General features: G+C 39.9%; 1 protein-coding gene and 1 long non-coding RNA gene across 3 annotated transcripts; both read left to right on the top strand.

Moving 5' to 3' along the window:
* Positions 1-31,913: 31,913 nt before the first annotated feature.
* LOC134419085 (uncharacterized) lies at positions 31,914-37,198 on the top strand. Its single transcript, XR_010027972.1, has 3 exons — positions 31,914-32,003; positions 35,701-35,822; positions 36,098-37,198. It is a non-coding gene; the product is annotated as an uncharacterized LOC134419085 (long non-coding RNA).
* A 40,797-nt stretch (positions 37,199-77,995) lies between these two features.
* BOD1L1 (biorientation of chromosomes in cell division 1 like 1) lies at positions 77,996-114,245 on the top strand. Of its 2 annotated transcripts, none has more exons than XM_063157652.1 (25): positions 77,996-78,178; positions 78,575-78,699; positions 79,951-80,141; positions 81,293-81,892; positions 82,357-82,503; positions 83,819-83,982; positions 84,836-84,959; positions 85,310-85,454; positions 86,101-86,176; positions 87,063-93,171; positions 95,261-95,322; positions 96,713-96,782; positions 99,260-99,303; positions 100,211-100,298; positions 101,368-101,447; positions 102,053-102,137; positions 103,111-103,184; positions 104,398-104,473; positions 104,554-104,588; positions 106,424-106,469; positions 109,296-109,330; positions 109,436-109,520; positions 109,970-110,123; positions 111,740-111,883; positions 112,998-114,245. In XM_063157652.1, the coding sequence occupies exons 1-25, from the start codon at positions 77,996-77,998 to the stop codon at positions 113,104-113,106; spliced, it is 9,051 nt and encodes a 3,016-aa protein (XP_063013722.1). In that variant the 3' UTR covers positions 113,107-114,245. The 2 variants fall into 2 exon arrangements, with proteins under 2 accessions (XP_063013722.1, XP_063013721.1); XM_063157651.1 differs by having other exon boundaries at positions 99,257-99,303.
* Positions 114,246-127,824: the final 13,579 nt, after the last annotated feature.

The following is a 127,824-nucleotide window of genomic DNA, read 5'->3' as shown; positions in this document are numbered from 1 at the left end:
TGTTGTCCCAGAAGGCAATATCAAAACAGATTAGCAAAAAAATCAAACTATTTTACAAGCCAGCAAAAGAAGGCACCCAGGTTTAAGTCTTCTCTTGCTAAACTTCTGCTAAAGCAGGGTTAAAAACTCTACATATCAAAAGGAAGAGAATATGTAACTACTCTCTGTAAGCTATAAAACAAAACTAGATTTTCAAAACCTGTTTATCATTAGCATGGATAGGGAAAGGAAAGAAAAGACTTTGAAAAATCTCTGCAAGCAGATTTAAACTTTTTTATAATATACATGTCATTCTTAATCATTCATTGGCTAGTTTTATACTGTAGCTTTTGGCCTACACCTCTCTTAGAATCTGTTAGCTGCAAGTATTAGAGATCTGAGGACTTTCTGGGAGCAAATGCCATGTTGTAAATAAGAGGAACAGAGCCCTTAACACTGAGACCAGTCCAAAAAATTACAGTTATTTCTATTTTCCTGAAATACCATATTTCCAAGATGTGAACATCCCGACGTGTCATACAATTTTTATGATTCCCAAAAGCAGTCACATTATCATGACTTTTAATTTAGCGACAATGGCCTTAATTAGGTCAGAACATCAGCTAGAAAATTAAGTAACCACAAAGTAAACATGTCAACAGAATGGGAAGAACCCTGCTTGCAGAGTGCATCCAGCACTTCATTGTTCTTGAATTCAGTCACCAATCTCTTCAAAGGCCCCTGTTTCCAGTTGAAAAGGCTGTCTAGCCCCACAAAAGCAAGCTGAATGTTCACTATCTGTCCCAGGCACCACAGATTTCTGGATGATGTTCAGTCAGGGGAACACAAAATGAGCACTAGGAGGCCTACCAAGCTACAGTGCAGCTCAGTGGTGGAGTGCTTACAAAATTGTCCTACATGCAGACATTAAGACTTTTTCAGAGAGGTAAGTGATACAGCTATTCACAGTTTGAAGGCCAGAAGGTGTTCGCCTGTCTATTTAGCTGACAGCTGCAATATTGGTGAGGTATCAGGGTATAGCACAAAGGCTGTACCTTTCAGGTGACTCCCAGCTGTTACACATAATTCAGGACATCTTTTCTTTGGAAAGACCTCAAATGGGGGAAGGCCATCTACCAAAGACCAGTCTAAGGTTCCAATACACAAACAAAATAACACCCAGCACATGCAACTCTGCCTACAGAGGCAGACCAAAAGAATGAGCCAAAGGTGATGAATATCATTCACATTTCCTATTGTGAAGGTAAGTCTGCTGGGCACCGAGAGTCTTCTAAACAGAGACAGAAAGCTTCAGTAGAAAAACAAAGCAAAATACATTAGTGCCCACACAGCAGCAGAGTCTTGGGACTAAGCTTTCCACTGTGTGTGTGCATCTGCCAGATTTACATTGTGTACCTGTGAACAGTGGGGGCCTGTGCTGTGTAGACAGAGTCTGAGAATGGCATGGGATCTAACAACAATGTGGAGTTAAAATATACCATTACTCTCAAAGAATTCTAACTTCCTTTTAACTTTTGACTTGTCCAATACTCACAATTTTTACTTCTTTCTTCTCCTGAGACAATGTATGCTGGCACCCAGTGCTCAATTATTCCTCTCTCAATAGGCAGTATAATTATCAGGCTTTTCCTCTCCAATTCAGAGGGTTATCTTCCTGTATTAGAAAGTTGTTCTCCTGTTCAAACATAAATGGGTGGCATATTGAACACTGTAGCACAAGACACAAAAGTTGCTAATATATTTTCCATTTTCACCCATTCTCCCTGTCTTCCTAAATCTTACATTCAGCAACTTGCAGGTAGCAGAATTAATTACTGAAAAACATCAATCACCAGTTTTAGGTCCATTGTGAAAAGCAAATTAGATTTCCTTGTGTAATACAAAGGCCTTTCCTTTGTTTTGCAATAGAAATGACATAGCCCTGGCATGAAAAGCACAGAGAGGAAAAAGACAAAAGGGAGGAATTGGACTGTGAACATAAAGGACATATTTATACTGATGGACACAAGAACACCTCTGGAATAAGAACTGTATTGGTCTGATACATAGGGGTATATTAGTACATTGGTCAACAGGAGTTGAATGCAGTCTGGCAACTGCATTGTTGTAAAAAAAAAAAAAGAGAGCGAGAAAAGGGAAAAAAAGAAAAAATATAAAAAGAGGTAAAGCTTCTTAGAATCATTTAGGGTAGAAAAAAGACCTTTAATGTCATCAAGTCCAACCATGAGCCTAGCACTTCCAAGCCCACCAGACTTGAAGAATCCTCCTTTGCTAGGTTATTGTTTCTTAATGAGCATATGAATAGCCAAACTGATGAGAGCCACAGCTGGCAGGAGACAGGGTTTGAAGTCACAGTTGCCCTAAGGGACTTGACCAGGAAGAACTAAGCAAATGGCAGGACTAGACTCCAGCCCTTCATCACACTGCCCGAGTCACCACCTATTTTCAGCCCTGGGCTAAGTCTGGCTACTGTGTATTGTATATTCCCCAAAGTATTTCTCTTCCATTAAACTGTCCAGTCTCTCCTAGTTCCCCCCTAAACCTTTAGTATTCACTACATCCTTTGGCAGGCAATGTCACTGACATATCACCTACTGCATGAAGAATAACCCACTTCTGCTTGTTTTGAAGCTTGTTCCTACCATCTGACTTTGATGATCCCTAGTACTTGTAGTGGAAGAGACAGTGAACCATCAGCTCCCATCCATCCTCTCCACCTCACTCCTGATTTTATAGCCTTCTAGCATGTCGCCTGTAATTTGTCTCTTTTCCAGAAAGAAGAATCTTGGCTTACTTAGCTATTCCTTGCACAGCACACATCCCATATATTGATAGCCCTTGACAATCAAGGACAATTGAACCTTTTTCCAGTTCTACCTATATTCTTTCTGAGATGAAAAGGCCAGAACAGTACAAAGATACAGACATGCCATGCATTTATATAAAGGCATAACCAACTCTGGTTTGTTCTCTATTGCTTTACCAATAGTTCCTATCGTTTGCAGTTTTGTTGTTGCTGTTGCTCAGTGCTGAGTGCTGGGCTGTCATTTTCATGGAATTATCAATTGTTTCCTCAAAGTCTCTCTCAAAACTGGCAAAGGCTTGGTCAGAACCCCTCATTTTACAAATGAAATTTGGATGGTGGTTTTCCTGCATGCATCACTTTACTTTGACATGCATTTAACTTCATAGACTATCCTGGCTGTGTAAAGCCACATTTTCATTCTGAGCTGTCTTTTCAGCCATGTTGCATTCTTAGCAATGCTTCTATAGGAGCACAATGCACACAAAAATTGGTGTCTCCCACCCTCCATTCAACGGGACATCTCCACACTGAGGTGTCTTACTGAAATATCAGTGTGAGGAAAGATGAGACATGGAATCACAGAAAAAAAAATTAGGGAAATATAGGAATGAAGCTGAAAGAACTTTCTATCTGTCAGTAATTGTTAATGCACCTGGTTTTGGGAATCTAAGGTGTAACTTGTTCATTTATTTTATAAAGTAGGTGAAATTCAGCATTTGTGTGGGTGTGTGGAAGTCTTGCCTAAGGTCTGGAAATCAAAGAGAGTGGGATAAAAATTAAAGGCTTACAACAAAGTTTCCTCTGGACATATCAAGCCCATGTAACTGCTTTCCTTGTAAAACTTGATAGTGTCTTTTATTGAGATTAGAGGAAGAGTTTACTACACAATTCTAAATTGAGGGGGTTTTCAGCCATAATAAAGAAACCTAGAAGCTTGCTAAGGAGAACACAGAACAGAGAACTTGTTTAGTCAGATTTTAGTGAACAGTGTCATATACAATTTTATAAGTTTCTGCAAACTCAAAGGAATTTGGATGACACAGACCTATCCTATCACCCAAATTCTGAAAGCATGATCTGGTTTCTGCTCCTAATTTTATGTCTCATGCAAGGATATTAACACTTGCCTATTGTTTTGTTGTTGGTTTTTTGGGGGGTGGGGGTTTGGCTGGGTTTTTATTTTTGGCTCATAAACATTTGATGTCTCACCCAAAATACCTGGGAAGGGTATGTTGGAGGTTTATTTTCCACTATTGTATACATACTTATTTTCCCCATATTTTGTCTTCCAATAAACTACTTCCATTATAAGATTTCACCAGCTTTGTGACAGAGTTTAAATGTGACAGCTCAGACAAAGAGAAATACTTTGCAACAACTGTTACAAAATAATTTTTTTTACCCAGCATGGTTGTTTCTGCCAAATTCTACTGGGCCTTTCTAAACATCTTCTTCCCTCTAAAGACCTTGTATCCCCCACATACTTCACAGGGTCCCTTAGCATTTAATTTGTCTTGAGTTATTGCAGTGGCACTGCCTGCTGTTACAGTTACTGCATTTCTTCTTTTTTTGCAGCTTTGCTGAGCTCTCCCTTATTAATAAAAGTAGCAACATTTGCAAAGGGCCTGGAGATCCGTCTGCTTAGCACAACAGACATGCAGGATCATTACCACCACTAATAAATAACAACATTCTGATTCCTCCCAGAAATAACTGTATTTATTTTGTCTAGAGCCCTTCTTTGGAAAATAAGCTGGCACAATTTGTGATGATACAAGCGTGCATTGTGTTCTTAGGTCAGGGGAAAATGATGGAGTCTGGGAAGTCATCCCAGGAGCTTCCTGCATACAAATGGCAGCAGGGCAGGGCCTCGCCAGCTGCAGTCCATCCCAGAGCCTCAGCAGGGCCTGGGGAGGGGCCCTGGGAAAGCCCAGCCCAGGAATCAGGCACATCCCTGGGGCAGGGTGAGGGCTGGATGGGCTCTTTGGTTGAGGGCCAGCTGAACTGAAATGTGGTCCTGGGCCATGAGCAGGGTTGGAAACCCCGCAGGAGGGACTGGCAGGAGCACACATCACAATAGTGCCCTCAGACCATGGCAGTGTGCCCTTGGGTGAACTCCAGCTACATTCATCCTCTGCTGTCTTCATCCTCCAGCCCCCCAGTGCTCCCTTTAAAACTCTTGGGAACTGGTACCAACAGGTTGCAGCACATTATTAAACCTCCTGGGGTGTTGGTAGGCCAGGCTTTAACTGGTGCATGACTGAGTGTTTCAGAGTCCTGGCTGCATGTTCTGATATTAACTCTGTTTGTCATGCTACGTAAGGGCCACGATCAGCAACTGGCCTCAGGCAAAGGGAAAGTAATCAGTCTTTTGGAGAACTTTTCCAGTGGCTGCCAAGAATTTTCTGCATGAGGAAGCCTATTAACGAGCATCATGTGAGAGAGTGTTTACAGAAAGTCAGAAAATGCTGACCCAGGATGAGGAAAATGTCTCCTCTGCGTAGTTTCACAGCTGAATAACTCTCTGATATTTCATTGAAGGGATTTATAGATAAGAGTTACAAAATAACTGTACAAAAATGCTTTTAAAACATGTTTATACCAACAACAGCGTGGTCCTGTATGATAATACTTGAGCAGAGATTACGTTGCAAGGGACAAAAGAATGTTCCTGGGGTGTGAGATCTGTGCAAAGTTGGATCTCAAAGGTCAGGTAGAACGTCTGACCCCCAAAGCTCCTCAATCACCACCTCACCTTGTGACTGAGCCAGGGCAATGGCAAAACCTTGTGCACAAGTTAACTTGATGTCCTCCTAAAGGAAACTCAAAGCCTCCAGTCATGTAATGAAATAAACTACGCCATTTTGAATGGTAGATATTGTTTATTACACAGAAGGAAAAGGTCATTTTAAAGTTCCTTTCCAGAAGCTTTGTCAGAAAAGCAAATATTCACATCAACTACGTCTTTAATTGTGTTGCAATTTTGCTTCTTTTGGCTATAAATCAATGTTCAGAGCTGAAACGTGGGATGTAAGCATGTAGGCTGACAAAATCATTTCCCTGACAAAAATATATATCAGAGGATTTTTCTCAAACCAAATAGTCACTAATAACATCAGTTCAACTCTTTTCTTGTGCTTGCCCCTAGACTTTCAAACGACTCAAGCAAAGCAGTGAATTGGCTGCTCTAAGCCTGTCACCAGGGACTTGCCAAACCCATGGTGAGCAGTGAGGATGACCTGTCACATCATATTGAAGCATTTCTGTCACCTGTGTGATTCCTGTCTTGTCACTGAGCTGGGGTAGGCACAGGCTTCCTGCCCCAGCTGCTGCTATTTGTGCACAACTCCTGAAAATTTTTTTATTAGTTTTATTTAAACCCAAAGTAATGAAATGGAGGAACCTGTTGTGACAGAAGAGATTAGTCAAACCTGTTGCCCCGTGACATGCCTGAAATTAATGTTTGCTTTGAAATAGTGATATTTCCATTAAAAAAAGCTAGTAACCAAATCATCCTGAACCAAACTGCCTTTGTAACTGAGATTCTATCTACAATGGCATTTAACATAAACTGTAAACACAGAAAATGAATTTTTCTTTTATGTATTACCTTGTGCTCTAAGCAGATAAATTTCAAAAGGTTATATGCTTTATCTCTCTTTCAAACTTCTCCACTTTGTGCCTGTCTGTGCCTATGGAGACTTACACACATCTCCTTGTGTACGTGCTCTATGTACCCAGGGAGTGATGATATTATAAAAGAAGTTTCAGAGCAATTTAATCTGCATTCTTTACCACTGCAGGTGAGCACTGCCAGCTAATTTTGCCTGCATGATCTCCTAATATACCCAGTTTTCATTATGAAAAATTATTAAAAAAAAATATGCCTGACAAATGTTCCTGCTTTTCTTAAAAATGATGAATCTGAAATTTTATCCAAAAATTATACCAGACTGAATTTTCCTTGGGTTTTGTTCTTTGATTTATTTAGGTTTAAATTCAATCTTTTATGCAAAGAGGGATAAACTAAATAATAAAACTGCACAGAACCATGTTTTCATGACCTTCCTTATGCATCTGCTGGTGGAAAACTGTATAAATTACTTATACCCCACACTGGCCATGCAGGCAGTGAGTAGTGTTTTGGTAGGCAAGCAGCCACACACTGCCCCAACTCCTCCCAGAGCTGTGAGAGCAGAGATGACAGAGCCAATGGCTCGTGGGAACATGTCCCCAGTGGAAGACGAATCCTTTACCACGTCCTGAAGAAAGGTTTCCACCAAGCCCAGGCTGTGTCCCCTGCTCTGCTGGGGGCTGCACACCCCAGGCTTGTTCTGCTTAGAGGGTCAGGCAAGGCTGAGCTCAGAATGACAATGTTGGCTGTGGATTGGCGTATCTGGATCTCAAATATCTACAATGGAGACTGCACAGTTTCTCTAGGCAAACCCTCTGTCCCACTGCTTGCTTTTGGTCATGGAGAAAAAGGGTCTAAAGCACAGAGGCTTGTCGCAATGGCTTCCCCTCAGAAGCACTTAGGCAAATGTTGTCAGAAGCTGAGCTCCCCTTTCCATCCAGTGTCCTCAAAAGGGACATTCTAATCAACCCATTTGGCATGTTCTGGACTGAGCTCCCAGCCCCCTGACCCCTGTGGGGCAGCTTTTGGAGATCTGTGGCCAACAGCTGAGCTGTGACAAAAGCTCTACGCACCCTGCACAGTGATTCTGCCACCTGAAAGCCAAACATATCCATTTAAAAGACAAAACTTTATCTTCTTCTGCTGCCACCATTTCTCTTTCTTGCTAAAGAGGACAGGGTCAGTAATCATCATATCTGAAAAAAGCTCTGAGATTTTGGTGCAGAAGCAGTTAAACGAGCAAGGTCCAAGATCCTGGTGAAGCTCAGTTGGTCAGAGCACGGTGCCAGCAACGCCAAGGTCATGGCTTTGATCCCATTATGGGCCATTCGCTCAGAGATGGATTCAATGATCCTTGTGGGTCCCTTCCAACTCAGAATATTCTGTGATTCTGTAAGCCTTGGCCAAATTCTGAGCAGCTAATGAGATTTTAAAGGTGTTAAAGTTCTGCTGAAGAAGCACAGCAAGCACAGAGGTGATATTTAAGGACATAGGCTATTAAAGTGATAGAAACTTGCAGCCTGCAAGGCTCAGTGCAGTAGGTGTATTTTCTCTGCTTTGGATCTGCTTTGGAACAATAGCTAAGTACTGTGAGAGAGACTCCCTACAACTGTTTGTCACAATCTTGGCAAGACACAGCTGAAGGAGATGCACAATAATCTGACTGACCTTTTGCAGCTAAGAGAACACAAATGCATACAATGCAATTACCTTGTGCCGTAGTGGCAAAAAAAAAAAAAAAATTCATTTCAGCTCTGGACCCAGACGAGAAGTGTTCCAATATTTTTTTTTTCCCAGTAGTGATGTCTGAGGAAAACTCTGAGTCACCCAGACAGGAAAGAGATTAGTAATGTCCTCCTTGAACTCTAAATAAAGATGAGAACTTTCCGACCTGATGTTGGGAAGAAAAGGTCTATTTGCTTCCTGTAAAGGTAGGGTGGTATTTTGCAAGGAAAAAATGGAATGCAGGATACAGAAGCCATCTCCAACCAACCTCACTTCTCAGTTATTGCACAGATATATCTTACAGAGCAACTGGTTTCAGTCATTGTCAGAACATCAGAATAGTAAATCCTCTGCTTGATTCAGTGTGGCATCTCTTACATTTGAGACACAGTGCAGGGCAGACAGATCCATATGAGTGTTGGTAACAGCAATCTTTTGCTCTGTACACACTCTGTCACAGGGGCTTGAAAGAGAACCACAAAGCAGAATACTGATGGGCCTTTTGGCCGGTATGAGAGCAATTCTGCAGGAGGCTTTGCTTTGCTCTGTACCTCTCCTACTGATCAAGAGCACTGATATCAGGCACACGTGCAGCATGTATGGGTTTGAGACGAGCATTGCACAGGCATTTTTGCTATTTAGTTTTCTTCTGATTCTTAGAATTAAGAAAAAAAAACCAGAAAAGGCAGATTGATATAATTGCTAGAGCACAGAGTACACCAAGTTTGCCCAAGGTCAGTTCCCCCAGCCTCTGCCTCCCAGTGAATGTCAGACAGTTACCGGTGAAACAGTTGAATGTGTTCCATTTTTTAAAGGATTGAAGACAGGATTTTCAGCATAGAGAGACTGATTTGCCAGTAGGAACAACCCTTGCATCATCCCAGATAACTGGAGCCCTTTTATGTGTGCAGAAGATATTAATATTTCCAGAAAGCGTTTTCTGAAAGGCTTGGATTTTCAAATGCAAGAGTAGCAAGTCTGAGAATAACACAGGTCCAACAAACTATTGACCTAAAAGTCTGAGGTGGTATCCAAAAGGAAAAAAAAGCAAAGAAATCTTTCCCCGTTAGAATTTCTAGACTACTTCTGTAAGTCATGCCCAACTGAATGCTGAAACAGAAATGCCAAATGGTCTCATGGTTCTCATGATTCTCTCCATTTTAGGATCAGAAAATCAAACTCAATCTGTGGAAGAGAGTCTAGTGAGCCTCCCAGGGTGAAAGGGATACCCAGTATTGGGACTGAGCCTGAGCTTTGTGGCTATGGTATTCCTTTCACATCCAAAGAAAAGGAAGGATTTGTAGCAAAAAGAGAGGTCACCAGAAAACCTGCACCTGGAAGCTCTCACTCAATCAGCCTAATTCCTGCAGGATCAGTGAGAACAGTTAAATAGTCCTCAGGACATGCTCAGTGCCTGTTCTGGGGCTGTCTGTGTAATTCCTGCCCATTAGCACTCACAAACCCCACCGAGATATGATCTGTCTCATCTGGGTAAGTGCTAACTGCTGACCCTTGGTCACATCATCTGTTACTCCAATGCACGCTGCAATCTCGAGCTTTATTTGAGATATTTTGGGGTGGCTGCAATCCATATATGACTCACTGATTATATGAAAGCATCAGTCTACCCTCTATGGTCTCTGGGTTAAACTGATCCAATCCAAATTACATTTAAACAGATTCAAATACACACTCTTGGCTCCTGTACAAATGAATAAAATTGAAATAGTACCTACCATAAAGGAACTGCTCTTGCCAGATTCTTTAAAAAGGCCATGCTTGATGCTGATTTTACTTCAAATGTCACACTAAGAAGCATCTAAAGGGAATTCAATTTTAAAAAATGCACTGAGTTTTCAATGTATTGAAATACAGTGCACTTACATCTCTGCAGTTCAGAAACAAGTAATGGCCTGAACTTTCTGCACCATCTTGAAAAATTTGAAATCTTCATTAATTCAGCACGTCTGCCAAGAAGCATTTAGACTATCCACTTAGAAATGCCTCCAAGAGACACAGTGCTGGGGTCTGCATGGCCAGGACAGGAACAAACTGGGGATGCAGCATGACCAGGAATGGCAGTGCTAGAGCAGAGAGGAAAAATTACTCCCCCGTTCCATCCCACCTGTTCCTTGCTGATAGAGACCAAGTCATGATATTTGCCATATTAAGAGTTATTACTCTGTCTATGGACAGACAAGCTAGACACAGTCAAAAATGGATAACTCCATTCACTTTGCCTTTGCAAACCTTTCCTTATGCTGAAAAACCATTCAGTAGAATTTACCACTTGGCAGACATAGAACAAAGCTATTTCCAAATCATAGGAAAACTTTTCTACAGGATTTGTAGAGCAAAAGTAGAAAACCAAAGGGGTGGAAAAGGTTTACATATTGCTGAACTCAGGGCAGAATTAAACTGAATGAAGAAAATTCCTGGAAGAGTCAATACACTCTCTCAGAACCGTCAAATATTTTGGTTCGCTTAAACTGTGTTTATGTTACTATTATTTCCTAAGTTCACCTTGGTAAAAACTAGCTGACTCTGTCTTGATACAATGAGAAACAATTGAGCAGGATAAAATGAAAGAGAATTAACAATGACCTTTCCTTCTGCAGAGCCCATTGCTGAGAGAGGCAGGTAGAGATCTATCTGGTAATGTTTATCTGACTAAGGCAATTTACTGGATGATAGCTTTCCCCATAAGATCTAAGGACAAAAATGGCATAATATCATCTCACAAGGGACACACTAATATGAGCCCTAAAATGAAGCCCTCTGTGCTGAACCAACTGTATATTTCACATATAAGCCATGCCATTGAGATGTTTAATGTTCCTCTGGAGAGCACTAGACCAGTGACAAGAAAAATAAACAAGAGCTAGAGATGAAGATGTCCTTGAACCAAAAGTGCTTCACTTTAGGAAACCCAGTAAAGTGAGCAAGAAACTGTGAAGCATAGTTGCCTTAAAATTGGCAATATTTTTGTGTCTTCAGTGGGATGACTTGGGTATTTTATACCATAGTTCTCAGTGTAATTATGAAAACATTAGTTTTAGCTCACTCTGTCCTACTGAAAGGTAGAACTCCTTCTCCTGATGAGAAAAAATCCTTTTGGTGGGAGTGGAGGTTTAACCTGTGACCTTGTAGATCTGTTCAGACATCCTCACCACTGGGCTGCCGTGCCCCTCTCTCCTTTCCCCCACATGCATCTGTTCCCTGACATTTCAGCATGTCAATAAAAGAGTTGCTGAATCTTTTTCCTTTAGAACATTTGATTTTTAACCAACAATTGCTTTGTGAGAAAAGTCCCTGCAAACACGACATGAAATGTACTAACAATCAGGTTAATCTAATAAATACCCTTATTTTCATGCAGTTCATGGCCACAATATTCCAAGATAAACAATCTAAAAATACATCCAAAGGTTTGTTGACTTTGTCTTCATATCACTGCCTAAATGCATCAAGCCACTGGATCTGGAGTAAATATAATTAAGTGAGCAAAAGTGCAAGGGTATGGCTGGTTTCATAAAGGATGTGCACAAATAAACACATATAATGGCACCTACCCTCTAACTGGGGTGAAACAGGAATCACAAAATGTCCAGAGGCAAAAATGATACAGTTTATACAATAGCAAGATCTTCAGTGAAACTAGTTTCCTTGAAGTTGCAGAGTGAAAATGCATTTCTAAATATTAAAAATTATCTAGACAGTAATTCCTTTTCCTCCAAATTTTGAGATTTCCATAAGTATTTCAGCATAGCTGATCCAAATTCATTAGAGCTTCCCATTCTGTGAGGTAAAATATGTCTTGATTTCTCCTCTACACTTAGACGTTAAACAGAAGTCAAAGTGTCAAGAGTGGCTTGAGTAGTAGAAATTTTTTTCCTGTTCTGATTTCAAACTTGGAACTTGTGGCTATTCTTAAAATTAAGATATTGATCATTATTTCCAATCAGTCATGCTACAGTCCCTATTCTCATGCCAAGGTCTTTTTTTAAGTGTCTCGAAAAGTAACTGCACTATTACTTTCAATTACAGTTTAATAATTTATGAAATTATTTAGTATCATACCTGCAATATGTCAGACAGGCTTCATTACATTGCAATGAGGTCTGATTTAACACAGTCATTATTGTTGCTGTTAAGGGTTTGTGGGGGAAAGATTCCTGCAACTGTATTCATTTTAGCAATTTTAGAGTAAAATAAGCAGCCACAGATAAATGACAATATACAGTGAGGTACTTAAGTATACCTGAGACTCTGCTGTCTCCTAATTGCAAATACTTGCCTCTTGGAATAGCTCCATGTTTTGCACTCAGTTAGGGAAATATTCTCCTAATTTTTTACAGCAAATTGTTTTACCAGCAAGGATGAGCTGTGCAAACTCATGATGAAGGTAAGGACTTGCATAACATTCCCTGGCAGCCAGGATGTGGGCAGCTTAACTAGCACAGAAACTCCTTGGACGTGTTGATAAGGACATCACCTCCATACAAAGCCTGCTCAGGTCTAGTTCTGGCTCCCCTGTTGTGGATACTCTGACATGTGAGTTTATACCCCTGATCTATGAGACTATCAAGGCGAAGCAATGTGCCAAGTAACAAGGAAAAAAATTATTCAGCTCAATTAAACTTTGAATACAACAGCATTTGGGAGGAAAGCACATAAGGCTTTGGCATTAGTTCTCAAACTTACCTTTAGGTGGTCATTACTGAGGGTTTGCCAACTTTGAGATCAGGGGTTATTCCAGATTTTGAAATGAACTCAATAAAACAGTTATCTGTGTTTCTCAGGGCATCTCCTGTTTTGAAATGAAGCATGAAAACCTGCAAACACATAGTTTAACATAAACATTACATAATTTTTATAAATTTGCATTTGGTTTTCACTGCTGGTATGAAAAGCTACTTTTTCAGATCTCAGTCTTCCCACAAAAACCAATCTAATTTTTTTAATCATGTGTATAATGCCAGGCCAAGGAAGGGACCACTTTCTTTCCTGCAATTATTTTGGGCAGAGATAAAGTAACAGAAACAACGCAAAACAAAACTGTACTTCATTTACCTGGGATTTTACAGGAACAGAATTAAACCAAAATTTAACCCTCCCAAACAATTGAAAACAGCCTTTACTCCAAGATTCATAATTCTGACTGCTAGACCATGGGGCAATATTCTCTTTAGTTTGTATTTTATATAGCTCCAAGCAACACACTAAAGAAATAATCGATATAATCTTTTGCTGTTGCTTTCAGCTCATTAGGAGTTTTTTCCTGACTCAAATGCCAGTGGCTGAAGATGATTTGAGGCTTCAGTCCAAAGGGCCATTCGGGGGCTGTGCTCCTCAGGAGCCACAACAGCCTGGCAAGAAGGGAAAGGTTAACTGAGGCTTCTGCTGGGGAGGGAGATGAGAGACTGGCATGTAGAATTAGAGTAGGAGCAAATGTAAGGGGGAAAATGAATCACAGTATTGATGTCTGGAGAGAACAATATTATGACTGTATGGATTTAATGACTGCTGATATCTAGCTCAGTGACAGGTAGTCTCATCTACAGGGACAAAAGTACACAGCGTGCTTCGAGGAGACCTGGAGGCAATCCTTCAACTCAAATCCCATGATAGGATAATATGCTATGGCTTCTTTTATGCTGGAGGTGGCATCCTTTCTAGGTCCCTTCTGAGTATGTCAGTCGATGATAACAGCATAATTTGCCTTAGAAATTTTAATTCCCCACACACACACCCTTTTCCTTACAAAGAAGAAAAGCGTGAACAATTCCTTTGAGCTGTCCTGAATAAATACTTTAAGAATATTAAAAATCAGAAGTGGATTAAAGCTTTCTGAGTGAATTCCAAACTATGTAGGGTGCTTTGCTAATTTTAAAAGGAGGGATGTTATAACCTTCAGTGTTCACACTGTGTGATAGGCAGGCATCACCACTGCTGGAAACAGGCAGAGTGTATCTGTGGCTGAAGCCAGCTTTATAATCTCTTCTGGAACAACATCTGCCTGTCCTTCCTTTTTCATAGAGAAAATTTAGTGAGGAGCAGGTAAGGCAGTTCTGTGACATCACAGTTGTTCTACAGGAGCTCCTGGATGTCATTAGCTGTTGCACTTTGTTTCCCTGTATTTTATATTCAGCATGCATTAGCAGTTGCTTGTTTTGAAGTTCTCCAGGGTATTCTACATCGAAGTTGCCTGGTAGCAGAACAATCTGTGTTCCTCAGATATGCAAGTGACTAATTTTCCATCAATCAGAGATGAGACTTAAATAAATAAAGGTACTTCATGGGGCTGCTGTGCCTAATGATAAGCAATTATATAAAGTCAAATTAAGGCAGTTCTTTGTGAAGGTCCTGTGAAATTGGTTAAGCAAAAAGAATAACTGCACCATTTCAGTGATTCATCCTATTGCTCATTTCAGTGGGAGCATTATCTCAGTTAACTGATGCAATTAATATGAAAATGAGGAAATCATTGTTTAAGGAGATGAGGAGAAAGAGGGGGTCTTAATGCAGCAGCAGTGGAAAAAAAGAGTCACAGAGATGGAAATTTGCATAGGTCAATGGTAATGTAATGCATTTAGCACATATTCAAAGCTTAACTTGCATAGTAATACAGATCCATTAAATTCTCATTATGATGACCTGTGTCCAACACAATTCAATTTTTCTGAATCCTAATGATAAAAAGTTAATTATGTAAGGTGAAAACCTTTTGTACTTGGTCTTAAAATAAAGCATTGAAAGGGCATTGAGACTATCTTTTAGACATGCCAGGCAGCTTCACTTCTGCTTAATTCAATATTTTATTAACCATGGCAAAATCTGAAGTTTGGCTTCTGTGTGCACCACAAATTTTTTATATAGTCAGTGACAATAAATAGGCCTTTGTCTGTAAAACCACAATTTAGTGCTAGTCAACTTCTACTTACAAGCTCCAGTTACAGATTGCACTGCCAGTTTATCCTGGTTTCCCTATTTTTAGTAACCAAAAAGCCTATCCAAATTTGGGAAAAGAAGGGAGAAAAGACATCCTTTCCCTCTCAGCACTGTTGTTTGCTAGACATGTCTTTGAGCCAATGACATGGTAGAGTGTGAGGTCTCAGCAGCTGTTCCTTCTCATCACCTGATTTTGCTCCTCACCACAGCTACAGGTGGAAGATAAGAGTCTGAGTGCTGCTCAGCCTCACACCATTTCCGTCCACTTATGCCACATTTGCAGATCATGCTCATCCTTGGACTCACTCAGCCGAGACAGGGAGCAAATGTGCCAGTTCCCTGGTGCACTGAATCACGCTTTGAATCAAGCAGAGGTGTGGAGATCTGCTAAAATCAGTCCAGCAAGGCAGGCTGCCATGTGAACAGGCTGTTCTTCTGAAAAGGCAAGCATGCCAGAGTGGCACCTTCCTTACTCCTTTACATTAAAGGCACCATGTATCTCTCAGACCATGTCAGGTTGTTTTACATTGTGATTAATTTGCATTTAATAGATGTGTAAGGCACCTTTATTAACAGCTGTGCAATGTAAGTCAGGCTAAGTGCAAAGGAAAGCCAAGTCCTGTGCATATTATTCTCCCTGACAGGTTTTTTTGTCCTGAAATTTGCATTATACTTACAGTACATGACTGGTGTTTGTGGAGGTGATCCAAGTCATGACTTTAGCTGCCTAACAGCAAGCCAGAACTCAGGATTCATTTGACAAAATGCAGACACCTTCAGAGCAGATGCCTGAGCTGGTCACACAGGGCTCTCCATGCAGGCAGTGAAGACACGCAGCCTCAATACTTCACAAAGCAGATGGCTGCACGTGGTCCTGGGCATCAGCCTGGCCCCAGAGATGCAAAGCTACATGAAAAAAAAACCCCAATAACTCTAATTCTCTAAATCCAGGATCCCACCTTCATGGATTAAATTCACAGGAGTTTAAATTGCCAAAGTCCCCTGAGCATGCCTAAGCTCTATTTTTTTATCTCCTTTAGTGCTTGTCTGAGTCCCTTGGAGGTAGTGGACCTTCCAGGGAACCAGTCAAGCTCTCCCAGATGGCACAGGACTAATTCAGGCCCTGCTCCTGCATATACACATATATGAAAAGGGATTTTCCTTACACACAGAATGGGCATCTGTCAGAGCAGGGCCAGTGCTGGAGCAAGGCAGGGCCCAGGCTCATCTCTTCCAAGATTTGGCCATCACATACCATGATTCAGTTTCTTAGCACCACACAGTGTTGCAGTGTGATGTAATAGCCTGTTTCAGCTATCCCAGTTCCTCCCCCCCCCAGGTGTGCCAACTACCTCTCCTTGCCCCCTTGCTGAGCGCTGTCTGTCAGTCCGGCATTCCAGCAAGGGCATCGTCTGATTGGCAGAGTTCAAAAGATGCCTCTCAGCCCTGGGGATATTGGCCTATTCAGGTGTCATTTATCCCCTGAGACTTCCCCTCCCTTACCTGGTTGGTGGGACCCCTACCCCTTCCCTCCCCCTCTCCCTGGGGTTAAAAGACACAGCAACCACGCAGTTCTGGGTTCTGTTGGAGCTATGGCTGGATTCAGAGGCCTGGAATAAAGCTCTGGAACGAAAGCCTCCAGCTGAACCCGACTCCTTTTTCCTTCACTTTGCCTAAAGCCTTTCCGCCAGAGGTAACCCTGAGCTCCTGCTTGCCTGGACTTGTCCCAAGCACCAGCTGCAGCATCCAGCCAGCCAAAGGCGTCTCTGAGGTGAAACCACCGCAGCTGCTGCCCTTGGTCAAGCAGCAAGTGCCAGACCAGCCCAGGCACATTCCATCCAGCAATATTGGGATTTAATGCCAATAACACAGGAGCTGCACTTCTACAGCTATTTCAATGCCACTAAATGCAGATAACAAAGGGAAGTTCTAGATTCTGTAACTGGAACAGGGCAACCCTGGCTGTACAGACAGACTGGGCAATGAGAGCCTGGAGAGCAGCGCTGCAGAAAGGGACTTGGGGGTCCTGGTCGGTGGAAAGTTGAACACGAGCCAGCAGTGCCCTAGCAGCCAGGAGAGCCAGCCCTGTCCTGGGGCATCAGGTACAGCATGGCCAGCTGGGCAAGGGAAGGGATTGTCCTGCTCTGCTCTGGGCTGGGACAGCCTCACCTCGAGCGCTGGGGGCAGTTTGGGGTGCCACATTGTAAGAAGATGGTGAAGGACCTTGAGGGGAAGCCATAGCAGGAGCAGCTGAGGTCACTTGGTCCATTCATCCTGGAGCAAAGAGTGAGGGGAGACCTCAGCCCAGTCTACAACTTCCTTGTGAGGGGAAGAAGAGGGGCAGGCACTGCTCTCTTCTCTCTGACCAGTGACAGGATCCATGGGAATGGCCTGAAATTGTGTCAGGGGAGGTTTAGAAAAAGGTTCCTCACCCCGAGGGTGGTTGGGCACTGGCACAGTTCGCCAGGGCAGTGCTCACAGCACCAGCCTGGCAGAGCTCAAGGAGTGTTTGGACAATATTCTCAGGCACATGTGTAACTCCTGGAGATGGTGCTGTGCAGCTCTGGGAGATGGACTTGGTGATCCTTGTGGGTCTGTTCCAACTCAGGATATTCACGATGTAAAAGTAAGCAAGAATTACGTGGCTACATGTTCTGTTGGGCCAGAATCCTATTACAGAATAATTGATCTCAGTAAAAATTATATATCTATTGCAGTTCAGGGTTAGGAATTGAAATACTTTTACAGATTTAAGCATATGCATTTAGACCTTTGAGGTCTAAATCTTTATGAACATTTTTCAGACTGCAGCTTTATATTTTATAAAAGGTAGAAAGTAGGTATGGTACAAAAGTTCAAAGGTTATACAGTCATTCTTCTGGCTGCTTTCATTGGCCTCCTTTCTGGCAAGGCAGTCGCTTTCTGACCCCCCATGCTGGTAAGCAAACAAAATCTAGCTGAAAAATAACTCAGATTTTAAAAAAATCACTCATTAATACCTTGGTTTTAATCTTTTCTGGTTTGTCATTTCCCAACATGAGAAAATTAAGGAGTGCTGGGTGAAACCATGTGATCAGCCTAGGAATGTGTAGAGAATTATAAGAAATGGTTATATATAATTAATTGTGATTAAACCTAGTAGAAAAATAACTTGTAGATCACACTAATCTTGCTTAAGGGCAGCTACTTCACAAGTACCACTCTAATTAATAAGCTTCAGTTAAAGAAGAATCAATAAATACTGCTATTCATAGAAAATGGATATTATATGAGGAGAAAGATTGGGCTTTAGAATAATTTGGTTTTCTCCAAGCGCAAATTAAGATTCTTTTAGGGAAAAGAGAAATACCAGGTAGTGACAAATTGAGGAATAATCCAATTAAAAAGTTATTGATTTCATTGTTTATGAAGATCTGACAAAAGCATTTTATCTCAAGCATTGATATTTGCCAAAAGAGGAATTCTACTTCTAAAAATAGAGGAAATCTACTTTTCAACACAAACACTAATGTGTACTGCTAAAAGAACCTCTAATGAGCCATATGAACAAAGTAACTAGCCAAAAACAATACTAGGAAACCCTGGTGACCACACCTGGACAGCAAGAAATTCACAGAGTAGACATGTATAATACAAAAACTCTGTGATTAATTTAATTTTCTTTATTGTCACTACCTAACACTAAAAATCCAAGATATTTCCAAATCAGAAGAGGCTATAGTAGAGATTACCTATTTTTTTGCAACAAACACAGCAATATTTTGCCAACAAAAGAAGATAGCTGAAACCTTTTCTGGGATTCCCTGCAAAAAGCTGTACAAAGGACATATTTTTTATAAACCATCAAAATATTTTTCTTTGCATCATACTTCTGTGAGCTGCTAGTGTTGTGTGACAGCTTTGGGATACATTGATGTCCAGTTTCAAAGTTGTTGGAGAGGGAAGGTCAGAACATTTAGGTTATCCACTAGCCATAAGGAGCCATAAGAACATGGGAAGAGTCTTAGCCAGAAAGGGAAAGCTCAGCTGTTTCGTTATCCTGATTGCTGTGGTCAGGGCTGGTAGTTTGAAAAGAAAAATAATTCAATTATCTTTTTACAGATTGGAGGTTTCAGGGCCTTTGTGAGCTAGATCTGGGCACTGGCCTTCCAGTACAATTAGTTCTGTGCACAGATTGCTTGAATCTCCAGGAATTTGTCTAATCTTTCTCTGAAACACTTTTAGCTCTTGCAACATCTGGTAGCAAGAAATTTCTCAGCATCTGTGTTTTAGGGTTTATGAGGGTGTCTCTTTCCACCACTGTTTTGGAGTTCTTTCCACATTCTTCTGCATCAAAAAGGCAGCCAGGTATCTTTTCTCTAATCACCTAAAGGTATACAGGTCAGTCAAGGACAACAGACTATTCCAACATGCCAAAGGACTGAGGAGGTTTTTCACAGTGTGCCCCACCACATTGGTTCTTTAGTGCTCACCCCCTTGCACTGTAATCTCCAGTTCTTTCACAGAAAAACATCCAAATCCATCTTTATTTCCCACATCTGTTAAATATCTGTGATCATCAGTGACCCCAAATGGATTTGTCTCCCCTAACTTCATGGGTCTGAAATTAATTTGTCTATACTCGTTATCTGTGCTCTGTCTTTTGTCAGATAGATTCCTCTAGAGTGGTATTGAGATCACTTATCTCAGGCCCCAGTTTAAGATTAGATTAATTGCTGCCTGTGAATGTCTTTCCCTCTTCATTGATGAGGTGACTGGCTTAGACTAGATACACAAGTTCTGATGATTAAACTCAGCTGACATGACTCAGTGCCTTACAAAAGGCAATAACAACAGCAAAATCCAAACCAACCTTACCTTGCTTTTCCACATTATCACAAATATTAGAAAACTGTGTAAAACCTTGGCATGAAAAACCTTCCTGTGTTTCCCTAGTTCCTAATTCTGCCATAATGAAATCCATACAGGCTCCATTCAGAATGTTCTATTGCTGAAGAGGTAACATTATAATTTATATTTCAGGACCAATGGGACAGAAGACCCTTAGTGTCTAAGCAGATCCTGTGGAGCTGCCCCTTCTGCCATTTCCTTCACCAGCTGCTTTTGTAGCCCCAACCCCAGGCAGTTTGCCCTGCCTGTAGACACAAAGACTTTGATGAGGCTATTAGAACCACAATTAGATTTCAAAGCTCCTCAGAGATGAGGTGACAGGTCCACAGACTTGGATGAGACCCACTTCTGTTTCTAATGCCATCAAAGAACAGAGCTGAAACGTTCTGTCACCTATTGCACCCAACAATGCCAGCCAGTGCCCCTTGGGCAGCTCAGCCACCTCTCCCCTGCTACCTGCCAGTACTCACCCTAGGAAATCAAACCTTGCAATCAGTGATTTTCAGGGCAGCATCTTGTATCTCATAAATAGGCTATCAAGGTTGCTAAAACAAAAAAACCCAGCTTGCCTCACTAGCGAAGCCCTAGAAAATCAGGGAAGACAAAAATGGCATCTTGCCAGGCTGTCAGTTCCCTTCTCTGTTTGTTCCCAAGCTTTTGCTGTTGGCAAGAACACATCCCTCTGCTGCAGTGATCCCTGCATAAAATTTAAGTAATCATCCTGATAGTTTGCTAGACTAAATTTTTGCTGGATATTTATACAAGAATGTGAAAAGCTATTTTTGTGCAACAATATTGCTCTGTTCTAACTCAACAGAGATGAGGATAGAGAAATGGGGAAAAAGTTGCTGCTGTAGGAGAAGGAGGGGATCTTAATATTTCCTTTGCACCAGTATAATGCAGCTGCTTCTTTTGATAGCTTTAATGCAGCCCCTTCTAATTTACATTGGTGTAAGTGAAATCAAATAAAACCCATTATGCCTCTGAACCCAGTAGACGATCAATGTAATGCAGACTTTTACAACCCCAATTTCTTTCTGTAATAGCAAAGAAACAATATGGGTTTACAGAAGGGCCAGGCTAAAGATAAACCTCCCCTGCCTTCTCACTCTTGGGCTGCAATCATAAGAATCTAAATAGCCATTTCATTGTGAAGACTGAGGTCAAGAAGGACAGAAAAGATCAAGTGAAAGCCTGGGAGCTCAACCTGGAGATAATCTTGAAACTGAAGAACGCTCAGCGCACAGAAGATCATCTACCAATTATGCAAAGATATAGAAAATCTGAACATTAATTAAGATTATTTTATTACTCTATTAATAATGAAGTCAAATTGAGTTATAATAAGTTAGAATGTGAAGATGATTTCTTTGTATTGTTAAATGGCTTGTTTCAATTTTACTGCTTCAGAATTGGAGTAAAAATGTATTTCAAAAGGAATAGATACATTTGTATTAATTATATGATAGGGGCACACTCAAAGAACTGTTAAAATAATGCACTCTAGACTCGCTTGAGACTCATCTCTTGTTTCTGGCTCTTCTCCCTGCCCTTTTTTCTCTATTTCTCCTTTCTTAGCACTGTCATCTTCCTTGTGAGTTGGCAAAACCCCTTCTATTTCTGGTGCCAAAACATCATCTGCAGCTCTGCAAGTTAAAACAGTCTAACTCCCTATTTCAGCACTTTTCTAATCTTCTCTGAAAAAAAAGATTAATTCTTGTCTGGAGAATCTGCAGCAGAACTCAGGATAGCTCCACTGGATTCAGTGCAGCTGTCAGTTTACCCCAGATGAAAACTGCCCCATTCCCCATTTTCTTTTCTTCTTTACATTCTTTGGTAATTTTTCACTCTGCTGCTCTATTTAATGCAAGAAGAATTGTAGGGGCATTGCTTGTATAAAATATGTAATGTGAAACAAACTATATGCTAAACAGTCAGGATAGTGATGATCCTTCCTTGACACATACCCCTGAGTCAGTGGGAGTGGCTGTGGTAGAGACAGAGAGAAGGCAGCTCTCTGATAAAATAACTGTTCACTTGTGGTTACTGAGATCCAGTTTTGGGGGCTGCCAGTGACTTGTCTTGCAGTATGAACTGGCATGAGAGGAAGGCATCTTAAAAGTTGTGACTTCCACAGATGGCTTGGAGCGTCCTTTTTGACTTTGCAGCACAGGAGCGTCCTGGATGAAGTGGTTGTCCCCAGCACTACAGCCTGGAAGGCAAATAAGGGAAGAAGGTACCTGAAAGAGGGAGGTACCATTGTGCATGGTCCTCTCAGGCCACAGTTTTACCTGTGCAAATGGAGAGAGAAAAATCCAGCTCCCCTGTGATGAGACCCAAGCACTCTGAGGAAGGAGATTTCCTGATTCCCAGACTTGAATTTCTCCTGAAATGAAATGCTCTCTACACTCACAGATTCCTGCTTCTACCCCTGCGTCTCACTGTAGATGTTGAAATCACCATTTCCTTTTTCAAACTCAAAGATGCTCTAATCAATATCACTGGAAATGTCATTCAGCCTTTCACTTGGGGGAAAGGTGATGCTGACATTCTGCTTTTCCTGAGTTTCCCAAGAGAACAGTTAATCTCTGTGACCTTGCAGATATTTAAGGAAGCCTTCACAAGATAACACTATTGTGACAGATAGCAGGGACCTTCTCACAGACAGCATTTTGCCAACAGGGACCACAGAAAACATCTGGATTCAGAAAGGAAATAGTCATTTAAGAGGAACGCAATTTTGTTCATCAGTATCACCCAGTGATATGCTAATATTTCTGCCCATTGGAAAAAACATTCTTGTACTTTTCAAGCAAGAAGACCATGACCTATGAATCTGACAGTGGGAAACTGAGGTGGCAAAAATATCTAAAATTTACATATTGCCGAGTGAAGACCAGACCCTGCCATCCATCATTACTAGGTTCCTCTTCACAGTTCTTGTCCTTCTGGAAGGAATGTAAGTGTACTCTGGATGCGCATCAACAGGGATGGCAGTCACTGAAGCTGAATCTAAAGATCTGGGGCACAAACCTCCAAGGAAATCTGCTTTAGAAAAGCAATAGGAAGAGATACAGGGGTTAAACAGGAGAGATCATTGGGACCCTCGTGAAGCTGCTTTGGTCAGTCAGATGTGGGCACAGCAGAAAGCAAAATAAATTAAACTCCTCCAGCTGGAAAATAAATATGAAACAGCAAGTGAATTTGTGCACTTCATGACTGAGTGAGCAAAGCTTAATTCTCTAATTATTACCTCTATTCTACCCACTGAGATAAAGAGCAAGTTAGGAGAGATAATCAGGTTCTAAAACACTGTGCCCTCTTGAATTCAGCCCAAATGTAACAGTTAGCAATCATTCCAGTACTGATGCAGTCTCATCTCTTGAAAGATCTATAATAATGTAATATTTGCTATTTTACAATTTTATATGTCAGTATCAGGTGAAGAGATGCTTCATTCTTACTTATTTTTTAACCTACTTTTCATTGCCTATTCAAGTGGTTCAGCTGCAGAACCATGCATCTACTGCACAAAAGTTTGGTTAAGTATTCTACATTACATTATTCTAAATATTCATATTTTTTTAATTTAATATAAATTCTGCTAATACCACCCAGATGTCATCTTGCATTCACAGTTGTAGTTACGTCAATGGCAGATCACATTAGGATTGATCATAAAATTCCCTGGTTTCACAAAAGCACTCTGTACTTGTAGCTACTCTTCAACACCAAAGAAGGGGGGCAAGGAGGTCTTTTTTGGTTTTTTTTTTCAATATGAAAAGAATAAAAAATATCAATACAATAACTCTAAATGCTGCTTGCAGTCAGATTATGCGTTAATTATCCCATGACCCCTAAGAGTGCCTGATAACTAAATAACATTCCAATTGTTTGTTTCAGCACTTCAAGATTAAATTTTATTCATTCAATACCTCCACTAGATAAAAGCAAAAAAAATGGAAGATATTTGATTTGGGTTCATACAATTAAGAGGATATCAAGGAAGCTGATCTATTCCTCCTTCTTATCTTGTGCCTTTCTTCATGAAAAAAAAAAAGAGCAGCTAAGAAATGAAAGTCTGACTGAATAGCATCTAAACTCAACACAAAGAGGAGGATTGTCAGGTTCACCCTGGAGGTTGTCAGCCAGCAGAGTGAGGTACTGCAGCAGCTGGGCAGCAAGTCAGCTGGCATGGCTGAATTTTGGAGAGGTGCAGCAATTCTGAGCATGAACAAATTTGTTGCCATGGCAGACACATTTCCAAAACTGGCTACTACTGTGTGCTGCGGGCAAGGAAAGGGAACAAGGGAAGAAAGCATCTCACCTCAACTGGCATAAGAGACTGGAAGAACAATGGTCACTTCCAGGCCACAGAAAGGGTCAGGGTCCCCAGTGCCAATTAATGGCGCTCAGAGAAACTTCTTGGTGAGCAGGCTGTAGGAGGAATGGAGTCTGAAATGGCTTTAGGAGCACACCAGAAGTGGATCTGCAGATCAGCGCAGCACAATACACATCCCAGTGTTTGATTTCAACTCTACTCAACTCTAAGCTGGCCCTATAGGTTCAGCCCTAGCATGAGAATGAGCAAGCTGTGTTTTGGGAGAGTACTTTCCAGTTTAGTTCCATTTCAAAGGAACCCATTTTTAGATGCCTTGAGTTCACTCTGTGATATAAATCAATTAACCAAAGTGTATGGAATAAGAACAACTGGGAAATACAAGGTAAAAGGACTTACATGTTTCAGGAAAGATACCTTTTAAATTATTTAAAATATTAATTAATCAAAGCAGCCAAGAAAATTATCATGAGCATTGTTGCTACATTGCAAAGGCTCTCCATATTTTTATCTCCTTATTGTAAGGGTTTCATACCACATTGATGTTTCTCATAGGCATCTCCTCTAAGCACTGACTGCTCCTTGTCCTCACAGCAGCCAGCTGACTCCAGTTCCCCCTCAACAAACCAATCCACTCTTTTATAACACTCTTCTTATTGGCTACAGCTGTGGCCTGTTAAAGTCAGGCCTGCTCCTAAGCTTAATTGTTAGCCCAGCTGCAACTCCTTAGGGGTAAGATTACTTTCTATACTACCTTTATTTTCTTATATTCTATACCCCTACACGAGTTACTTAGTGCAGTGTTTTGTAGGAACTATTTCCCATATGTTGTCCTCAACACAGGAAGAAATCTTCTTTTAATTTCCCCTTCTTGTTTATAGACAGTGGTTTCCAGAGTCAGGTAACTCTGAAGGCTCTACTTGTTCTTTTGCTCAGTATTTCCTTTCACAGATTTCTCAGGATTTTCCTGAACAGAGACTGAGGCAGAGTTCCCCAAGCTTTCCCCACTTGTTGCCCAGGGCCTCCAGCTGTGGACATGACAGATGTTTTTAGAGCAATCCACAACACAGAAAGTCGGGAGAAAAAGAGAGCTAAAACTGACCTCAATGCTGACCATCAGCTCACCCAGTCACAGTGAGGGCTGTGAAGGTTTCTCGTGTTGCCTGTGATTACAACCTGCAAGCCTGGAGCTAAATGTTTCTACCCCATTTGCAAAGAGAAAAAAGCAAGGGAGGTTCCACCTCACAGGATCTGATAATCCAATTAGAGTATCCCTGCAATGTCAAAGAGCCAAGTTCAAACCACTCTTCTGGATGATTGAATCTTTGCCTTTTCTATGCTGGGGGTTCCTCCTGTGGGAGCTATTCTTTGTGCACGCAGCATTAAACATTTAGCAGGGACTGAGACCTCAGCTTCCTAGATCTGAGCTGAGTACACTTACCAGGAGGGCATGGACTCAGTCAGAGCAATTATTATTTAACTTAGAATTAACCTGAATAGAAGCTAGCTGAGCAGCTCCAACAGGGGGACACCCATGGAGAATGGCTGATAGCCATTTTCCTGGCACATGAGACATCAAAGCCTGCTTAGAAAATAGAAATTTGAGTCAGGACTTCCTCTTTCCCAGAAAGAATTATGTTATTTTGGGAGGCAAGGACTGCAAGCCGCAGGTCACAGGTGATTTTGTATCCCTAATGCCTCAGGAAACATTGTTTAAAAGTGTGTGAGAATGGCTATTCTGAGAAAACATCTGTGAGCCTCCATGGACAGAGGATGTGTTCCAGGTGAGGAGATGGAGTGCCTGTGCCCAAGTGCACTCTCCCCTTCCACATTTTGGCTGAATCTAGTCCTGCTGTGCAATGCAGACCAGTCTGCTGCTCAGCAAATCAACAGAGCAAGTGAATTGGACAGAAATCAAATTCTTCCCTCAGTAATGATACTATTCCCCGAGGTTTCTGGTGCTGTCAGTCATTTCTAGATTACAGGTGTTCAGGACAAAGCAGGTGGATGAATATGACACCAGTGTAAAACCACCAGTACCTGCTCCCTGCTGGATTGCTGCAGTGACAGACATGCATTTCTGTCATAAGAAGAGCTGCAGAAACAGACAGGTCATGCTGACAGGACAATATGTATATTTTGTGGGAGAAGATAACAGTGCCAAAAACGTGGCCCTGCTATTTCTTTACATTTGAGTGATTACACAGATAATCTCATGTCTTTTTGAATCACAGTTTACAGGTCCTCACATCATTTGATGACAGCAAGCACTGTGTAGTTCTAGGATCCTGGTGGGCATTTTCTCCCTGGCATATGTTGAAATTCAAATTCAGTCCCTGCTCTGTGCCAAAAAAAAAAAATATCTAGATTGTGAACCAGAGCTGTTTATTTGGCATTATCAGCTGACATTGGAAGCTAGTTAGGAATTTTCAGTGTATGGAATATAACCAATGCTCTCACATGTCAGCTCTGCAGTGCAGATAAAACCATTCTGAAAAAGTGTAAGCTCTCCAATGACTTTCTGTTTAATTTATATTTTGTTACTTTAAATTTTTTATGTATTTCCATTTCTCTTCTAACTTTCAAGAGAAAATTACGAGATCACAGAAGGCTGCCACTTCAGATATCAGGAAATCTCAGCAGCTGAAAGAAAGAGCTTTGCTGTGTGATGTATTCAGCTTCACTTTCAGAGCCAGAAGTCTGAAACAGCATGGGATGTCTTTGGACTTCTTAGTGCTGCTCATTAAAACTCAATATAAACTTCATCCCATTTTGAGATTCTTCTGTATTAGGGCTGAGCTATTAGGCAGCTATAAAATCTGCCATATAAAATTCAGAGTAATATAAACTACTAGCATATAAAAACTTGCATTAATGTAACCAAGGTTACAACTGATAATGCTTAAAAATGAGGAAATAGCAAATTTATAGCAAACTCAGACATTAATTCTCTTCAATTTGCTCATTATATGGATTACAGCCCAGGATTTTTCTGCCTGTTATTTTATTCCATCTTTATTCCCAATGATTGCTATAAATTAAGAGCATTACAGCAAATTATCTGTAATCATAAGACTACCTATTTTTCCCCTCAAATAAAATAGTATAATCCCATAAATACAGCTGGGCATGCAGACATGTGCTTGATTTCTCTTTTAAAGAAAACTCTTTAATTAAAAAAATCCTAATCCAAGATAGAATTAAAACCAAAGTGCTAAGAGAAATTAAATTCTGAAGAAAATCAAATTGCATGAGTCTTTTAGCATTAAAATTAAACCATTTTATCTGGAATTTGACTTCCTGCAGGATGCTGCAGTTGCTAGAAGTTAGTGAAAAATGCATTTCAATGCACTTAAAGAAGAATCTGTTGAGGGGCAGTCAAACAGAGATACCGGCTCTGTCTGACAAAGTTTCAGAGTGGAAAGCTGTGAGAGGCTGCTAAAATGTTGTGGAAGCATACCAAAGCATTTCCTGTAAGTAAAGAGTTAATTTTCCCCCCAGGTTTGTGGTGTCACTGTTGCCAGAGACAGGACACAAAGCTCTGGTGTCCCTGGGTGTCCTGGCTGTGCTGTTCTCACGGGACCGGGAGTGCCGGTCTGCCATAACTTTCTGATACTTGACGTTTCATTAAATTAAAGCAATTAGCAGCAAAAAGCAATCAAAACACTGCAGTTGTTCTGTGCTGAGAAGACTGGAACGCTCCCTTCTCAATTAGCTTTCCACAGCAGAATGGCAAAGCACTTTCCAAAGTTAAAGTGTTACACCAGGAAGCATCTTATATCCAATGCTCTCAATCAATCAGCTTTGGTTCATAAACCCAGCAATTAGCGATACAAAAACTCTTGGAGTGAGACAAAAATTAACAACATTTTTGTTTATATAGGACTGGATTTCCTTTGATCAATGTTTGTAAATGACTGGAAATGACATAAAAAGGTGAGCAAGCTGTAAAACTTCACAAATAAATTTTACATGCTAAGGCCAAAATTAAAACTAATTATATGTGTTTTAACACAAGAATACCCGTATTTTAAAATGAGCTTTCATATCCTCTCAAATGCAAGGGCTGTTTTTGCCAAGGCTGTAGATGCCTTTCATCTGCACATCCATTCTGAAAGATGAAACTACAGACTATGGATAGATGGCAATGCACATGCACAAAATTGTGCAGATTTTGCAGTAGTCATTTCAACTATATTTCCTGTGTATTAGGACAAAAAATGTTCTTAACATGTTTTTAAAAATGGAAACAAGACAAACTAAATTTCTTAGGGTCTCAAAACTAGGATGAACTAAGCATTCTAAATGGAGGAGCAGTTTGGACTGTTTTTATTTAATTCTTCTTACTTTTAGTCTTGTTGGCTCTGTGGAAGATGTGAATGTTTAAGGATCTCTAGTATTCTTCTTTGGTAATTATTGACGAGTGTTTACAATTCTCCGGTGGAAATAAAATGGTAGACAACAGCCAGAGCCATTGTCACATCGCCTGATAGGTACTTTCCATCTCCAGAATTCAAGAGCATTACAGATAGATAGCAGTGCAATTTTCCATAGGCAAAGGTTTAAGGAAAAGAACATGAACCAATGAATATAAAACCTCCATGCAACTATAGAGTTGTGCCTCATAGTTCCATTGCGTTGGTAAATGCCATCTTCAAGAGAAATTCATATTCAGTTGCCCAACTATTTTTCTCCAGTAGATGATGATGATGATGAAGGAATTAAAATGTATCAAGTTGCAGTCAAAACATTACTCAGATGCTCACCTTAAAGGGCTCTCACTGCACAATAGAAGAACAAAAGCTAGAAGCAAAATGGTTTTTCACTTCAGCCCTAGCTGCCAGACTGATACTGGGCTTGTTCTACCCACTTCTTCAGGTGAAATGTATTTTTAAAAGCCTTTGAAAGAGGAACATGTGTACATGCTTCCTTTAACCTGGAGACCAGTGGCATTCCTCAGGGCTGGTATTAGGAGTGGCACTGTTTGACATATTTGATGGTGACATGCACAGTGGGACTGAGTGAACCATCAGCAAGTTTGCCAGTGATAGTTGTGAAGACAATGCTTTTTCAGGCTTAAAATAAAAATGTGGTACTCTAAAGAGGGGGAGGAAATCCTTCACTAATGTAGCCAAATCTTACACATCAAGAAGAAAATAAATAAGCAGTTGACATTTTACACTTTTGTGGGTGAATCTCCATGTCTAAAGCACCCACAAATAAAATTTTCATATCCATTTTTAACTTCACTTTTTTAGGTGCTGAAACTTACTGAAGCAAAAATAAAGCAATGAGCTAAAGTAGAAGGAAGCAGACTGAAGTTGTTAACAGCTAACAGCATGGGTGTTGCCTAAGGCCAGAAATAGCTGATGGATGATAAACCTGTCAGCAGACAAATCCTCATTACAATTGTAAATTTTGTGTCCCTAACAATTTACTCTCTTCACTATCATCCCTACACTCACTTTTTGCAGCAGCTGCACTATCACTTTCCAGTGCTGGCAGGACTCTCTTATTCTTATCCCTGGCACAGAGCATAAGCTCTGAGATTGCCACTGTCAGAGTAAAATGATGGGTTTGGAGGAGCATCGTGGCACAGGGACCAGAGGCAATGTCCAGGTGTGTACTGGCAGCCTACAGCATGCAGACAGGGAAAGCTGCCCAGTGCAGGATTTCTGGGGAAAGGTAACAGGGGCAGGGAGCACCTGCCCATGAGCAGATGCAGCACACGCTCCATATCGCATGGAAGGGTGAGGATGCACAGCCACAGAGTATCAGGCTGAACTCTGCTCTCTTGTCCTCAGTTCACAGAAAAACAGTCTCCAAAAGAATGCAATAGTACTTAAGCAGAAAACTAATGGAAATATTAGGTGCTCAGAAAAAGTCACAAATAAGTTTGACCCAAAAAACCATCCTCTTGGCTCTCAATGCATATAAATATGTGGTCACGTGCTCTTCTACACCCAGCACATTTTTACATTTAGTCACATAATTATAGACTATATCATAAAGCACACACAAAGGAAAGAAGCAAGGATGCCTGAGCAACCTTTACTTCTCCTTCCCTAACAATCTGGTGGGTTTATTTACATCTTAAAAGATGGTTTTTATATGTAGAATTGGTGTTGCTCATATTACAAATAGGTGAAACAGAATGCAACATGCAGAGGCAACTTCCAGCCTGCTGCAAACTCACTGGAGCCACTAGACTAACACAAGTTGCAAACGTGGTCTGCATATAAACAAAGAATGTTTTTTTCTTGGCTCATGTATATTCCGGCCAGGCACTGAGACAGAAGCAGCTCTACAGGAGAAACTTAACTCCCCTTCCTTTAAAAGTAAAGTGGTGAGGGTAACTACCTAGCTGCTTGATTAATGAAAATAGTCTTCAGTGTGAAACCTATAACTAACATGTTCAATAGGTCTCTCTTTATTGATAAATTACCATATATCCCCAAGCATGCTATAATTAGGTAATAGGGCAGAGTTGTAAATCTAATTCAATTTTTATTGATGGACCTCAGCTTTGTATCCCATCCTGTGGGACCAAACCAATGGGTTGCTTTTATTCCTTTCTAGTTTTAGAGAAATACATCCACTGCACTCAGAAATTTTCTGTCTACGAGTTATTGCTGAGTGCATTAAACAAGGAACTCATTACTCTTCTACCATTTTTTTGTTACTTCTTCACCTCTTTCTGTTTGTTTCTGTCTTCTAAGCTTACATGAAACAGAAAAAAATAGGAAGGTACTTTCTCACTGCTTAGATGTTGCTGTCTGAACTTCTATTTCTCATTTTATTTGAGCTTGGATTCAGCTCACCTATTAATTCACTGATGTGTTGAATCTGTCTGACACACTGAGAGCTGCCTCTGAAAGAATGGACCTTCTCAGCTTATTAAGGTCCTAAAAAAAAGGTATCAGCCTCCCTGCTCCAGCTGGGAGAATTGGGTCTCCTTTTTTGTTTTGGGTTATTAGCCTTTGATTTATAAGATGTGCTACCATTTGCTCATGTGTTCAGCAAGGTAACTCAAAAAGAATTAAAAATCACTGGTGGGATCCAATTATCTCTTCTGCATGTTATTTTGCTCAGCTCAGGAGGAGCTAAAATAAAATAAAATAAAATAAAATAAAATAAAATAAAATAAAATAAAATAAAATAAAATAAAATAAAATAAAATAAAATAAAATTTGCAGATTTGAATAGAAAAGTTACTGAACCAGATACTTGTCAATTTACTTCCTATGGAAGAAGTAGTAACCTGAATAATTTTAAAGGTGAAATTCAAAGCTGAAGCAAACTTTTGTCTAATCCTTGTTTTACATCCATAAACCTAAGTGTATTTCTCATTCTGGTCCCCTCTCCCAATGGTTCAACTAACAAACAATTTCTTCATTACTATCCATGGCTCTTTTGCCTTTTTCTGTGCTTCTCTCTGCCCACAGCCTAATTACCTCCCCAGGTTCTTCTGTGGTTAATTAGGGTCAGACACTTTGGCAGTGTAAAGCGATTTATTCAGTGGACTTGAAAGAAGCCAAGGCAATGTCACACACACTTACCAGCTGAGAACCAAGAACTCCAACTCCCTCTTGTTCTCAAGCTCTGGGCTCCCACAGAACACCAGGATCCTTGTGCCTTTCCCAAGAAACATCAAAAAAGTAGTTTGACTGAATTAGCCTCTCAAATGCTACAATATATTGATATTTCCTTATAAAGGCAGATTCTAAAATTTAATTTCTGAATTTCCAAATTCCCTCTGAGAACTGGAAGGAAATCATTTTCATCTCTTGCATGAGTGCAAAGAGGTTATTTTAGCAAAGTTTGCAATATTGAATATTTAACTATTCTGTCATATAACAGTGAGCAAGCTGGGGACTACTCAAGAAAGCTGGATTTCTTCAGAAATCTATAGATATTCTGATAATATTCAACTTCCAATATTGATTTATTTATTGCTCTGAGATGCCTGTTGCTTTTCCATTATTCCTTGTTACTAATCTTTGGGAGTCTTCTACATTTTTTCACAATCAGTTAAGTTTAAGGGTTCATTCACAGATAAGTCAGACTTTTCAAAAGCTGGGGCTATTGGCCATGAAATTGTCTTTGTCAGAGCTACCAAAAGTGTGTTCTCTTCTATTACTATGTCTAACTGCTTGTGCACAGAAATGTACACTCCTGAAGTTTTGATGTCAGAAGGCATCAAAGAAAAGGATTATAGGAATTAATAAGAAGCTGCTGACAAGATGGCCATTGGCAGAAAAAAAAAATCACCCTTTCACATATAAAATATAGAGAGCTGGGATTTCACTAGCCGGATAGAAAGGCATATTAAAGATAAGAAATAATTTTTATATGCCATTTTATGATCCAGATTCTATTATTTCAAGACTTCCATACTGATAAACAATAGCAATATGAGAAGACTGGGCATTTTGAATATTACTGCAGGGCTTATGTGATGACTTTCTTAGTTTTCAGGAATATATGGAATATATATACTTTATGCTTTCATTGTGACGTAAATCTCAGCCTTTGCCTAATTTATGGAAAGATAAAAACATCACTGGTTAGAACTAGCAAGATTTTTCAGAGGGCAATACTATAAATCCACAAAACTGCATACTTTTCAACTGACAATACTAGATCATTTGAAAAAAAAATGGCTGTTTCCATCTGGTCAGCATCTGTTAAACTCCATGGTTTACAGGACACATAAGATTTTTTTTTTGATCTAGCTTCTGCTAAGTTAGACCCAATTTAATTTCAAAACAAGTACATGCACAAAATTAGAGAGATGAGAGTGAAAGAGGACAATCTTCTTTGTACTTAACCTCAGAGATACCTGAACACCTCTGGTATGAAACATAGATTAATTACTTGGCTCTTCTGCATGCTGATCCCAACTCTCTTTATTTCAGTTCTTGAGAATCCTGTCTTTTGATGAAAACCACTATGGAATAGAAGACATTTTGTAGCCTTTACTTATTATAAGCTTTACTTGTTATTAGCTTATTTCATTGGCCAATGACTATGAAAAACACTTTAAAATTCCTTCAGTCAAGGACAGCTTTCTCAACTTGCGAGACAAACAAGAACTGACACGGGAAAGCTGGAGTGCCCAGGATCCCATGCTAGGTGAGGAGCAGTCCGTATGTCTCAGCTCCATCCTCTGTCCCTTCACCCAGGATCTCTGTTCGTGGTGGGTACAGCCAAGTGGCCACTTTAGAAGCCACTGTTACTGATCTTATAGCTGTCTCAACAACCACAAATTAATCACAGCAGTAAGCAATGCTAGTTTTACTTGTTAGCATCATCTGATTTCCCTCATTGTTAAACATTCAACTTTTGTCACTTCAGTTATTGAAAATTTACTCTTTAATAAATACAGGTCACAGAAATTAATGTGAAATACATCTGCTGTATTAGCAAAGATATCAGTGGGTTCTCATCATGAAAAAGTATTAAATCCTTTTTTTAATACTTTGAAATGCATTTTCATACAAAATGCCTCATTGTCCTGTTTATTGGGTGACTTTCACCTATTTCATACCATCGTTACTCTGCTTTCCCTGGGGAATTACTACTGATTTGAAGCAGCATTAGATAAAGATGAGGCCATGCCATAATTCAGAACGACTTGAAGTTTCCTTTATTTTGTGAAAGGATGATTTAACGTTAGATGAAGCATTTCTTGAAATCTTTTAATAAAATTGAAGTTCTACTGAAATATCATGTTTAGAGGTAATCGCATGCCTTAGAAGTCACGGATTATGTGTATCATGTAAGATATTAAACCTGTCAAGATGTTGTTTTTAATACGTCTTTTAGTTAAGACCATGTCTTGACATGAATTATTCCTAGCATAGTTTCTCACACACTGGTTCAGCGAGCAATCACCCACTACATCCATCATTTCTGTGGCTGTCTCACCATATGTCTCAGAGGGGTGTAGGGGGGAAGTTTCTAGTTAATAATTTTTTTTTTTTGCATTTGGTATGCAAATCACTTAAAATTGAATGATGTGGCAATTTCAAGTAGTATTGTCTTAAGAAACACGAGTTTCAGGACTAAGCTAAGTTTGATAGGCTTAGTGGATGGTTTGTTTTCTTTTTTTTGCTTGCATCTTAACAAAATTTTACAGCTAAAAAATATTCTCATTATAATCTCCAGCCTATTTCCTCCTCAGAGATATGCTTGCAAAAATTGACTTTATATTATCTTAGCAAAAGGCTTTCTGTTCATAATATTTCAAACCTTCATCTGTCCTTGGCTGCTGTGACATTCATCCATCTGACAAAACGGGGGGGAAAAAAATGCCAGCCTCTGAGTGAGTGCTCCTTTAAGTGAATTTGTTAGCCAGGCATGAAGGATGCTGTGCTCACTGAGGCCACTCTGGGAGCCACAGCTTTGAGACTCCTGCACAGGGCAGGGCAGGGAGGCTCGGCTGCCCTCCATCCACTGGGCTTCTCTTGCTCCAAACAGCAATCTGCTTCCATCAGCTGGGAGTTAAAACTCACAACCTGTGTAGGTTGCTCTTGGCTCTCTGAAGATGCACATAATGAGATAAACAATGGTTTGTAAGTTTCAGATTCATTTCCTAACCTCGCAAAAAGCTCTGCGTACTGCTGCTTGGTATTGGGAGTTGTCCAGCCATAAACGCATGTGAGTAAAGCACAGAAGGCTCAAATCTAGGGAATGAAGCAGAGCTTGAATAAAATCTTTGCACAAAATCAGAAAGGCACCAAGACCTGAATTTCTCAGCTGTATAAGCAGTCAGGCCTCAGCTGGACCCAGAACAAGACAGAGATGGGGGAAAAGGACATTATTAATTTCTATCTGAGATTTTCTAGAAGGGTTGTGCTGTGACTTGTGACTTGTGCACAGACTACCAAGGAGTCTCTCAGGCTGCCTGCACTTTCTTTCTCTGTAAGTAATAGCAGGGATGCACAGAAATTTTTGCCACCAACAACTGGTTTTGATTTCATACTTTGCAATTAAGACACATTTTAAAAGCAGCTCTTTGTTTCATAGGATCAAAGATCAACTTGAAGCTTTGCTTATGAGACACATACAGCAGCTTATTGAGCGTGTTTTCATCTTCCCATTCAGCAGGAAGAGCTTCACACTTCTGACAAGGGTTCCTCCTATGCAAAGCACTTATGTACAATCCAATTAAATAAAAAGTGAAAAGAAAGATCATAGGATCAGAATTTTTTTATACACTTTCCAGTGGTTTTTTCACATAAAGTCATGCAGAAAGAGCCTGGTGGAGGGGTGGTATGTAGATTTCCTTCTGCCTGGTGGCTGTACAAATATATCTCGCTTGGTGCCTGATTGATCTTTTTACTTGTGAAGGTTTTTCTGCATAGTGGAAGAGCTTCAGCCAGAGAAAAAACAGATCACACCCCACACACCCTGCTCCAGCTCCTGCTCCTGTCCCAGCATAACAGCTGTTGGGCCTCTCCTATGGAGGATAGGTGAGAAATTTGGGATTGAACCTTTCTGGGCAGAAAGCTGAGATAGAGTCTCAAGAGTCTTCACAAATGATCCAACTTTGACTATAAATAAATTAATTATTTAATTAATTTTTTTAAAATGAACCAAACAAAAATATAATAGCAAACAGCCATGGAGTTTAGATTCCTCCATATATATGTGAGAGCCAAGGAAACTATTTCAAAATTACTGTTCCCAGTATATGCACTTTAATTTTGCTGATTTTTGGCACCTACATCTTTTTTTTTTTTTACAGGACATCCTCACACTGTGTCCTGGAAAGCAGTGCCATTCATTCCTGAACAGAAGAGCTACAAATGCTACATTCCCCACTATTCACAGAGAAGTGGCTGTTGCTCAAGCTGCCAGGATACTGTCAGTGACCAAATTTCTCAGCTGAGAATATTTCTGTTATTCAGAAACGGGAAGTCTTGTGATTGAGTGCCTGTGAGAGCCATTTTGTCCAGCACAAAGTAGCTCTTTGGAGCTAAGCTGTGCCACTGCACCCAGCAATTATTAAGGTATTTCCCTTGCACACTGATATTTTGAAGGTAGGCCTGAATGCTCCTGAGTCACACTATGGAGCTCCAAACCTCTGCATCTTCATTGAAACATTACCTTCTCTTTCACACAAAAAATATTTGGTTCTTGAACAGCCGCTCTTCACAGGCACCTGCCTGGGCCCTCCGTCCCACTGAGGTCACTGAGCCACTTACAGTCCTGTTAGGGAATTGTCCCCAAAAACTGTTGACCCAAACTCCTGTGGGCCATGCTGGTGTTTAGGTCTCAAAGTCTTTGCCTTTCAGATGTAAGACAGGAAGATACAGAGCAGCCTGAGGCAGTGATGCTTTCTTCCATGGCTGTTGTACCACAGAGCGAGAGGTTCTACCATAGAGCCAGAAAATCACAGATTTGTTTAGGCTGGAAAAGGCCTTCAACATCATCAGGTCCAACCACTCACCTATCACTGCCATGTTCACCACTAAAACACAGAATCATAGAATCACAGAATTGCTGGGGTGGGAAAAGACCTCTGAGATCAGCAAGTCCAACGAGTAACCCACCACTGCCAAGTCCATCCCTTACCCACGTCCCCAAACACCACAGACATACATTTTTGGAACACCTTTAGGGATGGTGATTCCATCACTGCCCCTGGCAGCCCGTTTCAGTGCTTGACCACCCTTTAAGTGAAGAAATGTCAGAACCTGACACAACTCAAGGCCATTTCCTCTTGTCCTATTGCCTGTTACATGGGAGAAAATACCAACCCCCACCTGTCTGTAATATTCTTCCAGGTATTGGTGGCCAGCAATAAGGTCCCTCCCAAGTCTCTGTTTCTAAACAACGCCCATCTTTGTCTTAGATAATTTTTCATGGAAGATTTCTTTCTTCCATAAAAAAATATGGCTATTTTTATTTTACTGTTAGAAGAGAGCCTGCAGATGTGACCCAAACCTTGATTTACCTCTTTCAAAAGGAACAAAGAACCAGATGTGCATGGAAAGGTAGAATAGTCTTTGGCCAGGAATCTAGCTGAGGAAGACCTACAGAGGGCTCCATTTCACACTGCTCCCAAGGGGAAAGGACATTTCTTATTTAGCTGAAAAATAATGACCACTCTCTGAGAACCATATATTTTATTTTCTCTGGGTAACTCACAGACATTTTACAATGGCAATAAAGATTTAATTTAAAGCATCAATGATGCAATCTTTCAAGGGGTAATGGTTGGTTTAGTCTCTGGCAGCTCTTTGGTCCAAATATCTTGGTCTTCACTTTTCATGGGCCATTAATGTAGAGATGAACTGCAGAAGAGAAACTTGATCCATTAAAACCATGCCATTAGTTCTTTTGTCCTCTTTGCCAATTGTATCCAGATCCAGGTAGTGACTGGAATTTTCCACAAACATTGATTGCTTGTTTTATTTTTCTCTACCCTTTGCATAGCTTTTATTTTGGTCTAATCATAACTTTTGCCTACAACATCTCTCTCATAAAAAGAAAACTTGCTATGAATACTGATATTTTATTGATATTTTATTCCTCAAAAAAAGCTATGTCTTTGCATAACTCTTGATCTGGAATGTATTGTTTTGCTGCTTAAAGAAACATTAATCATAAATTCAAGAAAGACAGGGAAACAGAAAAAACAAAGATAAAACTGAAACAATAAATGAATAAAACATTGGGAAGATGTAAATAAATTCACCAAATATGCCTGTTAAATCCTAAGAATATGAATGATTTTATAGAAATAATGGCTTACATGCTAAAGCAAAATGTTTCTGATCATGACTGTTGTCGTCTGTTTTGATAGCCCAAGATATTCCACTGTCTGACACATCTGAAACAATGAAGTAATTTTCCTTTCAAAGTAAAAAGAGGTATCAGATACCTAAATAGAATAAAAAATAATTTTTTTCTACTACAAAACTCAACCAAAAAATTTGAGTAATTTTTCTTAAATAAAGATAATGAAACCAGATTTGCTTTCATTCTAAAAAATGCTATGAACATATTTAGCATAAATAGATGTAATTTTCCAATATCTTTGCTTGAAATGTTTTTTTCTATGAAATATGAATGCAGAAAATTCTTAACCATTTAAGTATCTGAGATCCTAAAAGGCAAAAACTTTTTCTTGGTATACCAATTATTCTGTGATAGATATTGTGCCATGTATAACATTGTGTGTTTCTTATGCTTAGCTATCACCTTACAATTTTAAAGTTAATTAAAAATATGAAGAAAAGATAAACACTGTCTTCCAAATACAATGAGAAACACTAAAAGAGACAGACATGATGGAACCAAAGATTCACAAACAGGGAGGGAAGAACAGCACTCATTTTCTCTCCTGGTGCCTCCTCTGTATTTACACATGGTAAGAGTTTTGGCATCAGGTCCCTGAGTCTGTGGGGTTGGTCACTTAAATCTTAGGGATCTGGCACTGCCACCCAGCATGAAGGAGTTCAGAAAATGTCCACCAGAAAAAAATATGCTTCCAAAGTTAAGAAAGATAAGGGAATTACAAAAGCAATGAAAATGCTGCACAAAGGATTTACCTACTCATTACCTGTGCCAGTTGTAGAGGATTTGGATGGATTTTAACTACAGACAGTCAACTCTTCTCACCGTGCATACCGTAAGGACTGCACAAACAGGCACAGTCTCCATTCAGATAATACATTTATTTTCTTACACTACATGGCAGCACCAGAGGCACAGAAAGTCTCAGTTTGCTGCACAGCCTGCCTGCTTCCATGCCTCATCCAGCACTCTTCCTCTGCAGGAAACTGAGCCCACAGCCTTCTTTACAATATGGATGAGCTTCTTCTTCTTGGGGGCTGTTAACATATCCTCAGTTAAGTCAGGATGCCAACCAAAAAACAACACAATACAGTTTAAATAAACCTTAAATTATGCATTTATCCTGTCTATTAAGTGCTAATTTTCATGTAAAGAGCTTCTAGTGTTCCTTGCTTTCTGTCTTTTCTTTCTTCTGTACAAAGACATGAGTAACTCACATCTTTTGTAAGGTGGCACTGACCTGTAAAAAACACAAAAAGAATGTGTTAAACAGAAAGGAGAGAAAGGCTAAATAAATGTATAATTATTTTGTTTGTCTCTCAGAATATGCACATACACAAATAAACACCCACGCAGCTTTCCATGCTGTTTTACTAAAACAAATCTTCAGAACCCCAGCAACAAAGAGCCAGTCACTTATTAGTAAGAATCCAAATAGATATTACAGTCTGACTACTTGTGCTTTTGAGATGTAAATATCAAAATTGCTTTTTGAAGAAGTAAAATGCAAAAGCAGTTAAAGTTCAGAATTCAATTTTTTCCTCTTCTTTTGATAAATGCATTTACATTTTAATTTTCAGTGTTTTCAATTTTCATCAGTGAAAAGCTGTATCCCTGGATGAAAAGCACAATAATAAAATGTTCTCCACTCCATAATTTTCTTGTAATTCACAGAAATGATCTGAGGGCATATAGCTCACGACAATATATATTATAGCATTCAGTGCAGAGAACTCAATTGTTAGAGCTGCAATTTCAAACATATGTATATTAATGAACTGGCTGTGGCTTCATTTTAAATTCCTAAAGACTTTTTTGCTGACATAGAATCATTACGACTGTAATCTTAGAAACCTGAAAAGATTGTCAGAACTGTGCATGTTATTTCATTTATTCAATCAATACAAGTGTCAATGCCAATTACACTGCAAAAATCCATACAATAGTCCTATTTTTTAAGTCCATATGGCACCATAGATCATAAGAGGAACAGAACAATGTGACATGCCACATCTTACATAATTTGGCAGAGCAGTGTGCCTTTATTTATAAGAACATGCTATAAATCCTGTTCTGCTTTTATTGCAATCAGTTCCCTTTCTACCCTCAAAATGATAAAGCAGATTTTGCTAATCTAAAACAAAACAAATCAAAAGTCCAAAAAAACACTGGAAACATTATTGGTCTTCATCTATAGCTTGGGACAGTTTTTAGTCATGCATCTTAACCACTCTGGCTACTAGAAACTGTAGAAAAAAAAAAACTGTTGTAACTTGCTGAACAGACAACAGCATCTACAGTCAACAACTGCTCACTGCAGTACCCATTATAAAATGCAATATTGGCGTGCAGAGCTACAAAAAACATTCAGACTATTCTCAAAATACGTGGTACATCAATAATAACATCAGTCAAGAAAACAGAGGATAACAAAATACATAAGAGGTCAGCAAAAGCCTGGAAGATAAAGCTCAGCAGAGAGGGGGAAAAGCAGCACAGAATGGAGAGTGCATTCAGCACAGTGCCAGAGAATAGAGGCAGGCTGGAAGCAATAACTGTGGAGCCTCTGCCATTCCACCTCTGCATGGATAGCCAGCCATTCCATCCCTGCATGGAGCCCCTGCCATTCCATCCCTGCATGGAGAACTTTCCATTCTATCTCTGCATGGAGCCCCTGCCATTCCATCCCTGCATGGAGCCCCTGCCATTCCATCCCTGCATGGAGCCCCTGCCATTCCATCCCTGCATGGAGCCCCTGCCATTCCATCCCTGCATGGAGCCCCTGCCATTCCATCCTGCATGGAGCCCCTGCCATTCCATCCCTGCATGGAGAACTTTCCATTCTATCTCTGCATGGAGCCCCTGCCATTCCATCCCTGCATGGAGCCCCTGCCATTCCATCCTGCATGGAGCCCCTGCCATTCCACCTCTGCATGGAGCCCCTGCCATTCCACCTCTGATTGGAGCCCCTGCCATTCCATCCCTGCATGGAGAGCCTGCCATTCCATCCCTGCATGGAGCCCCTGCCCTTCCATCCCTGCATGGAGCCCCTGCCATTCCATCCCTGCATGGAAAGCACGCTGCCTCAGGGTAGTGTCCCTCTGCCCAGCCCAGTGGAGCCCAGGGAGCCCTCTGAAGGCTTGTTCTGTGGGAAACTGCACACTTCTTTACTGCAGATGTGAAACAGGTTCTCTTCTGCTTGCAGCAGACACCTTGCCCTGCTCACATTCAACTCTTTTACCTTTCTAAAGCTTTACTTCTCTCTGCCTAGGTTTGTGGAAGCTCCCACCAAGTCTCCTTGCACCTATTATATTTATGTTTTCTGATCAGGTTTAATTTCTCAGGTTTGGTCAGCATTCTCTCCATATGGCTGTCAGGTTTGTAGTCCTCCTTCAGTGCAGGAGAAAATGGACCTATAGCCCTCCCTCCTTTAGCTCTGGTGCTGCTGAAGGCACTTCCCATAGGCATCCTCCACAGCTCCACATCCTCCCATCTGGGGAGCAGAGTTTCTCTTGGAGGAGGAGGTGAACAATCCTAGCCTTGGAAGCCAGTGACTGGGAGCCAGCTGCTTTCTGGAAACATTTCTAAAGACAAGCATCAGGAAGATCTATTCAAGCTAAAAGTTAGAATTGGCATAAATTTCATAGTTGTAAGGGAGGCACAAACCGCATCATACTGGAAACAAACAAACAAAATAAAAAGCTGGTCTAGGAGTCTAACTTCTTTTAAGAGAAGTGTCAATAAACGTGAAAATAATATTATGCAACATAATGCTTGCTTGCTCAAACCTGGAGTATCTTCTGATAAACTGATACCATTTCAAACATGAAAAATATGTAAACAGTAAAGTACTTTAAAAACAGGATGGGGCATATTTACTTCCACCATAATTATTCTTCACTATATTGACATAATTATATGCATTATTCTAAATATATGTGAATTTATTGGCACAGTGATGTTGTCAATAAATTTTTCTTGTGAAAAGGTCTATGAACCAGTTGTAATCTGAGTATTTTAGTGCAATTGAATACATTGCACTTGTTCACTCACAAGATTGTGTCCTTCACATTTTTAGAAACTTAGTCAAGACTGTTGTGTTCAGTCATCCTAAATTTATTTGACCTTAATCCATGCTTGATGATGCAGTGAGAGAGCCGAAAGGGACATAGCAGACATAATAAGAGATGTGCCTCACGGCAGGGAGCAGTTTATTCTAATGATTATTTATAAACCCCTTTAGTTCCCCAAGATGTGCTTTAGCAGTTGATTATATTTTTCTTCAGCATTTTAGAAGCTGTTCTTAATAATATGGCAGATTTTTCTAGCTGTCAGAATTTTGCTTCTGATTAATTTTGCATCACTTGTGATACTAAGAGGAGACACTTGTCCCTAGTCACAGCCTGTATAGCCAAAGAAAGGGAACTTTGCTGCTGAACACCTACTCCTAGAACAAGCAAGCAGTAGAGTGGCTTTCTAAGTTAAAACTCCCTTTGATTTCTCCAGATAATTTTTTTCTCAAGTTAAGGCCACAGGGCTTGGCTTGAGTTTGCAAGTGCCAAGGAGGTGAACTGAGTTTTACTACTCCATTACTCATGTGTCTCTATTTTTCCCCAAACTCTTTATATAGCTGCCACAGCTCCTCTGCACCTTGCAAGAGATGGATGAGCCAAGAAACACCTTTTTAGCAGTATCTGTAGCACTTGCCAAGTGCCAAGTCATCTATTTTACCTAGGATATAAGCAGTAGCTCTGTGTGCTAGACTGCAGGCCAACTGTCCTGTAAATAAATCCTGGTCTTTCCAAGTTGACCCTCTGTGCACATTTAAACACTTCATCCTTCAGAACTCGAGGCTGCTCTGGGATGCAGAGCAGCTACTGAAGGAGCCTGCAGCCACAGAGAGCCCTGCAGTAAGCTACTGGGAACAGCAGCAGAAACAGCTTCCCAAAAGAGTTTCTTACAAAGCCAAGCTTAGAATCCAACCACTTCAGCCTATGACCTGCTGCTCTCTCCTCCTGCCCAGGTTTGACCCTGGGATTTCAGAATTTGAAGCTTCCTTTAGCATCCTTCTCAGCAGCTATCCACAATGGATAAGGAGTTCACAGTAAAGTAGAGAGAACAAGGGAAATAAACAGTGTGATATGCCAAGATTTGCTGTTACCTGTACAGTGCATTCCCCACTACAGGTGTTTGGCAGAAGTGTTTGTTTCTTAGGAACCACTAAAGTTATTTGCAAGCTGCTTCTATCACAAAATGGCTGGTTGTTCCTATTCATAGGCAGGGCTAATGTATCTTTCTGACAAAGCAGCTTTCATGAGAAACAGAGTTTTAGACAACAACTGCAAAAAATGCCTTCTTTACAGAAAGACACAACCAACTGACTGCAGCCTCCCTAACTCTAGTGCAGAATTGGAGATTTTAGGCAGGAGCTTGAAAAAAATCTATGGGCGAGGAGAAGGAAATCACTGCATCCTTTCAGGATTACTTTTTGTTCTTGCAGCACCTACTTCTCCAGTGGGCTGGATCCTGCAGGATGACAGCAGTAGCTGTGGATTCTGTCCATCCGAGAAGGTGACATAAACTGTGTCACGTTGACAAGTGATCCCACAAAAGTGCTGTAACCACTACACACACAAAGACACTTCAACTTGAAAAATCCTGAAAGAACAGTGGGGCATTTTATAGTATTTTTTCATTGGTGGCCATGCAGTGTTGGGGGGATTAAGCCCAATCCCTCTCCTGCAGCTGTCCCTGTATCCCCTCTTCCCATTTCAGCACAGGCAGAGAAGTTCCTCTCTCAGATAAGGGCAGTCTGCTCAAACCACAGCCTGCACAGGAACTCAGCACACCCAAACTGAGAATGCCTGCCCTCCCCATGACTTTCTGCAGCTTGCAGTACCATGCCCTGGCTTATCCCTGGTACAAAGCAAAAAATGAAAATTACTTAGAGTGCGCTTTAGTTTTCTTAGTCTGTAGCTTCTGGCTTTGGTGGGCTTTTCTGCTTGCAGCTGAGCTGACTTTCACAGCAAATAGCATAGATTAAGTTCTGTGCTCTGAGCAGGGATTTCTCATTTCATACATCATTTATAACTTTCTGCAGTGATTCCACAAAGTCAGTATTTCTCCATAACACAAAGATGAGAAGAATGGAAAATATAGCTGAAAAAGTGACAAACCTGCAAATTGCATTTATGTAGAATTCTGTTGCCGTAAAGTTTCTACAGTAATTTTATGGAAACCCAGCAAATTCAGTATAACTAAATTTGCAGTTCAGGAAAGTTATGCATTTATAGATTTCAGCACAGCGGCATATTACAGCTTAGCAGAAATGCTAAATATCTCTCAGACAAAATGAAAATTAAATCTGCTGTTCTATTTTGTCAGATCAGGTCTTTGCCTATGGTATGTTGGGCATAGATTTCACTGCTCCCTCCTCACAGAAGTGAAAAATCACACAAACAAAACCCACTTTCGCAAAGGTTGCAAACACTAATTACATCAGGTTGCCCTATAACTGGCCAGTGATGTCTTTTTTCACTTTTTGTTTCCCTGGGATATCTCATCCATCATTCATTACCAGAATATTAACAGAGGTGACTTAGAACACCACACTTTGGTGACATCCAGATTCCAGTGAAGTAAACAGCAAAAATCCCACAGGTTTTATTAGAGCCACAAACTGTTCCTCTGTACTGAGTTCTTTTTATAGTTAGAGCCAGTTGCCAAAACGCTGGTCCTGATCCCACTTTCATAGCTGGATAATCAGGATTTACTACCACCTAAATCAGTGAAGCCAGAATGGTGCAAATGAGAGAACCGGGGCCATCTGCTGTGAATTTCCAGATATCAAAAAGGAACTGAAGAAGGGAGAGATTTTCTTACCAGCCTTCAATTCCTAATTGGCAAGGGTTTTCCAATTGGCAATTCCTAATTGGCAAGGGTTTTCAAAGAAAGTCCTATCGTGCCTGTCACCCATATTTAACTGTATCTTAAGTCAATAGGAAATAACGTCAGTAGAATACACACACTCACAAACACATACGTATGAAAACATAAAATTGAATTCAGCTTGAAATGTTTTTCATTTCAGTACAGCATATTGCCATCAGATAAAGAAAAAATACATATTATTCTCTGTCTAGTTCTTCCAAAGGAAATAATACCAAAGGTTTAAGAACATGCATTGGCTTTTTTCCTGATAGGATTTAAAATGTTCTTTTCCAATGTAAGTGCAAAACCAAACATTAAGGCTGAAAATCAGCACACTAGACACGCACATTCAAAAATGAATGAATGAATGTGCTGGGAAAAGACTGGACCTGCTGCAGCCAGTGGCACAATTCCCACTGACTTCCATAGGGCCAAAATTCCACCCAGTTCCTAGGAGAACCATACAACATTATGCATCTCATTTAATGGACTACGTTGGCAGGCATGATTTATTAAGATTCACATGCAAGAAAGAAATCAACTGCATTGTAAAATGTATTTAAATTAATGTATCTGTTACAGCATACCTCTAAATTAAGATAAGATTCAAAATCCTACTTTTGGTACTGCCTGACTTCAAGAAGTACTGCAGTAAGGGAATTTTAAACTTGATTTGCCACTTTTCCCACTGCAGAACAAGGTGTCACCTACCACACGAGTTTTATCAAAACCTCTTGGAAAAAAAAAAGAAAAGAAACCTTTAAATCAGACTATATTATGGCACAAAATGTACAGAGGCATGAGTAAATTATTTAGTTCTTTTTTAAAAAAATTGATTCCTTGCTTATTTTTAACCCAATTACAAGTCTGTTGGCTGCCAGTAAAATTTGGATCCAAATATTTCTGCTAACCAAGTGGAATAGTTTGGATAGTACAGTCAAAAATTCTAACATCTTAATCAGTTTGCTTTCTGACTTTTTTAATAACAAAAGTAATTGGGTATATTAAAACTGCAATTCTTGAAAGTCCAAGACAAACATCATAATAAAATACCAATTTCTTTAGGGAAAATTCTAGTATAATAAAGAAACCAAGTGGATTTTATTGAAATTACTTCCAAAACCTATAAAAGTTAACAGATTAATCTACTTTCCATAAGTTTTGCTGCATCTTGGGTAGTTTTACAGGAGGACTGGAATTACATGTTCTGTTATGCGACCACTGCACCTTTTAAAATGTTATGAACATCTTGTCACTTGATTGTGGCCAGAAGAGCCAGAGTTCAGAAGCCCAGCCAGGGAGAGGCTGAGGGCCATGCCCGGCAGGTCAGGGCTCCCCTGTGACCCTGTGAGAGCAGTGCTGGACTGGCCACACCAGCACCCTGTGTGCTACAAACAGGAGGAGAACAGGTGGAGCAGAGCACCAGGGCGACACCTCAGGCGCATCCAGGGGCTCTGCACAGGGCATGGGGCACCAGGGCACCCTCTCTGCCCCCAAAATGGCAGACCCTGCAGAAAGCATGTACAGAGCAACCATAAAGAATGATATTAACTTTCAGAGCAAACAATTGCCACCCCCAACCAGTCCCAAACTAAATATTTTCAGGCAAATATGTACTGAAAGTGAATAAAGTTTGACCACTGCAGGCAACTGTCAGACACTCTAAATAATGAGATTTTGTTATAGGCATTTCTTAATGCAGAACAGCAGTAGCAATGAATATGCTGGGACAATGCAGGGGTTTTTATTCTCTTTCTGTGAAAGAAAATAAATGGGGAACTTCATATATTCATTGGCTCCAAAACCAAAGAAAAATAATCACAAACACACAGCAAAACCCATTGCACAAACAAGTTGTATAACTTCTTTTGAGTGCTTGATTAAATATTCTCCTAAAAGATGTACTTTACTTTTGCCATAAACACATGAAGGAATGCCAAATTTACCACATTCCCTAATAAATTATTCATTTTCTGTCTTCTAAAAAACCACATCTTCTTTCAGAATTCATTTTATCTAACTTCAGTTAGCAGCCATCTTGCTATGCCTTTCTCAGCAAGACTGGAAAATCCTCAGCATGAGCCTTGGTGAAGAACCCTGTGGCATCTTTGTTATGCCTTAAGCACCCTTTCTTCAAGCCCATCTCTCAACTTCCCTTTGATAAGAAATGAACATATTTGCAGCCCTTCTTTGCTTCCCAGCCCTTGTGGTCCTGCCCTTTACATCATATTCTCCCCTTGTATACGCTCTCTTATTTGTGCTGCAAACTTCATTAACCAGGAGCCTCCCAGACACACCATCAGTGTCCTTTGTCCAGTAAAACTCTCATGGAAAATCAGCTGTTAACCACTGAAATACAGTCTTCTGCTGTGTCTCCTCTGCCCTCCAACATGCCATGAGAACAAGAAACTTTCACAGCAATTTCAGTACTGGGTGTTGTACTTGTTTTAACCTCATTCTGTGAGCTCTTGGTGCCCTGGAACTCCTTCTGAAGTATCTTGAGAGTTACAAACCATCATTGTAACCAATTCAATTCCCTCTTTCTTTTTTCCCAACCATGCTTCCCACCAGCATGGTGCTGGTGAGCATTGTCCACGAGGCTGGACAGGCACTACCCACCTCCTTCCAATTCCCAATGGCTTCCTTCCTCTGGCCACAAATACTGTGCCTCACACTTTTGTGAGGCACAAATAATTGTATTTTCTTTTAAAATCTATGTTGTTTCTTTCGCTTTTCACAGTGAAAAGAGAATACAGTTTATTAGTTGGATCCTGTGGGGTTTTCTCAATATTACTGGAAGAAGCCAATATTTTGCTGACTAAAGGAAATTTATAAACAGCCAATTTCTAAATGAAACAGATGGCTTATTAAAAATGAGCAGTCACTTCTTTGGCACACAAAAACAGTTTTAATTATTTTTGTATTATAATATTACTGGTTTTGTTTATGTTAGAAATAAGAAGAGCGACAGTTATCACAGTCCCACCATGTTAAGCAACAAATAAAAAAATAAATTGTGTGGTTTTGTTACAAATTGCAAATATCCTGTTACCTTCGCTTATATGTATGTATGAATTGGGTTTGTGGGGCAAGTTTCTGGTAATGGAAGGGGGGCCATCTCTGTGGAGCTGCTGTAAGATTTCCCCATGTCCAGCAGAGTCAATGCCAGCTGGCTCTAAGATGGACCCAACACTGGCCAAGGCCCAGCCAGTCAGAGATGGGGATAGCACCACTGGGATAACATTTTTGAGAAGAAAATAAAGTTATTCTGCAAGTAATGGCAGGCAGAGAAGAGAGGAGTGAGAACAAGTGAGAGGAGCAGCAGACACCAAGGTCAGTGCAACAGGAGAGGCAGGAGGTGCTCCAGGAGCCAGAGCAGAGGTTCCCCTGCAGCCCCTGGTGCAGCCCATGGTGAGGCAGCTGTGCCTCATGGAGGGGATGGTAATTGGTGAATGATCTCTCTCTGCCCTTATCTCAACTTCTGAACCTTTCACTACATTTTCTGTCCCCTGTCCACTTGAGGAAGGCAGTGATAGAGTGGCTTTGGTGGCCACCAGCATCCAGCCAGGGCCAAATCACCACAATGCAACAGAACTAAGTGAAAAATATCAAGCTGGTACTGAATTTAAGATCAACTGGTTTTGTTTATTATCAAATATCCCCAAACTTGATTCAGACCTGCTAGACAGAAAATTCACTGTAGTGGATTCTGAAGTGTCCATGCAATGGTGCCACTTCTTCATCTAGTTCAGGGTTAGATCTTTCACACACATTGTGGATAATCTAAGTTAACTTTTTTTCTTCTTGGAAAGTAAAAAAAAAAACCCAATCAAATACAAGACAGTCCTAACTTTGCAAGTGCAAAAGTGAACCAAGACACATTTTCTTAAAGTGCTGGACAAAAATCTGGAGGAATTTCTTGCACTCTTGCATCAAAACTCTCCAAGAAAAGCTTCACACAAACTTCAGACGCATCTGCATGGACATATGTTATCTTATTAGAAGACTGGAAACATCACACCAGTTTGAGTCACATGCCCAGTATTTCCTAAGAGATGAAAACAAGTTAAAAGAAGGCAAGCTGGCCTATTCTTCATGCAAAGACTGTGGCTGTTCATGTGAACTAAACTTCTCAGATAAATTCTGAAACCAGTAATATTTCCTTTTCCAATCAGTGTGCTGTATAAAACAAGCAGCTTTGAACATATTTGTTTGAACCTGAAAAATATTACTCTCTGAAAATACCAATAAACCTAAAGAATATTAACACCTTTATATCTAGATGAAAGCTGTAATAATTCATCATTTGAAATCACTATTTGGATTTTCTTCACAGATACAAAGTAATTGAGCTCTAGAATTATGTTCGCCAGAAAAAGGGTGTCACTGCAAAACCTGTGTACACACCATCAAGCTAGCATTTTTTATGGCCAAGGATTGCATATTTGTTGATTATCTAGTCTGTGCAGCTTCCAGAAACTTTAATCAAGAACTAATCATGGCAAAGGAAAGTTAGTCACAAATACACACCCATAATAGTTAGCTTCTCAATCTTCCTAAGACAGACCACACTGGACTGCTAGAACAAAGTTGCTGACGCAATCATGAAATATTGTTATATATAAGCTAAGTCTGAGGATTTCAAAAGATTTTCAAAGAAAGTAACCTCCTGACTTCCTACAACTTGGTCTTTGTGCCTTGATTCTATGAATAATGAATTTGCAGTAATTTCATTTAGAAAGAAGCTGATGAAAAGGTCACTTCAAACATGGGAAATTAGGCAATGTGATTCTATCAGAAGTCATGTTGAAAGGATTCTTTAAAAAAAATTTTAAAAAAGGAAAACTGAAGAGCAGTTAAATATATTAATCTTGTTCCATAGATGTTTGATATAAAAGGATGCATGAAAGAAGTTTCTACAACCCCTACCAGGAACACTGCCACATCCAGGCTGTGCCTCAACTGAACAAAGAGAACACACACACATGTGCTGCCCTCTTCAGCTGTTGCCTCCTTTCAGTAGGATATTACATGTTGGGAACACTGCAGCTGCTCAGCGCCACATTGGGGAAGCAGCACCAGCTCTCACTGCTGCAGGATTTGGTCCAAAATAGCTGAAAACACCATGGTTTTGTCTTGCCACCTTTCCCAAGCACTAGCAGAACAGTACAGTGAAGCAGAGTACCAGAAGTCCTGACACATCACAAGTACAGGGATTAGATTTTTGAAACGCCTTTACCCAGCAGGACAGCAACTGAGGGCATTTTTAATATCCATGTTTTATCAGATCATCCTCTGTAACCAACAGTAGTTTTAGACACTGATGTGTGGCAGCACATCCTTTAGTAGCTGGCCTCTCCTGTGATAAAACATACTATTTTCTATCTTGTAGCTTCTCTCCACCCTAAAAGGTTGTCATTCATGCATTGGTCATACTGGGTAACATTTATCTGCAGTAACAGTGATTGATACTTTTAAGTCTTAAATTATTAGCAGTGTGGCAAGCATCTAATTGCTGTACTTGGTCTAAAACCAGAAATAATATCCAGTCTGAGTTGAATTAAAAGCCAGACAGTGACAAAACCAAGAGGATTTGTGTGTGTGACAGTGCACTTGATTTATTGCTTCAGATTGCAAGCAGGGAAAGGCAGCGTCAGTACTCATTTTCAGGTGACAAAAAGATATAAAGAGGTTATTATAAGGACTCCAACAAGTTTCTGCAGGTCTGATCTGGGAGAAGATAATAATGCCAGGTACTACACAGGGATGGAGCAGAAACACAAGAGACTGAGGATAACTGCACTTGCAGGAGCCTCCCAGAAAGCACCTGAGGGCTTCAGCCCCTGAGAACTGTACACATCCAAAATACAGAATTTCAAAGCTTTTATCTAGTCCTGAGGCATTTCAGCTGCAAACAAAAAGTAAAGTCCCCAGAGCATGCTCTATTTTGCTTCTAGGAGAAAAGCTGTGCTCAGAAATGAAGAGCTCAGCACTGAGCTCCCGCCTAACTCCCAGCAGGACTGGCACAGCAAGGTCCCTGGTCTGTCTCCGTGGTTCAGCCCCACAAGAGGCACATATCCTGGCAACATGTATGCCAAACACAGCAGAGAACACACCCTTTGGGTCATACTCATGTCAAGAGGAATGCACTAAATCCCTGATGCTTACACAGCCCATTTCTCAGAGCAGGACCATCCAGGCCCTGGATACCCAGAGGTGAGTCACTGGCAATGAAAATAAAACCTTAGCAGAGTCACATATTTCACACTTGTTTCTTTCTTGCTTTCAGTGGGCCACTGAACAAATACAGTCATTCAGGGTGGGCTTCACCTTCTCTAATTTCTATTGCCTGAAAGCTAAATGCCTACTCAAGGAGATGCTGCTAACACAAGGAGAGACACTTGCATGGAGCAATTTATCCCGTGCTTCTTGGACACACACCTTAGGTCAGGCAGTTCACTGTCTGGAGGAGTGTCTCCTAGGGATTTGGGACATGTCTGTTCAGCAGCACAGTGCAATCCATGATGTCAGGCAGTCCAAGTCTCTTTGCCATCAGCCCAGGGCAATCCTGGGGCTCTCCCTTCCTGAACATGGGCTGAGGTTTTCCTGCAGGAACAGCCAGGACATGCAGGGGGGCAGGAAGAACTCTGGGTTTACCCTCAGATGTAGATGGATTGCAGCTGGAGTAGACATCTGAGGATGAGCAAGACATCCTCAGATGTGCATTGCTGTACTACATATTGCAATATAAACACAGCCTGTATTCACAGCTTAGGTGAGGACCCTTTTAGCCAGGCAATTAGGAGGCATAAATCCAGAATTTAATGATACATACATTAATAATACCTTTAATGGCCCTTATGAAACAAATAACATGAACATGTTCTTTCTCACTATCTTTCAGACTGGATACCAATGTCAAATAACTTTAATGCTAATTATATTTTTTCTTTAATTTAATATATTACAATAGATTTTGTGCACATACAGGGCTGGATTTGAAATAACTGTGTCAAAAATAAATATTCATTGAAATTTCACTTAAATGAGAGAAATGAATTTTTAAAATCTGGTCATATTTGGTCAAACTTTTCTCTTTTCTCTTTAACTAGAATTGGCCAGGTCACCAGTTAAAAGCTATTTTCTGCTTTACTCTCTTCTAAAAATAAGGTCTTAACTGGGGCTACTTTTCAGAACAATGAGATTAAATTATGCTCAAACTAGAAATAAGCACAAGCTGCCTTCAACTACAGACCATGGTATAACATGGTATAATTTACAGTGTTGAGATACCTCTCAGTAGCACTTGGTTTGCCATGATTAAGTCTTCAACACTAGGATACCCTGATGCTTTGGGGAGCCTGCACAAAAGGAATAGTATCTTGCAAATTATATTTTTACTGAGCACATAGGTGGACTAGAGGAAGACTAGGCTACCAACCAAGTGCACTTATTCTCTGGTTGTCACAGGTCTCTTTTGAATAGCCACAAGTTTCTGCAGGATTTATGAGCTTAGGCATGGAGATACCTGCTCAACACAGAGTAGATGAGAGAGGAGACATGCACCATCAAAAAGCATTATTTTCACTTAGAAATTCTTGCTAAAGAAAATGCTACTAGAATAGCTATATTGTTGCAAAACAGGTATTTAAATAACCTGCTTTGCTTTATAAGCATGCAAGATAAAACTAATGGATGCCTGACATAAAAGAAACATTAAAATATAGGCTGAAAGCCTATTGCAAGCAAATTTAAAAAAACTTCTCCTGGAACTGTCTTCTGTGATTCAAACTTACCTTAGTAAAACAAGTTAGGACTTTCATGGCGTCTTAGAGAGCTGAAGTATTTGTGGAACTCTGTAATCCAGCCAATTTCATAGGTACAGTGAGTTCTTGATCTCAGATAACCGCCATTTCAGTGTCAACCAACACACTTTCCTAGCAAACTTTAGCCTAACAGAACCTATAGGAATTTCATACCAGGTTAGTCAATAGAATGAGGTTTTCAGTTACTACCAATGTTTTCCTTTTGTGGAAAATTGTGCAGCAGTGGGAGATTTTATCCCTTATTTCTGCCCTTTTCTTGATTATTTGGAGGGGCTGGTGACACCTTGGGGAGCTGTACAGAGATGCCTAGCCATTAATGAATAGAAGTGCCACTTGCCTTGGGGAAAAATAAAAAAAGGGGAAAAAAAAGGAAAATAATAATCATAAGTACCTAGGAAATTCAGTCAGAAGTGGTAGTTGTAGCTAAGTGGAAATCCTGCAAAAATGCAAATTTCTGCTGCGTGGATTGACTCTGCAGTGTCTGCATGTCTGCGCAGAGAGCTCAACACTTTTTGGCTTTGTGGCTTATACCCAGTGTCTTTGCTGGACATTGTGCACACATATCTGGATCACAGTGTTACTGTGCTCTACACACAAGTGTAAACCTCTCTTATTAGCAACAATCATGTGCGCATGCTACATGGCATACACACACACCTCCTTGCCCAGGGGAAATAGAGAAGCCCAGCTGCTATGGAAGTCAGCCCCTTAGAAAATACTGACTTTGAAACAATCAGATAGGAATACAATTGGTTCTAGGGCTTAAGAAAATAAACAAAATAAGTTTATCTGCTGCCATTGTAGTTTTAAGATAACATTTTCTCTTCTGGGTATGCAACCAGGAAACAGTGCTGTAGGCTGGTACCTGGACCGGCCCCAATATCAGTTCATCTCTTGGAACTTTTGTCTGGCAGATGCTGCATGAAAAAATATAGTTTTGTACCATCTAGCTGCAGCACATGCTGCTGTGGGCTCAGTGGAGTGGTTCTGATTTAGTGTGTCTGGGCAGTGAACAGCACACTGAGCCGGGCAAGGCTCTGCAGCCGGGCGAGGAGCAGGACAGACAGGAACCTGGTGAGGCAGATCATTCTCAACAATAGTCTCCAATGCAGAATGAAGTGGCAGAAACAGTACATTATGGACATTATCATCATTATCTCTTGCTACCTCTAATAGGTTCTTATATCATTTTGCTCATTTTTATAGCTTGCTGGCTCAGAACCGACATTCTTTGTAATTCACTGGAAGAAATGCTTGATTTCAGCTCCTCTAGTTCTAACCATACACACAAAGGATGAAATAGGGATGTGTCTGCTGGAGTAGATCAACCCTTTCTTGCATAATTCTAGTTAAGAAATTTCTAAAGTGTGGTATTGTTTACATAAAAAGGGATAAAGGAATATTCCTTTTACATTTCTTTTGGGCTAGCCTTTTTTTTATTTTTTTCTGTTGATTAAAAAACAACAGACAGGAGAAAACTAAACAAAGCTTGGTCTTCATGAAGCTGCAAAGAGGGATTCAGCAGAAAAAAATCTCAGAAGACTATGTAAAGTGGTTACACAAATTCCTGAACTACTATCTGTAGGATTTTCTCAGAAGATAACTGATAGTCTGCCTCTTTCAAACTGCCTTAGGACATGAAAGAAAATGATACCTCATTACAGAAATGTCATAAATCGTTCCAGCATTTTTATCATCTGAATATGAAAGCTCTTCTATGAGATGGCTAACAACAGGTTAGTCATCTGTGTTATGATAGAAACTCCTCTGGAAATGCAAAATAATTTAAAATCACCACTATCCCACAGTGGTGCCAAGAGCCAGCATGGGGGCAGCTCTGGAGACCAGGTAATATGTGCTTCTTTCTACCTCCTTCTTCAGCAGTTTATTGTTTTTCCCATGTATCTGCTGGCACAAGCAGTGCCCTGGGTTTCTGCAGGACCTGCAGGGGTTCACACCCCAAGGAGGAGGCTCAGGGACAGCAGGGAGATCCCAGCTTGGGGATGGAGGGAATGGAGGGAAAGGGGTGTTGTAGAGCATGGGTGAGGGGAAGCAGAAGCACTGGGGTTGCAGAGTGGGAGCCAGGCTGGAAGAAACATAAAAGAAACATAAAAGCAAAGAGGCATGGGTGTGGAGTCTGCAGGGAGGAAAGCCAAGTCTGGACACCTGGAGCACACATGGGAGCTCAGTGGGAAAACAGAATTCTGCATGAAGTGTCTGAGAGGTAGGAGGTTTGAGAAGAAAGAAAAGGAATCTGCTATGCATACAGGAGAAAGCAGGGATACTGCCACCAGCAACATTCCAATATGCAAAATAAAACAAAATTTACCTAGTGAGTGTAATTACTGAAAAAGGCAGTTTCAGGTGTCACATCCACTCATGTCTCACACTGTTCAGTCTTTATTAACCTACCCACACTTATTTCTTTTTATACCCCAGTCATACTGGTATTTCTAAGCATTCTGTTGGGCCTGTCCTTATTCTACTCAATAAGTATTCTTCAAAAGTATGGTTTGCTCTGTTGTGGGAAAAGAAACTGAGAAATGGAGTTGAGTTTTCTGCCTTGTTTGCTCTGTATTCTTTTCTATACTGCATCGCTCTCTTATTTTCTTTTTTTAAGTATAGCCAATTCTTTACAGTCTCCTACTCTTAGCAATTTTTCTTATGATGTTTATTACTGACAGTGTTCTTTGCTATGTCACTCTAGTCCTATTTACAGCTGGGCTGGGCCAGTGTTGTTCCAACTGCTCTAGCTGAGGTCCTGGGTGACATGATAGACAGTCACACACCCCCTGAAATACCACGTACACATACATGTGTATGTGCTCAGTGTTTGGTTTTGGTTTTTGTATATATATAGATAGTTTATATGTCATCTGTACATACATCTGACCATGCCTCTTAGACAAGAACCAAAACTTGCACTTGAGGAAGAAGACAGTAGGTTTGGGATTAACCTCATCTGCTGTGCGTGCTTGGTCTAATCTTAGACAGGCTGCCAAGAAACCTCTATTCTCAACACAGACAGCAGCACCTTTATCTGTAGGAAGTTCTGTTTCACTGGTGACACAGAAACCTTGTCCTTATCATGAAGCTTTTGTTAGCTGTGTGTAAACTGAATCCCAGCCATCAGAGGCCAGAAGCATGAGGTCCAAAGCCTTGAATTTTATTTGGACTTCTGCAGGTTGGTTTGGGGAAAAGATCTTATGTTTGTGTGGGTTCATGTTGTTTTCTGCAATGTGCTGGAATGGTCAGAGTGCCAACCCTCTCCACACTTCCTATATATTTATCAGAGATAACATCCTGCTACACAGTGCTTCTTTTATTCTGGGGTTCCTGTATGCAGTGAAACAAACAGCAGCAAGGAAGCACAGATATATCTGCCAAATACCGTTTTCTTCTTCAGGTTCTGGAGTATTTTTATATTTGATGAACAAATATAGATGTAATTATTACTTTAAGACCTTTTATTTCACTTGAGAGATGGAAGTTTATCTAAGAATGTATTTAAGATCTGTAGCATACTCTTTTTTTCTGCATGTTTTGCAAAAAGAGGCAGTCAAAACTTCATTTTTTCCCTTTCAGTTCTCCCTATTAATGTGGATGTTGAGAATTTGATTTTATGTCTTGTTATTGACAACATATTAAGGCCACACACCAAGAGTTTTCTCTTGAATACCACATAACCAGTAGAAACACATTTTTAAACTTGTGACTTCTCACACCACTGGAATTCTCTTCCAACACTGGAACAAACTTCTGATGAAAGAGAGGCACTTATGCAGTTGATAGACAAGAGGTCACACCTGTACAAAGCAATGGACCTGTGTCCATAGATTTCTTCCAGATGCCAGTAAATGCACCAGTCCATGTGTATTTTTCTTGGAGTTACTGATAAACTATTTTTCACAAATGAAAATATCTATGAATCCTGTCTGTAAATCAATCAGCTATAATTTTCAGCCTCAACAGCAGTACAATGTGATAGATAAAATCCCTTGTCAATCCAATTCCTTGATCACAGCTGACTGTCTTGGACAATGCTGTGAGGAGTAAGAAAACAAAGCATTCCTATTTCATAGTAATGCCATGGTTCTCTAATGACAGTGAGGATTGTTGCTGAGAATCCTCTTTATAACACTGACTTCATACACTTCTATCTTAGGATATGTTTTTCAAGTGATCATTATCTAATAATGAATTCATTCAACAAGAACTTTGTCTTCACACAAAAAGATATGATATTATACAGTTTTAAATAAAACATGGAACTGCAACCATCCATGTATTTCACTTTTGCTTGCAATGCCAGAATACACAGTTATGCTAGCTTTTCAGAGGAAGCACAAATTAAAAATGCATATTATGAAATGCATTTCATGTGAACAAATGTCAAAATGGTACATAGTTTCACCACTTGACTAAGCTATAGAATTAATTTAATATATTAAAATGAAACTACATAAATTACAACAGAGAAAACATTGGCAGAGTAGCAAATTCAGATTAATATTACCTGCTGTCCTACAGAGATTGCCTAAAAATGAAGGATTCTATATTCTTGTTTTTCTACTTCAACTCACCATCCAAGCCACTCACGGTCAGAGATCACATTTAGTTTAAGATATACTGTGGTGGCAGATGTAGCTCACACAAGCCTGTGGGTGAGCTGTAATGCAGAGTTGTTAAATCTTAGGAGCAACACTGCGCATTACAACCTCTGCATCACACAGCCCAGCGCCGACACTGCGGGGATGCTGCAGGGCCAGGGTGCACCAAGGTACAGCCCTCTTCAAAGGCCCTTCACTGCACTTCACTAATACAAATTACAGTGAGACAGAAAGGAAAATATAGCACAGATTACCCTGTGCCACATTAACAAAATTTCCTACAGCCGTGGATTTTTAAAGGGTAAGCAGAATCTGAAATCTGTCGTGCTTTTAAAAGATGAGAAAGGGCTGAAGCATCTGCACACATACAGCAGGTAGCTAATTTCAGTCCTTTTCCCTACATATATTCGGGAGAAACTAACATAATTATTAATAGCAGAATCCCCATTTTGAAAGCTTTTTCCAGCACAACAACGTATGTAATAACACTATCTCATGGACACTAAATGCACATAGGACATGGGAAGAACCTAGAGAAAACAGTTCAAGTGGGAAAGCACACTGAGTTTAGCAGCTGTTTTCCTCAGCCTGGATCCCATTCAATCCATTAAATAAGGGCATAAATAGTTAAATAATAGCACCTTCTGAAGGTGCTCAGCTTGCTCCAGGGTGACCCAGAATAGGCTATCTAGCCAATGGCCATTTACACCTCCCTCCTGATCCACTTACTGAAATGTTTTTCCCCACTGATAAAGGCTGTAAGCATGATTTTCCTTGCACCTGCTTTGGGGACTTGCCCAGCTCTGTAACCAGTTCAGCTACACAGGAGAAAGGCTATAAGAAACTTGGGTTTCATAGCCTAAATTTTTTAAGCATTCATTGGGATCAGGTAAGATCAGACCTCATCCTAAGAGAGAAAGAGAGTGAACAATGGTAAGACTGAGCAAGACATAAGTATTTTGGAAGAATAGACCTTGTCCTTACAAAGAGGAAATGATAGAGACAGAAACTGCTTTCTGCTGGAAAAAAAAAAAAAAAACTGTACTGCATGTGCAAAGCTGGAAGATGCCTAGGGGAAAAGACAAAGTTGATATCAGTGTGAGTGGCATCTTGGGGAAAACCCCAGCTGACAGAAGGAGGCTGCATAGAGGGAAGAGTGCTGGGAACTACTAGACGACTGACTGGCACATATGTGCTTTCTGGTGATTAAAATAAGCCATTTAAAAACAGACCTGCCTGAAAAGCAAAAAAGTAAATTACATTATACTGGATGGAACAGCTACCAGATGGTCCAGTTACCAGCAGCTACTAGATTTTGGTTTTGTTTTTTTAAATGCACACATGCACTCACACGAGCAAACGCTCATGGGCCAAACTGGACTGTAAAAGCCATCTGGCACTGCCTGTGTAAGTTTACTACACTGTGAAACCTCATTCTCTCTGACATTATTTGTGGTTAGAAGACTAATTCCAGTTTCAGCCAGGCAACTTGACTGCAATCTGGAGCATAAGAATCAGAGGGCAACAGAAACAAAGAGGGAGCCATAGGGTGGATTTTCAGCTGTGAAGAAGCAACTTCCAAAAGGAAAATTAACTTTATTCTCTCAGTTCCTAAAATGAGTAATGGATAGTAACAAGAAAATTTCCTCCATTCTTTGCTAAATCAAATACTGTAAAACACACATGTACCCCTTTATACATGGCAGAGGTCCACAATCCTTTTCTAAATAGGATTTGTATTTTTTACAGTCACCTACTGCTTTAGTCACCTACTCTCCATTAGGACATCACAGTATTAGATGAGTTTCTAGTCTCTATTTACTCATCTATACTTCCAGTTCAATTCCATTTCCCTGCTTTGGCATATTAAGGGGTCTGTAATCAAACCCAGGTACATCCTAAAAATAAAGAAGTATCTGCCAGCATGCACAAATGCCATTTGATATGTCATCACAAGGCATTTATAAAATATGCTTATAGCACTCATCATATTAATCTCCTATGCACCTTTTTCCTAACTTTTAAGGAAGATGTTTAACAATGAGTATTCCTAAAGAATTTCATTCTGGTAGTAACTAGGAATTATTTTATAAAACAGTCAAGGCAATAAGAAAAAGTAAAACATGTACCTATTGTTGCACTAGAGACAAAATCCTTGCCCTGAGATCTAATCTGGCAAATAAATCAATACAGTCAGAATTCAGCTTAGTTTCATTAAATACTCTTCTTGCCTATAATTTTTTTGTTGTAAAGAAGGAAAAAGAAACAAAATGCAAACAACAAATTTCAGATCTAAAAATATGCACCAACAATCACTATAGAGCTAGTTTTCTACCATATTAAAAGCTACATCTGCATCATATGTGTTATGGGTACCTCCCCAGCTGAGGATGTAATACCAGTGCTGCAATACTGGTGCTAGACCAATGCCCAGAGCCCGAGCTGAGGTTCAACACACAGTACAAACACAGCCCAAAGTAAATGCTTGGCCCCTATTTACCTTCCATCTCCAAAATTCACTCACAAAGCTGTGAATTGTGTGAACATGAAATATCTCTGATCTTCAGAGCATCCTGACGAAGCTTAAAGCACTGCAACCAATGCACAAGGTACTAACACTGCCACGTGGCTCACCTGTGAGGGTGGAGAGGCTCAGCCTTGTTGAATTCATCTACATAGACTTGTCTTTGCTGTATTTCACAAAGAAAATTCTAATAACCTAAATTGTGGCTGAGCACATTTACATAGGCACTGGATGTAGCTCAGTTTGTTTCCAGTATTCTGACATGGCAGTTTAGAACTCTGAATTAGGAGTTTATAAAATTTATGAGTCTTCAATATAAGAAGAAAAATGCTTGTGAAGGAGGTAGTGGAAGCTTCAAGTAAGTCTACTAACTCTTTGCAACCAATTCAACCCAAAATGTTCCCAGGAGAGTAGCATGTCAGATAAAATGTAATAAAACACCAATTATCACTATATAACTCATTCTCAAATTAATTCAGGTTACAGATAATGCTCTGGTCACAAAAGATGACACCTGCAGTGCTTCTTAGCCATTTTCTCCTCAGAAACACTCTAGAAAAGTAAAGCAAATAACGAATGTGAAAGCTAGGAGAGCTCACTGGCATTTCCATAATCCCCTTTCCTCTCTTTCCCATCTTAAAAGCATTGTTTTCATGCTTGAAAAGATCTGCTGAGGAGGCTGATCCACAGAGCTCCAACCCAATTCTCTCCAGAGGTCACGGTGGGCTCAGTCCCACATCTGATTATTGTCTATATTTTAGAACTGAGATATCAGCTATATATAATAGACTAACTTTACAAAGCAGAAATATCAATATTTTGATTACAGCAATTTGATTATAGTCAGGCTGTAGGTATTCCATTTTACAGCAGTGGAAGTACTAAGCTTTCATTATGATAATTCTGTGGAATTTAGAGAGAAAGATCTATTCCCCAAGGACCTGTGAATCTCTTCACCAAATGTTAGAGGCAGCCTCTGAATTCTAAAACTTGAAACCCACTAAATCTTCACATGTACTTATGATGCCTTTAATGGAATTTCACTGATGGAGGATAGCTCTTCAAAACTTCTTGTTGTAGGACCAGAAGATGACAAAGGTATTTCTTTGTTTGAACTCTTGAGCAGCTGTGTACAAAAATGTTCATGGGTCAGACTGGAATTTCTCAGCCCTCTCCCAGTCCCACCACTAACAAAAAGTGGGCTGGAGGTCTCACTTCCTCAACTTGTAATAATCCCTCTCATTTAAAAAATACAGTTTGCAGCAAATTTGGTGTAATTTAAGGATTTCTGGTTCATTTGTGCTCATTTTCTGATCACATAAACTAAAAGACATTCCTTTGGATTTTTAAGTTTGTGACAAAACTAATCCTTGGGGTGCACTGATATCTTTTAGGCAAGCCCCAAAATATCAGACCTGATGCCCAGAGCCCGAGCTGAGGTTCAACACACAGTACAAACACAGCCCAAAGTAAATGCTTGGCCCCTATTTACCTTCCATCTCCAAAATTCACTCACAAAGCTGTGAATTGTGTGAACATGAAATATCTCTGATCTTCAGAGCATCCTGACGAAGCTTAAAGCACTGCAACCAATGCACAAGGTACTAACACTGCCACGTGGCTCAAGGAGGCACACAATCCTTGAGCCAAGGAGGACACAATCAGATGTGCCATAGCACAGAATGCTCTGTTCCTGTGGTCCTGGAATCCCTGGTTTCTCAATACACAACCTCCTATTTAAAAGCAAATGCTCCCACTAAAAGAAAATACATATATCCACAGTTGACCTACCCTTCTGCAGGCACCTGCCTCGTCTTTTCTACTTGCAGCTATATGCATTTTCTGGAGGGAAAAGAAAGAGTTAAAAGAAAAGCAGCCTAATCTCCACTCACACATTTGTCAACTTCCCCAAAATAGCTGCAGAATTTAAGCATAGTATGCCATTTTCCTCCCTGACAGGTTAATCCGTTTATTATTCATCCATTTAATGAAAATACCATGTCTCCATGCTAAGAAAAAAACAAAACCTCCAACAACACTGGTTCTCTTTAAATCATATTAATAATCTTGCACAATTTGATTTGTCTTTGAATTCAGCTTCATTTTTAACTCCAATTTAGAAGCAGGAAACCTATTCCTTCAGATTTCATATTGCTGCCTCTAGCCACATTTATGGAATGTTTTCTGCAAAATTATCAGCATTTCATTACCTGCTTCTGCAACAGCCATGTATCTACTGTGAAAAGGTCACGCAAAAGTTAATGAACCTCATGCTTATCCAAGCTGCTCTTCTCCGGTGGGACAGAAATTTTCATGAAACTCTGCAAGGCTCATCTTGCAAAGTTTCCTGAATATACTCTAAAAAAAGAATATTAGTAAGCCACGGAGCAAATCTGTCTCCTTTTCACAGGCTCCATTAAGCTTTCTACAAAAACATGGGGCTTGAGTTCTCAAAGGCATTACTCCTAAAGGGAAGCTACAGCAGTGTTTTGAACCAGTCACAGAGCTATTGTGACCATGTACTACACAGAACAATCATACTCCTTTTCAGGATTTAATTATTATTTGCCCTGTCTTACCTGGAAGCACCTTTAATACAAAAATGTGGCTTTTTTCACAGATTAATCCTATTAGAAAACTGGATTCATGATCCATTCAGGTAGTGTGCCTAGATCTTTCTAGCCCAGCTCCAGCCAAGCAGCATGGTTCCCTATGTTTCATTAATGAAGGGAAGAAACAGGAATGGCCCCATTAACAATATTTGATTATCTCTCTGGTATTTCTTTCTCCAGTACTGATGACTGTTGCCATGGTCTCTGCCTTCCAGTTCCTTCAGGTAGCCTCCACTCCAGCAGCTCTCACTTGAAGACCACACCAAAAGTTTGCTTTCATCAAGAGGTGACATGAGAGAAGTGCAGCACAACCTATTATTTGTGAGCCTCTTTTATTATGCCTCACCAGCCTTTATTAGGTCCTAACACCAGAGAAAAACCTGTGGCCATTTACTGCCTGTTTAGTTGGAGCTCACAACACTCTGAAACATTTTTGTGGAGCCTGACACTGTCTCAAAAGTGAAACACTGCTGTGACTTAGATTTTTAATCCAATATAGTGCTTAGACAGAATATGTGTCTGAAAAAAATTGCTGGGAAAAAAAGATGATGAAAGGATGATGATGATGAGAATGATGATTATTAAATTTTTGGAAGACAATTTCTTGTACCGAGGATGACATTTAAAAGGAAAATACAAAATTAAGAAGAAAAAACATAAAAGTCAAAGACAGTTGTTTTGGAATAGTTCTGCTTTGCATTACAGGCAAATTGCTCCAATAAGAAGAGGGATGTTTTGTCTTTTACTCTCAGAGGAAATGATTACAGCACTAAATGTCTGTAAGGAACTACAAATAGAACAAGACTTGTGTTTAAGGATTGTTAACTCAACTGAATGCAGATTCTTCTAGACTCTGTGGAGTCTGGATTTCATTCACTGATATCCAGAGTTTCCAGTTCAAGTGAACTGTGATTTCCGCCTGCATTGGCCACTCAATGTCATTTGACATTGACAAGTTCAAACAATGTCATTTGCAAATGAAACTATGTTGTCTAATGCTTTCATCTCACAATTAGGAGTTGGTGTTTCCCAGCTAGATGAGGTTATGGAATTGAAAAAATGTGTGTTCTAATAAAAAGCCAAATTAACAGCAAGGGAAAAATGTAATAGGGATAGATAGATAGATAGATAGATAGATAGATAGATAGATAGATAGATAGATAGATAGATAGATAGATAGATAGATAGATAATTTTTTAAGGGGGGAGGATGGAGACAGCCGAGTAAGTTTGTGAAAACTATAAAAGCTTCTGGTAATGACTAGAAAAAGACTAGGCAAATCCAAAATATCTATATGTCAAAAAATCCATGATGTTTCTCATTGGCCCAGAAATAGTAACCTTGTCTATTATATGTCCTGCCATTGCACCTCTCAGTTATTGGTTATTCTTAGATCCGAATAAAAGAAAAAAAAAATCCTTTCTCTATCTTGTATTTGAAATGTCCAGATTTCAGCCTAGTACAAAACAAGAAATTAATTTGGAGTGGAAAAATTGTTCCTTCTCCAGCTGCATTACCAAATCCTAGTCTCAGCCCTCATGGAGGTCTCCCTGGGGCTTCAGCCAGGGTCACCTATTTCATGGTTTTCCCGACAGTAATATGGGATAGCAGCTCCCAGAACAACTGAAGGGTAAGTGTTGTCTGAAGCACAACGTGGAAATGACAGGCACTCGCAGATGTCTTAGGGCCAGGACTCAGAGGCACAGCAGGGCTTGGCCAGGTTCAAGGCTTGAGGCATTGCAGAGGAACATGATCGCAACAACTCAGGCTGGAAGGGACCTCAGACCAACCTCCTTATCAAAGCTGGGTCAGCTGTGAGATCAGACCAGGGATTTAGCTACTTGGGTCTTGAAAACCTCTGAGGACAGGGACTGTAGAACCACTCTATCCAAAATGTTGGATATTTTAAACAACATGTCTAAAATACATGTTGTTCAAGTGGTGCCTCAGAACAGCAGTTATGCCAGGGCTGAATATCCCACTGGTTTTAAGTCAGCAACCCTTCCTGCTTATCTGTCTTGACAGGAGTTGTCACCATGGCATCCAGGCACCTGAAACAACTACCCAAGGAACAATACTGAAATTGCAAGGCAGCTCCCAGCACAGCTATGAGAACTCAAGGACAACACAATGCCCAGTGCATTTGCAGGCTGCCAGGAGCTAACAGGATGCTCTTATTTCTCCCTAAACATGGGTGACCCTGCTCCTGCAGGAAACCTCCAGCTGCCTGCATGTGGTAAAAGCCAGCAGTGCTTCCCAGGCTGCCAGCAGATGCTCATTACTCATCACAAGCAGTACAAATGTAGGTGGAGCAATGAGACAAGTCATAAACAAAGCAGGTGAGGCTCTGAATAAAAGCAACTCTCTTTGAGAAGTTACACTAGAAAATGTAAGGAACTCCATTTTTCCTCATCTGCTGCTGTAACTACAAACTGCATAAAGCTCTCACCTCAGTCTTTAACTGAACAAAAATAATGTTTTATATTCTGCTTTTGACCACCAGACAGAATGAATCCGTGCAGGTTCATTTGTTCAGGTAGACTGCATGCCTTAAGCATAATTATTTAACTGTACTGTAACATAATTTCCTAATAATCTTCATCAAATTTCCTCAAGCTGCCAGAATACAGACTGTATTTAAGTAGCAAACTCTAGGTATTAATAGTCAAGAGTAAATGGCAGTGAAACAATGAAAAACCTATTTTTTTTTTTTTATACTGCCAATAGACAAGCAATCACAGTATTTTAGCTTGCTTATGTATCTCAGGCAGAAAGGCTAAGATCAAAATACCTGTTGTGAGAAGACTTATACATATGTCTCTCCCACTTTCAAAGAGAAATTAAAATATTACACAAAGTTAAAGCAAAAAAAAATCAGTATTCAATAATTTTCATATTTTTCAACTATGACTGCTGTAACATTTTGGTATGCAAGAGAGGTCTCAGAATGGGGCAGGGAGAGGGAATGTCAGTACTGAAAGAACCTCAGAGCTGCTTTGCAACACTGCACTTACACAGCAGAGAGCTCAAGGACTTGCTGACCTTGGGTACAGTTACTGGCCAATTGTTCCTCAAGGAAAGGACATTACATTGCTTGGACCTAATAAGTGAGGCAAACACTTATCAACAGGCATGGAAAATACCTGCTTCTTTTTTTACCTGCTCATTCCATTACCTGTTTACAAGATTAATTTCAAATATGAATAAGTAACATTAAGTCTGGATGTTTGAACATGAAGTTTATGAGGTCTGAGTACTGGCATATTAATTAATGTCTGTGGTTCATGATAAAAGACGATACACACAACTTGATTTATATGGCTGAGTTTTGAATTGTGGGAGTTTCTGTCTGTAATTGAGAGCTGGGAATGGGAAAGGAACAACTATGACTTACAAAGCAACAGGCTTTCTAAGTCTGCTTTTAGAAATACTTTGATGACTAAGTAAGCGCTCAGATGTTAAGAGAGATTTGGAATGAGATCTCGCCCCGCCGCCAGCCAGAGCCGAGGCAGCTCCGAACGGAGCTGGGGCTGGGGGGGCACAACTTCCCAAAGTTCGCACCGAAAGCAGAGATTGCCACCTCCTGGCCGAACCCAGGGACTCGCACACACATCCAGGCTCGGTCGAAATTGTGTGTGGGGACCTTATAAATGCCTCAACCACAGAGGCAAGCTTCAAACCAGAGCTCTCAAATACCAAATATAATCACTGATGGATAATCCTGAGGAAATCAAGCTACATCAGAGCAGTGCCTCACACTTTTACAGGGGACCGGGCAGCATTATGTTGTGCTGATTCCTTTCCATACTGTCAACAGAGAACAAATGCTCAAGGAAATACTTGCTTTGTTTTCTTGCTGAAGCAAAACAGTCTATTCCAACAAGACATGCATTGTACACACTACTAGAAATATGTAAAATATAAACCCGAAAATATAAATGTTGGTATTCTGTTCCCTTCTTTATTTTCCCTTTCTCCCCCACCTCGATTTTGGATTTTTTCATTCAGGGTTGAATTGAAAGCAAAATGTCACATTTTTCCAACCTGAAAACACAGCCTGATGTGCTCAGGGGCAACTGCAAGAGGCCACTGGACACTGGATCTGGCTCATTTGGCTCTGAGAACAGAACCAAACGACAAAAGTTAAAGCACTGGAGAGAGATTACTTTCATATTGCCCCAAAAGACCTTGTGTGGACTAGCACCATGTCATCAGCACCCAAGCTCTGCGTTAAACCCCAGTGCAGGAACCATGGAGAACTCCAGTCCTAAGGAGTCCCTCCCTTTCTCCCCCTGCTCAGGAGCAGCTGGAGAGCTGCCCTGCAGGAAGGGTCTGGGGGTGCTGCTGGCCAACAGCATCTCAGTGGGAGCCAGCAGTGGCCCTGGGGCAAACCCCACCCTGGGGTGCATCAAACACAGCACAACAGCCAGGAAAAACAGGTCACTGTCCTGCTGGGTGACACACAGGTCACTGTCCTGCTGGGTGACACAACAGGTCACTGTCCTGCTGTGCTCAGCCCTGGGGTGGCCTCACCTGAGCACTGTGTGCTGTGCTGGGCCCCACAAGTCAAGAAGGATGTTCAGGTGTCTGAATGCATCCAGAGGAGGGTAACAAAGCTGGTGACAGGGCTGGAAGGAATGTCCTGAGAGGAGTGGCTGAGGACTCAGGGCATGTCTAGTTTGGAGAAAAGGAGGCTGAAGGGTGACCTCATTGCTCTCTGCAGCTTCCTGAGGAGGGGACATGGAGGGGGAGATGCCAGTCTCTTCTCCCTGGTATCCAGTGATGTGTGGGAATGGCTCAAAGCTGGGCCAGGAGAGGTTCACACTGGACATTAGCCAGCATTTCTTTACCAAGAAGGTGACCAAACACTGGAACGAGCTTCCCAGAGTGGTGGTCAATGCCAAAAGCCTGTCAGGGTTTAAACAGCCTTTGGACAGTGCCCTAAACAACATGTTTAAAAACTTTTGTTCAGCCCTGAACTGGTAAGACAATTGGAGAAGAGGTTTTTTGTTGGTCCCTTCCAACTGCAGTATTCTATTCTAGTCTAGTCTATTTTATTCAAAACTGTGTGTTAAGCAAAACCAGGAGCTCCCAAATTGCCAGAAAATAATTTATTATTGTGAAAAAATGTTGCTGCAATAATGCTCAAAGTGAAAAGAGCTTTTCTGTGCTGCAGGCACAAGCACATGTACTGAACCTGCTGGTCTCTCACTGCTAACTTGTATTCATGACTTCTAAGCAAGTTACTTGCTTTGTAAGAACATTATTTCTTACAGATATGTATTGGCCATTCAGTCAACTACTCTCTTGCACCCTCCTTCCTAGCCAACAGATTATTTCCCACTAAAAAGCTGTTGAAGTTTGTCTCAGAGCTGCCATTTTGCAGCAAGTGGCCCACAAATCCCAAACTGGCTATTACATGTGTTGTTGATGAAGGCAAAAGAATTGTGCCTGCTTCAGACTCCTGCCAAAATTTGTAAGTCACACACCAACACACAAACAAAGTGATTTGTTGTAAAGGTGAATTTACGGCTGAGGAAAGTTGGAGGAGCTCAGTGGATTACTGCCTATCTCTTCTTACAGAGAACACGGGAACATTTTCCTCAACAACAAATTTAAGTTTTCTGGATATTGGAGGGAATGTGCCTCTTTGTATAGATGTTGGAGAGCTTCTTTCACTGAAGACAAGGTTCAAACATATGTAGCTATTGAGTTACACAGGTGTCCTCAATGGAAGACTTTGACAAAGCATCTTGGAGAAGACAAAAGGAGAAAAAACTAAGAAAACTGTCATCCTTCAAAAAAAAATGTGGAGACTATTGCTATTGATTGGAAGAAATGGAATTATATGGTCCTTGTTTGTGAAATAAAGACACTAGATTGAAAAAAAAACATCAACAGAACTAAGCCTGTACATCAGCAGAAGAAATAAATATTGGCAATAAATAGACCTGCAAATACTTTTGTAGAGACAGTAGCATGCCTGAACTGTCTAAAGTTTGTTACTTTAAGTCAAACTGCAGGAACTGTGAAAAGAGGGTTAAATGAGAAAGCACAAGGAAATAAACAATTGGAAAGTTTTAATGAGTTTTGCAGTCCTTTAAAAAACATGAAAGACCGCTGGAGATTTACAAATGAACAAAGGCAAGATAGAAAAGGAAATCAGGTGCATGTTAGCGGAGATAAGAGCAGCATGCAGCCAAATAGCAAATACTTAAAGAAAATTTTCACCTCATTATGTTTAAACCTCCAAGAGAAACTTTGCTCTTTTACACTCTCACAATATGAAGGCTAAAAGTAAAATTATGCTTTGAGACTTTAAATAGATCATGACTCCCTAGCAATTTTAATTAGGATGCTTCTGTTTATACAAATGTGTCTTTGGGGAACTCATATGAAGAATAGAATAAGCCTAGATGAATAAATGGAATAATTTTGATATCCATAACTTAGGTTTCCTTTGTCTGCCCCAGAGCAAAAGGACACAAAAATGCATAAAATTAATATTTTTAAATTAGCAAAATCCCTGTTCATTTAATACACTATTTGCATTTTCCTAGTTTGCTCATATGCTAGTGCAAATAGACATCTTAAAATAGCATTGCAAGTACACACAGAGCAGTATCTCAACAGAATGTAATTGTGAGAAGCAAATTCTGCCTGCAGTTAAACAGGAGTTTTAAAAAAAATACAGGGTGTGGGAAGGAAGGAAGGAAGGAAGGAAGGAAGGAAGGAAGGAAGGAAGGAAGGAAGGAAGGAAGGAAGGAAGGAAGGAAGGAAGGAAGGAAGGAAGGAAGGAAGGAAGGAAGGAAGGAAGGAAGGAAGGAAGGAAGGAAGGAAGGAAGGAAGGAAGGAAGGAAGGAAGGAAGGAAGGAAGGAAGGAAGGAAGGAAGGAAGGAAGGAAGGAAGGAAGGAAGGAAGGAAGGAAGGAAGGAAGGAAGGAAGGAAGGAAGGAAGGAAGGAAGGAAGGAAGGAAGGAAGGAAGGAAGGAAGGAAGGAAGGAAGGAAGGAAGGAAGGAAGGAAGGAAGGAAGGAAGGAAGGAAGGAAGGAAGGAAGGAAGGAAGGAAGGAAGGAAGGAAGGAAGGAAGGAAGGAAGGAAGGAAGGAAGGAAGGAAGGAAGGAAGGAAGGAAGGAAGGAAATTCGTAGACAGCAGGCTATCTTTGCTATTTTGTGACAGGATGAGAATCTTGAGATGAGCTTTATAGAGGAAACAGATATTGGAGCCCCTCCCTTCCCTATTCACTCTGCCTGGTTTAGTAGCAGAGGGGTAATCTATAATATACAATCCCAGGAGAATCTAGAAACACTTTCACCTGTCCCAGAGTTTTGGATTACTTGTCTAATAAATTATTTTAATCCTTCCCTCAGGCAAAGTGAGAAATTTGGCATATGGCAAATCTGTCCTTCCTCCTCTGCTACATAAAGGTAAAATCCCACTCTGATTTACATGCAGTGCTCTACCACCACAACTAATGAAATCGGGTCAGGAAAAGTCAAGGCATAATCTAGTGTTACAGATGTTTTTCAGGAATGGTAGATTTCACAAACTTTCACTGTTACCAATTTCTATTGAGTTCTGAAAGTTCATGTATCTTTCTCCTGACTCCCTTTCTCTTTCAAGATACTTTATTGCAGGCTTGTAAAGTTCTGTTATGGTGCATAGGATTTTAGTTTATGGGGAGTGATCATATTTTTTATAATCTTGTCTCTTCAGACTCTTCAACAAGAGGTAAATCACAATTTTGGCTAAAACAAGAATGTACAGAAAGACATTTTAATATAAAATAAAATAAAATAAAATAAAATAAAATAAAATAAAATAAAATAAAATAAAATAAAATAAAATAAAATAAAATAAAATAAAATAAAATAAAATAATAAAATCCAAATTTTGCCAGGAAGATTTTTGTATCAGTTCTTAAATAAAACTGATATTAACAATCACTCAGTAAACAAAGTTGAAAAAAATACCTTCCAAGCTCATACCAGGAGAGGCACAAAACCAGGATATAGAGAGTTGTTCTATTCATATGAATAGGCAAATTTTGGAACAATCTAACAGACTGATTTGAAGGCAGCAGTCCTAAGAAGCTCCTTTCCTCTTTAGCTTTCTCAATGGCTACATAGCTTCATGTTCTTGCTCCTTTTTACTTTAGAAATCAAGAAAGGAAGACTAAAGTATTCTTGTCTAATGTGGGCAATTACTCATTCTGTCTCTGTGGAGGAAGAGTTGGAAGCTAGTGCTTTTTTCATTAATGGACAGAAGTAAATACAATCAAAACTCTGGAAAATTTCAGACTGTTTTCTCACAAGAGAAATCAAACAGTCCTGGGAAAGGAATTCAGACTTATGGAGAGTCAAAGAAACAAATTTTCATCTATTCTCAACACCCAGAATGAGAAAACTGTCACCACTTTAGATCATTTCCTTTGATGCCAGCTGCCCTGGCAGGACTAGAATATTTTTTTATCAGTGATAAACACTGCAAAACATCCCACTGTGTGTATCACCTGAGGGAAACAGAGCAGTCTGAGTTCCAGGGAGAGCTGTCCTCATTTCTCAGGTTGGACACCTTAGCTACCAGCCTCTGAACCTGGCACACATGTTTTCAGCAAGCCAAAAACCACCTTGTCCCCCTGCAGCATGCAGAAGCATTCCCTTCCCTCCACCAAAGCACCTACATTTCTAACTCCAAAATAAATCTACTGAAGTGCAATGCTGCACTCCTAAGAACTCCTTTTACTAAACAAGCTCTATGACATTAACAAAGCCAGTCAGGTGATGATCACTAACACACAGCAATAAAGATGACAGGAAAAAAAATCTATAAAGGACCTGTTTGTGATATCCAAGGCACAGAAAAAGCTGCACACAGAGCACTCCTGCCTCTCCTCTCAGAAGAGGCTACAGCCAAGCCAGCTGGATCCCGCAGCTCTGTGACAGCAGAGCTGTTTCAGCCACCCATCTCCCTTCCAGCCAGCATATCCATAAAACAGGAAAAAAAGGCTCTTGCAAAGTTGTCTTCTTCCTTTACAGCCTCACTAGCTCCTTTTTACTGAGCAAAAATGTATTTTTACTAATCCCATTGCTGAAGAAAACATGACACTTCTCCATTTCAGGAAGGTTTAAAACCTTGCTAAGAGCAAATAAAAGCTAAAATCCCAAGACATTCAGGAGAATAAATTTTTAAAATGCTCTCTTCCTACTGTACAATCAAAATTGGGATGTGTGAATGTTGGGGCTTAGCACTGGTAATACTGTTAATACTTTTTCTTGACTTTCCATTCTCCTCTGGTTAAATAAATTAAATAGGAAACCTTGCATTTCTCACACTCCCCAGTGTGAGTCTGGGATTGTTTCCCCTTGTCTGACTCCTATATCAGTTCCTATTCAGAAAGCAGCTGGTCTCTGAATAGATTCAGAGCTGGTTATCTCCACACACAATATATCATAGTCGATCCAGACTTCAATTATTTTTTTTCCCCAGGAAACAATTATTTCACTATTTGTCAGTCTTTCTCCAACCCCTGCCCCATAACTTTTGAAACGGTTGGCCAATTTTAATGAAACCTGGCAAAAAAGCACAAATCTTAAAGACATTAAATTCATATCATCTTTGTGCAAATCAATAGGTGAGGAGGAAAGATTTTGAGCAAGCATTATTATTTCTGCTGTTTCACTGAAGATTTTTTTTTCCTCACGTTTTCCGCATTCTTCAGAACAAGTCCCAAGAGCTGTCCTTGAAGTGCAATAGCTTGGAGGCACTCCTCTGGGAAGGCAGTAAATCTCAACTCCCATTCAGACACTCCACCTGGATTTACAGTGGTGTCAGCTGCAGGTGGGCAACACACTCCTTTCTCTCTGCCCCCGAGACAGAGAGACAAGCAAGGATGCCAGGCCTGTGCTGGGCTATCTGCAGCAGACTGGCAATGGGTGCACCCTGGCTGCACCTGAGCCGCTGCCCCGAGCTGCAGCCAGAGCCAGCAGGGTGGGGTTTCACTACAGCACCTTCTCACTGGCCCCTTCCACACACCCACCTTCCCAGTGACCTCAGACAGCATTCTCTTCGTGCTCAGCAGCACCAGGAACCAAGCATGGCAGGCAGTCAACAGCAACAAAATGACCCAGCTCCTTCCCTGCCTCCACCCCACCTCTCCTCAAGGAATGCTCTTGAAATGTGACTCAACATTCCTATTCCTCCAGACCTTTGGCACCTCCAACACAAGAGAACAAGACAAAAGCCCAAATTATTATTTTTTATTTTTGTTATTTTCCTAAATAACACTTTAAAAATTTTCCACAGAAAATACTATTTTTGCACTAGATACAATAACTCTCATTTTTGCTTGAGGATTACAACCAAGGTTGCAGAAATGATGGCATGAGCAATTTTGAGCACCCTATTATTTAGTAGAGTCCTGCTTTGATCCATCTCCCTGCTGACTTCAATGGAACTATACCAGGTATAAATTAAAGCAAAATTCAGTCCATCAGCTCTACTTTAAGCTTCATGCATTCCATTTAAGCAATGCTTCCACCTTGATTTCACCTTGCTGTAGTCAGCAAAGAATGCTGATATAAAATGCGTCATGCTTTTGTGTATCCACTCACTCTGCTTTCATGTTTGAGCTGTACCATTTTACCTTACCATTAAAATTACATTCAGGCAAAAGTGAAAGAGTGTAGAAAGAATGTATAATCTCTTGTGCTCTCTGAAGAACAAGCTTCCATTAAATTTTCTGTCTCCCTATACACAAATAGCAAAAACATGTATTTTCCAGTCAAAAACAAACACCAAAGTAAAAACTCTATTAAAAGGACAACAGTAACTCCTTCTAACATTTTTCTCCAGAATGGAGAAATAAAGTGGTATTTCTCCAGCATGCAGGAACCTACATTTCAAAAAAGGAAAAGAAAAGGCAAGGGGAAAAAAAGGAAAAAAAAAAAAGATATGCTGAGATCATCAATCACATTAGCAGGAATTAGAAGTCTGACTCCCTAGATGCCAATAACAATCCAAACAATATTACATCCATTAGTCATTGTTTGCTTGTGAAGAGGTAAGAAAGCTGTAATGTGCCTGTCCCTTCTCTCATTGCCATGAAAGTGAACAACACAACCTTGTATCACCAGTCACAGCCATGGCCACACAGATGGGCTTTCCTCTCACAGGCAGGTCAAGGTTCCATCTGCCCCTGAAGATTCCTTTCTTGGTTACAACAACAACAACAAAAACACCCACAAAAAATCATGTAACACTGTGTATTAAAGTTATTTGTGACAGTAATATTTTTTTGCTCTCAAATGTCACCCTCTAAACAGGCTCTATTCATCTCACAAAACTTGGGCATCCAGAAACTCAATTTCTTGGCATTGACAGAGACATAAAATAAGAAAAATTGAGAAGAGGCATAGCTGTACCTTCAAAATAATGTACTTTAAAAAACATTATGTGTGAGTTTGGTGTCACACTGAAGTTCTGAAATTGGAAAAAATAATCCTAACTTTTCAGATAAAGTTATATGCAGATCTGTAACTTTAAATGCTTCTACCATGTTAAGCTGCATAAAATAAAATGAGTTAATGTCTCTGTATATCAATAAAAAGTATTAAAAAATGCAGGTTGATAAAATGTGAGTTAGAAGACTTCTCAACTTTTTCTCAAATTATAACCAGACAATATTGCCAGCAACCAGTTATATTAGCTACTGAACATGAAACTTTAGTATTTTTACAAAGCACTTCAGTCTATTTAATTTGCCAATTTGAGAAGCCACCAAATGTCCATCTCTGCTGAGCTTAAGCATCACTGACAACAATTTTCCTGCTCTCCCTGCTGGGAGAACCAGGATCTCATGGTAGTTTTAGTTTTGCTCAAGGAACCTCTTTAGAAGTGACCAAAAAGTTTTAGAAGTGTCAGTGCAAGGTCATGACAGCCTATTCCAAATAAAAGATTTCCTTTCATCACTTTAAAATGTGTTGTCTAGTCACTGTTTTCATTTCTGCACTTGCCAAAGGCTTGCCTGTGGAAAACACTTAGGACAGGCAGCCTTCCATTGAAGTAAAATACATTTGCTGTTCTACAGATAATTCACTTAAGCCACAAGCTTCACTTATGCCACAAGCTTCACATTTTACACAGGGCCTACTAGCCAGTCAAATAAAAGATATATATACCTGTTTGAACAAATAAAAACATGACTGACACCTGGAAGGAAACATGGTTACAAAGCCGGAAAGAGCACTTCAGGCATGCACCATTAAACAACAGTTTATCTAAATGCTTTTATTTACATACCAAAAAAAAGGATGGCAGAATCATGTCCTCCATTTCTGGCAGTCCAATAACATTTTATCTACTGCAGCTATTCCCATGTAAGGATATGGACATCACTGCATTCACATCCCAGCTGAAGGTACAGTCCGTGTCTTGGCTACATTTCGCTCTTGCAACTACAGCATTTCATGCTGCAGCTCAGCTGGAGCCACATATGCTGTTATTGATGAAGCATAAAACCTCAGCAAGGCTGGCACCATTTCTCTGCTGCTCCAAAACACAGTGCACTAGATTGTCATTACTAGTGATGCTCCTAGGCATAATTTTGCCTTTTTTTAAGAAAAATTCCATAACAGTAAGCACCAGAAAATCTGAGGCTTTCTCTAACTAGAGACAATCATAAAAGTATACTGTTTATGCACAGGGGGAAACAAAAATGAAATATGCATCAGGCAATGCACATTCATACAACAAATGAATTCAGCATCCACAGTTCTGGGGTTTATCGTGCCATAATAAACAACATACCAATAAGCTACACACTAAAAGATAATAAACCTCAGAGATGGATGGTAACACAGATGGTGCAAGGCACAGACACGTTACCCCATATGTAGAAGAAGAAGTGAGCAAATCATCCAGGACAGATCTCTTGTTGCTGTTGGGCAGCTTTAGAGCTTTTACTATTCAAGAATCTGCTCAGGCATTTCAGTTATTCCTGTTGAAAAGTCATGATTTTTACTACAGAACTCAAAATGTTACTAAAGAGCTCCCCTTTCTGTGTAGCCTTGTCTGTAAAAGATGACAGTGGTTAAAGAGGAACATCACCTTTGTAGGCTCAGTACTGACAGCAGTACTTTATCTTTGCAGAGCACAGAATTTTGCAATAGAGTTCATCATAGAGGAAGGGCATCTTCTATCACTACCAAATTTGCTCAGATTAATCCTTGACTCCCATGCAAAGTGAAGGACTTTTACCTTCTTTTTTTACTTTCTTAATCCAGCTGTCAACTGGATTTCAGTTACTTCATAAATTTAGATTCATTATCAGCATACTCATCAAGAACGAAGTTTTGAGGAAAAAAACACACAAAGTGTTTCACTGAAAAACAGAAACCAGAAAACATCAACTAACCTGTCAAGTTCAGTTACCACTTTTATCAATTATGGTATAAACTGACCTCAAGAGAGTTTAAATCTATGAACACTCAGAATCAGCTGGGCACTTTGGCCACTCTGAATTTGACACTTGTAGTAGGCATCCACAGAATAACATTTCTGCAACATTGTCTAAAAAAGAGTGAGCTATTGCCAGTGCTTTATTTTTATTTATGCTACTACAAGCAACAGTATTTCCAAATTCATCACAGTATTTTATTCCTATTTCTGCTTCAGGTGAAAATCATGCCATTTGTGCCCCCAGTTAGACAAAAATAAGGCAAAACATGAGACAAAAATATCTTAATCTGAAATCACAAATTGCATGGCTTGCTGACGTGACAGCAATGGCTGAAATGGCTCTGCCCAGCCCTGGAGAAGTTCTCATATTCAGGGACAAAAAGCAAGCGTAGAGCCAGAAAGAAAAAAATATCTTCCCAGTCCCCTACAGAGCAGGGATTCTGAGCCACAAGCACCTTCCCTGGATTTTGTGACTTGTTCTTTCAAATACTTGTCCAGCCTGAAGTCATGTAACAATTTGTTCCCACAATATCATATACATTTCATTCTGTTTGTCTCATATCTTAGTAATTTCTCAGCAATTTAAATATTGCTTGAAGTTTAGGAACTGCATCTGGAACTACATCTGCTGTCTACTTTACTTAGAAGACATGATGAAACTTACTGAGATTTTATATATTAAATATATGCCAAAATATTTAAAAGTTAGACTGTCCTAAAAGAGAATGCAAAAGCAACTTTAGTTATAACCGGTTGGTAGACACATATAGCAGGGGCTACAGGTTAAATCGCATCACACAGCACCAGGTCCAGATGCCTCAATTCCAGGGACGGCGGCTCCACCACCTTGCTGGGCAACCCATGGCAACGCCTGACCACCCAAAACATGAAAAATATGAAAAGTGAAAAATTTTTTCTAATATCTAGTATTAGATATTAGAAAACATATCTAATATCTAATAACTTATCTAATATTCCTTGCCTCAGCACATTGGACAGTTGTCACCATAACACTGTCACATGAAAAACAACTGCTAAGAAGGTAACCAGGAAACAAGAAATGGGTTGAAAACATTCCTTTCACAAGAGCACGTCAGAATACACTGATGTGTAAAGGTGGCAAGTTTCAATTCAAGTATTTTAAGCATCATCTTCCAGCCGCCTTCTCCAGGGGTGCGGCGACAGCGGCTCCTGAGGCCGGACGGGGCGGGAGCGGAGGCAGTGCCTGCTACACCCCCAGAGCCCCGGAACAGCCCGCAGTCGTCCCAAGCGGCACCCGGACCCGGACCCGGTCCCGATGGTCCCGATGGTCCCGCCCCGCCGCCGGTGACCCCGCGCGGCCCCGCCCCGCGCCGGCCCCGCCCCGCCCCTGAGGGAGGAAGCGCGCGGCGCCGCCCGCACGGTGATGGCGGCGGGCGCAGGAAGGGGCGGGCCGCAGGGCGGGGCCGGGGCTCGCCGCCGGGAGTGCGGCAGCGGCGAGGGGCGGCCGGGGAGAGGGGCGCGCCCGCGGTGCCCGCAGCGCCCAGCGGCGGCCGCGCCACGCGGGGGGCCGTGGGCGCGGGGGGAGGAGGCCGAGCGGCGCCGCGGCCGCTCCTCTCCCCCCTCAGCCCGGCGGGTCGGGGTCGCACCGGCCCGGGGGCCGCGAGCGGCTCCGCCCCCTCCGCCCCTGTGCAGGGCCCGCGGCGGCTGCGCGCGGCCCCGCCAGTGCTCGTCCCGCGCCGATGGCGCCGCTCTCGGCGGCGGCGCCTCCGCCTCCCCCCGCGCCGCTTCCTCCCGCCGTCCCCTTCCGCTTCCGGGGTCAGCGCCGCCGCTGCTCGCTGAGCAGCCCCGTCCCGGGGCCCGGCCGGCACCGCCGGCAGCAGCCGCCGCCCCGCCGCCCCCATGGCCACCAACCCCCAGCCCCCGCCGCCCCCGCCGCCGCCCCCTCAGCAGCCGCCGCCGCTGCCGGGGGCGGGGGGCGGCGCCGCCGAGCCCGAGCTGGTCTCCATGATCGTTAACCACCTCAAGAGCCAGGGGCTCTTCGACCAGTTCCGCCGCGACTGCTTGGCCGACGTGGACACCAAGGTGCGGGCGGGCGGGACCGGAGGCTCGGGGGGGTCCCAGCGCCCCGGGCTGTGGCCGGTCGGGGACGGGCCCGGTCCGGGACAGCGCGCTCGGCGGGGCGGAGCGGCCGCTGGGCCCGCGTGGGGCTCCGGCTCCGCTCGCGGCCGGGGGAGAGCCGGAGCCCCGTGTTGCGCGGGGAGCGCGGCTGGCCGGCCGGGCACGCACGGTCACACACAGCCGGTTCGCGCGGGCTCCGGCCGGACAGCGTTTAACGCGCTGAATCCGCAGGGCAGCGGCTGCGCCCGCACAGCACCGGGGGTCCGACCGGGGCTCCCGCTGTACCAGGCTGGCCTCCGGGAGGATAACCAGCCGCTTTCATGATGCTCCCTGTCCAACATCTCTGCTGTTGCTTTCTAGCCTGCCTACCAGAATTTGAGACAGCGCGTTGACAACTTTGTTTCCAACCACTTGGCAACTCATACCTGGAGCCCTCATCTCAACAAGAACCAGCTGAGAAATAACATTAGACAGCAGGTTCTCAAGTAAGTTACAGCTCTGGGATTTCTCTGAACATGCCCGTGTGCTGTGATAGGTGACAGAGGGTCTGGGTCAATGTAAAGTGGGTTGCTTTCTTCAGAGACACTTCTGAAGAAGTTGGGTTGTTTTCCACTCTCAGTGTTTAAAAAGTTACTACTGGGGGTAGTAACTCTCCATCAGTATTAGTCAGAATGAGACTGCAGATGTTCTCTGATCTGATCCAAGCTTATACAGGGAGGGGACCTCGATTTTGACTTGAGATGTAACCCTAGCTAAAGGCTACCTTTACTTTTTCTTTTAAGGGAGATGTTAATAAAATTGCAGTTATCATTTTTAGAGCTAAGGAGAAACATTCCACAGACTAAACTCTGCAAAGTATAAAGCTAAGGTCATGACATGGAAAAATGGATTTAAATCTGGCTGGACATAGAAGAGGTTTTAAGAACTGCTGTTATGTTAAAAGTATGTCAGACAGTTTAACCTGTATTACATTATTTCACAAAGGTTCCTCCAGTCTTTCTTCTCAAATTTTAGACTCACAAGAGACATTAAGAAATTTTTTCAAGGTACCATGAGTTTGGCCATTAAATTGGGTTAAACCCTGGATTTGAGGACAAACCTAATCATTTGTGCTGTGATGGTACCATTGGTAACTTGTACTGAGGCCTGTTTGGTTTGTAGGGAGGAGAGCAACTGTTCTTTGTTGTTAAAGAAGAAATGACAACAAGAGGTAGCATGTGTCCAACAGAAGACTACAAGGGGTATAAAGAGATAAGCTTTATAGCTGTGGGTTTTCTTTTCTGTTTTATTTTACTGATGATTAAATGTGTTCTGTACAGCTGCAGAACTTGCCACCTTATACTGGGCAGAGAGTAACTTAGGGTAGTGACCAGTAGTTTAGTAGTTATTTATGCCTCATGCCATCTATAATTAATCTCTTTTTTGCTATGGTAATTGGTGATACAAGGTTTCTTCTAAATTTTTTCCAAAAAATGTTTTTTGCAGTTAGATAGCACTTTTAAGTGTGACCACTAATCATATAGCAACAGGCTGCTAGTTGGATTAGTTCCGTGTGCTTGGATTGTTTTTTTTCTCTGGCACGTTTTTTCTTACGAGTAAGGCACAGGCTAAATGCATAGCTGTGAGAATGCTCAGAAAACATTAGTGCTTCATTGGAGCACATCTAAATGATCATATTTCATTAATATGTTATTGAAAACTAATTTTTCGTACTAATTTATGTAACTTTGTTCCAGGTCTGGAATGTTGGAATCAGGAATTGACAGAATTATTTCTCAGGTTGTGGACCCAAAGATCAACCACACATTCAGACCTCAGGTGGAAAAAGCTGTCCATGAATTTTTAGCCACATTGAATCACAAAGAGGAGGCAGGCCCCAGTGCGTCTCCAAGTGAGGAGAAAGCAGATGCTTCTGTTACAGTACAAGGTATTCTGCTATTTCTGAGTAGTCTGTTAACAAAAGAATGGGGTTTGGGAGTGCAGAATCATTGACTAGGTTTTCTGTTTGCCATAACATTGTTAGTATCAGTATTAGCAAGCTAAGATCCAGGCAGCATGCCAGAACACTTGTCTCTTACTCTATGTGTAAAGGTAGAAAGCACAAGAAACGTCACGCTGTTATGACCGTGCCACTCTTTCACTTCTGCTTGAGATTGAGGGATCAGTTTATTGTAGGGAGAAGAGTTGGTCTCAGTATTAGAGAATCAGATAAGACCTAGACTATAAGAGAAGAACGATGCAACTTTTTTGTCTGTCAGTAGAGAGAATTCTTTAAGAGGTAGTTAACTGTGCAGTTGCTCTGTGTCATAAAATTTGGATGGCTAAGGTTCTCATATTACCTGTATTAATTTCTGAACACTCCTGCAGATAATTGTCTATTCTTTCCTGTTCTGAGAGGCTCTGCAGCCATCCATCTATTTGTAACCTTTATTTAAATCCATGCCTTTTTCCTGTGAAGCCTCCTTCCTTTAAAATGGGTTAACAAGTCAACTGCAGTAGGTAGTACTAGTCTAGTTGTCCAGGTTCAGAGCTGGTTCTAAAATGATAGAAGAGTGCTAAGGTATTTCTGATAATCCTGTTGTTATATAGTCCATATGCTGAGTCAATTTTCCATTACATTTATGGAGATATTAGAGGTGTGAGCTACTGCCTTTCTCTTGCAGTGTATATACATGTATATTCATAGAATATATATTATATACGTAGTATTTTAGCCACAGTCATCATCCTATTTGGGATGTTGGTGAAGTTGAACAAGGGCTGTGCTGAGATGTCCCTCCCATTGACAATCCTCACTTTCTCTAGGCAGAGCTCAGGAACTGTGGTGTGTCACAGAGCAAAATGGGTCTCTAGTAATTGTACGGTGTTTGCTGCAGGAATGCAACATCTTGGAGATTTTTGTTCAGTTATTTTTTTTAGCCAAAATCTCTCAAGCAGAATTAGTCAAATATTTTAGTTAGGTATATGTATTTTGTAGAGAGTGCTTATTCTGTTTCTTTTCACGTGTTTAACCCTCTATCAGAACAGAATTACAGAAACAACGGTGAAGTAAAATTCTTTTCTTTCTTACTATTCAAGGTGTCACTGCTACAACTTCAAGTGCTAATGTAGCTAGTGATGCAATGTCCATTTTGGAAACAATAACTTCTCTTAATCAAGAAGCAAGTGCTGCCAGGGCTTCCACAGAGACCTCCAATCCCAAGAACAATGACAAAGTTGCAAAAAAACTCTCATCTCAGCAGAGTGTGGATGGTAGTACTGATAAAGAGAGAAATGCAGAGGACTTGCCAGACAAAGCAATTTGTGACCTTTCTGGAGAAGGGGCTGAAACACTTGCAAAGTGTGAAGATTTAAATGAGCTTCCCTGCCAAAGTGAAGAAACAAAAAATTCAGCAAAGGATGCTAATACGTTTACAAGTAAAGATATTCCACAGGAAAGTGAAGATGTGAAGAGTAAATTATTGGATAAATCTGACAGGAAATCAGAGAGCAGTGAAAAAAGTGAAAGAAGAAAAGAAAAGAAGGAAAAGCTTGACAAGAAATCTGATCATTCAAAGAAAAGTGATGATACTACAAAGTCAAAAGAAGAAAAGCAAGCAAAAGAGTCGGAACCAGTGAAACACTTAGTTCCAGAAAAAAATAGCAATAAACACAAAACAACTGAAAGCACTAAAGAAGGTATGGTATGGGCAATGCTCTTCCTCAAAATAGGGATAAGGAGTGAGGTTTTTAAGTTAATTCAGGAGTTGAATCTATATTTGGAATGTAAGTTTTCTGCGAGTTCTGGCAAAGTGGTCTGCTAATGACAATTAGATTTGATCCCTCTCTTAACTGAGGTAGCTGAATTAGGAGTCAGATGACCTTTGATTTCTCAGCTATGTGATTGGTCATCTTAATTTGGCAAGTTCTCTCAACAATTTCAGTCCTCATTTAAAGTTTATAGTTCTGCCTCAGTGATTTTTGTTTTGAATAAACCAGAGTTAGCCTGGTTATGTCGTTTCAGTGTTATAATTTTGTTTTCTTATTTCTAATTCTTAGCATAGTTTTGTTTTCTGTGACAGAATTGATGTTTTGGTAGGAAAAGTTTAACAGACTCAGTGTGCTGCCTTACAGCCCTTTGTTTTTACTTTTTCCTTTGCAAGAAAACATGTTAATAGATTCAGATGTGGATGTACTCAGTGACATCACGGTCAGCTCTGTCCACACCAGTGACCTTTCTTCCTTTGAAGAGGAGAGCGAAGAGGAGCCTGTGATTTCTGACAGTACTGAAGAGGGGGAGATCACATCAGGTGGTAATATAATTACATTGTTAACTGGCAATAAGGAGTATGTAATGCTTTTGTTGAGTGCACCATGTTGTAAATGTGAGGGCTTGCGATATTGTACCTACCTATGGGAGAGGCTTTGAATGTGAACTGGATGATATTTGTGCAGTTGCAAAAGATGAGTAGTGGGTTTACTTTTTTTAATATTTTTATTCATATAATATAGTATATTGTAAACATTGTAAATCTTTTTTATGCTACAGTATTACATAGGTGGCAAAAGCACTTAATAGTGAATGTCACTGTTCTGTGGGCTTTCTTCCTCTACCATCTGCCATGAACTTGGAGTAACACCTGGAGTGCTTTGTGGTTGTAGCTGACTTTGTAGCTGACATATTGGGTTTAGAGCTTTAGGGTTCAGGAGCTTTGCCACAGTAGAAAGAACAGGAATGGATCTAGTTTTAAAAGTTCAGAAACACCAAGTCGTTTCGCTGATTGTGTTGCCTTTTTGTGTTCTCCCTGTGTAGTACAGACTTTTTCATTTCTGTAGTTAATAAAACTTTCCACCTTATAATGCAGAATGCCTTAGTACCTGAATGAGTTCTCTCAAGTATGCTCACAGCTTACCTTTTCTGCTTCTAGCTTATATTCTAAAAATCTAATTTAGAAGCACTGAATCACTTGTGTATTCTCTGGCTTTGGTCTTACTTTGAAACATGACAGATTGTGTTAGTTATGACTACATATTTATGAAATGAAGGCAAGCCTTAACTACATTTGATGAATACAAATAATTTGTACAGTATTGCACTATATCTAGTAATACTGATAAAACTGGAATATATTTATTTATTTTTATTTGATTAATACTTAGATGTGTGTAACCAACAATGTGTTTTTTGTATGTATTTCACTAGGCCAGCTAGTTTTTATGTGCTGAAATACTGTACTGGTATTTTTGGTGTGGGGAGAGCTAGAATTTAATGCATAGCAGAAATTATATTGACTTCTCATGCATAGCTAGCTACTAAATACTATGTGCAAAGGGGCAGTGGGATTAGAGGCAAGAGGGGTAAGCCCAGTTGTTGTGTCCTGGTTTATTAATGGGCTTGTGTTGTGCAATTTTTTGGCTGAATGATATACACGAACACATCAATGCACTTTGATTTTTTTCATAATCTGGTGATATTTTGATACTAAAAGAATTTAATTTTACTGTTCATGGTTTTAGAGTACATAACGGTTGATACGTTTTGAGTAGTTTTGCCTTCTCAAAAGTTATGCTGAAAGCACTGGCCTAATTTATCAATATACTCTACCCTGACCAACCTTTGTTTAGATGAAGAGGAGAAAAGCAGCCAAAGTAAGACGAAGCCGCAGGAGCTGAGCGATGGGAGAGCCAAGCCCGTGCGCCACGCGTACGTGCGCAAGCCGTTCCTCTACTCCAAGTACTTCAGTGACTCTGACGATGAGCGAACCGTGGAGCAGCGCCGGCAGTCCATTGTGAGTGCCCCTGTGCTACTGCTCACGTCCCTGCCCCAAAACTTTTTAGAGCAGAAATTGCACTGCTGGTTTGGTGATGGTTTGTGCAAGGGGGAGTCTTCAGTTTCTTCTCCCTTCAGGGATTTTTCTTTTAATCCTTATACTACAGCTGCCCTTTATTCAGGTTTCTGTCAATATGGCACAATCTGGTTATAGTTAGAAGGCTTCTGGCAGTGAAAGCAATGATAGTTTTCTATCTCCTTCCCCCTCCCACAAAATACTGCAACAATATGGATGAAAAAAGTAGCATATCTACCTGCAGCCTGCCTTCAGCACGGTTTTTTGGTAGATCAGGCTTGTGTAGAGTACTGCAGGCTACTTCATTACCCCAGCACTTAACAAATGTAGTCCTTGCTGACCATGAAATCAGTAGTTTGTAGCAAGTCTGCAGTCGCTGAGAATGGAAACAGATTTAAGCATGTGCACTCTGTTCTGTGGCAGAAGGGCCAGCAGACAGAATAAGGAGCAGCAGTTCTTTTAGGTTTCTCTGTTGGCCAGATGCGTATATTTATACCTATAATAAATATGTATATATTGTATGTACATACAGAGAAAAAATACATTCTTTGAGAAGGTTGCATAGCTTCAGTCTGCATTGTTGAGCAGCAAGGAAATTCTGGAACTCAGCTAATTTACCTTCACAAAAATATTAGAGGATTCCATTAACTTTTATATGATTTCTAAGGTGTATTTATGTTTTAGTTTTCCGTAAGCTACAGTGTTCTGTTTTCTGGGGGGTTTGGACTTATATTTGTAGTCAAAGAATGCTCTTTAACCTAATGATAAATCGTTTACCTTGGTTCTGTATCTCTAGGCCAAAGAAAAAGAGGAGAGACTCCTCAGAAGACGAATTAACAGAGAGAGACTTGAAGAAAAACGTAAACAGAAGGCTGCAGAAAAGACAAAATCCCTAAAAACTGGAAATCAGAATGTTAAAGGTATGAGAGGAAAAGCTGTGAGTGGGCCACACCACCCTGCTCTCGCTTACCCTCCGTAGAATAAAACATTCAGCTTTGAATAGTGGTCATATAGGGCTATTGTCATTTCCTTCCCTTAATAACCCAACATCTCAACAGTGATGTAACAGAAAAAATTATAATTCAAAGAATTGATACAGAATTTCTTCTTCACTTTTTCATATATCCATTGCACTGCTTAAGCTTAATTAACACCTAACTGCTATTCTCTGCTATGCCTTAGTACTCTCTGTACTGCTTTCTGTCATGTTTATAGCTGAAACTCTAATATAATGATGTGTACGTGTTTCGCCATTTGTGTATTATTTTAGGAAAAAGTGGCTTGCAATTAGAAGAACCTTCATCAAAAAGTCTAGAGTCAAAAACAGCTGGTACCAGCATTAAGGATGTGCTTAAAGAACAGAAATTTTTGGAAAAAAAAGTGGCCCTGAGCAGAAAAAGAAAAAGAGATTCAAGGTATTTACGTATTTGCTCAAAAGGACTTAATGTTTTGAACATTCATTTTTGCAGATTGGAAAGGTTCTTTTCTACTTTCTACTTAGCCTTATCCATTTAAACAGTTTTTTTTCTTTAAATATTTGCATAATATTGTTGCTAATAAGCATGAAATTCTAGCAGAAAAATTACAACTGATTAAATATGTTGCAGCTCAGTAGCTGTCTTTGTGGTTTTTCACAGAATGGTAATAAAGACATGAGAATGGAGAGCTCTTACATGTTTGTGAGTCTAATAGGCAAGTCAAGTTGGCTTCATCTTTAGGTAGATATTTCATGTAGATACATACCTTTGTACATAACTGTCTACATATAGGTAGATATGGGGCAAGGAGGACTTTTACCCATATTAGGACAACAACAGTACTAATGTCATCCTAATACTGCTTAAAAGCACTGGTATTCAGGGTATTTTTGAAGCTGATATATATAATTTTATAAGAGAAAAAAGCCTGGGTGCATTAGTCAGAAGTTTAATGATCATGCTCTGTTTCTGTATTTTTAGTGGGCATTTCTCTTGCATTCAGCTTTGAATGCAGAAAGTTTGCAAAGCAGTGTTAGGCTGGTACCAATTGTTCTTTGTTAAATTGTCCAAATACCTGTTTCAGGCATGCTGAAGATAGCTGCAGAAAGAAAAATGAGCCATCTGAAGAAGATTCTAAAGAAATACAAAAGACAAATGAGGTATGTGTCTCCTAGGTATAAATCTTCCAATCTTCCCTTTAATTCTGATGGTACTCTTTCATATGTCCACACCAAACTGCATATAGTTGCATTCGTTCTCACTCATAAGTTTTTCCCTGCCTGTTCCTTCAGTTGTATTAGTGATCTGACATCACTGTAGTAATATTTTCTGAATTGCAATAGCCACTGAAATGTGGTCCGTGTATTCAGTGCTGATGCATGTTGTAGTAGAATCTGAGATGCAGTTTGAGCCCTAATCTGTGAAGCATGCTGGGTTTTTAAAAAGAGCAGTGTCTTTTATATGCAAAGACTTGAGCTTGGTCTGTTTTAACTTCTCACTGGAAAGTGAAAGGAAAACTGACTGTGCTCCACCACAAAAGGAAAGAAAATTTTTATGGTGAGAATTTTATGAATAAAATTGTTTAAACTAAAAAAGGTGGTGTGGAAGTTCAAGTAGAAGTCTACATGTATCTTTAAGTTTTGATGTGCTGTTCAGTTTCAGATTTTTAGTTACAGTTTTGTTTTACCAGACAGCATAATAGCTATTTAAGGTAGCCTACAGAGTACTTGAAATTGTGATTGTCTATTGAAAAACCTTTTAAAGTCATTTTAGAAAAATTACCTTATGAAGAAAAAATAATAAAGTTCAGACAGCTTAAGGATAACTGCTTCTGCTTTCAATTTTTCCACTATAGCAGATAGCTGAAAGAAAAATGGCAATTTTCATTTCCTGGCTATAATGAATTTTTTTACAATATTAAGTGTATTCCCTAGTGTATTAAGGTTTTTTTTCAAGAATTTGTGCTTGTCAGTTCTGTTCAGGCACATTAGTGAGGGAACTGTGTAATGTATACTTATATATATTCTTTAAAAATCTCTTTTGTAGACCTCTGAAAAAAATTCTTCCAAAGAATTGAAGCACCATCATGGAAAAAATGAAGTCTGTAAACAACTTAGAAGACTTTCGGAATGGGGGCATTTGGCTGAGGAAAGCAAAAGTGATTCTAAAGCAGAAAAAGAACATAAAAGAAAAACTTCCACTTCTCTTCATGCTGATGGAGCTCAGCAGGACAGCGAAACAAGGGATCCAAAAAAACAACTGGATAAAGTAGAAGTCAATACTGAAGAAGTGCAGAAGCAGAAATCCATATCTAAGAATGAAAAACATCCCAAAAAAGATACTGACACAGAAATTCAACATATGAGAAATTCTGCCAAAAAAGAAGCCAAGTCTTACAGAGATAAAAATGAAAAGGACAGAACTGCTTTAGAAGATAAACTTCCTTTAAAGCACAAATATAAAGGAGATGGTATTCACAAGTCAGGTGAAGATGTTGAACTTCATTCATTTGAGCGAAGTTTGAAAGGAGAGGATGGTGGCCAGAAACATAATCAACAAATAAAGGTTTCCTCAGATGACAAAAGTGAAAGAAAAAGCAAACACCGAAGTGAACGGAAAGTGTCAGTAACAGGGAAAGATGGAAAAAACCCTTCTGAATCAACCTTAAAAGCTGAAGAATTGCTGCGGAAGGAAAACAAAAAAGACAGACATCTCTCAACAGACAAACCAAGAGCAGAATGCAAGACCAAAAGGTCCTTGAGTGATTCTAAGCCACAGAAGGATTCCCTAAGTGCCTCAAAACAACCTGGTTCAGCATCACACAGAAGGAGTGAAAGCTACTCAGAGGATAAGCGTGAAATAGAATCAACTAACTCTGACAGTAATGTAAAACTTGAAGATGGTGTTCATAAAGACAGACGAAGATCTAAGAGCCTTGCAGAAGACAAGATTTTGTTAAAGTCCAAGTCAAAGAGTCATAGTAAACAGTTCAAAGCATCTGAAACAGAATTACAAGAATTAACAAAACAAGACACTGGACAGAAGCTAGACAAAGATAAGAGCATGGAAGACAATGATTCAGATAAACAGCAGAAATCCAGGAATGAAGATAAAGGTTTAGAGGAGAGTGGTGCTGAGTTTCAGCTTGCAAGTGGCCCACAGTCAACTCAGGGATCACAAAAAGACTTTAGTCACAGAGTTAAGTTACATTCTGGAGAAAAAGGGGCTGTAAAAGAGAAATACAGAGGTGATAAAGACTTAAGTAATTCCAAACTAGAAAGAAGGTTTTCTGCTGAAGGTCATAAAAGCAGAAACTTAAAGCACAGCACCAAGGAAATAAAGAAGAAGGAAGAGAGCATCAAATTGGAAGATAAAGATACTAAAGAAATGGATAGTGGGCATGAAAGATTATCTAATGTCACAATGGCAGTGGATAAAAAACAAAGCAAGAAAGTCTCCTGTGAAAATAGGAAAGGCAGTATATCAAACCAAGATTTACTTAAGGAGGGAAAGCAATCGGTTAGCACAACTGAAAGCAGCCAGGTTCCAGCCTCTCAAAAGGCAACTATGAATAATGATGACTTGCATGCTGGTCATGAGGAAGAGCTGATTGAACTTGATTTGAAAAAAACAAAAGCACAGGAAGCATCTAATATTGATGGAAAAAACATTCAAAACTCTCTCCATGCTACAGATGCCAAGTGTGCAGTAAAACAAAAAGTATCTCGTTCTATTTCAAATAAGGAGTTAAAACACAGCTTGGCAGATCCTGTACCTTGTGAATCACAGTTTCTGCCTGCAGCTGAAAAAACTGTTGAACAAGATACTTCTAATAAACAAGTTGGTGCCTTAGACTCTTTGTCCAAAAAAGCTTCCATGGCTCAAGGTCCCAGTAAACAAGGGGCTTACAAAACAAGTACTGTGTATGAAACAAGTGGTAGAATCTTAAAGAATGCATCCAGTAAGGATCAGGCTTCAAAAGATAGCAGAAGACCAAAGAATTTAAAAACTGTGATAAATTCTAATTCAGATGATGTTCCTTTAGCAATTAATTCTTCAAGAGAAGATGCTGCTGATGCAAAATCCATAGATATGGATACGTCAGATTCTACAGATTCTTTAGGTACCGTGTCTAAAGAATGCCACAATTCAGAGGGGACTTCCTTATTGGAAGATGCTTTCCTTATGAAGAATGATACAGCACAGGTTGTATACATGGAGCAAGATCGTGCAGTGCCAAGCTCTGTCATGAAAGATGGTGATAATACCATCGTGGCAAACAGTACGGGAAAAGGGAATGAGGTGTCCCGGCCTGATGAGCAGGCAAGGGAAGACAGTACAGCTGGGGTGTGTAGGCGAGAAGATTACAATGAAGCAGCAAAGTCAGATGGCTCTCAAAAAAGGAAGTTAAAAAGAAAAGAGGGAAACTTGATGTCTGGCAAAACTGAAGATCATGGAGCAACAAAAGAACTTACAAGAAGAAAAGGAAGAGAGTGCTTGAATATAGATCCTTCCACAAAGGGAGAAAGAAGCACAATAATGGATAGTGTGGAAAAGAATAAGGTGCATGACACTGATAATATGATCCAGTCTTCCTCCGTTTTAGTGCCTGAAGGAGTTCCTGAGGAAAGTTTCAAAGGCCCTGTTTTAGCCAATGGGCAAGAAGGGACTAATGTGGTTGGCATGGACAAAAATGAAAGCAATGCTGTAGGTACCAGTGCAGGAAGTAGTAAGCTTAGTTTGTTGTATAGCAGCCTACAAAAAACTCCTGCCAGTGCAATAGGAACTAGCACAGAAAAGATCACTGAGAGCACTGCAATGGCAACTAGTACAGGAGGAGAAGGAGCTGAGGGTACATCCCATTCTGGAAAGGACAGTGATGCTACAACCACTTGCTCAGAAGAAGGTGAGGTGACTGTAATCTGCACAAGCATAGAAGCTGATGAAGGTTTCACAACAGGGATATGGGTAAAACGTAGTGAGGACTGCAGTTCTGTCACAGGAGCAGATGTTGGTGACTGTACTGTTGCAGCAGCCGAAGAAGGTGGTGGCAGTGTTGTCACTGAAGGATTAGCAGAAAGTGAAAGCTTCCTAACAAGTACAGAAGGAGAAGCAAATGGTGACTGTACCATGGTTGATGCAGAAGAAGGTGGTAAGGATTTAGTGAACCCAAGTGGAGTGGAAATCGAAGACAGTGTAAATAGTGCTGGGACAGAAGAAAAAGATGATGCTGTGACTAGTGCAGGCTCCGAAGAAAAGCCAAAGACCTCAACTTGTGTAGATACAGGCAAATTGGAAAGCTCTGTGTCCTGCTTAGTTGAAATGGAGAGCGATGGAGCTGTAACTAGTGCAGGGACAGAAACAGGTGAAGGGTCAACCAGTGGTGATAATTCAGGTGAATTTAGGGGCAATGTTACAGCTGGCCAAGTAAAAGAACATGAAAGTACTGTGACTTGCACAGGTGCAGAAGAAAGAGGTCATAACTTCATTGTGTGCTCTGTGACTGGTACAGATACCCAAGGAGAAAGTACCGTAACTGGTGCATGTGTTGCAGTGGTCACAGACAACAGTGCCACAGCTGGAACTAGCGGTGACAAATCTGAGGATATTGTAAATGGTGAAAGTGCAGTGACCAGCACAGGCATAACCCCAGAAGATGATGCTGAAATTTCAGCAGTCTGCACAGGGATAGAAGACAGCAGTGAGGGATTTGTAGTTTGTTTAGAAACTGAAAAATGTGAAAGTCTAATGGACAGTACAAGGGCAAAGGAAGAAACCAGTATCACTACAGTCAGTGTAGGTCTGTGTGATGATGAAGGTTTTGTGACTAGTACAGGCTCAAAAGAAGAGGATGAAGAAGGTGAGGACATCGTGAGCAGTACAGGAAGAGGAAATGAAGAAAATGAGCATGCTTCTACTTGTACAGGAGTGGAAAGTGAAAGTGCACTGATTTGTATCAGTGCAGAAGAAGGTGAAAGTTCCATTATCTGCATAGTTGCTGAACAAATGGAAGCTGAGTCAGGAGTGGCTGGCACAGATACAAATAAGCTTACTGTCGACAGCATGACAAGCGCAGAAAAAGAAGCTAATTGTGGCACAGACGGCAGAAGTGATAAAGGCATTGTTGAAAGCAGTGTGACCAGTGCAAGTGCTGCAGATGAGGGTGCCTTAGCTGCACAGACAGGAAAGCATGAAGGTACTTTGCTTCCCTCAGATGCTGGGGAATGTGAGGGTCCCATGACTAGTGCTATGGCCATGCAAGATAAGACACAGTTTGGTGCTGAAGATAAACATGAGAATGCCATGACTTCCTTTGACAGCAGAGGACTTGATGCCTCTATAAGTAGTGCAGTTCCAAAGGATGAGGCTTCTCTTACTCCTGCTGACAGAGAAGTAAAGGTAAAAGGTGATGTAATCTCTACCAGCACAGTGGAAGATGCTCCTTTACATTCAGCCACAGATGCTGAAGAGGGTCCACTTGCTGTTGCAAGAGTAAATGAAAGAGGGGAAAACTCTATGATCTTAATAGACTCTGAAGACACAGTGCCTATGCCCAGCACAGCTGCAGAGTTTCAAGAGTGTGTGAATACTTCCAGCAGTAAGCAGGAGAAAGATGAGTGTGCTATGATTTCCACCAGTATTGTGGAGGAATTTGAGGCTCCTATGTCAAGTGCAGCTATTGAATATGATTGTCAGATCCCCTCAGTGAAAACAGAAGAAATAAATGAGAATACCATGGTTTCTGTAGATATGGAGGTGTATGAGGTTCCCATGCCTAGTGAATCCAGCACAGGAGGAGGTGATAATGGTGATGATGGAAGTCACCCAGCTGCTAGTGGGAAGGAAGAAAAGGATGAGTGTGCCATGATCTCCACAAGTGTTGTGGAAGAACAAGTAATCCTAATGTCAAGTGAAGTCACAGAAGAGGTGATTCAACATATCTCAGACACGGAGTCAAAGAATGAAACATTAATGATCTCTACAAGTTCAGCAGAATGTTTTGAAGCTCCTATGTCTAGTGTAGCTGTGCAAGATGAAAACAAACTCACTGCTTCAGAAACAGAAGGAAGATATGAAGCTGCTATGATCACTACAAGCATGACAGAAGAATGTGAGATAGTTTTGATCAGTGCGGCACCACAAGCTGAAAGTCAGCTCATCGTAGCAGGAGATGAAGGTGCCATTCTCTCTCCAAATGCATCAGAGGAATGTAGGGTAGTGGAGACCACTGCAACTGTAGATGAACAGTTTGGACTAACTGCTTTCAATGCAGATGGGAAAAACAAAGGTTCTGTGATAATTGTGGAAGAATGTGGAGCTCCTGTGCTAAGAGTTGCAACTGACAGTGAAGATCAACACACTGCTTCAAATGTAGAAGATAAGGAGGAGGGAGCAGTGATCACTCTGAGCACAATGGAAGAATGTGATAGTCTCTTCACCTTCACAGTCATTGAAGAAAATCAACTTCCTGCTGAGAGCACAGAAGTGAAAGACAAAAGTGAAGAAATTTTTGATACTGCTAACCAGATTGAATGCATGCTGTCAACTACAGGCCCAGAAAAAAATGAGAATTCTTTGCTTGTTATTGGGAGAGAGAACGAGACACGTGAGAGTGGGGTGAGGACAGAATCAGCAGCATCTCAGGCCACAGCAGACAGTGAAATCACAGAAGCAGATGAAAATGCAGTGAACCTCGTGAGTGTAGATGAGGCCCTTTGTGTGGAGATTAGTACAGAGACTGTTGAGAGCCCTTCCCCAGAGGCAGGTGGGGATGATGAGCAAGCAGAAGATGTTTTGCACGAGGACGACACATCAGAACTCTCCAGTATGATTTCAGAAGCAGCGAAAGAGAGTGAAGCTGTAAAGAATGTAAACTATCAATTAAATTCAAATGTACTTCTAGAAAGTGACTCACCTGAAGTAAGGACTTCCCTGCCTAAGACACAGGTTCTTTCCTTAGTTTCTGCAAATGAAGTGACTGTGAACACCAACCATGGTGAAGTAACAACAGAAGCAAAACTAGGGAAGAAAAGGGACCTCACTTCGTTGCCTGTAGAAAAGCTATGTGACAGTGATGACAAAACCAGCTTGGTCAAAACAGGTGATACTGGCACTGAAGTTACTGTTCAGAAAAGTAATGCAACCTTTAATTCAGGTGAGCATTTATTTTTGTTTTTAATTCTTCAGTTCATAAGTTGTCATAAATGAATGAACATTATAGTTAGGAATAACTTATACTGTTCAAATATACCTCACTTCTTTGTTAATACACTTAAGCTGTTAATACACTTAAGAATTGGTGACAAATAAATAAGCATGTGATTCGCAGGAGTGCGTTCATGTATCCTGCAAACAAGGCTAACTGAGCACAATTACCTGAGCTGTGTTGGAGAACAAATATTAGAGTGCAAGAAATTACTAAAATACATTGACTTAAAGTTGTCAGCCAATATATAAAGTTATTTGCAAGGGGTAATTATTATGAAGGTACACATGGGTTTTGTTATTAATGTGTTATGAAATTCAAAAAGTTTTTTAGGAAAGAGGATGCATGTCATTTTGACATATGTTCATCATTTTAGAAAGGTAACTTCATAATAATTTTGAAGATTGAGATTGGCCACCCTTAGTCATAACTGCAGATTTTCTCTGGGTTATTATTTAGTGATCATGTTCAGATTCACTATATTACACTTAATTTTGTCTTATGAATATACTTGAAATGGTTCTGCTTTGTGTTACAAAGGAATCAGCCAGTTATCCTAAATAAGTATTTTAAGTGAGCAATAGATATCTATTTTAAATAGAAAATTATATGAGTATATGGCATGAAGCATATCGTACTCTGTATCCAGATCTATTTTTCTACACTAGCATTTGAAGTGAATCTGCATGGTTGCTGGTTCCTAAAATACAGTGTAATGAACATCCTACTATTTTTAACCTTGCATGTATTTAACCCTCTGAAGTAGCTGAAGCACCAATTTTTTTGAACAATGATGAAGTACGTAGATGCTGTAATGAAGTCAAAGTTGTGACTTCATTATAAATTTTAAACTGTAGAAAAATCTGTTTATGCCACAGAAAGTGGAATGATGCTGGTCCAGTACTATTATTTAAATCTTTTCCTTCTCATGTCTGTCTTTGCTATAATTTAAAAAAATATAATGTGGATTTAGGTCCAGTTTATTAAAGGCTGGCTTTATTCTCCAGTTTTATTGACATTTGGGTTAAGAGGGCAGTCTCTGCAGATTTTGGGATTTTAGTAATTTTTCTAGGAAAGATGCTGGTGTAGTAAGCTTGAAAAATGTTATTTGCTATTTATACAAGAGTCAAATGAGCCATGAAAGTGTAAAATATTACACAGTAAAGTATTCCTATCTCAGTGCTTGCCTCAATCCTTGTTGTACATTGATGTAGCTTTTATAAATGGTAATGGTACTTATTCTGTGGATTGCAACCATAATTTAATCATTTTGCATGCATCATTGGTGAATTATCATGTTGTAACTATTTCTCTTTGTTTAAAAGAGCTGTCCAAACAGGGTTCTGAAATAGGTTTTAAAGAAATGTGAAACTCATGTGACTGCTGTTGCCATGGCCTGTTTTTAAGGTGTTACAAGCATACAGTAGTTCCCCTGGGGAATGAAATGGGAAAGGGGTTAATGATTTTCTGAAACTGTGTTGATGCTAACAAGAGCTACTGAGTTTTCAGTCTCTGTAGAAATTGAACATTTTCAGTGGTTGTGGTTGTAGAGCTGACAGATTTAGACCTAATTGTCACTTAAAACAAAGTATGTCATTGGTGTTAACTCTTAGCTGTGCATTTATTAATACAGAGGTAGTTTGCTGTTTGGAATTTGATCTAAAAAATCTGTTGTTGGTTTCTTTTTGAAGGAAAAGCAAAAAGTAAAAACCAAAGTTAGAATTCATAAATAAGCAAGAAAAAAAGGCCAAAGTCAGAATTCATAAGTAAGCTGTGGTAAACCCTGATACCCCGTATTTTCCAAGCCTTTTGTATTTAAGGAGAACATAGCAGTACTTGTGTTCTTGCAGATGCCAGATTTGGGTTTTATTGAGCTGGTTTGCTGTAAACAGACTGGCTATTGTTTCTCTTGTCCACAGGAAGAGTTTAAATTTATGTGCCGTATTCATGAGGTAGTACTCAGAAATACCATTCTACTGTAGCATGAGATAAATGCATAATGTATTCTGATCATTTTAACATATTTCTATTTCATTAGGCAATAATGCAGCCTTACCAAAGTCAACAGAAGAACTAGAAAGTACCTTGAGGACTGACAAGGTATTTGTTATTTTGAAAATTTTTACTGCACTGTTTCTTGCTTATTCATACATCTTGCTAGGGTTTCTTCCTGTACCTTTTGATTTTTGTGCAGCAAAAATGAAGATTTAAAAATTTAAACTGAAGAACTTTCAAAAAGTAATTTTTCAGATTATTCAGCTGTAGTTTTCTAAGCAGCTGGCTTTTAAATTGTGGGCTGTCCATGTTATTCTGTGTTAGGAATAATTCCCTCCTTCAGCCATACTCCTTCTGTGATTGAGACATTGAAGCTTATTTTTTTAAAATTGGTCATACTGTGTGCATGTTGCTTGATAGGGCCTGCAAAATAGTCACCCACACCCCAGCTCTTAGGGCTGGCAAGTTATTCCTTTGAACCAGTAAACAAACCTACACTGCTGTGCATTGTGTTGCAGCACTTCCTGGCCAGTCCTCAGTCACACATCTGTGTGTGTGAGCAGCACTTGCTGCTGCTGTGTTCTGATAACCACAGCCCCTTATCTGCTCTCCCAGAAGGGTGGGGCACCCTGCATCATCCAGGGTGTTTGGGCTCATGGTCACCTATAGCCTGTGTAAAACCAAAGGTGGCTCTGTGTGTCTGGGCTGTGTTCCATAGCAGGCTGGATTCCACATGGTTTAATTCTTCATTCAGAGGCAGGAGTGCGTTCATGTATCCTGCTGTGCTGTGAGATTAAGCTTTTGAGGGATAACACGGTTCAGAGATTCAAGCATCTATGAAAGGGTGGACTTCAGGAGAGTGGAAGTCAGCTTCAGTCTGGTGGGAGTTATTGATAATTCCACCTGCAAACAGCTGCACTGTTTACCAGCATAACATGGTTCTGGAGTCAGTATAGCCATAATGTAGTGCTGTAGCTGGGTTTACAATTTTCAGATCAGACTTAATACACTTAGCTCCATGTAGCGTTATTTATGCTATGGTAACTTTGAGCTGATCTGCAACTTCTTTTTTTTTTTTTTTTTTTTTTTTTAAAGCAAACATAAAAAAATCTGCCTGAAACACAACTTGAAGGGAGATCATTGTACCTTGTTATACATAGCAGATCCTTTTTTTCCATGTACAGATGAACATTTCTAGGCTATTGCTTGTATTTGGAACTCTTGAGTAGGTGTTGCCCGTTGAATTCCTCAAATCTGCCTTTTTAAGCTAATCTCTGATGCTAATGTTAACTCTAAGGTCAAATCTAAATACTGTACTGTTGAACTTAGCTCTTACTGTTCCTTCTTAATATATGTGCTGATGTCTTCTAAAGAAAGCTTTTGAAGACGTTTATAATTCATGATAAGACAATGTTCATCGGGACACGCAGGAGCAGAGTGAGACATACTTGTTCTGAATATCTGCAATATTTGTTTATTTTCATTTTGTGCTTAGTCACAACAGCCTGAAAGTGCAAGAAGTGAAGAAGGATCTGTGGATCTTCAGACTAAAGAATTGCAAAAAGGTGATTTTTATGCTTGATTGCAACTTAGTTTCATGCTGAAGGGACTAATACTTATGATGGGAGGGTTGCAGATTTGTTATATATGGCATATAAAGGAATTGAAGGAAGCCTTCATAAGTCTTTAACTCTATCTAGAAGTTCGGGGGGCCTTCAGTTTGGTTTGTGGGAAAGGATGGTTAGACTTTTCTTCCAACATGATATGCTGAAAGTAGGAAAGGATTTTATAATTTGAGATTTAATAAAAAGTCAACTGCTAATATTCTACTTAAAATCACTAAATAAAGAAAAGCATTTGTTCAGGAAAGATAGAGAAACTTCTCCCAGGAATGGCTTTCATCCATATAGGTTTTGAACATCCTGGTTTTAGGGTGCTGTGACAGGCCTTGTGAGAATGTGAAAATAGTAAGTACTACGGGACAAGTCATAGAGAGTTTACAGAAAATTGCTGGGTTTTTTTCTTCTTAATCTCCAAAAGATTAAAATAATTGTGGCATTCACTCAAGTTTGAAGAGCAGTTATAAGTAGGTAATCATCTAGTTAGAAACCTCAGTTAGTCACCTTGGATCTGTGCTCAGTGATTACTTTTCCATGTATTTAAACTAATCTTCAGAAGGACCAAAACTGAAAAAGAATCCATTCCTCCCAAACCCAATTTATGCATTGCAGTTGTTTGGCTTTCCTGTTAAAGCAGAAACAAACGCCTGCTTTGTGCCCATCTTGATGGATTTTGTGCTCCAGATGTGTTACAAAGATGTTCACAGCGCTGCCAGATGAGAGCTAATCCTCAGTTATTGGAATAGCAAGCAGAACTAAAATGAGTCCCAAGAGGTACCAGTGTGACTGCTGCTTATATTGTCCAGGGAGGTTAAAGATGCATTTCCTCTGACAGAAAGTTGCAGATGAAGGCCTACATGCTATGAAGGGACATACTGTTAAGCTCACTGCTAAATTTTTAGACATGGAAAGCAAAAACAGCAATAAGGTCAGATATGAGCATTGGTATAAAACTTTGGAATTCTTTTTTTATTCTCACGGTAGGTCAGATGCATATACCTGGTTATAGGGTGGTGTATATGCATCTGAGTGATAAGAGACATGCTCTGCTCACAAGAAAGCAAATGTAAACCCTGAGAATTGGTTAGAAGAATGTAGACATCAGAATGACAGATCTAAAATTTGAACAGGTTTTTCTGTACTGTGAGGTTTCTTTGAAGTGCCTTTAAAACTCTGCCACTTTCCATCACTCAGTCACCCAGCCAGACAGTACTTAAAATTTTAAATGTGCAGATTGAGCTAGCTGAGATAATCTTGTTTCTTGTAAAATGTTTAACAAAAGTCCATTTGTTGTGTAAATCATGTTGGATGTGACATACTGAAGACTAATGCTTTGTAGATCTTGGTAGAGAGGTTTTTTCTCCCCCACAATAATCTCTCTTATATGTATATATGCATGCATATATACATACAGCTCAACATACGTAAAAGGAAGTTGTTTAAAAGACAAATGTGTGTCCTGTCATGAGAATGAACAGCAGACACAGTAGTTTAGTAGTCCAAGATTCTTTGGAATGTAAACAAATCATTGCTGTTTGAGTGGGTAGGAGCTAGCTCTTAATTTGACACTGCTTTAAAAATTGAAAGATGTGCAGCTCAGCAGTATAGCTATGGAAGAATTGTTGCTAAAACATGGAGATATAAGAAACAAGCTACATAGTATATAAAACTCTATATTAAAAAAAATGTGGTTTTATTTGATTTTAGGTTTATGTTTTTAAGGGAAAGTTGCTTGGAATGTTTCAGCAGCTTTTTTTAATCAAGGTATTAATTTGGTGCTTTTATGAATCAGATTTTAAGAACACTTGATAGAGCAGCTTCTTTATAATTCTCTTTGTGTATTGAAAGTTATGGAATTCTTTCAAAACTCCAGATCACTCATTAACTGTCATAATTATTTTCCCTATTTTTGTGATATGGAAGGCTGAGGCTGTACTTCATCAGAGTATAGTGGAGTTTGGCAACTGAACAATTTCCTTATGTGCATTCTGTCAGCTACAGGTATTACTAGTACAATTATGCAAACTTTAGTTCTCTGAAATTATAATGTAGCTTAATCACGTTCTACTTCATCCCATGATCCAGAATCTAGGATTGTGATGGATGAAATTCTGATTAAGATGGTGGAATTATATTTGAAATTTCAGTCACCATAAATTTGAAATATGACAGCCCCTTAATTACCTGTATTTCAACCATAAGGTGATTCTCAGTTATCCTGTGCTGAGGAATTCATATTCTTGTTTTGTTTTGTGGGTATATAAATATTGTTAAAGAGAAGATTGGATGTCTTTTACTTCTGACATAGAAAGTTTTATGTAGTTTCAGATTCTCTGGAATCCTTTCAGGGAGGTGAAGTAGAGGATACTGTGATACTTTGCATTTGCTCAGCTTTTCTAATTGTGATAAATTATTTTTAGTAGATATCCCGCAGAGGAATATTCCTTTAGAAAGAGAAACTTCTCATGTAAGTACTTGTTTTTTAAATTTGTTTTATAAATCTATACTGTATTTCTCTTACTTGAATTTACTTCTATTTACATTAAGTATTCTCTAAAGGAAAATATTATTTTTGTATATGCAGAGATTATGTTTATTGAGACTCTGCAGCTGCATAGGTTGATGTCTAATTATTCTTTCAAATCTGCCAGTAAATAAATCTTGCATAGTTATTCTATAGTCTGTGACTATTTCGAGGCTGTTAATTGGCAGAAAAGAGAAGCTTGACTGATCTCCATGAGACTAGAGAAAAAAAAATAGGGATTATTCTTGGAGGTTTATATCACAATTAGAAACCTATTTAAGGCAGTCTGCTGTCTTTCACAAGATTTTATAAGAGGCATAACTCTTGCCTTGCAAATGTAAACTTGCAAATGTAAAGTGTATCTTTTGGAGCAAAACTAAGGCATTTAATACAGATAGCAGGCTGAAATTGTGTTTGTGGTTAATTAAACTCAGGTAGTAAATATATTTATTACTATATTGAAATGCTGGTTGGCCACATTTCTGATGCTAATGAGATAATTCTGTTGTTCCTGTGGTAGGAGAATGTTCTTTAAACCCAGAAATACTCTTTGTGATTTACTGTGATAAAGTACTTTTAAAACATGTACTAGGGTGCTTAGTTCTGATCTTGATAGAGACTTTTTTCAATAAAAATATCAGTCAAAAATTTTGAAAATATGGCAGGTTTGAAGTTTTTTGATCATTTTGTTCTATAGTAGGAATGTTACTTGAGTCCTTTGTAACAGCTGCTTTCCATTTTAATGTATGTTGTGCTTGGAAGTAGCCAGTAGGGAAAAGTTTCTCCCTTCTGTGTTTATAAATTTCATGGAGAAAAAAAGAAGTTATCCTTCTTTGTGTTTTGTGTGTAGGTGGAAAACTTGGCTACCCAGATAACAGAAGAACATAGATCTGGAGGAATTCAACTTAAATCTCCAGAAAAAATGGATGAAAAAAAGTGTAAGTGATACAGAAGTACAGGAATTTCTGCAAAGCTTTTCTGTGAGAAAACCATGTTCTACTGTGTCTAGGCCATAAAATGGTATTTTTGAGAAAATAGTAGAGATGGGTAAATTCCAATCTCCAAAGCAATTTATACTCCCAAAATAATTTCTAATATTTCAGTTAAGATATTTGATAAAAATATTGCAACAAATGTAATTACTGCACAGAAGAGCATTATAGTCTTTTTCTCAATCATAGGTGAAGAAACATTTTTTGTTCAGTCTATAAAATAATTACTAATTTCATCCTTCTAAAATAAAAGATAAGGAAGCTGATCATTAGGAAAATCTAAACTTTGTGGGGATGGATGCTTCCTTTTCTTAGGTGGAAAGAAATAAATTTTAGTGTAGCCTTTTATTTGTCTGCAAGCAAAAAGTGAGGAGGAGTATAGTCCATTGAATGGCATAAACATTTCTAAATTTCATTTAGATGCAGCTAGCATTAAAATAAGTTGGGCATTTTGTTGATATAGTATTTACAAGACTGACAATGTAATACCTCTTCAAGCTCTGGATTCAACTTCTTATGTCTTTTCAGCATCAGAAAAATTTAGAAAAAAGTTAGTATCATTAATAATAGCATTTTTTCATAAGGGCTTTTATTCCTCTTCTAAGAATTGTGATCTGATGAAGTGAGTGATTAAAAGTCATGTATTCATTAGTGTCCCACATAGCATTAACAGCTTTCCCTGTCTCTGGGTGAGTTGAAGTTGAGGTTGGTGTTGTATTTCTTGATGTGTTACTTACCACATTTCAATTTTGAGCTTATCTTTAAAAACAAACAAGCAAACAAAACAATCCACACCTGTAATATATAAGAAACATGTAATTCTCTTCTGTTATTGTGTTGTCTTCCCATTTCAAAGAGTGATTAGAATAACTTTCTGTTCATATTTTTGGTAGTAAGAGACTATTTTTCAGACTTTTGAATTTCAGTAATAGTGAGCTGGTATGTAGGTGACACAAAAACATGACAAATGCAGAAGACACTTTTTTAACACTTCAATTGTCACTTGCTTTTGCAGGCAACAAGCAGATTTCTCAGGATGTGCTAAAAGATGATGAACAAAGTCAGTGTTCCAAAATGAAACCTGGTAACGTTAAGGTATTTTCAAGAACTCTTATGTTCTGCAATTGTAAATAAGATGAAAATCTTAATCATAATTTCTTCAGCAGTTTATTTTTGGAGATGTTTCCATAATTAAGCTACTTTTGCATTGTATTGAGTACAAAAGAACTGATTAGATGAAACTTTTCAGTAAGGGAAACAATTAAAAAACAAAAAAGGCAAGTGTCTGTGTGGACTCTTTGAGGTGTGGAAGTGTGAGAGGACAGAGGTTGGGAGCTGGGGATCTCATGGAGCATTGTTGGATGCCAGCACTCCAGTCAGTTCAGTGTCTGCATGGGTGTACTGATCTGAGCTCTTCAAGAGGGTGTATTGCACTTTTCCTGAGTTCTGCTAAATCAGAACAGGAATTAGGACAAGATAGATGCTCTTTTTAGGAGTATATGCGGTATATTTGGGACTGCCTCACCCACTGATTTGTGATGAAGCTTCTCAACATTAAAGCTTTTAAGAGACAGTACAAAACCTTGATGAGTAAAATAACTGCTCATGTATTGGTGTGGGGTGTTTTTTTTTAGCGTAACTGGCCATGATTTTTAATGTGTAGTAAAGCATATTTCCTCTCTTGTTTCAAAATAATGTAGGACGTTATTTCAGGTGATGCAGCAGAAGTGTCCAAAGAAATTGATGTAACACAAACACCTCCTAGAAGTACTGTGGAAGGAAAAGGTAATTAAACTGCCCATTATGGCAGATTTTCTGAACCCATATTGAATGCTCATTTCTTTTCATTTGAATGATTTTTGAGAGAAAGTGGGAACTTGATCCCAGCAAATATACTTGCATATATTCTCCGGTTGATTTCTGCTCTATTACTGCTAGCAAATAATGCATTAATTTTAGTTTCTTTAATGGTGAGAAAAGTTTTGATGCTTTTGCTGTTTACCACCCACTGGCTCCATTATTGCTTCAGTATGTATCTTGGGTAGGAAAGCCAATGGGAATTAAACAGGTAGGTGGGGAAAATAGAACAACCAGCATTATGTGATAAGAACATCTACCTCTGACTACAAGCAAGGGCTGTCCTACGTAAAAATCCATGACATAACCATCAGATCAGTTTTGTTTGTTTCTGTAGAGTAAACAACCAGAGAAGAGTGCAAGTTGCACTGTTGTAATTGACTAAATTGCACTAAAATAAATAATAAAATGTGGTGTGTCCACATAATTAATGTGGCTTTGTTACTTCAGTCTGTTTTTGTGGGAGCACTCTGAGAATGTTCCCTGCTGTTAGTTTGGCCTGTTAATAGTTTTGTTTCTCATTGAGCAAGTTGACGAGTCTGAATCTGTTCTGCAATGTGCTTTTGTATCCTCAGCTTCCTGTTTCATGGAACGTGTGAGAAAAGGGAATAAGGGCTTGTATTTGTCCTACCATTTTATAGTATGTCACAAGTGTGAGCTTTTGTTCTTACCTTAAAATAGAAGACCTCCCTAACTCATCTGGCATTAGTGGGAAGCATTTTGGCAGATCAATACACTGTTGCTACAAGGCAAGCAGTGTTGATTTCTGATGGGTGTTTTTAGGAAATTTTGGGCTAAAGAATGAAATACCATTTTCACTGTTGAGGTTGTGGCTTTTATTAGTTCTTTTGCCTAATAAAACAAAGGTATACAATTTCTTTTTTTTTTCTTATGTGTGAAGATGAACCTAACTTTGAACGGGAAATGTCTGAAAAGAAAAAGCACAGTCCAGAATCAAATGAAAATTCTCCAGAGGTGAGTGATCTTATTCATGTTAACTCACTGAGATAGTGCAGGTTCCCAGTACTCTTTGTGGTACAAAACTATTTTGTTGACAGCCATATTAAATTGTCTTCAAAAAGTACTAAGGACTTATGTAGCTCTGTCACAAAGTACAAACTCACAGACCATAAAACATCAATGTCTCAATATGGAAATAGGACTAACTCCCTTCCTAGGCTTAATAGTGCTTACAAAATGTCTAGAAAGCAATTATATAGAAATCATATTTTTTGAAAACTTGGTAATTGATGTGGACAGTTTAGTCATAAGCAAATAAAACTTGCCTTTTAAAATACTATCAACAGTTTTTAAAGTCTTTATCTCCTAGGCATGTACTTGAGATAATCTGCAGTATGGGTTATAAACAAATGTCTGATCCCTCAAGATTAAAATTGATGTTGGCCCCTAGAAATAGACACTGATCTCAGAAAGGTGTTGACTTTCATTGTTTGGGGATTTTTTGCCTCAAATTTGGAAGAAGAAGAAAATTTAAAGAATATGTTTTTATATTTGTTCACTCAAGGCTTGAGTCTCTAAGAACCATTCTGGGGGAGATATTGCTAAACCTCAGTAAATGCTGAATGAGGCATTTAAACTTTCCTTGTGTATAAGAGAAAGTCCTGTTGTGGATTTTGCATCTGACTTTGTTACTTAAAAGTTCTCTTTCAAAGCTTAAAACTTCAAAGGAAGGGGCCCTTTTTTGCTAAAGATCCTGTTTATACAAAGAATTCAGCAATCTGTGTATTGGGATAATTAGAATAATAATTGTTTGAAGCACTTGCTCAACATACAGGATGCAGCCTGTGCTATATGGCACTGGGAAAAGGGGCTCATGGGATGTAAAGTCTGGAGTTCTTGTATGGGGTAAGCCAACAGCATTTGTGACACCAAGAGATTTTGGGGCTAGGGGAACAGAAGGTACTGCATTCTCAGACATGCTTTGTGCCTCAGTCAAACCACTGAGAATTTTGTATAACTGGGAGTTGTCTTCTTTCTTTTCACATATATTAGTGGATTTCTTAACGCACAGTGTCTCTTGCTATTAAACTTGCCTCATCTGGTTTTTTAACTGAAAAGTACTACTTCTGCCACTGTCACATTATGAATTCAGTTAGTAGTCTTTGTATTGTATTGCTCAAAAGTCCGTTACAGGAAGCAAAATATTTTTGTCCTTTACTTTTAATAGGAAAATCAGCCTGTAGTAGTGAAACGCAAAAGGGGCCGGCCTCGTAAATACCCTCTTGAAGCAGTACAGCCTGGTGGTAAGTAGCTCATAGTACCTGTGTGGGAAAACAAGGATAATAGTGACATTCAAGTTCTGAACTCATATTTCTTCCCTCAGGTGGGGAGTCAAAAGCTGATATGAGCACTGGGAATGTAAGTGCCTTTATTTTGTTTGGGTGCATTTAAACACAGTATTTCAAGAGCCATTTATCTGTTTAACAGTTAACAGCATTTCAGAAATATCTTATGGAAAACTTGATATTTGAGTTCAGTCTAAGCAAACAAAACTTATTAATAGTATCTCTTAATGTAGATGACCTTTGTAAGCAAAATATAGTGTTAATTCAGAATGTAGCAAATTACCTACCAGCTTCACACTTAGTTCACTTAATACAAGTGTTATTCTAGCTAGCAATATATACCTGAGTGCAGGGTGAGTTTTTGGTGGTGTGCATATGTGACTTTTAGTTCGTGCTGGGAGTAATTTTGGCCTGAAGAGCAAGGGTGACTTTATTTCAAAAATGAGGGGTTTTTCCCTCTACTGAATATATCATAATAATAGCACATAGAATCTTTTCATAGCTGTAAAATAAAATATTATGTAAAGCAGTTGTATTACACATCATGTGAGAGATGGAGACATAGTGATGAGTAACCTAGGGGCTCATGAAACATGTCTGTTTTCTAAAGCTCAGTGGTAGTTTTATTTCCTAAGCCCTGTGAAGGATATTCACAGCTAGGAAGGTGGTCTGTTGGTATTGTTTCTGCAATCCAGTTGGATTACAGCACAGGACAGTGGTGGGTCAGGCATGTTTGTGGAGTGCAGCCAGTTAGATTTATTCTGGTTAAAGGCTTCTGTCTAGGAAATGCCTCTATTTCAGAATCAATGGTATTGCATAGAAAAAGGTGGATTTTAAAAATGAAGTTGTGTTGAAACACAGGTTTTCCTACTGCTTGCCTGGTGAGGCAGCAGCTGGCATGGCTGTTGGAAATCTTGGGAATTTACCTAGTTTATGGATAAAAGGAATTATTGTCTCTGCTAGTTCTGTCCTCATATTTCAGGCAGTCCTTTGAGTCCTGTCCCCTCTTACAGGTTGACTGGAATTCTGTTTCAGAATTCCTAGTCTTTCCTGGTTGATTTTTTTTTCAATGTTAATTTAATGAAATGTAATTTGAACTGGTGTGGATTTTGATATTTGGTTTTTCTGTTTTGGTGTTGTGGGTTGGTTTTTGTTTGGTTGTTTTTTTAGGATGTTTTTTTTGTCCAAATAATGATTAAATTTAATTTTTAAGTCACCCCCAGAAATAGGTGTACCTTGGCACCCTCAGTACTGGCACAGAATCATCTTGTTCTGGTTCAAGTGTTCAGAGGTCTGGTACTTCCTAGTGATGAGTGAGGGGTTGGTGTGAGCTGCAGGCTGGCTCAGGGAGGAGTGTCTCACCTGAGACAGGAGGGCAGGACGTTTCCCCAGGGCTGCTTTGGGAGCACATTGCTACTTTAGGGGAACCATAGGCATCCTGGTGTGGTCATTCAGTGGGGAAAGCACTGAAGTTTTTGGGCAGTCATAGGATATTGTGTAATTATATATAGCTTTTTCTGCATACTGAGTAAATAAACAATTTCTGGTGACTTATAGTTCTAAAGTGACTGTACTAACTTCTTTGTTGATAATTAAATACTTGGAAATGTGTTTGACTGAAACTGCTTTTATCTTTTGTGTCCTTTATTGCAATGACTTTAGTGTCAGGTTACTAAAAGTGCTGTGATTTGTTTATGGGCTGATTTGTTTCAGCTATTTATCAAAATGGAAAAAATGCCTCCTACTCTTAAACTACAGTAAAAACTTTGTGCACTCATTAGTGTTCATGTTTTCTAGATTTACAGATCCATTCTACATTGAATGTGAGCAACTTTCTGTGATAATGTAATGCAATGCTGAATTTTCCTGATTTTTTTTTTATTAAAAAACCCATTTTTTTCATTTCAGCCGCAGTCTCCTACCTCTGCAAGTAGAGGGAAAACACCTCAAACAGGTAAGCAAATTATACCTGCCTCAACTTGTAAAATGAAAGGTGGAAGAAATGGAAGAGGATTTTTACAAAAATCACATGAGTCCTTCATCCTGACATCATCTCTGGCAGTCAGTGTGTTATTCATGAATGAAAGGCTCTGAAGAAAGAGATGAAATGAAGACTTATGCCTAATTGCTACCAAGTGTTTAGTTCCAAAAAAGAGCAGCTTGATAAGAACTTATCTCAAAGATGTAGCAGCACTGCTCAGTGCTGAATAATGCATTGCAGAATATACCAAATGATTGAGTAGGCTAAGTAGATGGCAGAGCTTCAGAGGAAGGTAGGTGCCCCATCAGACTGGCTCTTAGTGATTGTTTTCCATTTCTGCATGTTACCTTTCGTACACTGACTGTCAATCACACTTCCTACAATACCTTTCAAATTTTATTCTGCTAATTGTTGGATCTGTGGATATGTATCTAAAGATCTTAGGGGTATCTTGAGAGGATATTTCTTTCCCAATTGCTGTAAGATCTTTGGAACATGGTTGCTTAGCTTAACTCATTTAAGTGCTTCAAACTAAAATACAATTAAGTGAAATACCTTTCTATTTCTCTTTTCTAATTTTTCTTGTGTATAGAGTCTGAACTGCACTGGTTGTTTAAATGTGTCTTTTTAATTATGGCCATTCATAAAAAAAACTTTTTAAAGCCATTTTAGGAAGCAGGTGAACTGAAAAGTAGATTAAAATGGTTTTAAACAAATGCCAACAAACAGGCAGAAAATCTGAGAAACCAAACCTTCAAAACAAATCATCTGGAATTTCCAAAAGCTTAGGTTTCTACCGATATACTAATCTGGCTGCACTGAGCATATGGGCTGTTTCCTATTTTCTCCACATTTGTTAAAATGTCAGCTTTAATCCATATGCTTCAGAATTGTCTCTGGAGGGTTAGCTCATTGTGTGGTACTTGACTTCCATGAACTGCCAAGAGAACAGACAAGAATGTGAGAATGAAATGAAAGTGCATTCTGCTTTGCTTTTTATTCAAAAGCACAGACACCTAACTGTGTACTTGAAGTTTGAGTGTGTTATGCAACATTTCTATTTTCCAGGTAACAGGCTGTTGCTATTACAGCAAAGTTCAGAGGAATATAAAGGGGAATGCACTGTTAAATTTTTCATCCTGTATTAGCATTCATGGGCATTAAGCGGTTGAGAACAACTGGTGATGAAAAGGAAACCAAGTTGAATCCCCCTGTGCAGTTCACCTACTCTGGTATTTTCTGGGTGTTCTGCATAAGGATTTGCAGTAGGGACAGACCCACATGTGGAGTGGGATGTAGAGTTTTATTTTTGGTCACTACAGCACATGCAATTAAGAGACACATGTTTTCTGAAGGTATCATCCTCCCATAACACTAACACTGAACTTGAAACTAATTACTTAACACTAATCAACAGTTGCTGCTCTAAAATTAGTATGATTTTAGATACTATGTCTTAATATTTTTATACTTATCTTTAGGCGAAATGCTACATTTTGGTATTTTACAGAGGGTAATCTGTTAAAGGCATGTCATGGACCTAGGTGGGATTATTCTTCAGTCAAAAACCCCTTTGCTACAGATTTGCCCAAGTGAACCAGAATTATGAAGTATCTCTTTTGAACACAATAGAACTAATACTGATAATGCTGATTGTATTATGCATGTGCTTATGTTGTGTGTAGGGCTTAATACAGTGGACAGTCCAATATTCTATTTCGGTTATGTTTTGAACACTTAACTATATTTCTGTTTTACTTCATTTGCATTTGTATAAAAGTTTTCCCCATAACCTTACAAAGGAGTGCCAAAAAGCTTGTGAGTTTCAGAATATGTTTCTGCTCTTTGAGATCTATTTTAGATCCTTTGCTTTGTCATTCTTTTGTTTTCTCACTCTAATGGGAGAAAATTAGAATTTGTGTCCTCTCTTATTTAGCTTTCAGAAATTAGACAGCAATTTTATGGCAGGGGGAAAAATATATAAAAACTTGCTTTTATTTAGGTTTCTCTTTTTTACTGCTAAGGATTTGTATCCTTGCAGTGTTGGAGATAATTCCATTTGACAGAGTTTAAAAGCTTTGTAAAATAATCTCTCTCATCACAAAGTTAGGATAGAAATAGTAACCATAGAGAGAAGCCAAGTTGAGACATGGGATGTAAAGTTAAAAATCTGTTTTAACATGTATAGGTTAGCCTGTAAAAATTACTGAGTTTGAAGTAAGAAGTGTTTCAGCAGAGAAAGTCATGTAATTCACATGAAAAAAAGTTTTTAAATAGTATCTTTTTGAGCTTCATCTTAGTCATCTTGGTATGAGAACAGTTAAGCACTAGAACAGGTCACCTGAAGGAACCATGTTCTTGGAGACTTTAAAAGTTGGACTGAACAAGATCTTGTGCAAGATTTGATCAATTAATTCTTTGAACAGGAGATTGGACTAGGTGACCTCTAGAGGCCCCTTCTAAGCCAAATTTTTCTATGATTCTGTGATTGGTAGACAGTAGTTAAAGGGGGTAAGTATCTTCTGCTTTTCCATTAAAACAAAACAGCATATGCAACAAAGCAATAAATACTGTCAGACATATAAAGCCTTAGTACTTAACAATTTAATCATTGTCCCAGTCTCTGTATGTAACAAAGTACAAGAAAGCTATTTTCTAAATTAGAAAGAGACTTGAAATATTTTTAGGGCAACAGTGATGTTTACACAAAGTTGAGAGAGTATGAAAGAACTCCTTTTAAATTGATTGGTAAAAGATTTGAAGATCAGGATCAAGTTTTATTCTTTCCTTTCTTTTTAGGTACAGACATATCTAATAAGAAAGAAACAACAAATGTAAGTGTGATTTGTAAATTTACAAGCAGTATATAATGAAAAATGTCTGTCTTCTGTGTAAAGTAAATAGTTCTTGACTTCTATGGTTCCATTTTGTCTCTTCAGGAAGATGAAGCTGAGAAGGCAGAACTGGTTGTGCGTAAAAGGGGAAGAAAGCCCAGGCGCTCTCTGGTTCAATCTGAGGAAACGGGTAAAAGCATGAGAGGCTGTGCCACTCCTAACAGAATCAGAAAATACTGCTGTGCCTTTCTGTTTACTAATAGCAACAAGATAAGCTTTATTCAATTTTCCTTTCTTGAGGAAAAATCATTGAGTTACAGCTAGTGTAAATATTATGTAAATATGTGTAAATTGCTGTAATCTCATGTCAGAATTGCTACATCCCAGATGCTTCTATAAAGCCTCATGAATTTTCTATGAATTCTGGCTGTGAGCTGTGTAAGTAAACTGTGGTGAATGTGTTAGCAAGATTTAAGTCAAACAAGTGTGAATTAAAAATGTTGAAATATGAAGGAAATGGAAAATTACTTACTGAAAATGGGACTTGTGACTAGAATACCTTTTCTAAATTAAGTGTTCATATCCTTTTGGAGGCCTTTTGGAAAATTATAGCATATGTGTAAAATTTTAAATGGACAGAAACACTGGAGCCAGAGAAGAAACGTCGGAAATTGACTTCTTCTGAAGATGAGCTAAAAGAGCAAGAGGAAGGTGAGGAAGAGGATGGTGAGGAAGATGATGACGCGCATTCTGGGGCCACAACTAGATCAGCCACAAGATTAGAGGCTCAAAGGTAACTGTGTAGACACTCCAATAACAAGCTTTTTTTCTACCTTATTTTTAGGTGGTGTGGGGTTTGTTGCAGGGAAGAGTTGTGACTTCCTGTTTAAATGGATAAGAGCTTCCCAAATATTTTTCATTCTAATTCTAGTACCACTCTTCAAGGAATGAAGGGACAAAAGGTGAGGTTAAGGGAAATTGTCAGGGTCTCAAAAGGCATACTTGAGTATGTAGCAAGGTAAGAATTGATCCTATTGGCACTCTTCATCCTAGTGATGCCTCAGAATTTAAGTCTAAGGACACTTGGTTCTGATGGGTAAAGTGGGACATCAGAGTTGACTGTGCACTTCACCATTTGGTGTTGGAACAAGTTGAAAATAAAATTATCCCTGTTGGTTTCTTTAAGTACGCTGTCCAAGTTAAATACATCAATCTGCAGTACTGGAGGACTTTAGTATGGTGATCTGCAAGCTTGGAAAGCAATCTTGCTGTGAATGACAAGTGTGGGTAGCAAGAGTTCTGTTTTCAGGAAGCCATTCTTCATCTGCCTTAGCACTGGTCTGCCTTTTGGAGGCATACTGAATTCTAGCAGAGCTCATCCTCTTGATCTTATTGTGGAAACAATGAAACAGCAGCTCTGGGAAGTTTTGATGTGTGTTGCTGTCTTTCAGAAGAGAATTGAAGTGCAGGCATTTTTTTTTATGTTGATGGTGGGATTACTTTCAATTTACTGTATCTACTTCCCTCTTAAGGATATTATGTTTTATTGTATATATTATATGTTAGCCACAGTGCTCTTGAACTGATAATTTCAGAACTGAATCTGAAAGTAGTTACATGATTCTTCATTTACATAAAAACTGTGAAGGTTTACCACTACTGCTTAGTAAACAACAGTTTTGTTTTGGTAAAGCCACAGGGACTTCCTTTAGTGTCACATAATTGTTAACTCTAAAATTGTAATAAAGGATTAGGTATTTGTGGGTTTATTCTGCTTGCTTGTGGAAACATCTGCTTTTTTTATAAATGTGGGGTTGTGTCTCAGATTTCCAATGCTACCTTTCTGACACTGATTGCAACAAAGCATTTCTACCTTAAGGTGCTGTGTACAGTATGCATTTTATAAATAGCATCTGGGAATAAGTCTGTGGAAGAGGATGCTTCTTCATATTCAGCATTGCTGGATTTCTCTGACTTAAGTCACCTGTTTTCTTAACTATTAAATTAATCACCAATAACCAGATTTTCAGGTTTCTGAACTTGTGGATACCAAGACTTACATACTATAGTCTGAATTCACTCATGTTCTTTTAAACATAGACACTTATGTACAAAAATTATTGCAAGATTTGGTATGGATTGGTTTTGTTTTGGTTTTCTTTGTAAATACCAAATACTGACAGTAAAGCAAACTTTTGATTCTACATTTGATACAAAAATACCCAGCCTGGCTTCGCAGTGTGTCTTGAAGCAGGCAAATACGGTTTTGTCACTGTTTCTTTTGGCAACTTTGATTTACTTGTTGCAAATACTGTGCAGTCTTGATTATCTGCACTTGGAATGCAAGAAGAAATTGACTTGGTAAAAGTATTTGGTTATATATAAATTCATCATGCTTTTGTGTTACAGAAAAAAGGCCAGCAAGCCAACCACACGTGCAACTTCTAAAGGCAGCAGTCCAAGTTCAGTTTCTCCTAGAAAACGACAGAAACTAGCAGCTAAAAAAAGATCTCCAAGTGATACAAAAATTAATAAATCTCCTCCATTGACACAGTAAGTATTAAAGTTGAATTCACTTTGAGGATTTGTTCTGGAAGCCAGTACAGTGATCCTTTCCTTATATGTAACATACTGCTTCAAAATCTGAACAGCAGACTAGTTTTGTTCTGTTCTCATGTGAATTATAAAAGCTTTTAAAGGATTTTCTTCTGTTTACATTTTTTCTTTTTCTTCCTTTATTTGACATTTGGAAGACTAGATTTTTTTCTTATATCCTTGGAAACCTCTTGGGAGAATCTGAAAATGCTGTTTATGTAGTATTTTAACTTCAGCTGTGATTCTTTCCTGGATGGGGGGTAAGAGCATCGGTGGTTCAGATTAAAGCTAAATATGATGACTTGATTCTAATGCTTTAAAGATCTAAGATCAGCTGATAAAAAGAGGAGAAACTGAGAGCCCTTATAACCAAGTTTTGAATATATTTCCCTTTCCCTCCTTTCCTGTTATACTTTTTAATTTGCAAAGCTGAGATCATAGTGCAGAATCCCAAGGGAATAAGTAACAGACGTGGTGCACAGTTGCTCTGCATCTTGTAGTTTACCTGTAAAATGTGTTGCATGCCAAACAAATGTAGCTGTCATCCTTTCTGAAATGTCTCAGTGTCTTCAGGCTGAGCCTGGAGAACTTGTGCATTGTGCACTGATGACTGTCACAGTACACCTCAGCTCCATTATTTTGTGTGGTTATGAATGGCCAAGAGTTTAAACCCATTTACAGTTAGTTACAGCTGAAATATGGTGACTATATAGATGAGTGTGAATGCACAGGGTATGTGAAGTCTGCCCCTTACTCCCTCTTGTGTATGCTGGGCTTGAGACACCGTTGCTGCTCTTTGTGAGACAGGGGACAGGATATTGAAGTCCATTATGATCTGTTATAAATCCACAAATCTTTCCAGAGAAAGAGAAGGAAGAATAGAATCCTAGCCCCAAATGGTACATGTGGAGCACTCTCCAACATACAGAATCAGTACCCCATTTCTTACTAAGAAGTGGGTTTTAGTAGTAAGCTTTTATATAATATATTAGAGATGGACAGTTTAGTTCAGCTCTGAATAGAATTGTGCCTGACCACTCTTCATTGTGGAAATAATTATTATGTTTTTCAGGTTAAAGGTGCAGTCTGCCAAGCGTAAAAGGGAGGACAGCCCAACAGTGGTACGGAGAAAAGGCCAGCAGAAGGCAGAGGAGGCACCACTAAAGAAAGCAAAGCGATAATCTTTACCAGCCAGTACTGTTCTTGGAAGAGACAAAAGGAAAACAAACATCTGTGCTTCTATTTTTTTTAAAGCAAAGGGATTTGCACGTGCTTGTTTCAGAGCTCTAAGTTAAACAATGCAGTACTTTTAAGTTACATTTTAAACAGCTTTATAAACTATTGTTTATACAAAATATTATGTACATTTATTTCAGATGAAAAATAAGTTTACTTTGTATCTGAATGAAAAACAAAGTAGTTATATATTTTATCACTGACTTGGAAAGTTGGAGTTTCCCAATGTGACATGCTAATGCAGATGCTTCCAGCCCATAAGGCACCCATGTGCCTACTAATACTTTGTACATAAACTTGTAAAAATAGGTTGTATTTTACTCTGTGTATGAATCTGATCAATGATGGACATTTTATTTATTATATGGAAAGCATTGGTCTGTAAACTTTAGTACATATCTTAGGGTTTTTTAATTATATATTTTACATTCTATGCAGATGTCAGTAGGAAACTTCCCCTCCGCTCCCCCAGGGCTGTCTAAAATCTGAAGTTCTCTAAAATATGCTCAGACAGTTGGTAAAATATTTTTCTCGCATGCATTAAAGTAGTTTAGCATAGTGAAAGGGACTTGGCTCCTTTCTGTTCACATTTGTGGCAAAGTACAGCATTTAAAATGTAATCTTACTAGATTATATTTTCACTTGGAAATTTACTACCAACTTCAAGAAATAAATAGTACTAGGTTAGATTTATTCACAGTCAACCAATACCACCCTAAAATGAAAGTTTTATTTTGCAACTAAACACGTGTTCTTTTGGTATTTATCTTTTTCAACAAAGAGGGACCCATTGAAATCAAATGTCACTTCTCCTAACTATAGAGCTTCAGCATTTTATGTTACATTTTATACACAGGTATTAAAAATAGAAGCTGGTATTATTGCCAGAATCTTTTTTTAATGTATATTAACTCTGGTAAGAGCAAATGTTCAAGTGAAGTTGTATATAAAGTTAAACTTTTCTTATGATCAAATGTGTCTCTTGTTATGATGTGATGAATTGCCAAACAATCTGAGATTATTTTAAGTGTTTTGTTGATATTCTGGTTTATAATTAAAAAATATTTTGGGGGTTGGAATTTTACTTTTTTTTTTCTTTATTTCTCTTTTTTTTGTGAGGTTTTTTTTTTTTCGAACTTGTAAGGCAAATGTTTTGGTCAGATATTCTGCTAGGTTTCTTACTGAGATTTTTGTATAAAAATATAAAATGTTTGCCAAAAATCTGAGTTGCCATATTTTATTTTCCTGTAATTGTTTTACTGGGGAACAGCTTGTCTTTACACATGTGTCTGGTTGGAGTCATGTCTATAAACTTTACCTGGTTACTGTCTTTAAAAAATGTTCACAGGTGCTTACATGTTAGATACGTAAACAGTAGGGAAAGTCTGTTTGCCTGCATTAGGACACTATAAGAGTGCTCACATAATACTTTTTTAGGTAAATTAGTCTGAAAGAAGAAAATACCTTGCCTCTGAAAATTAATTCCTTTTACTTTCTACCTTAACTCTGCTGCCATAGATGCCTTGCTAGCATACTGATTGATATATTCCTTTATGTTGCTAACACTGATGTGTATGCACAGCTGTAGGATAAGTTGAATCTTTCCTTTTTTCCATTTTTTCCCCTTTGCCCTCTGCAGCATGCATGGACTGAATTTGTATATTTTGTCTCAGCCTTTGGGAAGCCTTGCCACTGCACTCTACATTTATTCTCTCTGCTGGTAGTACCTGTCCTGCTGCTCCAGGACAGTTCATATTTGCCTCTTTCACAAGCAGAGCTCTTCTGAGGGATTATAATGATTGACAAAGCTCTGACTTGTGTCAGATCCTTTTGACTGGCTCTTGTCTGATATCTCAGTAGATAAACAGCTCTGAAGATCAGTGTCAGTCTCTCAAAACTAAGCTCTTAAGGCCTACTGTCCTTTCCCCTAGTGATGGATTACATTTAGGAATAACATCTAGCAGCATCTCATGTATGGAATGTATCTTTGATTGTTGATTAAGTTTTTCTGTAATATGAAAGCATTAAAGGAATTACCTTTCTGCAGGACATCCACTTTCACTTAAAGAGAGGGTAAAACCTGCCAGTTCCACAGACTTTCAGCTTATGCATATTTTTCACTTGCTGCCACCTTTCTTGTCAAGAAAAGCCAATCACTGTCAATCCCTACTGGGAATTTTTTCCCAATGTTTTTTTTGCTCAGTAGTTTCAAAGTGTCATCTAAATTACTGTTGCACTTTACAGGAACAGTACTGGTCTGCTGTAGTTAAGCAAAACTTGCGAGGTTCAGGTTGGCCATAAGGAAGGGTTTCTTCACTGAAAGGGCAGTTAAGCCTTGGAACAGGCTGCCCAGAGAGGTGGTGGAGTCACCATCCCTGGAACTGTTCAGGAGTGACTGGATGTGGCACTGTGCTGTGTTTGAGTTCACATGGCAGCATTTGATCAAGGGTTGGGCTCAATGATCTTGGAGACCTTTTCCAGCCCTTGTGGTTCTATGATTGAATGTTCACAACCTCCACTTCTTTTGTACCTTCTGTCACCCAGAACCCTTCTGAGCACGACAGGCAGGGGAAGAAGAATCTGTTTTCCTTGGGTGTATGCAACAAGAGTCATGTTAAGGCCAAGTAGTGGAGAGAAGAGTAGGGCACAGTAACTCTGACACTGGTTATGTGGATGATTATGACTGGATTTATTGCTGACACAGTATCTGAGTATTGCCAGTGTAAGACAAGCAGGTCTAAAGGGTTTATACATCAGCAGGAAGAGCTAGAAGTGTTTGCACTCTTTGGCTTTGCAGAATCCACAATTACTATACAAGCACCTCTGGAGCTACTTCAGAATTTTATCTCATGTGACAGTTCTTCCTGCAATTCTCACCTGGTTTTCATCTTGGGACAAATCATACTGCCTGTAAAAGAGTCTTCCTCCCTTCCTCCCCCTCCCTCTTTGCACCTATCTTTTGCCACAGACACGCACAACCCATCTTCAGAAGTGAGGTTTGTACTCCAGCTTGAATCTTGACATATGCCCAAAGCAGTGACACTTTCCTAGCCCATGCAAATTTAGAGAGGTCAGGAGAAAAATACTGTCTTGCATTGTGTTGAAACAGAATGTCCTGGAAGTGTTTTGTGGAGAGATTTGCTCAGGGCCGTTTGGTGCAATAACATGGCTAGGCTTCAATCCCAGTCAATTCCTAAACCACTTGGCTGGTTTTTATGTTTTAGTGGCTGTTTGTTCTTCCAGTTCCTTCTCTTGGGACAACTCCATTTCTCTGAATATTAAAATACTGAGTGTGCAGAGATGTGCTGGTGGAAGACTGAGTTCAGCTCCTCCCAGAGTTTTACAGAACAGGACTTTGAGTCCTGCTTGCCATACCTCAGCTGCCTGTGTTACCAGCTGCCTGTTGGCTTGTTCTCAGGATCTCTTCATATTTCTGATGCATTCTACTTAAAGGCTATATACACCTCTTAACTCTCTTCAACTTGAAATACTATGGTTTTATGTACTATATAGATTTTAAATCACACTAATGATTTTTTTTTTTTTTTTTTTTTTTTTTTTTTTGTGGTGGATTTTTAAACCAGCTAGAGGGTCACCAGTTACAAGTTTTCAGTTTTCCTTTTTAGGTGGGGTCTGGCAAGATTTTCAGTCTTGCAACTGGTGAAATTTCCCTCTAGAGCCTTATCCAAAGTCAGTAGGTGCACTCAGCAGCTGGGGCAAGCTTTTGCTGATGTTGGCAGATCTCTGAGTGCCTCAGTTTTCTATTCCAACAGCTTCTCTAGTAACACATCTACTTCTCTCTTGAGGGAGGCCGGGTTAATCTGTGACATCCATCCCAAATACACATCTACTCTTCTCTCCCAACCAATGTTCCAAGACTATCCTATACAGAACAATCTCTGGCCCCAGTCCCTCAAAAGCTCCATAAGGTCCTGAGCTGCTTTAATCTCTCCAGAAACTCAGTAAAAAATTGTCCCATAACACTTGGCAACCAAGAGCAGCAGGTGCTCCTGGTTGTAGTGACAATCAGCAGATGTCCACTGTGAAGCAAGTCCAACACCAGCTTGGGTGTCTACACCTAAAAGTGGTTTAAGTCTGATACCTGTATCAGGTTCTGCATTAGGAAAAGATCGTTTTCCACCACAGACTTTTGGTACTCCCCTGCTTTTGGAAGAGGTGGTGGCACCTCTGCAATGCTGAGCATCACTGGTCTGAAGAGAGAGAGCTGCTGCCCTGAATCTGGGATGCACTGAGTGCCTTTACAGATCCTTCCAAAGCAGCACTTAATTTTCTTGAAGCTGCACCTGTTCATATTGTAAAGGGTGAAAGTAACTGGTACACTTTAATTCTCTTCCCAGTAAAATTTTCAGTTTTAAGGTTTAATGGGACCATCCTGACAAAGGTGACTGCACATTCATACAGCATACACTTACTCCAAACTCTTGATAACTCTGGTATCCTCATAATTGCCTGCTTATTTGTTTTGTATAGAGCTCAGAAGACTCATACCTTCAATTTCAACAACCTTCTTCCATCTATTTCATTTGCTTGTAGCTTCAGTTTGGAGGAAATTGCCCATGTAAGCCTTCTGCAGGTCTTGGCAACTTCTTAAAGGTACTGTGCTCTCTTCTTCCTGAATATTCCTTGTCCCAGCTATGTCCATCACACTCCATTACTTCCATCAGCTCCTCAAAAATCTGGGGCCTGTTTCAAACAAGGTGAGTTTTTCTCTACTAAAACATGAAAGTTTAAACACCAAGGAAATTCTATCTCCATTCTAATCTCTGTTTCAAGATGTTTCACCAAAATTCCTTGAAAGGGTATTTCTCATTTAAACCCGCTTCTCTTTCAAATCTCAGCTTTTTAGTTATCCTTTGTGAATAAAGTCCAAAAGAAAAACATAATAAAAATAAATGTCTTGCTGGGAGTCCCTGGATAGCTGTATTTAAAGCTAGGAACATAACACTCTTGCCAAACAACCGGGGAATGAAAATATGATTTGAAATGGCCGTAACGTAGTAGGGCACGAATAGACTTTTGGCACTGTCTGTCAGAGGGGTGGGGCTGCATGGTCAGGCTGTGACTCTATTTCACCAAGACACTTTTCACCTTCCCTTTTCTGCCCCTTTGCCAGTGCCTTTCTCTGTGCCAGTGTTGAATTGTACAGTCACAGACTGCTGGATCAGGGAGCTTGAAACTACCTCTGCAAAATAAAGCTGCAGATTAGTTTTTAATGTGATTGTTTTATTAAACCAGCTGCTGATGAAACTGGGCAAATCCTGCTGCCTGCACAAAGATATCCATGTGGCAGAGAGGGGCTGTGAAATCACCTTCCCATTGTACCATGGATCTGAGTGCCCTTATGTTCATCATCGAGGTGCACCATTTGCTCTCCCATTTATGGCATTTATGGTACCTCTCTATCAATAATTGGTGTATAAGTGAGCAGTGAGGTAATTTGTGGGCTTCATCCTTTCTAGTGACAAAACAAAGAGGCTTCTTGAAAGAAGGACAGATTATGCATCCCCAAGGATTCTAATTTTTATTTCATGTATTTGTTTAGGGTTGACAACAAATTGTACTGACAATTGAAAGGTGTGGATCTCTACCCTCACCATCAATATCACACATCAGCAAGCTCAGGTCCCCTGAAATGTAGGAAAGCTGTTGCAGAGCCCTGGTCCCTGGTGTCACCAAATACACTGAAAATATCTATGCTTTCCACTGGGGAAACATAAACCTTTCTGTCAGTTCAGTCTGGAGATTGGGTACCTGCTGCAGTCCTGGTGAGCTCCATTTGAGGCTTTTCCTTGTGAAGGACAATGCGTACATGTGGCTCCAGCTGAGCCACACACAAAGTGCAGCTCTTATCCAGCTTAACTAGCTGGTGGGAGTAAAGCTAAATCTATAAATATTTCAGAATATTTTGGACCCTCACAAACCACATGAATAGACCAAAACTGAGGCACGTTTTTAAACACAGCTCCTTTGCTGATCACACAGCTGGGCAGCACAGGCACCAGCTGTACCTCTGTACGTGCATGGAGGATGTAACTGAGAATGAATAACAGAGCAGCATCAAAGCTATCAGTCCTACTGTCAGCTGGAGAACTCAGCCCTCCAATGATGGCTTTTTCTTTTCTAGATTTCATTGTAAAATGTCACACATGCTGTGCCATGATTTATATGAGTCAACATACATTAAAATGAATGAATAAAGAGGAATACATGAAAGAAAAATGCTCTGTGATCACATTCATGATACTCCAGCATCAGTTCCAATATATAAACTTGAAAATGTTAAAATTAAATAGTCATTCCTGCTTTGGTGCCCAAAGCAAGCAGAGATTTGGAATGTGACTTTCCTTTCAGACAATGATAGGTTCACTCTGCTCCTTTTGTATAAACAAGAGCTAAGGATTGCTCAGTAATATAGTGCTTATTTAACTCTATTTGTTCAGGATTTTTCATGCTAAGTAAATAGGCAATATAAGGCCACTTTAAAAAGAAAAATAAAACTTATGATAAAACTTCTTTCAACTAATTTTGAACTTAGAACTCTATGTGGCCCTCAATGACAGGATATATCCTCTTGGGGAAGCCCTAATCAAAGTAAAATGGTAGTCATCCATTCCCAGCAAGATGCCACCTCCTTTTCTGGATCAGAGGAGGGCATGTGGACAGAGACTGGCATGAAGGTGGAGGAGCCACCAGATATGAGCATGAAGGGCCACAGAGGCCAGGGAGGCCCTGGAGGTTGTGCCCTTTCCACACCCGGCTGCCAACAGCACTGGGTGGAGCCAGACCACCACAGAGGGGCTGGAGGCTCTGAGAGGTTGGTCCATTTCTTTATGAAGGTTTGGCACCAACACCTCTGGAAGTCAGGCACGGGACAGCCTCTCTGATGGGGGGAGGGAAAGGCTGGCTGGTCCACTGGGCTGGCACTCCAGGCTGTCCCAAGTATGTGATGTCTGACCAGACCCCACAGATACCCAGTGATGGCAAACACACACCACCCCCATGGCACCCAACCCTTGCTGATCATTAGATGTAAAGAATTTTCTCTAGCCTGAAATTCTCTGTTGCAATTGTTGTCTTTTATTCCCTGTATGACCAAATCTCTTTACAGTGGGGTCCCACCCCCTTAAGACCTGCACTTTGCTTGATCTAGTTTTGTTACTTTTCTGTTTTCAAAAATCAAAGCTGTATTTGTTCTGAGCTTTCAGTGGCTCATATATTTTTCTTCCCACTTTTCTACTGAAAAAAAAAAAGAAAAGGCAGAACAGAATAAAACCCTCAATTTAGGCAGAAGCATAGAGCAAAGTTTTTGTCTGTTTTGAAATAAACATATAAAAAGGACAGAGTTCTGCATTAAAAAATAAATAAAAGGTTGGGAGTTTTTTTCATTATAAAGCATGTCTGGTGGAGGGAGTTTCATACAACAGATTCAGATTTTTGCCCTGCAGTCATGCTTTGCAGGGATACCTTGGTTTGCCTTAGCCTGGAGCAAGCAGACTCAGGGATCCTTTCCAAGTGCATCCAGGAAAGAAGAAAGGCAGCTGGGCCATGTAACACATGCACAAAGCTTTGCTGCCACAGACATATTGTGAGCTTCATTTTTCTTGCATGAACAAAACACTGTCCAGTTACCACTACCACCTCATGATGAATATTCACAGAGTTTTGTTGTATTTCCAGAACTGGGGAAGTTTTTCTTCTGAAAACAGCAATAGGCTCAGTGTGTAAGTGATAAGCACTTAATAATTGGTTATTATTTGCTATGATGATTATACACCACAGTGGCAATAACCCAAAACTGAATAATCCATCACAAGTGAGCACAAAGCCAAGTAGGTGCTGCCACAGTAAAGGATGTGGGGATGTTCTGTATTGAGGCACTCTATGAGACAGAAAAGGAAAATTCTTCCATTCCTTCATAGTGGTCTCCCTTTCAAGGAAGTCATATAATGGGCAAGGGAGGTACTCCACTTTTTCAAGTTTACCTAATTCTTTTCTTAAGACTTTTCCGCTTGATCTTTTAAGATAACAAGATTGTTCAAAGACACCAGTGAATAGAGGGCTTGCTCCACAGACCTCATTCCTTCACTCCTCTCCTTCTTTTTCCATGTTTCTCAAATTTTCTCAGCTTTTATCATCTCTTTTCGTGGAAAGTGACTGGCAGCTCTAAAACGAAAAGGAATCCAATTACTTTGGTTTTCATTCAAGGGCATCAGTCTTAAACTGTCCCTCTGTACCATGTCTTCAATTCTCAGGGACCAGGGGAGAGGAATGGTCTGGAGCCAGTTCAACATGCCCATTGGACCAATATTTGCTCTGTGCTGGCCCAACAGCTAGAGTATTTTGTCTTGGTCCAGTTGGGACCTAGCAAGGGTGAAAATACTAAAATATACTGACAAAAAACTTCCAGCCTATTCCAATAATCTGGCCAGAATCATCAAAAGTGAGAGGTGAAGATCCTGGTGCTGCTGAGCTCCCATTTGCCAGTAAGGGAGCCAGCCCAGCAGGGCTGAGGTCTTATTCAGCTGCTTTTGAGATTTTCCCAGACTCCTCCTTCTGTAAAATGCCCACCTAGAAGGCAGGTGAATAATCTATCTAATTGCAAAGCAAGGCCAAACTCTGGGTGCTACAGAAAGGAACTCCAAGCATCACTCCTGTGCTTCTGAGCAAGTCGCTCAGGAGCTCGTGGGGACAAATTGCGCAAACCTTCTCTAGAAAAGCAATCGCTGGGTTGCAATTCGGTTGGGAAAAAACTTTTCCAGGCACGGAGAGTCCTACAATAGCCACTAGATGGCAACGGGTGCCTGCCAGGTAAGCGGCGGGCACGGGCAGGATCCCGCTCCTGCCGCTGGAACCCAGAGCCCGGCGCAGCATCGACAGGACACACAAGGGCTCGAGAGAGGAGCAAGGCAGGGCTGGGATGCTCCTGGGCCACCACTCCTGGATATCCGAGCCACCCACCCACTAGCTCCTCCTGAGCTGCTGCTCGGCACGGCACAGCAGGACTCACCCCCTTGAGCAGAAACAGCTCTCTTCAACTCTGCATCCGTGAGAAGGCTGTGCAGCACGCCATGCACAAGCCCGATCCACCAAGTGCTTTGTTTCCAGATATAATATTAAATTCGATATAATGTGGGTCTCTCTTTATAGGCACATCAAACTTCTTCAGGAACAGTGCATTTAACATTTTTTTCCTCAAGTGTAATGAGTTAGATTTGGTGGTTTAATAGAAGCCATTCATCTATTCCATTCCATGCTGTTTCCTTGTTTAGGTCCTTCTTATTTCTCTCATTTTCCAGTCCCCTCTTCCTAGCACTTTTCCAGACTAATTCTCACCATCCTCACTTCTTATTTGACCTGTCTTTCACTGAATGTCCATTTGTTCCCATCCCAGCACTTCAATTCTCCCACAGGATCCCTTTAATCCCACCTCATTCTCCTTTGCTTTCCTCTTGTTATTTTCTTTTCCCTTTCCCTTCTCCTCATCAGCTTCTTGCACAACCTTGAATCACATATAATATAATGTAACATATATTGTAACCTCTCCCTTTGCCCTTGTCCTCCTTTTATTTCTTAAAATATCCTTTCTTCAGCTCCATTCTTCCCTTGTCTCAGTCTTCTTGGCATGACCAAGAACTTTTGTGGATGAAAGAGTACGTGGAGATACTGACATTGAAACAGGTTAGCCTTTACCTGGGGGCCTTTACCTTATTTGTACTGGGTTCTGTGAGTCAATATGATGAGGGAAGTTGTGTAAATATCAAGTAAAGCAATAATAATCCCCTTTTCCTTAGCCATCCTTATTCCTCATTTCTTTCAGTTAACTCTGATGTGGCTGGAATCACTTTTTAGGCTTCCAGGATGCAGAAAACAAGAACTGGGACAGACTCAACATCAAAAAGCAGCTGACCCAGAAGTTGGGGAAATAAAACCTGTTCTTCAAGGAAATTATTGAACAGTCTCTGGCTCTTGGAGAAAATGCACAGGGGATTTTTCTGTCAGCTGGGGCCCAGATGCTGGGGCACATGACAAGGGATGTGTATCTAAGCAAGCTACAGCCTGTAACAACCCATTATATTCATAAGATGGTCTTATCAGGAGTCTCAGAATCAACACTTTCTGAAAAGCAGTTTATTGAATGCAAGAATATGGTACTGCAATGCTCCCAAGCACCACTACTACTTTCAATTTTTCAAGTCCACAGGGCTAGGGCTATTGGAACAAAACAATTCATAGATCCCTGCAATGACACTGATTTGTCTTTTCAGCTCCTCAGCTGCTAGACTTGCCTCCTCCTCACTGAAAGGATCTCACTATCTCATTATCCAGGTGTTCTGATATTTACTATATCCTCTGTAAAAGCAGCTGTTACATTATACCAAAGCAGGTACCTGAGCTGCCCAGGCCTGCTTCTGAAGTCACCATGAGGAAAGCAGCCCCAGGAGCTGTAGGGTGCACCTGGCCATGTGCAGGCCAAGGACTGAGGCATTTGGGGTTGGAAGGTGGAAGTTCTTCCATGTCCTCCACAGACTGCAGGATGTCCACTCTTCCTTCTGGCACACTGCTGCTCTTCCAGAGCCTGCCAGCAGCTCACAGGGATTCAGGGTCAGCATTCAGGTCTTACTCTTGCAGGGGTTTGTTACAGTTAGATGTTGAGGAGACACTAAAATAGATAAATTAAACCTTGTGAAAGAAATATGATTGTACATGCAGGTCCTTGCCCATGAGAGATTTTTGTTCCCCGCATGATGACTATGGGTAAAGTCAGAGGTATGGATATCCATGACTGATCCAGAGACATACATTCCCTCTGTGTTTGGAAAGCTCAGTCAGCCTGACCAAATCATCACAATAGTACAAAGATCTTGGACTACAACAGCTTTGTTGCTTATTTTGCAGAAGACCATACTGCAGACATCTTTTTGGAGCTATAAAGCATAACAACTCATTTTATTGTGTTTCCTGATGGGGGAGCATATCTGGTGCAGAACAGTCTTTGAGAGGCGTTGCACAAAGTGCACGGTGTGTGAAAGAAATATAGCCACATCTGAAGTCCTCCAGAGATCTGAAAGGAGAGTTGATAGCAACATTTTTACCAAAGCCTGTGTTTTAATGCTTCCTACAGGCAGCAGTTTACTTTGGTCCTGTACAGGCTTGGAAACCTAAGAGAACATGCACAAAAGCATGGGGTTGTTAATCAGCTCTCATAAAATACAGATGATACTATAAAGCACCAGAAGGTCACACTACAGACTGCCCTCCTCCCAAAGCAGAGAGAGCAGAAAGCTCTCATTTGTCCTGCCAAAAATAACCTCATCCATAGTGCAGGATATCACAGTTTGCCATCTTGGAAAAATTCCTTCCAGACAGCACTCCTCTACTCCTCTACTACAGAAATATGCCTGTTTTACTTGCAGGCATATTTATGAATCCTTTAGTTGTGAAAAACTTGGAGAAATAAAAGGATTTTCTTGGTTTTCCAAGGAATCCATAACTGATGTTTTGTCCACCTACATTTCTGTCCATCTCCCATCACAAGAGTTTTCCACTAAGTCATAGGAATCCTTTAGTACTGGATGCTTTTCCAACAATCTCATTTACACTTGGTCATGTAATGGGTAGGGTACAAAGAGAAGACAGGGTGCTTATTAGTAGTCATCCACACCTGACGTGCCCAAAGTATCTCTCCTTCAAGAAATACTTAGAAAATAAGAACAATACCTGTATTGCCTGCAGACAACTTGTCTAATGTTTGATTTTTTGGTTCGTTATTTTCAGGCAGCCAATTCAATCTGCAGGTGTACTGAACAAAAGAGAGTCACTAATTTAGTTGTGAAGTTCATGTAAGTATTTGCATTCTCACTGAGCAAGCCAAAAGAATTACTGATTGAATGTAAAAGCTGTGTTCAGATGTAACGTACAGTCACTGTACATACAAAATCATTGCCAGTGGAAACAACTCACACAGTGAACCTGCTAATTGCCCTAACTCCATAAACTCAGCCCTGGATCCCAGCTCTCCATGCTCAAACTGCTTGGCTTGGCTGCTCCACCCCAGGTCACTGGGCAAGGCCAGCAGCGTGAGCTTGCAGGGCAGCTGCAGGCAGGGAGCCCCATCACACAGAAGGCAGAGCTGGAGGCAGAGCTGGGGAATTCCCTCCCAGAGGGGTCACAGTGCTCCCAAGGAGGCTGGGGTGCCTCCCTCACATGGAGTGAGAACCTTGGTCTAAACTGCCTGGCTTCCTTCTCTGCTGGGCACTGCTGGCACCAGACCCAAACCTGGGTGCAGCTGCTGCTGCTCTGACACCTCTGACTGCCCTTCCAACACAGGAAGGCAATCACACAGGCCTGGGTCCAAAATAGGATGGATATTCCACAACTCTCATCTCCACAGCACACCATGTTTGAGACACTTGAGTCAGTACAGGAGCTCCTGAGTCAGGTTGCTCCTCAAAGCAGCATCCCATCAACCAGCACTGCATGCAGGAGACTGCCCAAAACACACAGAAATGTCACATCCCATCTCCACAGTTCAGACTTCCTATTCAGTGGGAGAAGGATGTGAAACAAACAAGTCCTTGATCTCAAAATCTGAAATTTTTGAGCAACCGGTGATCTGTGAAAATGTTTAAGTCCCAAACGCTCCCAGATTTTACCTTTGGTGGGTGTCTACTCCTGATATGAATAATAAAGAGATAGAAACATTAATATAAAATTACTACTGAATTGCTATCAATAAAGAAGTGTCTCCTAGACAAAGAGGTAAAATCACTTCAGTAGTAAACAGTGCCAGTATCCTGAGATGCTCATTTGATTTACCTGAGCATCAAAAGCAATAAAAATATTTAAATGTTAAATACCCCAATGCAGCCATTGATTTAGTTACCAAGTTAGTCTATCATATGTGAAATCATAGTCTATCATATGAGCTCCACTACTTCAAACAAAAAGTAGGAAAGGTTATTATTTCTATATAGGTGGAAGAGCAGTAGCAAAGGAAACCTGGACTTCATATGATGTTGTACCAAATAAACATCAAATTATTCATCTGTGTTAGGAGTGTTCTTAAAAGCCTGGAAACTTGCACACAACAAATGCATATATTGTAATATGGTTGATAGTCATTAAAATGACTATCTAAATAATAATAATAATTTCCCTACTAAATAATAGGGAAAAATTCAGAACAAGTAAATATACTGTATGGATGACTCACTCATACATGACATTTCTACTTCAATTTTTCTATCAGATACTGGAAATAAAACAGATTAAAAGCTAAATACAGGACCTGCAAAAGCTTTACTTAATGACTGTTAGAAGCACCTGGCTATTTGCACATGCTGATTTGGTTTTTGTTAGTAAAGCAAGCTAATCTTATCCAGGTTGTATTGCTATCCTATAAGTAACTGCATGAGAAAGTAAGAAACTTATAGCCATTTATGTCTTTAGCAGGAAACCTAGCATAGAAATAAGGAGACAGTCAAAGAGAAGATTTGTTTCAAAAGCTGGTGGTGCCTGGAGGCTGTTGTGGGACAGGGCTCTCAGTGAGTACAGAACTTGTTGCCTCCTGGCACTAAGCACCAGACACAACCATGCAGCTCCACTCCTTCCTGAGAGCATGATGTGGTTAGACAGCCTGCGTGTCTTTTCCCTGTCAAGGTCTTGCAAGGAGGAATAATTCAGGAGAAACTGCCATGCAGTGAAATGAAATGTTGGTAGGTTTATTTTCATGCTTGGTTCTCTGCATGCCAAGTCTTCACTTGTTAGTGTAAAGATGAAGCAACAAGAGGGAGATTTGGGTTGGTTTTCCCAGAAATAGCATCTCTGAACAATAAAACTGGGAGAAATTGTGTCACTGCATATATGCAACCAGCAAAATTCAGGCATTCTTTCCAGTTTGGTTATAAACTGCTGTAGAAATGTTTTTGTTTGAGCCTCCCAGCCCTAAAGGACATGGGCTTTTCCCCATATAAGGAATGAAAGGGATTGTAAAGCAGCTATTAAAACATACTGAGCTAATTTGTTAAAAGGTTGTCACATTAGTGAGAATAAAGATCTCATTGTCAGAATTACATCTGCACATATTCAGTTGAATTCTAAAAATAATTCAAATTTTTCTCTTAATTGTGGAAGGTAAATCCTCCTCTCACTCAAGTCTGAAGCATCCTGCAGGTGACATCTCAGCAATAGCACAGGATCCTGATGTCAACTGCAAAAAGCAATTTGAAGACTGAGTGTTGCAGCAGTCACTTATATGAGATCCCTTGTGAAATACATAGAGAAATCTTGAGAGGAGAGGGGTTTAGAGATGTACAGCTCTCACCTACTGTGTAGTTACAGTTACATTTGTTGGAAATAAATTGTTTCAATAAATTGATTCAAGAAGTGGAGTCAAAACCTGTCCAGGATATGTCTGTGTGCCTTTGTTGCACAGCCAGAGAGCAGCACAGCTGAGGTAAAAGCCATGAAAGAAATCTTCCCCATTACCAACAAGGGATTCAAATTCCTTACAGAAGGAAGCACTGTTTGTACCACTGCCATCTTCCATCTAAGTCCCTGAAAGACCCAGCAGGAGACTCAGCAAGGATTTGCATTGCCCTGAGTATATGAGGAGGAAAACCAGTTTGGAAAGACAGCTTGTG

This window comes from Melospiza melodia, chromosome 5 (genome assembly GCF_035770615.1).
Source record: "Melospiza melodia melodia isolate bMelMel2 chromosome 5, bMelMel2.pri, whole genome shotgun sequence".
Lineage (NCBI taxonomy): Eukaryota > Metazoa > Chordata > Aves > Passeriformes > Passerellidae > Melospiza > Melospiza melodia.
This window is presented reverse-complemented; position numbering and strand designations above follow the sequence as displayed.

Excerpts from the sequence above, each read along its gene's own strand:
- BOD1L1 (XM_063157651.1), top strand. The coding sequence starts at position 77,996 with ATGGCCACCAACCCCCAGCCCCCGCCGCCCCCGCCGCCGCCCCCTCAG. Across the intron at positions 109,331-109,435 it reads ATAAGAAAGAAACAACAAAT|GAAGATGAAGCTGAGAAGGC; the intron begins GTAAGTGTGATT and ends TTGTCTCTTCAG. Across the intron at positions 110,124-111,739 it reads ACAAGATTAGAGGCTCAAAG|AAAAAAGGCCAGCAAGCCAA; the intron begins GTAACTGTGTAG and ends TTTGTGTTACAG.